At 38.3% G+C, this 128063-nt stretch overlaps 4 protein-coding genes, 1 long non-coding RNA gene and 1 other non-coding gene across 7 annotated transcripts; 3 read left to right on the top strand and 3 right to left on the bottom strand.

Moving 5' to 3' along the window:
* Positions 1 to 16292: 16292 nt before the first annotated feature.
* Positions 16293 to 109559, bottom strand: pyd (zonula occludens-like protein polychaetoid). Its single transcript, XM_028321982.1, has 27 exons — positions 108814 to 109559; positions 108029 to 108170; positions 49683 to 49858; positions 47798 to 47985; positions 46965 to 47234; positions 46421 to 46594; positions 43084 to 43150; positions 42595 to 42745; positions 41819 to 41951; positions 39707 to 39850; positions 39150 to 39322; positions 38184 to 38355; positions 34968 to 35184; positions 34178 to 34358; positions 31724 to 31951; positions 29037 to 29075; positions 28488 to 28691; positions 27540 to 27695; positions 26875 to 26996; positions 26078 to 26197; positions 25613 to 25744; positions 25128 to 25263; positions 23615 to 23737; positions 22992 to 23094; positions 22095 to 22170; positions 18625 to 21215; positions 16293 to 17446 (listed from the first exon to the last, which is right to left on the bottom strand). The coding sequence occupies exons 1-27, from the start codon at positions 108969 to 108971 to the stop codon at positions 17223 to 17225; spliced, it is 6600 nt and encodes a 2199-aa protein (XP_028177783.1). The 5' UTR covers positions 108972 to 109559; the 3' UTR covers positions 16293 to 17222.
* Positions 53440 to 61707, top strand: LOC114365409 (uncharacterized). The gene is made up of 9 exons (XM_028321978.1): positions 53440 to 53532; positions 54264 to 54319; positions 54594 to 54828; positions 55580 to 55700; positions 56702 to 56976; positions 57920 to 57978; positions 58841 to 59096; positions 59972 to 60080; positions 60731 to 61707. The coding sequence occupies exons 1-9, from the start codon at positions 53480 to 53482 to the stop codon at positions 61667 to 61669; spliced, it is 2103 nt and encodes a 700-aa protein (XP_028177779.1). The 5' UTR covers positions 53440 to 53479; the 3' UTR covers positions 61670 to 61707.
* On the bottom strand, positions 79973 to 80058 carry LOC114365455 (U6atac minor spliceosomal RNA). Its single transcript, XR_003656950.1, has one exon. It is a non-coding gene; the product is annotated as a U6atac minor spliceosomal RNA (small nuclear RNA).
* On the bottom strand, positions 88514 to 89958 carry LOC114365410 (PIN2/TERF1-interacting telomerase inhibitor 1). Its single transcript, XM_028321979.1, has 2 exons — positions 89578 to 89958; positions 88514 to 89357 (listed from the first exon to the last, which is right to left on the bottom strand). Exons 1-2 carry the CDS (start codon positions 89855 to 89857, stop codon positions 88525 to 88527), a joined length of 1113 nt encoding a protein of 370 aa, XP_028177780.1. The 5' UTR covers positions 89858 to 89958; the 3' UTR covers positions 88514 to 88524.
* LOC114365413 (uncharacterized) lies at positions 100243 to 100862 on the top strand. The gene is made up of 2 exons (XR_003656944.1): positions 100243 to 100413; positions 100668 to 100862. It is a non-coding gene; the product is annotated as an uncharacterized LOC114365413 (long non-coding RNA).
* On the top strand, positions 106099 to 107223 carry LOC114365411 (thioredoxin domain-containing protein 12). 2 transcript variants are annotated; one of them, XM_028321981.1, is made up of 3 exons: positions 106099 to 106706; positions 106871 to 107051; positions 107165 to 107193. In XM_028321981.1, the coding sequence occupies exons 1-2, from the start codon at positions 106378 to 106380 to the stop codon at positions 107025 to 107027; spliced, it is 486 nt and encodes a 161-aa protein (XP_028177782.1). In that variant the 5' UTR covers positions 106099 to 106377; the 3' UTR covers positions 107028 to 107051; positions 107165 to 107193. The 2 variants fall into 2 exon arrangements, with proteins under 2 accessions (XP_028177782.1, XP_028177781.1); XM_028321980.1 differs by having other exon boundaries at positions 106871 to 107223.
* Positions 109560 to 128063: the final 18504 nt, after the last annotated feature.

Below are 128063 nucleotides of genomic sequence, written 5' to 3'. Positions count from 1 at the left end.
CTGAAATGATGATGATGATGACTTATCAAAAACATTCATTATGTTTCAATTCATTGTTAGGCTGAGTTGCACCACCAAACTTTGACCGTAACTATAACGATGACCGGTGTTTTTTGTATGGTGTTTGACTTTTTGACGTTTGTCAAAGTTAAAGTAAGATGGTGCAAGCAACCCAGCCTTACGCCCGTATTCACAAATGATACTTGCTCAAGTAAAGCAGCAAATCGAATGCACAGCTTTGAATAGAGCTCTGTGATTGGATCACGTGTCACCCTGTGCGTCCACACTCACTGTGTTTTGCGGGAATCGTACCTCCGACCCCTGGCATCAAATAAGTATTAGTCCAGCAAACTACTAGGCCAAAAGGCATCTGTACCAAAAATTACAGTGGTCATGTCAATTTCCTGTATCGCAACTTCTCGAGACATCTGCCGACTGATTACAGACCGATAGTACGATCTCGGCCGATATGGAATTATTGAGAACCGATCATTTGATGTCAATCGCAATCGAATGGAATTTAGCATCGATATTGTTCGAGTGCGTTGCGTTATCGATAGAGCTTTAATTTTGATTCCGTAACGAATGAGTAAAATATTTAGCACTAGGTAGTTTATTTTATTTATCGATTAATTTTGTGAATTAACTTCTCATATTATCCGTGAAAATCTATGAACCTTAAGTTTATGCTTGGATAATTACTTAACTAATAACTAAAAGAGGTAAGTTTAAGGAAAGTTCAAATGGCAACCATGACTTTAGCAGTGGTGCATTCGAATTTCAAACTGCAGGTTTTCATCAGTAGGTAGGTAACCTATCGCTGCCACTGCCTTATTACCTAAAAAAATGTTCAGTTCTCTATAAATTATGTAAATTAGCAAAAAACGAGCATTGTTACATAACATTATGAGTGTAAACGTCGTTTAGTCGTAGCATTTACTGTTAGTAAAAAACTAGGCTTACCAAAATTTTTATACCCCACCTACAGTTTTTTAGATATAAGGATGCAACCATAACTAAGTGATAAAGAGAAGGCTCTTTCTTAAAAATAGGCTACGGCTAGTAGTTTTATGTAGCGGCTAGCTCATACACAAACAGGGATACTTTGTTCATCATCATCATCATCATTTCAGCCACAGGAAGTCCACTGCTGAACATAGACCTCCCCCAATGACTTCCACATCACACGGTTGGTAGCGGCCTGCATCCAGCGCCTTCCTGCTACCTTTATCAGGTCGTCGGTCCACCTTGTGGGATACTTTGTTCGCTTTATTGTAACTCTTGCAAAGCTCCTGTAGGTTTATTGATATGATAAATCTACATTTTGACTATGTTATCAATAAGCCCGACCAGCGAAGGCTAAGTAGGAACTAGCTCGGAATACAAATAAATAAATAAATATCCTTGGCCATTTTTACACTACGCTTCTAGTCCCAAACTTAACAAAGCTTGTACTATGGGTAGTAGACAACGGAATTCAACGGATATAAACATACTTACATACTTTTTTCGTTTGTAAAAACATACATCACGCAGACCCGTCACAGAAATTAAAATTCATGATTTCAATTTCTGCCCGGCCGGGAATCGAACCCGGGACCTCTCGGCATAGTAGTTCGTTCCGAACCACTACACCAAACGGCCGACAATGTTCCTTATTTTTTTTATAAATGTTTAATAACTTTTATTTCTTGTATAGTGAGGAGAGAGGCTACTGTTTTCGGGTCTATCGTGAAACAACCGTGTTGATTCAGGCATTTTCGTAATTTTATTTAGGTTTTGGCAGCGGTTCTGGTCATTAGCATTAATTTAGAATTAACCTAAAACTACAAATATGAAGTAATTTAATATGCGAGTGTATAGAAATGTATGTAGGTATATTATTGCTAGATTTCATCAACATTAAGGAATAGGATCAGCTACGTATTTTGTACACATAAAAGGCATCTCGGCTTATATCTAATTTGCCGTAGCTACTCTATGTTATAACTCTATGGGGTATAAGGAAGTCAGTATGCATTTATTAAAGTTAGATAAACTTATTTAGGTAGCTCTCCCTTTCAATTCAATAATAAAAGGAGATGCGTGCCAATAAGTTCACGTATTACTGCTAAATTCAAACCACTTTTACGACTCAATAACTAAACAAACCTCATTAAGTGTAATGAGCTTCACACATGACATGACCATACGGGGGATAGTCAGTTTGACCTAATTATCAAAAAGTCAATGAGGTAAAATAATGCATTACTTTTTGCTCAGGCCTCAGGTAATTTGTCTGATTTGTCACCATAACATTTCTGTTAAAGATAGGTGTAATGAGCTTCACACACGACATGACCATACGGGGGATAGTCAGTTTGACCTAATTATCAAAAAGTCAATGAGGTAAAATAATGCATTACTTTTTGCTCAGGCCTCAGGTAATTTGTCTGATTTGTCACCATAACATTTCTGTTAAAGATAGATAGAGACTAGAACTTGGCAAACATTATCAAAATACCTTATTTTCTACCCCGAGCAAGTCATGTCACCGACTGAAAGGTGTGCTAATCTGTGTTGTCACACTCCTCCATTTTTGCACTTCCTAAACCACTAGTTTGCTCTGAACAAAAGCACAGGGCCGCATTATTTCCATTGAATATTTACTTAACAAGGTTTCTTCTACTAACTGTATCGATTGATATGTGCAGCTCACACTCACTGGGTGTATGTAAGGTAAGTACATAGGTTCAATAACACATCATGATAATCGTAGACCAATAAATTAACTATGCAACTTTTCTATTTAGTTTCTGTTGAATTTTGCTTCCACCTTCGGCCTGATCGTCACTTATAATAGGCAGGAGTAAAGTAGAGTCATTGTTTAATACAAAAATCAACATTTAGGCTGTAAACACAATGTGCTAAAAAGAAAAGAACATTTAAGTTGTAGAATCTTGCAAGATGCGCCAAAAACTTATTTCACGTCGGGCCCCGAAAAAGCCCTTAGTACGGACCCTTTGGTTGCCCCCATATCGTCTCTGATTTATCCTGTCGCGTTAAAGTAAGAGATCAAAAGTAGATAATAGTTGACCTATCAATATTAGGTTGTAAACATCATCATCAAAAATCATTTACGTTGTAAGCATGATGTACCCCAAAAGTAGTTGGGCCCCGAAAAAGCCCTTAGTACGGACCCTGCTGGTCATGTCCTGCTCATCACGTCGCGAGTTAGTGAGGCAACTGTTGCCCCCATGTCGTATTTATTGCAATGAATCGGGACTGTGCAAAGGTACTGTTGCAACGATTCTGTCGCTTAAAGCTTTTGGAGGATGATTGTGAATACGTTTGTAGGGTGAAGTAATGGGAACAAATAACAGATAGTCGCTGATTGGATGTTTGATTTGTCGAGAGATGTAAGAGATTCAGAATGTAAGGCCTTTAATTGTGAACGATGGCCGAGGAGTTGATTTTCACGAGACATGTTTCCCGAACTAATAATAATAAGTTGATGTTTCAAAGACTGTTGGCTAATGTATATTTTTTTTACGCACAAACAAATCAAATAAACGGATTTGAGACTTTTTTTGAATACGAGTAGGTTACTTAACGACTTTAACAGGAAATACATCATAATTATATCATTCATAATGGAACATCATGTAATAACAATAATTATTATTTGTTACTCGCTTCATGAAAAAAGCTTGTTCTCTGATCCATTAATTACGCTAATTATGTAAATAGGTACTGTAATATATTACATTACGATTAACTTCTCATTAAATAACAGTAAAACAGCAATATTATTTGTGAAGGTCAGGTTAAAATAATTTTAATGGGATTTACCTCCGGTATAAGGTAAGTATCTACGTAGGTTTATTCTATATCCTCCCTCTGTTCTACATAAATTAAAATCTTTACATAACAGAACGGTACCCACGAAACAGTTTGTTTATTGCTGTTCAATAAAGATCAGACAGTCTACGAAACGGAGGGACGTCATCTGACATTACCATAGAACTGGATTGGATCATAATTATAGAAATCAGTAGGAGATCTCTATCGGTAAACAACATTTTTTTAAATTAAGTTAATACTTCAGGGCAAATGTGTGCAAGCGTAAGAAACTAAAATAAATAAATAAATAAATCAAAGAAGATAATCTGACTAATCTTTGAACCGTGATAACGAACTTCACAATCCCTGCGCCGCGCGTGAGAAAACTTTTTGCGCATCGCGATAGTGAACTACTAAGAAGAGCTAATTGATAGAGCAAATGATTGATGACAATGCCACAGCGAAGAAAGCAGGGTCAAAAGCTTCATAGAATCTTTGGTGGAAGAACCTTTCATAAACTAAAATGTGAACATACAAATAGTAATGCAATCGAATGCAAGTTATCCGAGCACCAAGCACTGGTAGATGCCGTAGATGGTATTTCACAAAAATTATAAAACTTATAAACTTTTTGTATGGGAAAATTAATTTTCTTTTATTTTAAATTTTCATCAATTTTCCAACGTTTTAAATAGTTATTCTGCTATTAATTCGTACAACAAATCAAAAACCATAAAATTCGGTCCAGCCGTGTTCGAACAAAGCCGACTTAATAATTCTTTCATCTAGTAGAAACTATTTTTTAGCAAACTTTAGTTATTGTGAATACCTATTCAAGTTTTCATTGCTACTTGCTACACATGTAATGGAGTTTAAAGCTTTGTTTCGTAATAGAAGACGACTTTAAAAACTCACTCCGAATCACTAAGTGATTGCACACAATGTGGGAATCAAACCCAGAGCGTCCGAATCAAGAGTTTTAACTCTCTTACCACTGGCTCACAGATATACTTAACCTTACAGTTAAACCGGCTGTTATTAGAAGAGAAAACCTATTTCCTGTAAGAAGTAGGTAAATCTGATCAACTACTACTACACTTCAGGTTCATCATCATCATTTCAGCCATAGGACGTCCACTGCTGAACATAGGCCTTCCCCAATGATTTCCACTATGGTTGGTTGGTGGCGGCCTGCATCCAGCGCCTTCCCGCTACCTTTATGAGGTCGTCGGTACACCTTGTGGGTAGACGTCCTACACTTCAGGTTATTTTAGCTTTATTTCAGCTATATTTTTTCTAACTGATAAGAAAACGATATCGCGTTTTGGTACTGGTAGAAGTTCTTAGTACGGGGGTGTTTCAATCTACAATCTGCCTTTAACTGTAGCAAAAGTGATGTTACAAAACATCATCGTTACGAATACGAGAGGTTATTTTTGATATAATTGGGTGACATACTTACTGGGTTACTGCAATGAAAATTGCAAAGCGTTCGTTCTTGCAAATTGTTTGATGAAGTGATAAAAGAAGATGCCGCCTTGAAAAGTTTGAGTGAATTAATTGTGTACATCAAAAAAGATACAGGACGATTTTAGATTGTAGTAATACAATTTAATTATTATTCAACCAAAATTAAGATATTTTTCTTTCTGAAAACAACTGTTTTAGGAACCCATAAAAAATCTCTTTTTTTTAACTACTACCTACGCAAATTTACGAACTATAGCTAACTTACTAATATTAATAATAAATACAAGTAATAAATACAAATTTATTATTACTGGTGAAGGTCGCGGGAGGTGCTTGGATGTGGGCGGCGCAGGATCGGTCTTTTTGGAAATCTTTGGTCCCGAGATCTTTGTCCAGCAGTGGACGTCATTTGGCTGAAACGAACGATTTAAATTACTGTGTTGTAGGTATGTTTTAGTGTAACACTTTATGTCAAAAAAGAGTTTATTTATTTATTTTATTTATTTACAGTAACCATTTTTTGTCATTAAAACAAAAAGCCCGCTGCTTTTTCTACTCTCTAGTTTTATTACGTGTTTATTTAGATGTTCGTTCTTTTAATAAAACAATCAATTAATTTGATTGACACCTATTATAAACACATTATGAGATACCCACGCCCCACTTTGTTTATATTATTCACTAATTAGGAAAGATTCCACTGAAAAAATGTGAGTAAACGCTCAAAGAACAATAGTGACCAGAACAAAGCTTTTAAAAAAGCTTTTTTTACTAAACAATACGAAGGTCATGAATGACAATAAATTAAATAACTTTACTGATCACAGTTGATTAGATCATTCTTTATGACGTCTAAATAGATAATACTCGTATGAGTAAGCAGCTAATTATTGAATTCCCTTTTAAAAGATTCGTTGCGACTAGGATAAGCTTTCGTGATTTTTAGCTAATTTCAGCTGTATCTATTTCGTTCTGTGAGTTAAATATTTAAAAACAAGATTATCGCTTAGCATACTGACGATAAAAACCTGAAATTTAAACTCCACGTCCCTATTTTCGGGTATGTTTGTCTCCATGCTCATGATAGTATCGAATGAATCGATTGGAAATGTAGAAATCATTATAGGCCTAAAGTGTCTAAAGCAACGCTACTTCAGACACAGTAATTAACATACGCACATATTATCCTGCTTTCGCCTCCGAGATTTATTTTACCGTGTAGTACCCCTGTACGACAAGCCAATCCGCANCTTTGGCGCGCTGTCTTCGTTCGGCGAAGAATTGCGCGCGCAGATTTTGACAGCGCGAAATACCTACTTTAGCAGAAATACCAAGCCTTAAGTACCTATCCGACGTACACAAGGAATGCTTCTAGGTAAGAGAAATAGAATTCAAGGAATTAAAAATAATGAATGAGGGAGATACAATCGATATATTCAAGATGGCCAGTGTTGCGATTGCGAACTTACAACGAAGATGGGAGGTTAACTCTATTGTCTAATAAAATGTATATTCCTATGTACTACCCGTTCGCGCTAAGTTTGCCGGTCCGTGGAATGCGCGTCCCCTCCTCCAACCGCGATTAAACGCAAATAATTAGTGATTAAAGGCAATTGAGTGTTTTATTTTACGCAAATACACAATTTTTATCAATATTAATAATTTTAATAAATAAAAAATATTTCCAATTTAGTTTGCTAAAGTTATAGACGCATTCCTTCAAGTGACGTCATATCGCCAGCGGCAAACTTATTGCGAACGGATAGTATATTAATTTATGTGCACCACGCTCATGTCCCAAACCTTTAACTGTCATAATTTCAATAATTGACCCTACACTAAAATTAAAAGGGGCATTAAATTTAACTGCCCAATAAATTAAGGACAATAACTTTTAATTTGTCGTTAAACGATTAAGGAACTATAAATAATTAGCAATTTAAAGTAGGTAGGTAGGCTCGATAGGGCAATATTCGATAGCTAATATTGTGTATCGATTCACGAAGCTTAAAATGCTAATACGTACTTAATCAAATTATTGAAAAAAAAATCTTATTTATTTAACTGTGAAGCCAATGAAAAAACGAGAGATCTTGTTTTCGTTTGTAAAATTTCTCAGAAACCATGAAAGTTAATTCAACCTCTAAATCCTAACCTCAGACCTCAGATGAAACTTAGCATTACATTCCACATTACGTAATAGCATAATATGACTCATTTTAATTTTCAGGAGAAGATCCACTTCACAATTTCAAATACGAGTACACACTACTTACATATATCTCTCAAACACGAACTGAATCTTTGACTGGAAAATTGCGTCACGCCACCAATTTTGCACTAACCTATGACACAGACATAGGAAATCCCATATTAAAGAATCATTTGGGCTTGAAACCAATGAATTATATAACTAATAATAAAATAATTGTGTTCTCGCAATAGGCATGGCAAAGTTGATTTTGCCTCCTTCAAATATGAAGTTTTAATTTGATAGAGCTCTTTATTCTCACGCATAGTCGCGTGAACAGTCAACTTATTAAACGGCTTCTGTAACGTCTAATCATTATCATTATTATTTAATATAATTATTAGATTTCATTTGTTTCAAAAGGCGCGATAGCATGGTGGGAAAGATGACTCATCTTTGAGATCACTACGAACAACCGTGTAGTGTATGTCTTGATTATACATGTAGATCTAGACCCGTAGCTTAGACAGAGTATTTGCTTGATACTGTATTTTTACCCGACTGCGCCAGAAGGAGGGTTATGTTTTTCGAGTGTATGTATGTATCTATGTATGTATATTTCTTTGGCACGGTGCAGACCGTGACAGCCTAAACGGCTTGACCGATTTTAGCGTGAGAGGTGTCGTTAGATTCGTCTGAATCATGAGACTGCATTTGTGAACACTAAGGTTTGTTTTTATCCTTTAAGTTCATTTTAACGCAGTTGGGTTTTTTGTTTATTCAATAATATTTTTTTCTTCAGGATATTACAGGGGGCTTATTTCATTATATTAGTAAGTGCCTATAGTCATGTACAATTATTCCTTAAACAGATTACCTACATGTATGTTTATGTACCCAGTTCCTGTGGCATAAGCTCCTTCTTTCAGGGTATAGGTAAATAAATTAGTTTAATGGGGACATATTTAATTATTGTCTATGTCCAGGTACGTATTGTAACGTTAGAGGCATTATTTGTTGCTCTACCTACACGATTTTCTAAAGTAAAGGTCTAATTATTTGGACGAGCTAGTAGCCAAGTATTAAGCAATAATATATCACCTTTACATCTATTAGTGTCTAATCTTATAAACAGTCATAATAGGTTCTTATTTAAGTGTAAAATTAACGCAATTAAATCGTTAGGCAGAGCAACTTGAGTGGCTTAATGGGTGTCTTATTTTAATGAGTATAAAAGTCAAAATCGACTGTTTATCTTTGCTTACTAACGTAAATGCGCCTATTACCGCCAGTTTAAGCTCACTTCGGATAAACGTTAGAAAATTAGATATAAGACGTGGTGATAGAAAAGACACTTTAATTTATTTATAACAATGATGAAGTAATCTTTGAATTCAAGTAGTAAAAATGAGTATTCAATCACACAATAATTAATAAATAGCAATTTAATCTGAAAAAGCAGTTGTTTCTATTACCGACCTATAGACGAGGTGTGTTTCTATTAACGTTTTTTCTGTTTCTATTACCGACCGCTAAGAATATTGCTCTTCAATTGGGTATATTCCAAGAGGCACGGGTTCGATTCCCGCTCAGAGGCTCGGGAACCACTTGATTTTTTGACGTTAAATTTGTTTTGTTTTTAGTTTTAGTTAAATTTGTTTTTTTTTTCAAGTCAATTTTTTTTTATTATTAAAAGAGAAAAGGCACGCTTCTCGAAAATAAATAAATAAATCAAGCAAAAATAGTAGACTATTAAATTCCTCTATTATACTTGATTACGCGGTACCCGGTGTTCTAGTGAGTAGTGGGGGTCATTATTTAAACTATATTTGAGTTTTAATAAAATTAAATATTCATTTAATATTTCATTTTTATATTTAATTTGACTATAATTTTCAATTAGTTTTTATTTTAATTGTGTGTAATTGTGTATTTTAATTTAAACTATGGACAATGGACACTGTCTGTATAATTATTTTAAATATTTTTTTTATTATTCAAAAGATCTTAGAAAGTTACATAGTAGTTGTGATAATGCATGATTGGTTTGGTGTCATGACATAAATGTTAGTTATATACAAAATACAGGCTTATAAGTCTTCGCAGGTGGCGTTACAGTTATGAGGCGGTAATAGAATTAAGTATGAACATTACTTTATTCTATTAGCGACCGTAAAAAAAAACAGTAAGCAGCTAAAATATCTACATTAATGAAGACATGATCAGTGAAGTATCATTTTTATTAGGTTTTATTTTATATCAAATAGGTACTAATTAGAATTTAACAGGTTTTTATAAAATCTATTGTCATACATTATTAGAGATATTCTTTAATGTTCATTGCAGTTTTATGCCAAACCTATGACAATTAACGTATGGCGTTAATTGATTTAATTATGTGAAATATTCTTATGAATCGATCAAGACAACAAAATGGAGGCTAAATGCGTAGTTAAAGATACACATACTAAAATAAAAAACTTTATCAAAATTCTAACAACGCCATGGGTCGTTATTAGGAACCAAATTATGAAAAGTGTTTCTGTTACCGCCCTTATTTAAAATTGTATTTAAGCCACAAAAATACAGCGAGAGGGCTATATTGAGGGTTTATTAAGGAAACTAAAGTACGAATTAATATTGTTATGCAAAAACATGTTGGTATACTCATTTTAAATGTGTTAAAATCGCTAATTAATAACAAGGTGCACCTTAAGTAGCTGGGAGCGCGTCAGTATGAAAAGTGCGTCCGTTGCGGGCGCGTCCCATTGAATGTCAAATAACTCCGTTTACTGGTTATTTACGAACACAAACTTTAATCGTTTTGATAGTCAATAAACATATCTAGATATTTTTTAGGTAACGTGTTTTCTGGAACCTGTTATTATGTATTTTATGAAAGAAAGAAAAATAGGGCGGTAATAGAATACAAATTTTGGGGGGTCGTTAATAGGCGCACTTACGTTATACCGTATCAGAATAAATGCAACATAAATGTGGGTTAGCAGTAATCTTCTTGTCATAAGAGACACGAAAGCAGGTGTATTTCTCTCAAGAGCTACCCAATATTATAAAAAAACATGCACTCTGACCTTTACGTTAAAAGCGTTGCTCAAGACACTTATTAGAAGAAAACACGTTCGTGAATTCGTACGAAATTGAGAAACATGCTTTTCACGATTTTGAAGATTCGCGTGGCCAAATTGAAGTAGGTAAATGTTGATTTTAATTGAAACTACATATTTATAGCTCACGACATTGCCCGCTTGAATTTTGGTCTGCCAAAGTGATTCTTAATAAGTACGTGCGCGTCAAGCGATACAAAGTATGTCCAAAAGTCAATGTATTTATTAGATAATAACATTTTAATGGCGGACTTAATGCCTGGAGGCATTCTCTTCCAGTCAACTAGTAAACGAGGCAACTTTTTCAGCAGATCCAGACCGGTCGTAAAAACGTGACGTACCTAATAATATGGTGCAGGTATGTAGATTAAAGAAATGTGTTGTTGTTACTAAATATTTGAATATGGTTACAGTATTTATTTACATAAATAATGACTATGATATTCTAAGTAAGTTGTAATAGATGACGTTTGGTAATAATTTTATTATAGTTTGAAATATTATGCTTAATTTAATTGCAACAATTTAAGGTTAACAAAATATATTCAGTAATCCGTCCATTTAGAAACTATTGACACACTGAACAATAGGTTACATAATATTATATTGCGGTGTTTAATGTTGGTAATATTTAGATTTAATAAAATAAATATAAGAATTCGTTTACTTGTTTCAGAAACTTACCCTAATTTTAAACTGCACCAATCCACTATTATAAAAAATATTCTGTTCTGATAGTAACTAGTATACTTAGGCTGGGTTGCACCGTCTTAACTTTTTAATGTCAATGTGTTATCATTATTTTAGTACCAAATAAATATTTTTTCTTTCTTTCTTACTTTAACTTTGACAAACGTCAAAAATCTGTCAAACTCCATACAAAAAACACCGGTTATCGTCAAAGTTACGGTCAAAGTTAGGTCGTGGAACTCAGCCTAAATAGGTAACTATGGTAAAACCAAAACAAATAATAAGTAACGACGTTCCTATACACGATAACGTAAAGTACACTCATAATCACGATGTTCCCACCAGACGTTGCAATCGTACGGGATATCGAATAAATAAATGTGATATTGATGCGTGATACAAAACGTCACGTTTTTTCGGCTATAGGGATTGCTTAATGTGTCACGATGTTGAATTCTAAGAGTTATTTACTTTATCTAAATTGTACTAAATAAAATGTGAGTTTTAGTTTTGAGATTGCGTAACTAAATCGTTTATCTAAACTAGAAATTAGATTCGGTTGTTTTAACAATTGGCTCGTGCTCCTCCTTCATTTGGAACTCACCGTTGCGTATATTTTGCCAATCTGTCTGTTTTATGTTGGTTTGTTTTAATTAATTAATCTCCTACCTTTATCCTTAACCTTAAAAATTTTCAACCCAGCTAATAAATCGAGTGTGAGTGCTATTTCTAAGCTAGCAGGGAAGCGCTGGACGCAGGCCGCTACCAATCGATCAACGTGGAAAGCATTGGGGAAGGCTTATGTTCAGCAGTGGACGTCCTATGGCTGAAATGATGATGATGATGATGATGATGAGTGCTATTTCTGAATATTGGCCTGCATCACATATTCTAAATGATACATTCACATAAAAAGCTCACATTTTCATTAACCGACACAAAAAGCACATAATGATCATTTATCGATTTCGTTTCTTTAGATAACAAAGAACCCTCGCAGCCATACATAATTGGCTAATTGCTTAATATTATAATTACACGTTCCACAAGATTCACACTTTCCCTGTCATCAGATGATCCGTAAATTGTATGAGTTTCAAGCGATATTTGATTGGTTCATACACGCCCAAAAGGCAATCGCTTTATCTATAATGGTTTTGTTTTAATGTGTTTGAGACAGGTTATGCAAGACATAAAGTTCATGTAGGTATTATCCATCGCTTTATTTCAAAATACGTTTGGCCACGGAACAATTCCCACCCCTCGTTCCCATCGCTGCAACGCCTGTGTAGCCAGGATCTACAGCTTTTGGTGGCCAGTCACACCCTTCACTCTTTACCACCCCTACACCAACACAATCCTATGTCCTATAGGTACATCATCCCACTGTAAACCCTAATGGATCACCAATCAAAGTCAGAAAAACATAAAGCTTTCTTACTTAAAAATAACAAATGTACCTGAATACAATTTAAGCTTTTTTTAATGAAAATGGTCATAAACTTACCTACATGGACTTCATTGTCTTCATTGAAGAATAGATACTCGTAGTTGTTACTCCCTCAAAAATCGCATACCTAACTGAAACCAAGACAGTGAAGTTTAATAACTCAGGCAAATTAATTGGATTGATAGAGACACGAAGCTTTTGATTTAGAAACAGCCAAAGATGTAAATAAATTTGTTGGTACGTACTCACAGAAACAAGTAAAGTTCAACCAAATGACATCCACTGCTGGAAAAAGACCTCTCAAGGATTTCCCCAAACACCGGTCCTGCGGTACCCGAATGTAATAAAAGTTCAAAACTCTTGTCTGTTTATTTGTCAATTCTTCATTAAGTACCTAGTATAAAACAAAGTCGCTTTACGCTCTGTCCCTATGTATGCTTACTTTAAAACTACGTAACGGATTTTGTTGCGATTCTTTTTATTAGATAGTGTAATTCAAGAAGAAGGTTTTGAAGTTAGTATAATACATTGTACCTGTGCGAAGCAGGGGCGGGTCGCTAGTATTTGATTTGGCCTATTGCAAACAAGAATCACTTTAATTATAAAAGACTCTAGAGAGTCTAGATAAACCTATAAACACACGCTTTACTTGTTAATCATCTGCAATAGAGGTCACATGTTATTATTATAATGGACACCGAGTGCCGGCCATGTCATCCAAAATGAAGTCATTACTGACATAATCATAGGTTGATATTGATGCCTGCCCCCGTACCATGTACTCCAAACATTTAGCTTTGCAATGGTATGTTGGTTAGTAACAAATACCGTAGTGTGTACATAAGAACGAACATACCCCCCAAAAAATATTTGTTCCAGCTCCAGCCTACTGGTAAATTAAGAGTTATCCAGTATGCTTTAAACATTTGATTAATTGGTTACATAATTTCGTAGACTTTTGAGTTGGTTTTATGGCATCCCCGTTTCACCAATAATTTACGTTAACTTTGAAACCGTACAACTTTAATCAATTCAGAAATGTCCAGTTCAAATTAATAATGGGAAATTGTAAAAAAGTCGTCTTTAAAGAAAATACAGAGTAAGAGTCTTGTAGCATTAGACTAGCTCGTCGTGTAGAGACGCTACAATCGATCTATGGTAGTACTTAACTATGTGTTTACCTAAGTTGCATGGTGCTATTAGTGGTCTAGATTTAATGACAAAATTAAATATGTCTCATTATTATAACCAGCAAATGTCGCAAATAATGAAGGTGCTAAAGGTCCAAACCACTTAATTAATGAGGCTTCGTGAACAGGCTAGAGCTTTTCATTTCATAATGAGAACACTTCTATGTCTCCCATTAATTTTCCGCTAAAGGCGCGCGCGCACGGGTGACTTTTGTCACCGTGACAGTATTGCCCGTATTCACAAACGATGCTTGCTTAAAGATATACCTAAGTCTCTTCATAGACAAGAATAAGCACTACGCTGTCTTTTTTTTTCTCTTTATGAAAGTTAAGAGCAAGATATACTATCACGGTGACAAAAAGTGACCCGTGCGCGCGCGCCTTAATTCTAAACTGACTTTGGTCAAAGAAAGGACAATGTTCGTTCTCCATACATTGTTCGCCTAAAAACCAACAATTTTGACATATTACTACCCGAAAGCGAAATAATACGATTCTGTGTGTAAGAACAATGATTCCTGATGGACACTTGCCATAAAATTAATGATTAAGAATATTAAATCACAGCGATTTTATAATATGTCGTTTATGACAACATGGCGTCTAATGTCATGGACCTATAAAAAAAGTCGGACGGATTCTCATCAACAAAATACTGTGACATTAGGATACACCAGCTTGCCTGTACGTACAGGCCGGCACGCACACATTCATACCCTGATACACCACTTCGAGTGCAAACTTCACACAGTTGACACATTTACGCGGCGAAAAAAAAACACAAATACGACATGTCTTGCGTGGTGAAATTGTGTAAAAACCGTTCTGATCGAACGAACAAAAATCAAGGAATCACATTTCATANCCCCAAGCTACGCCACTGTGAAATACGTAGGTACAGTCTTGATCATAATGTAAGTAAATAACTACTTGACTTCTTGCAGAAACATGGGTGATTATAGATAGCACAGGGTGGGAATGCTGACCCTTATTATAGATATTAAATCGATTAGTTTCACACCGATAGTGTCCTTAGCTTAAAAAGTTGATGTACTTAGGTATGTATTTTCTAACAAAACGAAAACTTTTATGTTTAACATCAGTTTGACGTAAGCGTAGTCCACTTAGAGCACCAGCACCTAGTGATTTTTACTTGCAAGAGAACCGCTTTTTTAAGTATCATATGTACCTACTTTTTCCTCACAAGAAAACTTTAACTACCCGACAGCACCAGAAGGAGGGTTATGTTTTTTTTTTAGAAAAGTTTCAGTGTAAAAACTTACTTGTCCTTTTATTACCTACACATTTAAGTACCCACCTACTTATTTACAAAGATACAAAGCTAGGTCGTAGTTAAGATACTCTGGTCCTAGTTCTGTAGTGTCACTGTACCGTTGACTAAGTGACAGGTGTCAGATGCGCGTGAGTGTACTCGATCAGCGCCATCTCCGTGACCGCAATAATCTAGGACTTCTCACTCGCCACTTGAGACACTCGCTACGATGCATAAAATGCTGCATGCATACTAGCCCTGCAAAAACGACACGAGTACGGATCTTATCTGGGAATGTTATTCTACTGCAATTCATGAAATGAACATATTGAATTAATATGTTTATAGCGGGAAAATAACGGTGGTAGGACTCAAATTGAGAAAAATTGCAGTTCCATCATAACTACTCGTACGTTTACTACGTTTGTTTTTGATGGACAACTTAAACCGCGCTAATCCATGAAACTGAAATATTAACTTTGAAATTAATATTCATGAATCACTGATAATATTCACTGAAATTATAACTGTGTATTAGCGGATTCATTAAATAATATACTTTTGTGTCAATTTTACTTGTAAGCATCGACCAAAGGCAGCATCTTATGCCCCCTAGTGTGCTAAGGATCATGTACTTTGCCACATTCTATAAATGCATGTAATTTAGACGTATGTGAATGTGTAGGATCATTACGATGATTTAGAAGATTCTCACGTTCTATGTTCTTCAAGATGTATTCAAATATCTCGTAATTTCAAGTCAACTCATAATGTAGCTATGCTAAGTGAAGTAAATAAGTGTGTTCAATTTCTCAATACTTTTCCGCTTAAATAAAATTGAAATAATTTATACAAGATAAACCACAGAATTACGCATCTGCAAGCAATTAAAATTTTTCCATTATTTTAGGGCAAAGTTCAAAATAATGTAGGTAGTTACATTTTACCAGTAAAATGCAATTGGTGGCATAATTTCAGCTTGATCTATTTTATCATCAACTACGTACCTATCTACTTTTAATTGCTTTTCAGATAGAGGATAAACATCGCATTAACTGGACTTCATAAATAAAACCAAATCTTATTGATATAAAATTTAATGGGCGAGTCAAAGATAAACTCATCATACAGCTAATAACAATAAAATATACAATATTAATCGCATTATGTGATTACTGAATAGGTATACGCCGTAACTGACTCTTTCCGATACATTACAACCATGCAATGATCTTTCAATCAAAATTCAAATCCTACAACAACTCCAATAAGGAAATGGAAGCCAAAATACAAAAAATATTAAATTTTGTTAACTAACATTCCGTTACACATTATTGCTAAATACAAAATGAATATTAATATTATTACAATAATATGAACATAATAGAACTACAGCTAAGTTTAACCTAGTTTATGGTAAGGCATTGCTTAAAAATTACTACATTCCAAGCAGTCATTCTATAACCTTCCATTTTGGAGTCGGTTAAAATCTCTCATACAAATCACTTTAGTAAGCTCACAAGAGATTCATCACGTAGTTCCAAAACTACTCATGATTTTAGTTTATATTAGCACCACTAACTACGAAGGCAGAAAATTTAAATTTTAATAGGTGGGAATCAATGCCAAATATTGAAAAGCATCCAACGCCTACCAAAATGCAAGTTACTAAATGCACATTTTTAAAATGGGTTTATTTTTGTATGAATTTTTAGTTTCTATCTGGTCCTTCGAGCCAGATATACTTTACAAAACTATATTTAAAAAGGCATCGATATTAAGGTTCAAAATGCATCACTTGCAAACAATAACAAGACCGCAATCATAATTACCAACAATCTTTAAACAACCACAATTTAGGTATCACATCTACCTGTTTTCAAGGGCCTTTGCAAGGTCCAGATTACCAATATTTCAGTTGGTCAACTCCTAAAAACAAGACGAATAACGACGTAAGTAAAATACAATAAATAATGAAGACGCTCTTCATTTACAATTAAAAATTAACAATTTAGAAATGATCCACTTTTACAGCGACAGTGTTAAGAGTCGTCGTTCCTGGAATATGAATTTGGTCCCAGTCTGTGCTGAGGTGTGCTTCTGTGTCGGTCGCTTTGATCGTCAGGCCTAGGGAGGGGACGGCGTTGGCGCAGTGTGGGAGGCGGAGGGTCACAGGCCTGAGGAACACCAGGCCTTGCGGGCCGCACATCACGAGAGGGGACAGCATCGCTTCACCTAATTGACGATGAAGATGATGATTAAAATCTGGTAGACATTTCAACAGGACTGCCAGGTTTATAAAACTGAAAAGTCTAATGAAAGGAACTATAAAACTTAGAATTCAGTTGAGTTACTATTTAATTTTGTCCATTTTAAGAAACAGCAGATTAAATTCCTGGTTTATACTTTTTAGACAAAAATTAAGCACCTGGCAATCTTGTAAGACACTGGTAAAGTTTAATTTAATGTTATTGTGGTTTTTTTAAGAGTGAAAAAGTACAAAATGCATAAAAAAGTAGTGCATCTGTTTTTGACAGTTAGAAGTAATCGTGGAATTCATTAAATGGGATTAAGAGTGACATCGAATACGTAGGACAAAAACTCAACACACAAACACAAATCGCAAAATGTAATGCCAATTTTATTGTTATGCAAGCAACAAGCACACACATAATTAACGAACAAGCAGTTTGGCTAAGGAGATAGGCAATCCAGACTCTCACAAATTTAGGGTAACACTAAAACAGAATTCGACTGACGGTAATTTAGATTTTAGATAAAAAAACATTTAAGACAGACAGAAAGACCAATTGGAAACAACAGTGCGGAGGTTTAAAACTTGCACATATTTACAGTGCATAAAAATCGTGAAACATCTGTTTCAACATACGATCATATTGTTGGCTGAACGTGGCATAGTCGTCGACGCCTTCTCTCCTCAATCTCTAAGTACGAGTGTATTGTGTGGTAGAAGCTGCGTAGTAAAACACGGCTTTGTTAGTTATGACCAGTCATATGGAGGTTTAATAAATTATTTACTTGTTTCATGCAGTTATGGTGTTGATGATATTGATACTGTAGTAGATGAAAACATGCAGAAAATATATAAGAATTAATGATCAAGTAAAATAATAAGTGATAAGAAATAAATGTAAGTAATGATGTACACATAATAAGTTATAGGTAAAATATAAGACTACAAGTGCTCCGCATGCATCCTTTTCTACACAACATTCCGTGCAACAGATCGCCAACATTCTTTCAAACTACATAAAACGTTGTTCACAAAATTCCCCAACTTTGGCAAACGTGTGTATTTCCGTGTCAATTTTGCAATCCGCAAACGTTAATGGCCAATTAGTATGTGCAAACTACGACACTACAGGGAGCGTGCCTTGTTATAAAAGCATTACCGTTGTCCATATCGATGGGAGGTCCCCCCACTCGTTGACTCAGTCTTGGGTCTGATACGGTAAAGTAGATTTTTTGCTTGATGCCAGGAGCGATCGCTTTCGGAGGTATAATTAATGACACTCCCCATTGTCTGTCCTCCAACACTCCACCTTCACTGTCAAATATACCCCAAGTGGTATGAGGACCTTCTGGTTCCACTTCACTTTTATTTACAGAATCATTCCCTTCAGCCAGCACTATCGTACTCTGGTTATTTACAACTGTAGTTTCATTCTGACTAGCAGACATGTTTTCAGAGTTCTCCTGACTCGTCTCAGCGCTCTTTTCTACTATTTTCTCACAAAACGTCACCGATCTATTAGATTTGCCAGCGCGTTCTTGAAAATCTTGCGATGTATAGGGTGTACTTTGTGGCTTATTCTCAAAATTCATGCTACACTCAGAAGCGTAATGGGTTTCCATAGATGTGGTAGATTCGTAAGGTAAAGACGTGGTCGCTTTCAAAGCGTTTGATATGTGTTCAGCTTTACCGTGCAATCTAGGGGCATACATTGGTTCCCCTTTTAATATTTTCGTCTCCACATTCAACGAGTTTTGTTTTTCTGTATCAGTTTTAGATTCAGTCAACCTCAACGTCGAGAAGTCAATCTCTTGGAATGTTTCAATTTCTGTCACTTCTTGAGCTTCTGCTTTAGATTGATACAGAGGTTCACGACGTGATAAATGGTTTGCATCGCTCAACTCATAAGGACTACTTCTTGCGCTACCATCTTGGGCAGGAGTTTGAGATAAATCCTTAGCCTCTTGCTGCGATTCATATATTACACTCTCTTTTAATTCTCGTTTAGAAACATACAAAGGCTCACGCATTTTAGCAGCGTCGCTTTCATTGGCTTCTTTCCTTGACTGATAAATTAGATCTTTCTTCGCTTGATTTCTCTGTTTTATCATCTCTAGTTTCTCTTCTAGCCTACCATAATTGGACTCTTTACTGGCTTGGAAAGCCGCTTTCTGTGATAATATTTCTTGCCTTGAAACATACGTGCACTCTGCAGAAGCAGGCCGTATATCATGTCTAATATCGGGCAACTCCTGATGAGTACTGTAATTATTTTCAGAACAGCTGGACTTGATCTCTGATCGTGTGGCGTACGGTGACTCCGCTTGCCCAAGTCGAGCCATCATTTCAGTTCTGGAAGCATACGGAGGCTCACTCATACATTTGCTCATAGGTGACACCCTGCCTGGGAAACTCACAGGCGTTTGCAATCGCCTATCCGGCCTCACGGCATAAGAACTCTCTGACCAAGATGTACTCGGAGGAGGATCGTATGTTCTTTTACCATACAGAGGTTCCTTTGCTGTAAAAGTTCCATCCATTCTTTGCTTCAGCAACTCCTCTTTTGTATTATACGGAGATTCAGAAAACCTCTGTCGTAGCATCTCCTCTTTAGTCGAATAAGGACTTTCGGATACCATTCTCTGTCTCAACATCTGCTCCTTACTTGAATACGGTGATTCACTGTAAAGAGATTCTGTTTGTTGTTTATTGATTTCTTGTTTTGTAGCGTACGGGCTTTCTGAAATCAATTCACTTCTAGTGGCATATGGGCTTTCTCTCACACATTCTGCTCGGGTAGCGTATGGATTCTCTCTCATACATTCTGCCCTGGTAGCATAGGGATTCTCTCTAGTACAATCTGCTCTAGTGGCATAGGGATTCTCCCTCGCACATTCAGCCCTTGTGGCATACGGGTTTTCTCTTACACATTCGGCTCTAGTAGCATAAGGTGGATCCATCAAGGGCATCGCCATCGTCTGGCGATTACCATACGGGTTTTCAAAGCTAGCATTAGACGCTTCAGATCTAGTAGCATAAGGATTTTCACTGGAGGTATCATACAGCGATGAGGTATAAGTCCTTCTGGGCTTTGGAATCGGATCGTACACGAGGTGATCTTTGCTTTGGTACAACGGTTCTGGAGGTAGCGGCTGGGTCGGGTGGAATGGTTCATGTTTTTGCTGCTGTCTTTGGTAAATGGGATCTATTTTGGTAATCATGTTAAAGCTTGAGGTTTGTCCGTAGATTCCTCTCCTATTGTATTCTATGAGAGAGTTTTGTCTACGCAACAATGGGGTAACTTTCGGTTCTGTTTCAATGTCGCACATGGAATTCTGTCTTCTAAGGTTCTTGACGACCGGTTTGGCGTCGTAGTCTCTGACTGTACAGATAGACCCATTTCGTTCGTTACAGAATGAACTCTGTCGTTTTAGTATCGGCTTAAGAACGGGCTTTTCGCAGGACGAGTTGCTTCGCTGCAACATCTGATTTCTTATTTGTTGGTTTCTCATGTGTATACTCAGATCGCTGACATCGGATTTTTCGCGTCTGAGCATCGGCAAGTGTCTCTGTTGCAAGTCACTTTCACAAAGCGACTTCTGCCTGGAGACTTTTTGCGAATTTTTCGATTTGGATCGGAACAAATCTAGAACTGCGTTTTTAATGAACGATGGCTTTTTCGATAGTTTCTTTTTAGTTTTTGGGGAGAACGACTCGTCGCGCTCCACGCTCGAATTCATGGCGTCAGAACTGCGGAAACCCACAACCAAATACCCACTTAGTTACTGAACAAACTATTTCCGAACATTACAGATTATTCAATTTACTTTCTTATGTAATTCCTATATTTTAGACCGTTTAAATGCTTCAAGTATCAACGTTATTGTTTTTTACACAAAAATGTTGTTTTATTTCAAAAATATTTTGAATAATCCGAAATGTTTTGATCAACTGTATTCTCATGATAAATTTTGTGATTCTGTAAAAGCATATTGAAATAAATGTCGAAAAAATATAATGTAAATGAAAGCAATATACATATGAAACAAATGAACTGCTATGAAAGACCAAACAAAGAATGGTAAAAATAAATGGACTTTTATATTAGATGAATGAGAGATGAGAATGGAAGAAAAAGTTAAGACAACTTAGTTCAATATGCTTTCATTTAAATCAAGTTGCACTAAAATGCAGACACGCACTGCCAATAGTTGTTTATGACAACTCTAAATACATAACAATATGTTATTTTACAACGTTCCGACAGCGATATATGTTACAAAATATATAAAAACTTCATAACCATATACAAAACCATAACTAATGTGGCCCGTCAAGACATGTTAGTCGTTTGTGAAGCGATTGGTGTTTGCATGTTAGAGCAAATTGTACAGGGACTATATAAAATGGGGAAGATGTATCTGCGAAAGAAAATTTCCAATTTGGGGCTTCAGATTTAGGAACATGCACTATGAAAGTCAACTGTTAATCAAATAAAACACTGGAAAATGAATCTAAAGACGAACGTCATTAGGGTAACGTTGAGTAGTGTCGCCGAAAAAATCATACTAGAACAAGTACATTATTATTGTCATAGGTGCAGTGTGTTCTATCTATAGGTCATCTTACCTCAGGTTGTGCATGTGTTGCGGTTTCCTGTAGAGTTCGAATGCAGATCCTCTCTGCTCTCTGCTGCCAGCTAAATCTTGAGAAAAAACATGTTCAATTATTTTATGTTCACCTGTTTGTAAGTTTAGATTATAACCAAACCTAAGGAAATGAAGGAGCTCTAAAGCCCGGTCCGTGAGCACGTAGAATTTTGTCCAATGACCCCTAGCTACCCATCCTTATCGCTCGCGCGTAATTATATTGCTGTCGCGATTGTGCGACTGACACCCGCAGTGAGTATGCGAGCGCGATAGCAACATAATTACGCGCGAGCGATAAGGATGCGTAGCTAGGGGTCATTGGACAAAAGTCTACGTGCTCACGGACCAGACTATAGAAACTAAAAGGCTATATTATTCGTTTTGAATTTAACAACAAAAACTATCGTATAAGCGCCCTGGAAAGGGACTAAGTATTGAATAAAAGATTTGCATTCGTATCACCACGATAATCTTCTTCAACTTCTATCGTGCTATCCGAGGTCACATAAACAGTTATCGAAGCATTTTATCGATTTAAGACGATAAGCCTTAACCTTTATCATCTTTTACAAGCTTTTATAAAAGTCGGATGTGATTTGAATCAAACTAATACATAAATTCGTAATTAGCAAAATCTTAAGAATCTAAATTGAGCTTTTTAGCTGTATTTAAGTAGCCGGAAAACGCAGCGTGGGACGTCCACCCACAAGGTTGACCGACGACCTGATAAAGGTAGCAGGAAGGCGCTGGATGCAGGCCGCTACCAACCGTGCGATGCGGAAGTCATTGGGGGAGGCCTATGTTCAGCATTGGACGTCCTGTGGCTGAAATGATGATGATGATAATTAAGTGTACGTCGAGTTGAAATCCAACTTACCTATAAGATGAGGGTTATGGGGCAGGTTGATGGCGCGGTGGTGCGATGGCGGCCCGGAGTACGGAGGCGACTGCGGCGGCATTTGACCGCCGTACATGTTTTGCTGTAACAAAAAATACGATTATAACAATATAGCCAACTATAGGTCGGTAAATCCAATATTTGTAAATTTGAGAGGGTCGTGCTCTGGTAGTGAAATCTAAATGACCTGATGATTATGAGGCCACTATTGTATCTAAGTTGCTGGACAAGGTTAAGAATAGTTTTTGGCTAGACAGGTAGATTCGCTTCCAAATGTTATTATTATGAGCACTAGCCAAACCTGGAGCCAAAGACGTGTAATTATCATCATCATCATCATTTCAACTATAGGACGTTTTCATTTCGTCAACGTGCAAATCATTGGGGGAGAACCTTAAGACAAGGCTATAGCGTTCAAAAATAATATGATTGAGGGTTCAATTAGACGATTGTATAAAATCTAGGACTAGGTTGCACCATCTTACTTTAACTTTAACAAACGTCAAAATCTGTCAAACTCCATACAAAAAGCACCGGTTATCGTTATAGTTACCGTTAAAGTTAGGTGGTGCAACTCAGCCTATGTGTAATAAGTGCGTTACCTGCTGGTAGTTGTTGTGCGGGCGGTGCGGCTGCGAGTGCGAGTGCTGGTGCTGGTAGTGGTGCGGCGGCGGGTAGGCGGCCGGCGCGCGCGGCGACCCCGCCGGCGGGCCCGGCTCCATGCTCTGAGGGGAGTGCAGTGTGAGTAGGGTTGCCAACTCTTGAAAGGACCAACCCAGGAGAATTGTGGGGGGGGGGCTTGCTCCATAGTTGCTCCATCACGCTGAATACGCGCTCGAATGAAGCATTAATAGAGACAGGAATGGAAAGAACAAACGTGACCACCCCCGTCGCACCTTAACCTATTTTTCACTTTAAATCAAAACATTATGTTATAGGCATCATGGAAAAGTAATATTATGCAAGAAACATTCCAAACTCATTATGCCAAATTATATTAATATATGATATCAAAACGTTCAAAAGTTTGGCTCTACACGAGCACGTACACAAGATGTTGTTCTCTTTCATGTTTGTTAGTACTAAGGTTGAATTATTAAATAATCACTGTTAAATGTGATTAATTTATGACTTTTACCGCGACTATCGGTAATTATTCATAATAACCGGTTATTATTAATAATTTTCAATTTATCACATTAACCGTAACATCAATATTTAATAATTCCTGGAGTTTAGTAATGCTGGTCCATGTGATTGGTTCTTTTAAAGATAAAATTTATAAACAAGTACGAGCAGCAATGGATGCATTTAATTTTTAGAAATACCGGAGAAAATATTGCTCTCCGGGAGGTCGGGAGGTTAACCATTATTTCTGGAGTCTCCCGGGCAATCCGGGAGGGTTGGGAACCCTAAGTGTGAGATATGGGCCGAGTCAATGGAGGTCGTAAAAGCCATTGATTTTTCGTAGGTATAAGCCGAGGCGCAGACCATCGATTTTTCGTCGGCCGATAGTTTAGTCGGGCAGTTGATCACTATGGACATGTATGGAAGTGCGCACATTACACCGATTTGATTTGGCCGATTCTTCATACAAATTAAAATCGGGCCCAACTATCGGCCAACTAAAAATCGGTGGTCTGTGCCTTATCTTAAGGTTTTATAAAATCCATCCTTTACATGTTGTTAAACAATGTTATTTTAATCTTGTTACTACAATAAAAAAGTACAAAAATACGAAATTAGTTTGACAACGCTTATAGGATCAAAATTAATTGGATACATGCGGGGCATTCTATCATGTAGTCCTAACAACATAAAGTAAATTTTATTGCTGTCAAAAAGTTTCTAGCTAGTGGAAACAAATGGAAATATTGCCTTTTGGGCTACAATATCCTCCCAAACGTATAATAAATACTTTTTTACTTTTTTGTAATAAATTTTACCAAAAACTTTATCTTAGCTATTTGGATGATATGATTGTTACCAACACTTCCACACGAGAACATAACTACAGTTATTGATGTGATAAAATGATCAGCTTTTAGCAAATGATCTACTACAAGTGCTTTAGTGAAACTAAATATCGAAAAACATAATCAAAATTCTACTTACCCCGTTCCTAGGATGGTGACCGTTGTCAGGCGGCCGATAGTGTTTCGGTTTAGGCGGAGGCACGGGTTTGTATGGAGGGACTGGCGCTCCTCCACGGCCCGTGTAATCAGCTTGGGAGGCCGAATTTGTTCTTCCACTAGACAATCAAAATAATTGTATTAAGTGCCATGCAGTAAATCATGATTCTGAGATCAGAAGAGAACTGAACATTCTCATTTTACCATTTATTTATTACCACCCTTACCCATGTGACATGCAATAAATAATTTGAATTTGAATTACATACAGGGACCACATGGAATTAGTAACGTATAAAAGAAATCTGTTAACAAAAGGTATCAATAAACATATTGAGTATTGAATAGGCCTATTTTACATTATATGCTATGCTTTCAATGGACTTCTAAACATTTTTCATTGGCTCGTACTAAGTAAACCTTGTGTGAATAGAATGACTTTCTCCCGTACGAAAACTCGCTTCTTACCTATATTTGGCATGATCGTTAGACGGCACGTTAGGGAGGGACGGCCCTCGCGCGTGCATGGGAGTGTGAGGACTATTCCCATTCACTAGGGGAGGCCTGTTCTGCTGTGGACTTCGGTAGTTCTCTGGTGACCTAAGAATAAAAACATGTACAGTATTAATAACTTTCTTTTTTAAAACATACCTAACTGTAATGAGTTTTACTCTGAATTAAATGTTCTAGTTCGTCCAATTGAACAAACGTTTTCAAAGATACTCCAGCTACAACGGGATTATTCCTCCCCCCCTGTGTAGCCAGGATCTACAGCTTGACCACCAATAAAAACCCAAACAGTGAACACCAAGTAAATTTTTTAGCTACTCAAACTTTGTAGTTTGTCCACTTTGTCGTTGTGCAATGGTCTTCTTGATTGAAGCGAACTTTTTTGTGCATATCAATATAACTTCAAATACAAATGTTCCATACCTGTAGTTGTTTTCATTATTTCTGTAATCGAGCGAGTTGTGTTCGTGGGAATTCGAATTTCGCTGCGGACTCTGCGCCGACATAGCGGACGGGTTCGGCGGAGGAGGCGGTTCCATTTTACTGCTAAACAAAAAACAACTTTATTAACAAGTGCACACGATAGCTAATTAATCTAAACGAAATTATGTGTGTCAAAAAGGCGCATGCTTACCTAGTTTCAATCTTGATGATGTTCCGACACCCATAAAAAACTTATCAACCAAATTGAGAACCTTCTTTTGGAGTCGGTTAAAAATAAGAACCAAATATTATGCGCTAAGTGTGAGCTTGGAATACTTGAAAGATATTCTAACAAATAACGTACGAAAGGCGTATTCCTTGGAATGCTAATAGAATAAACTGACGACAAATTACACAATTTTTAATTTAAATAACTTGAAAAAATCTAACTGCCTAAGGTGGAGATCGAACCGACGACAAAGCCGCCCGGCTTTATTGAAACATTTATAGCTCAAGAACGGCTGAACCGATTTTGATGAAATTTGGTATGGAGGTAGCCGACACCTTGAACCCTTTTAACTCGACTACCCAAAAAAGAACGGACAGTCCGCGACGTATTACCGTCCTAATGACAACCAGCTGGGCTAGGATGCGCGCGCTGATATACTTTATCGACGTCAAAATCGATAAAATGGCGTGATAACAGCTTATCGCGGCGCGCATCCTAGGCCTACAGGGCGGTACGAAGTTCGCCTGGGCCAGCTAGTAAGTAATGAATATAAATCAGGATAACTTACACTGAAGGCGGAGCAACTTTGAGGTCGTCGGGCGCGTTAGGCGGCAGCCGGCAGGAGCCCATCGCCGAGCCGTTGTTCGAACTGCTGTAGTCGTACGACGGGGTGCCGTCGTATGAACTTTGCTGTGTGGTGAGAAAGGTTTATTTTAATGATTTAGTAAAGAACCAAAAAAACGTATCTGAAATGTTTCAGTTTACAAAACCATGAACAAAAAGAAGAGACATCGGAAAGTCGAAAAAAAAATTTGCCTAAAGTTGTTTTTGAGTTTTAGTTAAACATCAAATTGATTTTTTATCGGACCTTCTCACTCGACAAAACAACGTTTGTGACAGTTTGAATTCGAAATCGCTTCGGTGAGTTTTTTATTAGGCTTGTAACAGTAGGCCACAGTTACAGCTAACCATTTCTGTTTTTCTCTCACTCTCATCAAATGGCGATTCATTGCGATAGAACGAGATGACATGACGGGAAATGGATAGCTGGAACTCAAATACATACTCGTACTTTCACTCCTTGAGGCGATCGTGAAACTGCTATTGTCGCATTAACTTCGTGATAGCATAACTATGAGAGGGGGTAATATAATGTAATATTGACGAGAATAAAGAAAGACTTGAATGAGATGAAAAAAAATATTTCTTTCGTAATATTTTTGATTAGCTTACCGGATTCGTAGGGTGTCGATGCCGGTCCAAGGATCCCTGTCCTTGCGTGGGCTGGATGATCATACTGGTAGGGCGGGCGGTGTAGGTGGCGGTCTCGTCGCTACCGCCCTCCTTGGGAGGCCCGAAGAGGCGCTCTTGGGCACTGGGGCGGGGGTTCTGGAAGGAATCGCAAGAATTAGCATTTAAAATACGTAAATTCCTTTTACGAAATAATTACTTCTATACTTGTTTCAAATCATTTAGGCCTTTATGGAACAAATACTTTAAGGCTCAAGGTCACCCAAAGAGCAATGGAGCAGACTATGCTCGGAGTTTCCCTGTGTGATCGAATCAGAAATGAGGAGATCCGCAGGGGAACCAAAGTGAAACCAAACCGACATAGCTCGCAGAATTGCTAAAATCAAGTTGTAGAGGGCGGGGTACATAGCTCGTAGAGACGATGGCCGTTGGGGCAGAAAAGAAGTTCTCGAGTGGCGACCACGGGCTGGAAGACGTAGCGTGGGCAGGCCTCCTACTAGGTGGACCGACGATCTGGTGAAGGTCGCGGGAAGAGCTTGGCCTGAACTGTCCTGGCAGCGCAGGACCGTTCATTATGGAAAACCTTGGGAGAGGCCTTTGTCCAGCAGTGGACGTCATTTGGCTGAAACGACGACGACCAGTAAATATATTTATGTACGTTAGATGTTTCAACCTGCTCATTAAGGTTTGACTTCATCCTACGAGTCACGATTGTTAGCAGAGTTGCAATAAAAGGGGGAATAAGAGAAATGTAATATTTTTCAACATAATCAATGAAGACTGAGTTTGTTGGCTGCTTCTTCTCAGCAATGGGCCAGTAATTGTCCCGAAGCAGGGTACTGGGAGTAGTAAAAGCGTTTTATGACTTTTAAACAGCTAAGTAGGTATTGTGTGATTTCTTCACCTCCACACTCCAAGTGCATCACTCACCTGCGGATTATGTCTCAAAGAATGCGGCGGTCTCGCCGGCGGGGGCGCCGGTAGCAAAACCCCGCCGGCGGGGCGTCCGGCCGGGCCTCGCGGCGGGAGCTCCGGCACCGGCCCGTATAGAGGCGGCGCGTTACCATGGTACGGAGGCGCTTGATCCGAACCGTTGGTCGCCGCGAAACCGTACTTGCTGTCGCCGTAGCCACCCTGCTGTGAGGTAAAGGTTATTTCACACTATGTGCTATGATGATAATAATATGACGTACGAGTGAGTCAAATCGTGCGAAATTGAGTAGGTAAGATTAAATAGGTATAGCGGCGGCGCGTTGCCGTGGTACGGGGGCGCTTGTTCCGAACCGTTGGTGACCGCGAAACCGTACTTGCTGTCGCCGTAGCCACCCTGATGTAAGTACGGGGTTAATTCACACGTGCTATGATGTAATACAAGTGGATGTTATGGCGTACGGGTGGGTCAAAACGTGCGAAATTGGATTAAGCAAATATATGTGTACGGCAACGCGTTGCCGTGGTACGGGGGCGCCTGTTTCGAACCGTTGCGAAACCGTACTTGCTGTCGCCGTAGCCACCCTGCTGTAAGTACGGGGGTTAATTCACACGTGCTATGATGCTATGACGAATGGATGCTATGACTTAGAGTGGGTCAAATATAGGTATAATGGCGGCGCGTTGCCGTGGTATGGGGGCGCTTGATCGGAACCGATGGTGGCTGCGAAACCGTACTTGCTGTCGCCGTAGCCACCCTGCTGTGAGGTAAGGGGTATTTCACACGTGCTATGATGCTATGACGTAATACCAAATACGAGTGAATGCTATGACGTACGAGTGGGTCAAAACGTGCGAAATTGAGTTAAGTTATAAATAGGAATAGCGGCGGTCCCGCGCTATCGTGGTACGGAGGCGCCTGCTCCGAACCGTTGGTGGCCGCGAAACCGTACTTGCTGTCGCCGTAGCCACCCTACTGTAAGTACGGGGTTAATTCACACGTGCTATGATGATATGACGAGTGAATGCTATGACGTACGAGTGGGCCACAACATGCTATATTGGATAAGATTAAATAGGTATAGCGGCGGCGCGTTGCCGTGGTACGGGGGCGCTTGATCCGAACCGTTGGTGGCCGCGAAACCGTACTTGCTGTCGCCGTAGCCACCATGCTGTAAGTACGGGGTTTAATTCACACGTGCTGTGATGATAATTATGATGTATGACTGGACCAAAACGTGCGAAATTGAGTAAGAATAAATAGGAATAGCGGCGGTCCCGCGCTATCGTGGTACGGGGGCGCCTGCTCCGAACCGTTGGTCGCCGCGAAACCGTACTTGCTGTCGCCGTAGCCACCCTGCTGTAAATACGGGGTTAATTCACACGTGCTGTGATGATATGACGTACGAGTGGGCCACAACATGCTATATTGGATAAGATTAAATAGGTATAGCGGCGGCGCACTACCGTGGTATGGGGGCGCTTGATCCGTACCGTTGGTGGCTGCGAAACCGTACTTGCTGTCCCCGTAGCCACCCTGCTGTGAGGTAAGGGTTATTTCACACGTGCTATGATGTAATACAAGTGGATGTTATGGCGTACGAGTGGATCAAAACGTGCGAAATTGAGTTACGTATAAATAAATATGTATGGCGGCAGCCCCGCGCTATCGTGGTACGGGGGCGCCTGCTCTGTACAATTCGTGGCTGCGAAGCCCTATTTGTTTGACACTTGCTATGATGCTATGACGTACGACTGCACACATGGTCTAAATATTCACACGTGCGATGACGTTAGTTTGGTTTAACTTTATCTTGCGAAATCTGTTGTGAAATTCAAGTATGTATATTTACAGCGGCCCCGCACTACTGTACTGTTAAAACTGCTGATTCTAGTAGAACAATGCAAGAAAAGTGAAATAATGAAATTCATTATTTATTTTTTAACAGCATCCATTAATGAACGTTATGATATGTAGTTAAATGAGGAAACAGTGTATTTAAAGCTAACGAAAAACACAGACCTGTCTGTTGCATGATAGGTTAGGTTATCCTTCGCTCATGTTAAATGTTGATGTTATTGATGGTAATTTCTTATTAATTTCCCTTAATTTAATTGTATAAGGGCATTTCTACTGTACGGTGTATTTTTTCTCAATTCGGTGCTAAAATTTATATTTAGTTTTTTAAGTAGTTTCAATACAAAAAAAATAAATGTTACTCCATTCTGAATGTAAAAATAGCATTGTCACTAAATATTGTGAAGTGGTTTATGAGAAATGTTTAGCATCGAATTGAGAGAGCACCGAATTGAGAAAATGAATCACGGAATTGAGAAATGAATCTCCAAATATAAAAATCGCTCCGCAAACTTAGAATTGATGACATTATGAAGAAATACCTAATGTATTTCAATCATTAATATAATAAATACTTAAAACGTTTTGATATCTGATTGCTGGTCTATTTGTTAGATGGTTCATTTAAGGTTTATATGTCTGAAATACCAATGGAATAAAACAAAAATCCTAATCAATATGTTTAATTTTTTAATAAGAAACTGTAATAAATTCTTAATTTTTATATATTATTTTAATTTTATTTAAATAAAACAAATAAATACATAACACAGGGTCTCTTTGTTTATTTATTCTTAACCTTAAACATAAAACAAATATTGCAAAACCCAAGAGCTAGATTGACCTGATACTATACCGAAGATATTATATCGGACGTCAGTTTGTACACGATTTAAATGGCACTCAAATAGTTGAAATACAACAAGGCACCAGGTGTTACGGCATTATAGCTGAGCTTCGCCGGTACTAAAGGCTCTACAGAAGCAGTTCAATTCCGTCATTCTCGAAGAAAAAATGCCTTCGGCATGGCACAGAAGTGTGGTGATAGCATTATAGACTCATCTCACTTATGAGGCGTGTTTACAAGCTGTTTTCGAGAGTCCTTACGAATCATCTCGTTCGCAGACTCGACGACTTCCAGTCTTCCGAACAAGCTTGTTTCCGAAAAGGCTTTAGTATTATGGTACACACACAGGTACGCTACGGCAGATAATACAGAAGACCAAGGAGTCGCGATATCGGGGATGATATCGGAGTCATGGCCTCCGTAGAGCCTTTCAACAAGTGGATCTCAAAATGAACATGGACAAGACAAAAATCATGTCAAATGTCCCTATTCTATTGCATGCAAGATAAACGCACATCTAAATATACCAACCGTGTAGGGTGGAGGCACAGCGTCGGCCATGTGGTTCATGTCGTCATCTCGGTCCATGTTGTCCTGGGTGGTCGCGATCGACGGGTCTGAAGACGACTTGACGAGCCTCGGCGCCGGCGGCGGACTCACTTCCAAGTCACTTTCGGGACTCGACGCGTACGACAGTCTACAGTTCTCGGTACTCGACGACATCGAGAACAAAAAGTCGTCCGACAACGGCTCGGGCCTCTGTTCTCGTCCATTTTGTCGTCAGCCATTTTGAGAGCGTCGCCATTTTGTGAGCGTCGGCCATTTTGATTCGCAGCGTCCGGTAGGGTGGGTATGGAATGGGGTGACAATACAAGACAAATGAATGATTGCAATAACACGTCAGAAACTAAAAACGGGGTTTAGCGTCTGTGATGATTATGGGGTATTTACACACTATGAAATCGACATGCAAACTATTTTACGAAACTTTATTTTTAATTTATATTAACAGTTAATTTGGCGTTAATAAATCAAATAGGTTTACGGTTAATTTGAATGTCGATTTCTAATAAAATAAAGTGGTATTTAACACTAGTAAACTATTATCATATTTACAAAACAAAAACAGGAACATTACAGATCTCAAATAAAAATCAACAATAAACCAACATACATACCATAAGCTTAAATATTAGCAAATGCAATAAAAGCGGAAATAAAAAGCGAATAACATGCAGCAAATATACAGATAAAAGTTAAATAAGATGCAGATTAATTATCCTAGTGGTAACTGTGATCGTGACTACTTTAAACTCATCTAGACATACCCCAAGTGCTGTTCAGATATCGGTTTGTTTATAACAGGGGCGATATCTCTTTCTGCCTGCGTGGAATTCTGTGCATCCTTTTCTAACTCGTCCAACTTCAATGTTGGCAAAGACAAGTTTTTCATTTTGTTCAAGGACCTTTCTGATACAGAAGGCAAAGTTCGGATCTCGCTAAAGCGTTCAGGATCTACAACGGGTTTTTCGTTGCACTTACAATTCGGAATTCGACAGATTTGTCGCAAAGGTTTGTCAGCTTTAAATATAGGTTTCGGATTCTCTTTTTGAAGGCGCGCTTTCCATTCTGGAACCTCATTTGTTTTTCCAAGATCATTCCCAGTCGGGAAGAAGGCAGAGGCAGGACGGAACTGCTCAGAAGTTGGCACTACAGAAGACGGTCTTTGGACGTTGGGAACTGGAGATTTGGAGGACGTTTCAAGAACACTATATGGTCTGAACGTTTGAGGTTGGTGGACGTTACATTTGGCAAATATTTGGGATATCTCAGGGCTGTTCATGCCTTGCATTTTGGCACCTAATTTGGACCTTTGGTAGTAATTCTGCCGGTCGTCGTAGGGGTAATTCGCCATTGTATGTCTGTTTTTGTTCATGTAAGGATTGGGTACGCCAAATACATTGTTAGGCATGCAATGCTGTAATGTTTCTGAGTAGTAATAAGGCACTACGTGGTTTCGATTAGCGTCATACACTTGGTCGTGCCGCTTCGTGCTTTTGAGGTTAGATGCAGATATGTTTTGCGGTGAGCGAATGGTAGGGCGTTGGGGAGACTGGGGATAGAAGTTCAGGGGGTAGGAGATTGGGTAAAAGGCGGGGTAAGGAGATGGCGGGATGGGGAAATATATGTCCGACACCATTTCAACGTGCTATAAACGTAAGACAGAACAGAAACGAATTGGTTAATACATTTATGCTGGAAAAGTACGGGCATGGTCCACTTACTTATTGATATTGGGAACCATGCCTATACTTTTTGTGTAGATTATAAAGGGAAAATTGAAAATTAATTCATGAAATACATAGATTTTACCAATGCACCAATTTGCCTTTACCAAGCAACCATCTCGAAGCATGATGCGCTTTACTGTTGTAATAGACGTTAAACATGAATATCGTTATACAATAATGTAGGTAACCTTTTAACATTTAGATAAATTTCTAAAGAAGCAGAACAAAGAAAGAAGAATCAAAGTCTTGTTACAATAGCCCTAATAATAAAAATGGTCGTTCCAAATACATAATATTTATTTCAATTAAAATTACTTATTTAAAAACCATTTAAAGGTTTTCTTGGGTCCCTTTCAATTCAATCAATTTATTGCGTTACAATATAACGTAGGTGTTATAATAAGACATCATCCAAGATCAAGATTAACTAAGCTTTCATTAGTAGGCTCACCATACAAGGCAATAATAATAATAATTGGGGCATATGCACGCACTTTTACTTTTCCCATTCAAAGTCAAAAAGTTATTTATTTCTGTGTGTTAAGACTATTGAATAGTGCTTACAAATCGTCTTCTTTTTTTTAAATAAAAGACAAAAAAGATCTTAATTTCTTTGTTCTGCCCCTTTAAATCCCACCACCGTATCACCCACACATTATTAAGGTATTAAGGTGGGAGACCTCCTCGCACTGACCTTGGTCTCAGACACCCAAAGCTGCTGCTGCTGCGTGATCTGAATGAGCTCTTCCAGCTTATTGAACCAGGTGTTCTGGTTGGCTTCGCTGAGGGTTATGGTATGGGTGAACACGTGACCCCACACGCGTTCCATGTGTTGGCACTGTTCGAGAAGCTTCTTGGACGATTTGTGGGCGGATCTGAGGATATATGGCTGGTTAGCAATGTACAGGTATAACAAAATAAGTAATCGTAATACTTAAGTCTTTTTTTTTACGTTTTAGTGCCTTTTAAATTTTGTGTAACATTCTGAACTGATTTTGACAAAACAAATAATTGCCAAGATCTTCGTGAATAAAAGTTAAAACACGTTCTTCCTTTTAAGTTCAAAATTAAGTGCAAAAGTTGATTGAATCTATCCACTACTTGAATCTATCCACTACTATTGAGATTATTGTATGCCGTGGCAACGTACTCGGTACGCGTATAATTAAGGCACTTAGATTAAGTTCAAAAAGGTTGTAAAGTTAGTTTTAATATCTTGTTTGTTGTCCTATTGAATTAATAAAAATAAAATAAAATGAATCTTTGAAGGACGAAGCACATTATTAACCCGGAAACGGATCGTAACCGTATCAACTCGAGGCGGTCAGTATTATCCGTACTGCAACGCACACTTAGCCGCACCGTAACGTAAACGCCACGCCTCGCTTCGCCTTCGATACGGTGTTGAGTTTTGATCCCTTTCCAGGTTGATGAGTTAGATAGATAAGCTACCTTTATGCATAACAAGATCCAAAATGACTTACTTGGGCAAACCAGCTCTCAACTGCTTAATAATATGCTTGTTGTCAGCCTTCAGGAATATCACTATAGGGTAGAACTGGGCGTAGTTGAGTCGGTCCACCGCGTTAGGCGTGATGTCCAGAAGAGCGTGCTTCCCTCGCTCCATGATACTCCTTATGCTGGACAGACGAATAATGCCGCCGGATTTGGTTTTGCTGTCTTCTAGGGTGCTGTCCATTTCTGGGGAGAGAAATTATTTGGTTAGATTTAATAATGGTTAATTTTATTGCTGTTTTTCGTATATAACTAAATTTTCTAATATCATGACCTGGAAATAAAGATTCAAAGACTGCTAAGGTTGAGTTTATAATTATGACTCTTTGCTATAGTCTGGTCGCTGAGCACGCAGAAGTTGACTGGGGTCTCTTTGAAAAACCGCTCGCAAGTGATATCAACCACCAAGTTCAAGACGATGTCTGATACATCTCTAGCCTTACTATAGGAAGTAAAGTAGGTACATAGAGCTTTTATTAAGTAGCCACACGAGTGCGATGTCAACCGCCACTCCCACAATGATGTCCGACAATATTCGTCACGTACTAGGCGAGGCGAGCTACTCAGGACTCTCGTTACAGCCACTGCGCCCATAATGATGTCTGACACCACACTAAACTTACTATACGAGACTAACTATTCTGAGCTCTTATTAATGTTACTTAATGTCCCGCGCGAGCATGTTAATACTCGCGTTAGATAGATGTGTGCATTACATACTGAGACCACAATGATGTTTGACACCACCCTAAATTTAATTGGCGATGCGAACTGCTCGTGGCTCTCTTTAAGAAGCCGCTCGGGCGCTTAGGACAATGTCTGACACTTAGGTTAGCAGCAGGACGTCTGACACACGCTACACTCACTCATCATCATCATTTCAGCCATAGGACGTCCACTGCTGAACATAGGCCTCCCCTAATGCTTTCTACGTTGATCGATTGGTAGCGGCCTGCGTCCAGCGCTTCCCTGCTACCTTTACGATGTCGTCGGTCCACCTTGTAGGTGGACGTCCCACGTTGCGTTTTCCGGTACGCGGCCTCCATCCCAGAACCTTGCTGCCCCATCGGCCGTCAGTTCTGCGTACTATGTGCCCTGCCCATTGCCACTTCAGCTTGCTAATCCGTCGGGCTGTGTCAGCGACTTTAGTTCATTAACGGATTTCCTCATTTCTGATTCGATCTCGCAAAGAAACACCAAGCATAGCCCTCTCCATAGCACGCTGTGCAACTTTGAGCTTCTGTATAAGGCCTATAGTGAGAGGCCACGTTTCCGAGCCATAAGTTATCGCTGGTAGCACACATTAATTGTAGACTTTCGTCTTCAGGCACTGGTCTTTTGGACTACACTCACTAGGCGAGGCGAACTGGTCCGGGCTCTCGTTGAGGAGCCGTTCCCGCGCGATGTCCGCCACCGCGCCCAGCACTATGGCAGGCCGCACGAAGCCCGGCTGCTTCAGCACGAGATGCTGTGATAGGACCTGACACAGCTGACGCAGCAGGACGTCTGACACCGCGCTACACCAGGCCTGTTCATCTCCGCGAGTTTGCATCGAAAACAAAACACGCGCGACGACCCCTCCTGAGGTACCTAATCGACAGGACAATCACGAGCGAGTATTGACGCACGCACGTGTATTCTTCACCCATTTGCATTGTAAAGACAATAAACTATATGTAAAATCGGTGGTGTAATTAACACTGTGCAGTATTTTTTAACTGCCCGAATAATAATAGAAACACAAAATATAATTAATACTTAATCATGTATTTACTCCGCCATTTTCCGTAGTTTGGCACCTCACGTCACACATCATTTTACCGAAGTCAGCCCTATGGCTTCGGCGCAGTACCGAACACTGACGTTTGTCAACAAAATGGTGCTTGACTCTTGAGACAGGCTAAATTACACCATAATGTTAATGACATTGAGCATAATTTTTTTTAAATACCTTCGCGAAGTAAAACTTCTGTACGTAGTACTTGTTATTATTCTGTGGCTACACTCACTAGGCGAGGCGAACTGGTCCGGGCTCTCGTTGAGGAGCCGCTCCCGCGCGATGTCCGCCACCGCGCCCAGCACTATGGCAGGCCGCACGAAGCCCGGCTGCTTCGGCACCTGATGCTGTGATGGGACCTAACACAGCTGACGCAGCAGGACGTCTGACACACGCTACAACAGGCCTGTTCATCTCCGCGAGTTTGCATCGAAAACAAAACACGCGCGACGACCCCTCCTGAGGTACCTAATCGACAGGACAATCACGAGCGAGTATTGACGCACGCACGTGTATTCTTCACCCATTTGCATTGTAAAGACAATAAATATGTAAAATCGGTGGTGTAATTAATACTGTGCAGTATTTTTTAACTGCCCGAATAATAATAGAAACACAAAATATAATTAATACTTAATCATGTATTTACTCCGCCATTTTCCGTAGTTTGGCACCTCACGTCACACATCAATTTACCGAAGTCAGCCCTATGGCTTCGGCGCAGTACCGAACACTGACGTTTGTCAACAAAATGGTGCACGACTATTGAGACAAGCTAAATTACACCATATTGTTAATGACATTGAGCTTAATTTTTTTTAAATACCTTCGCGAAGTAAAACTTCTGTACGTAGTACCACAGAATAATAATAAGTACTACGTACAGAAGTTTTACTTCGCGAAGGTATTTAAAAAAATATATGCTCAATGTCATTAACAATATGGTGTAATTTAGCCTGTCTCAAGAGTCAAGCATCATTTTGTTGACAAACGTCAGTGATCGGCACTGCGCCGAAGCTATAGGGCTGACTTCGGTAAAATAATGTGACGTGAGGTGCCAAACTGCGGAAAATGGCGGAGGAAATACATGATTTAGCACGAATTATCATGAATAATATTAACTACTTATTTACCTCTTAGTGTCTTGAGGCAACTTTAAAAAATACATTCTGTGTTTTTTTATTATTTAGGCAGTTAAATACTGCACAGTATTTAGTACACCATTTTCTTTATTTTCTTCCATCATATACAAGAAGACGCGTGCGTAAGTCAATGTTCGCTCGTATATGTGAGGCCTTGTCGAATAGTATCCTGTAGGTGGGCCATCGTGCGTGTTTTGTTTTCGATGTAAACTCGCGGAGATGAACAGGCCTGGTAGTACTTATTATTATTCTGTGGCTACACTCACTAGGCGATGCGAACTGGTCCGGGCTCTCGTTGAGGAGCCGCTCCCGCGCGATGTCCGCCACCGCGCCCAGCACTATGGCAGGCCGCACGAAGCCCGGCTGCTTCAGAACCACGCGTTCGTACGCTGGGAACTTGCTGATGCTGTCTGATAATACCACTTCGTCCCAGTGTTCCTGGAATGGAAAGACAATTAGTTGATATTGTGACAAGAGAATTAACAAAATGTTTGCAGATTATAAGTCATAGTTCAACTCGAAAAGGGATCAACAACACCCTACACAGCCTTTCGCGAGCTGCGAATAATCACCTTTCGCGCGCTGTCAACTGCGAGGCGAGGCACGGTGTGGATAAGTGTGCGTTGGAGTATGAAAGTTCATAAGCATAGTATAATAATGATTAGGTACTTTTAATTTTTAAATGTAAGTACCACCACGTCTAGTTTTCATACAATAGAAGCAAAACTCACGTCGTGTTTGTCACGGCGCTGCAACTTTAACATAACAACCTACCTGCTACGAGAATGTTATAGTTAAAAAATTTCCTAAGAAACTTATTACATTTGCCGACATCGACTATAAAAATTACAATCATGGTATAGTAAAAGTAGATCATTTTTTTTACTTTTGGCTAAAAATATTCTGAGGTGGAATTGTGTAAAGCAATCGTAATCATTTGACAGTTCATAACGTACGATAAAGTCAGATAAACAAAGCGTTTGACAAGCCATTAGGCAGAATAATAATAATAAGCGTTTGACAGAATAATCGTACGTTATGAACTGTCAAATGATAACGATCTACCAAAAAAGCATTTAAAAGATCTTCTATAACTCACCTTGCCCAAACTCTTGCTCCGTCGATGCGTAGACCGCCGGCGTCGGAAGAAGTTATGTTTCCCATCGTTGCCTGACATTTCCTGGTCTCATTGAATTGAGAACTATTGGCTAATGGTGTCAACTACTTCTTACCTTGCCCAAGCTCTTGCTTCGTCGATGCGTAGACCGTCGGCGCCGGAAGAAGTTGTGTTTTCCATCGTTGCCTGACATCTCTTTCTTGGTCGCGTTGAATTGAGCCGTGGCCAGTTCTTCGGCGCGTGCTTTGTTGGGGATCGTGCCTTTTTGCACCTCTTGGTTGTTACGACCTGAATGGAAAGGTTACACCGTCATTTTAATTCAGTATTGGAACAGTTAAATTAAATATATTAAGGTCGTGGAAAGCGTCTGGACGCGGCGGGTAGCCCGGGCATTGTGGAAATCTTTGGATAGGCCATCGTCCAGCAGAGGACGTCCTTAGTGAAACAAATTATCATAGCTACTTACAAGACAAAACTTTGGCCTTAATGATGGTGATGATAATAATGGCGGTGATTATGTAGATGAAGATAATAAACCATTATGTTGTTAGTAAATGTAGTGATGATGATGATTATGGTGACAGTGATGATATTGAAAATGATTATGGTAGTGACGAATACATATAATGATGATGTTAGTGGTAGTGTTTATGATGATGATAAAGAACTTACCTATCCTGTAGACCTGCCAAGCGCCAACTGTTCCGTTATGCAGCGTGTCCACAACGTGAAACACGTCGCCGCATCGGAACGACATCTCGCCGTCTGTCGGCTCCGTGTAGTGGAAGTGCGTCTTTATGTGGAACGAATCGCCGGCTGGAACACAAGCATAAAAGGTTCAGTTATTTGCAATTGTTATTTGAAGTATACTTTGTGGCACTCCTACGCTTAAACTATTGATTTCACAAAAAGGTTATGCAGACATCAAAAATATGTCATTTTCTCTAGTTTTAGTTTCTCTAAGCATGTTTTGTCATAAAATTAATCCGAAAGGAAACATTTAAGAAAAACTGCTACTGCGGCACCCATACGAGGTCGCAAAGTTGAAATTCGTAAAGAGCACATCGAAATCTATAGAAATACCAATTTTCATTACTTCCGCTGAAATCGAGTGACTCGAATCGAGAGTCTTCTGAAATCTGCCGCCCCTAGGACGCTGCCGCCCCTAGGCCGTGGCCTATACGGCCTATATTTATAAATCCGGGACTGGTTATTTGATGACAATAGCAGTAAGGAATACTCCTAATACTGATTGAAATAAGCTTTAAAAAAAGCTGCAAGAAAAAGTTCTGATCTGCTGTCGTCTGTATTGATAAAGGGAAATAAAAATTTAAAGTTTATAAACAAAGTGTGTTTAAAATGACAACGATTTAACACCCGTATTCACAAACGATACTTGCTTATGTGAAGCAGAAAATCGAACGCACAGCGTTGATGCGCTATCTGATTGGTTCGTGTGTGACCCTGTGCGTCCACGCGCACTGTGAGACCACATAGTAATGTTTGTGTATACGGGCGTTAGTGTACCCCGACAATGCTGGCTAAATTTAAAAATGTACTGATTCGCAAAACCTAATAAAGCCCGGTCCGTGAGCACGTAGAATTTTGTCCAATGACCCCAAGCTACCCATCCTTATCGCTCGCGCGTAATTATATTGCTGTCGCGACTGTGCGACGGGCGCCCGCAGTGAGTGTGCGAGCGCGACAGCACCATAATTACGCGCGAGCGATTAGGATGGGCAGCTTGGGGTCATTGGACAAAATTCTACGTGCTCACGGACCAGGCTTTAGTAATAAAAATTAAATTAGTACAATGTAATTAATAGAAGATTATATTAATGTAATTAATATTAATAGAACAACACACGGATAAACAAGTATTTTTATAGTAATTAACAATGACGGTTTGGACCACATTCGAACAGTTTCCATTCACTATTATTATACCAATCAATCACATGTTCAACGAAGTGAATAAATTAGGTCTTATTTACCCGGATATAAAGGAGGTCTAAAGATATATGCTACTGACATACTATTATTTTGCACGTTATACTTACTTAGCCTAGGCGCAGACCACGGACTTTTAGTTGGCCGATAGTTGGGCGAGATGTATGAAGAATCGGCCGATACCAAATCGGTGTATGTTTTTTTTATCCACAACGAGGAAGGTCTTGGCCTGTATCTCACCTGATGGTAAGTGATGATCAGGCCCAAGGTGGAAGCGAGCTTCACCCGGAATCCTCAACCACGGAGGAACTGGCTATCTTACCTCTAACTGCCGGAACACAATAATGCTGTTAACATTGTTGTTATGGCGACAGACTTAGGTAAGATGGTGGTAGCTAGCCAGGCGGACTTAGAACAAGCCCTACCACCAACCAAACCGAACAGAAAAATCTGCCCCCACTGGGAATCGAACTCGGGACCTCTGCGTCTGAAGCAGGTGGGTCTTACCACTAGACTACAGAGGCGGTTGCACTTTCATACATCTCCATACTGATCAACAGCCCGACCCAACTATCGGCCAACTAAAAGTCGGTGGTCTGCGCCTAAAGCCTGGTCCGTGAGCACGTAGAATCCCGTCCAATGACCCCAAGCTACCCATCCTTATCGCTCGCGCGTAATTATATTGCTGTCGCGACTGTGCGACGCGCGCCCGCAGTGAGTGTGCGAGCGCGACAGCAACATAATTACGTGCGAGCGACAAGGATGGGCAGCTTGGGGTCACTGGACGGGATTCTACGTGCTCACGGACCTATAAAACTGATAAGGTCTACTCACGCATTTGCCCGCTGGCTACCGCGTTGTACTCTTCAGGCGACTGCTGCACGATCAAGTCGATCCGCTCTTGCAAGCTCAGCAGGAATAGCACTGCCTCTTCCCGCGTCACGCCTTTCATTTCCATGTCGTTTACCTGAGAATAATTTAACGGTTAAAAGACTGACAGGGGAGACATCTGGGAGACAAAAGAACTTAAGTAGGTTAGTGTCTTCCCTGGCCTAGGGAATATATTGGGCCTTTCAAATCAGAGGCGCAAATAAAACTAAACAAAATAAAGGGAACTGTTTAGAAACTGGCTGAACCCGTCGAAATTTTCAAGTGTAATACGCTGTTAGAGGGAACTGTGTTAGAGGTACTTAGTTGACATGAGAAATGCAAAGTTAAGCACTGCGTAGGCAAGCTGTTGACCAGTGGTATAGTCCGCACATTCAATGTTGCCGCCCGTCGCACAGTCGCGACAGCAATATAATTACGCGCGAGCGATAAGGATAGGTAGCTTGGGGTCATTGGACAAAATTCTACGTGCTCCGCGACCAGACTTTAGAAGGAATCACATTTGGACTAACCGAGTTGGCGTCACTGTAAAGTAAGATCCTCTCACTCGCTAGTGGGTAAAATAGCAAGGACAACTGGTTAGGGCCGAAGCGGTAGGAAGATTATGTAATTATGGATTATTATTTTGGCATCACCAGATGACGTCAACTAGTGCCTTCGTGAACTAGAAAACTCAAACGGTGAAACTCTTTGTACATTATTTCCCAGAAACAATACTTTACCTTGAGAATTTTATCAGCCGGCTGTAACCCTTGCAACGCCGCTGGACTGGTGGGTTGCACCCCTGATACAAAGACGCCAGACCTGTTCCCTCCGCAAAGTCTGAGGCCAACTGAACCCTCCTTTTGGAAGCTGATTAACCTTGGCTCGCTTCTGTAAAAAAATATGAACTTAAGTTGTAATTCAAAATACCGCTGATAACATTTGTTTTTAAAATACAAAGCTATAAAGATTGCGAACAGCTAGGGACTGGAATTCTCTGCCTGCTGCTGTCCTTCCTGAACACTATAATCCGGGCCTCTTCAAGGTGAGAGTGAATAGGCACTTACAGGGCAGGAATCCTAGACTGCATCTCACTAAACACCAGATATCATTGCAGTAAAATACCTGCTTTGTTCTGCATAAAAAATGTCTAACCAGTAAGGCCATCAAAAGCAGATCAATCATAAGAAGTAACAGAAAAAAAACACAATAGTAAATGCTGTACGTACGGTGGTTTATTCCTTTGTGTTCCCATTGCATCTTCTTCGAATAGCTGTCTTCTGCTGCTATAATAATCTGCTAAGACAAAAGAAAAATAGATCTTTTAATTACTTCTCCACGAAAAATTCTTTCACGTACTTAGATTATCTTTTGTTTTCTCTTACAACTTTGATATGTTCTGAATCTAAGCTTAATATTGTCCAATTAACGATGTTTTACATTTTATTTTTAAGAAAAGTATGTAACCAATAATCTAAATCAAACAAAGCAGTAAAGTTAATTAAAATAACGTATGTACCTATTTATGTAACGGTAGTACATTTTCACAGCAACTAGAGACTATTAATCGTAAATACAGCTGACTAATGCGTATCAAGAATGTGCGATTGAGTAAACAGGCAAGTGTGAAAGCACAAGAATTTGACGAAGTGATGATACCTACTTACCGGATTTTAGGAAAGTCATCAAGTGTAACGTTATTTGAGAAAACGAATTACACAATGTTGACTGTAAACTGTTTAATTTACAGTTCAATTTAAAGAATAAAGGATTTCCTAAGATAGGTAGGTACCATTTCAATAAATTTTTAAGCTATTAAGATTTAGTACATAAGCTCTCAATGTAATTGTTTGGTGTCCAAAATTAAAGAGAAATAGAAAATCCCATCAGACATTCTTAGAAATTATCTTGTAAAGTAAAATGCAGGGAAAACATGAGTGAGGCATATTTAATTTTGATCATATCATGGAAAATTATCATAAAGCGAACTAAATATATGCCATAATTAAATATTTAAAAAATGACACCTGTTTGTGACCCTCGCTCTTTCTGTCCGGCCTAAACGACTGAAGCTTCTGTGCCCTGTAAAGATTGCTACCTTAATTTGAAGGCTTTCATTGCCCACAACTGAAAGCTAGTACACGTTTGAAAGCTAGAATACATGAGATCACCCTGGGAAATATAGCATTAAGTTGCTTCTAAGAGTATTACCTTCGTTCCTAGGAGGCGGCGGTCTAGGCGGCTGGTCGTGGCCCTCATGCGACATGGGCCCGTCTGCCCTCGCTGCCTCTGACGGGCGCGGCGACGTATAGGTTCTGACCACTGCTTAAGTAAGTACGCTGATCTTCTGTTTGATTCTCTTGTATAAATAGCGTGGGGTTGCTTCTAAGAGTATTTACCTTCGTTCCTAGGAGGCGGCGGTCTGGGCGGCTGGTACTGGCCCTTATGCGACATGGGCCCTCGTCTGCCCTCACTGCCTCTAACAGGAGCAGCGACGTATAGGTTCTGACCACTGCTTGAGAACGCTCTCCTGTTTGATTCCCCTATATGTTGCATGGGGTTGCTTCTAAGAGTATTACCTTCGTTCCTAGGAGGCGGCGGTCTAGGCGGCTGGTCGTGGCCCTCATGCGACATGGGCCCTCGTCTGCCCTCGCTGCCTCTAACAGGAGCAGCGACGTATAGGTTCTGACCACTGCTTGAGTACTCTGATCTTCTGTTTACTCCCCCTGTATGCAACATGGGGTTGCTTCTAAGAATATTACCTTCGTTCCTAGGAGGCGGCGGTATAGGCGGCTGGTCGTGGCCCTCGTCTGCCCTCGCTGCCTCTGACGGGCGCGGCGACATATAACTTCTGACCACTGATTAAGAACGCTCTCCTGTTTGATTCTCCTGTATAAATAGCATGGGGTTGCTTCTAAGAATATTACCTTCGTTCCTAGGAGGCGGCGGTCTAGGCGGCTGGTCGTGGCCCTCATGCGACATGGGCCCTCGTCTGCCCTCGCTGCCTCTGACGGGCGCGGCGACGTATAAGGACCACTGCTTGAGTACGCTAACTCTGATTTGCTTCCCCTATATGTTGCATGGTGTTGCTTTCTTACCACTGCTTGAGTAGTCTAATCTTCTATTTGCTGCCCCTATACTAGCATGGGGTTGCTTCTAAGAGTATTACCTTCGTTCCTAGGAGGCGGCGGTCTAGGCGGCTGGTTGTGGCCCTCATGCGACATGGGCCCTCGTCTGCCCTCGCTGCCTCTAACAGGAGCAGCGACGTATAGGTTCTGACCACTGCTTAAGAACGCTCTCCTGTTTGATTCTCCTGTATAAATAGCATGGGGTTGCTTCTAAGAATATTACCTTCGTTCCTAGGAGGCGGCGGTCTAGGCGGCTGGTCGTGGCCCTCATGCGACATGGGCCCTCGTCTGCCCTCGCTGCCTCTGACGGGCGCGGCGACGTATAAGGACCACTGCTTGAGTACGCTAACTCTGATTTGCTTCCCCTATATGTTGCATGGTGTTGCTTTCTTACCACTGCTTGAGTAGTCTAATCTTCTATTTGCTGCCCCTATACTAGCATGGGGTTGCTTCTAAGAGTATTACCTACGTTCCTAGGAGGCGGCGGTCTAGGCGGCTGGTCGTGGCCCTCATGCGACATGGGCCCTCGTCTGCCCTCGCTGCCTCTAACAGGAGCAGCGACGTATAGGTTCTAACCACTGCTTAAGTGCGCTGATCTCCTGTTTGCTACATCTATACTGGCATGGGGTTGCGTTTAAGAATATTAACTTCGTTCCTAGGAGGCGGCGGTCTAGGCGGCTGGTCGTGGCCCTCATGCGACATGGGCCCTCGTCTGCCCTCGCTGCCTCTAACAGGAGCAGCGACGTATAGGTTCTGACCACTGCTTGAGAACGCTGATCTCCTGTTTGCTTCTCCTGTATAAATAGCATGGTGTTGCTTCTAAGAGTATTACCTTCGTTCCTAGGAAGCGGCGGTCTAGGCGGCTGGTTGTGGCCCTCATGCGACATGGGCCCTCGTCTGCCCTCGCTGCCTCTAACAGGAGCAGCGACGTATAGGTTCTGACCACTGCTTGAGAACGCTCTCCTGTTTGATTCTCCTGTATAAATAGCATGGGGTTGCTTCTAAGAATATTACCTTCGTTCCTAGGAGGCGGCGGTCTGGGCGGCTGGTCATGGCCCTCATGCGACATGGGCCCTCGTCTGCCCTCGCTGCCTCTGACAGGAGCAGCGACGTATAGGTTCTGACCACTGCTTAAGAACGCTCTCCTGTTTGATTCTCCTGTATAAATAACATGGGGTTGCTTCTAAGAATATTACCTTCGTTCCTAGGAGGCGGCGGTCTAGGCGGCTGGTCGTGGCCCTCATGCGACATGGGCCCTCGTCTGCCCTCGCTGCCTCTGACGGGCGCGGCGACGTATAAGGACCACTGCTTGAGTACGCTAACTCTGATTTGCTTCCCCTATATGTTGCATGGTGTTGCTTTCTTACCACTGCTTGAGTAGTCTAATCTTCTATTTGCTGCCCCTATACTAGCATGGGGTTGCTTCTAAGAGTATTACCTTCGTTCCTAGGAGGCGGCGGTCTGGGCGGCTGGTCGTGGCCCTCGTGCGACATGGGCCCTCGTCTGCCTTCGCTGCCTCTGACGGGCGCGGCGACGTACAAGTTTTGACCACTGCTTGAGTACGCTGATGAGATCTGTTCCCCGCCTGAGTACTGGTTATGGGGTGTCGCTTCTGTAAAGGAATACATTATATTCCAAGAATTAAAGACCCTTTAACTTATTGACAGATAGGCAGACGTGCTCGGGGCAGGGCACCGAAGAGATGGTCAGACGCAGTGAGGAAGACGGTGGGCGGAAGCTTTCATCGTGCGGTCCACACAGCTTATGAACGCAGTCTGTGGAGGAACACTATCTGTGGTCGCGATCCTCATCAGAGAGGGACCAAAGAAGAATAAGAAGAAACTTATTGAATTTGTCTTTAGTAAAAAGAAGTTACTTGCGTGGCATTTATTGTGAGATATACATAGAAATAGCGAAGTAGAATCTGTAAATCATTATTGATACACACAAGTAATTCAAAAACTATAACAAACTTTACGTACCTAAACTATTGTAGTTGTTCTGATAATTCCCATTCGTCACCGTTTCTTCCCTGATCAATTCTCTCGTAATAACCAGATTTAATCTGTCCTTGCAGGACTCTATAAGTTTCCTGGCTTCCTTCAGGGTCATGGCGTCGGTGACCGGGCTGTTGTTGATCTTCGTCACCACGTCGCCTTCGCAGAGACCCTGGCCAGCTTGGTTCAGCTGCTCCCGAGCTCGCATGGTGAGCTCTTTCACGTACAGCTTGCAGCCTAGGACGATTCCGAAGTCTGGAAAGAGAGGAAAGTATTTAATTTTAATTGAGAACATCAGATCACTTTCTGAAACTGCTGCCAGGCAGCTTGAGGAATCAATCAAGTAAAAGAATGTCAAGTAAGATTTAAAGCAGCTGTCTGGGATGACTTATTTATTTATTTTTATTTATTTATTTAATGAGCAACATAATAAGCTTACAGAAAACCCAAAGCGCTTACATGTTTATTGAGGAGATCCATATCTCTCTAGATCTCTCCAAAAGAAGTTGGATTTAACCCTGCAGTTCGTCAACTTTTGAAGTCAAAGCAAGAAGGTCCAGGAAGCACCAGAATGCGATGGTCGTTGTGGAAATCTTGGGGGAAGCCTTTGTCCAGCTCACGTCTTTGGTAGAAACACTAAACGAAAAGGGAGACTGACCTTCCTTCTTCCCGTTCCACGTCAAGGGCAGCTTAATAGGAGTGAAGGTCCCGGAAGCCTCTGGATGCGCAGATCTCGAAATCGAAAAGAATTCGAAAAGATCGTGGTGGAATTCCTGGGGGGAGGCCTTTGTCCAGCTGTGGACGTGTTTGGGACTGACCTTCCTTCTTCCCGTTCCTCGTCAACGCCAGCTTGATGGTGGTCGGCGCGGTGGGCGGCGGCGCGGGCGCTCGTCTCTTGACCACGAGAGCGACCGCTGCGCCGGAGTCTCGTAACACTTGCACCGCCCGCGCGTACTCCACATTCTCTAGGGGGACACCGTTCACGGACACTATCCTGTCGTTTACTCTGGAATAGGAGGAGTTGAAATATCGCCATTTTAAATACAGTTGGGTAATTAAACTGTAAGTTATCTCGAAGGTGGCACTGATTGTGTTAATTTTACAGGCATTTTAAATAGGTAGATGATATTCGGGCTGTAATCTTAAAAAAATACTCTCGCTAAAACTCAATGTAAAGTACCTAGCATCTATCTAGCACAGGTTTACTATATTATCTTTGTGGGATCCTTCATGATTTTGAGAGAAAAAATCGTGTCTTGCGCAATGAAGAAAGGACTAATTACATAAGTACCTAGTGAAATATGATTTACTACCGCGGTCTTCTACTCTACATTCTTTAGCAAATCACACGCTAGTGAATTGTTTGTCCAACGGATCACAGGTTTAGAATTCTATTGGTATTAGGTCCACCACTTATTTATTTATTTATTTATTTATTAACACCAACAAGACATACACCATTTTAGACAATACTAGCGGCCGCCCGCGACTTCGTACGCGTGGATCCCGTTTTACCCCCTTCATCTATCTTACGCGGTTTAGATTTTTTCATACAAATGTTTCTTCCCGCTAACTCCCGTTCCCATGGGAATTTTGCAATATCCTGTTGTAACTAAGCTTTGAGTTTACTAAGGTACCTGCATGCCAAATTTCAAGCGTCTAACTTAAGCGGTTTAGATTTTACATACAAATGTTTTTTCCCGCTAACTCCCGTTCCCGTGGGAATTTTGCAATATCCTGTTGTAACTAAGCTTTAAGTTAACTAAGGTACCTGTATGCCAAATTCAAGCTGAATGCACATTCGACAACGACGCAAAAAAAATCTTCGTAAAACCTTCTTCTTCATTTTAATTTGGTTTTGTGCTTCAGTCAGCTTTGTCCGCAGTTCATCAATATTTTCATATTCCCTATTGTATACCAGATGAAGGGCAAGAGCTTCCTCGTTGTGGATAAAACAATGTTCTGTTCAGTTATTGTCTCTAAATGTGTTCTACATAACGTAAACTTAAGGGATTGCAAACATTACTTAGTCCTAAGAAAGTCAAAAACATGTAACGGAATCTCCGACTTACCACTTAAGTGGAGCGATTACAGAAAATAATGGCCTATTAAGTACATGTTTTTTTGTATTATTATGAAAGTTCAGAAAACTGCGCAGTTTTTAAAATTATTTTGGACCTATGGAATTTTGTTTTTTTTTTAACTTTTAAGTTGAAAATTTTAGAATGTTCCGCTAAAAGCATATTTTTTATGTTTCTAGCAAAAATTTTGTATCTTGCATCAAAGATAGGAAGTTGATTATTTTTTTCAAAAATCTGCAATTAATAGGGAATCTGTCAAAAAAAAGAAATCTGAGAAAAGTCGACCCAAAAAAAAGATAAAAAAATTTAAAGCCTACTAGGTCATACAATTTGAAAAAATCACAAAATTGACGATAACTTCTAAACTATGAAAAATCGTAAAACATACATGGGGGTGAAATCGATAGGTCTAGTCCTCACCTATCACCTGCCTTCGGCTTGACACCTTACAAGAAACACCCTGTATAATAGGTTAAGTGCTATCTTAATTATAGGCGTTACACAAAAGAAATTGAATTAACGTAGCACAGAACATTAGTAAATTTTAAATTTTTACAACTTACACACCATTTCATATGCAATAAAGAGATTACTCTACTACAAGAATTCCAGAAATACTCACTGTAATTTGTCTTCAGCTGGCCCTCCTCTGAGCACATCAGACACGGCTATCGACGGGTCACCGCTGGCGAAGTGGGGGTTGTCCCTCCCACCAGACACGGCGATCCCGAAACCGTACCCTGGCACCCTGTTCAGGCGTACCCTGTGCGTTTCCCAGCCAGCGCTGCGTTCGGCTGTCTGTGGAAGAAAAGATTTCATGGTGAGAATTGAGCCCAGGTTATTAAAAATTTTGGGTACCTTGAAAAGACTTCTCTATGTACAATGACTATACCTACCATGTAAGCTTAAAAGTCTATGCGTAAAGAATTCCGATAAATGAGGTGACAGATCCGCAAGTTTGATTATGAAGAAAACCCTGATATCAATGTTTTCATAGTGAGGAAATTTTCCCATTCATATTCTTTAAAAGTGTAAACTATGGGAAAATCCAATTATAGGACTTGCACTCTTTAATTCAATTACACATGCTAGACCGTAATAATTATGCAGAATACCCGTCTCTCGCAGAAATCAAAGCTTAGATGTTGTTGAATTTTGTGATTTTTCAGATTCTGAACTTTTTAATAAAGATCGTACTCTATAAAATGGCTTTAACGTTTATCTACGTATCTTTCCAGGAAATTATCTCAAAAAGAATCGATGGTTTACTGTGATACTTTACATACGAAGAAACCCATGTACCGTGTGTAATTGAACTCACTCGTGCAGAAAAAGATGTCACGGAGTAAATACATGACCTAGAATCCGCTAAAGACATTACGCGCATACTTGAGAAAGCCTGACCTGGTACTAATGCAATAATTGCAGGTTCTTTACAAGTACTACTTGGGAATGCGTTGAAGATTAAGGAAAACATGACGTACAGAAGTAATAAAAGGTTTAAATATCATAAAATGCCGTCATTGCCTAATAAAAACGAGGCAGATGAGAACGCAGAAAGAAAATTGAAGAACATACATTAAACTAATGATCTTAATCAGTTTATTAGGGGTAAATAGTAGGTACATAGTTAATCAAGAAAAAGAAATAATAATAATAATAATAACGAGTTAACGTTATACCGAAGAACTTATGGACTTCGAGTAAAAAAAAAAAGCCTAAGAAACAATAATAATAATAAACTTCATTCCTAATGAGATCCTAGACATAACAAATAGACATTTCGTTCCTGCCCTTCAAATCTTCCATTGATAAAAACAATACAGCATTGTTAGAAGTTTGTGGCTCTATATTAACGCATCGTTATGTTCGAACATAGTACAGGAGCACATGAAGGCTCGCTCAAGCGTGGAGAATAGGTATACGAACAAACTTGTTTGGACATGTTTTGTGCTTCCAAGGTTGGAATTTAATAAGTAACATTGTCAATATGCGGATCAATGACAGTCATGAAACAAAGCCTGTGTTTAATTAAGCTGTTATCGTGCGTCAAACTAGCCTAATTAAAATACAGACAATCAAAGTGGATATTGGTAGAACAAAAGAAGAAATCAACGAGGAAGTTGGGGAAAATAAATTTAAAGTAACTGAAAGAAAAATATAAAATGTGGAACAGACAAAATAAAGTATAATTAAACACAAACCGAGCAAAGGACATTATTTATTTTAAAATTGTATGCTTCTCAAAGTATGTAGTTAGTTACTTGATGAGACAAGACATTTCATAGTTGACCCGAATGATGCAGATTTCGATACAGCTTTTAGAAGACCAAAAGCCTCCCAAAAGCATAATAAATAACTTTTATTGTCGTGGCTAACTCAGATTTGAATAATTAACGAACCGCATAAGGATATTGAGATTGTTGTAGTTGGTTTTATGACCCACTTGATTCGTTGTGACCTGTTGAGGAGACAGTAAATTTGTATTACGATACATTGCGACCATGTTTTGTTTGCCATTTAAGGAACTAATGATATAGATTTTGAATATTTATGAAAGGTGTAAATTGGAATTTATGGTTGTGCTGTGAACCCCAAACTGTGCTATTTATTACACGGTGGTTCAAAACAACATGTTACAGAAGCGTTAAAAAGTTATCGTAAATTGTCTACCTACCTACTTAGGGAATTACTCCCAGCTCTCGTTACCACCGCTGCAATTCCTTTGTAGCCAGGATTTACAGCTTGACCGCTGATAAAAACCAAATGTGAAGGTCAAGTTTGTCAAGTATCTACTTGTAAGTATATCTTCAAATACAACTTATTCCTCTATTAGAAGCTTAATAGATGTTAATTTAGTCCGCGATAATAGTCGTAAACTTTTCCAGAGATAGCTTCACTAAAAGGCCTCATCAAGTTTCAAGTTCGTTTTCCCTTTTACATCTATGAACTGCTCATTCATTAAGTCCTGATAAAGTCCATCAATAAACGAAGCTTGCGCAGTTTAAGTATGGTCTGCACATCAAGCTGTACACTGTGGATCTTTTGTAGTTGGGATAGGGGTGGTTTTGCAACTAAAATGTAGAGTCCGATGTGCTTTTATTCATTACTAGTATTTCTCGGTTCTGACGCGATCTGTGGCACTCCCTTACTGAAGACAGATGGTAATGGTGAATGCGTTTTCCCAACTAGCTTTTAGCAAACATAAATTTGACTGTGGACATAAAACCGCGAAAAGGAAAAGTCAAAGCGACTCACGCACAATCCATAAATATTTGCGTGTCTGCGCAAAATTAATGGCAAAGAATAATAAATAATGTTTGTCAAACGTTTTATTAGAGCACAAAAGAGTTATGAACAAAATAAATAACCACTTATTAAGGTCATTAGTCTCGCTAAACAATTCTCGAACTTCTAAATTCAGTGAAGATCTTCTTATATGATTTTGCCGACAAAAATTAAAAACTTGCTAGAGCCATTACAAGTTTAATTATTTGACATAAATCTCATGGACCAACCACGAAGTTAAAAATGGTTCAATAAGATGTTAACTTTTTTGCGGTAAAAATTGGTAACTTAAGGGCAATACTCGTGAAATCATAACTAGAGATCATCCTCTTTAGAAAAATAAGGGACATTAAAGTACCTACCTATAAAATCCAATTCATTTAAAGGTTTTGATATTTTATCTACTTTTGGGTGTCTAAACCTTCTACACCCATGTCTCTCTATGCCAATTTATATGATGTGCCTGCCGTTACGGGAATACCTTCTCAGGATGTGACACTTAATTCTCACTCAAGGAAAGACAAACTTTTAAAATATTTAGCTATGTATTTCGAGACGATCTATTTACAATACAATACTTGCACAGAATCGCCTCACAGATACGGAGCTGTACGTTTTTAGGGTTCCGTAGCCAAAATGGCAAAAACGGAACCCTTATAGTTTCGTCATGTCCGTCTGTCCGTCTGTCCGTCTGTCCGTCTGTCCGTCTGTCCGTCTGTCCGTCTGTCCGTCTGTCACAGCCGATTTACTCGGAAACTATAAGTACTACAGTGATGAAATTTNCCCTCCTAGGTCAGAAGCTAGGTATAATTGAATCCTCCCCATTCTAGGCCAGAAGCTAGGTATGACTTGAACCCTCCCCTCCTAGGCCAGAAGCTGTGTATGACTTGAACCCTCCCCCTCCTAGGCCAGAAGCTAGGTATGACTTGAACCCTCCTCCTCCTAGGCCAGAAGTTTTGTATGACTTGAACCCTCCCCCTCCTAGGCCAGAAGCTAGGTATGACTTGAACCCTCCCTCCCTCCTAGATTTCAATCGGATAAAAATTAAGTTAAGGTTATGCCATAACCTATTCTAATATTTTTCCAGTGGTATTAGCATCACAGCTAAACAACTCGCAGACTGGACCGGTGATGCCGAGTCGGATGTCACTGAGGCGCACGAAGCAAAGGCAGTCTTATTACAGGTATGTATAAAGACTATAGTCTGGTCTATGAGCACGTAGAATTTTGTCCAATGACCCCAAGCTACCCATCCTTATCGCTCGCGCGTAATTATGTTGCTGTCGCGCTCGCACACTCGCTGCGGGCGCCCGTCGCACAGTCGATAAGGATGGGTAGCTTGGGGTCATTGGACGAAATTCTACGTGCTCGGAGACCAGACTATAGACTATTGTTGTTTGCTGTCAGTGCCTGGATATGGGAGCGGCACGGGAGTGACATTGACATATTATGACGTGGCAGGGTACAAATCTGCCCCCCTAGACAAAACGCACTTTTTGATCGAAACGAAAATCGAATCCGTCAAAACTCCATACAAAAAAGGGGCTTTTCGACCACTTTTCGACTGGTTTGCGATTATAATTTGCACTTTGTCTAGACCCACAGAAGCATCTGCTTTGTCTAATTTGCACCTAGACAAAATGCAAAATGTGACACTTATGTCGAAAGGTGGTCGAAGTCTTTTTTTTGTATGGAGTTGCAACGGATTCGATTTTCGATTCGATCAAAAAGTGCCACTTGTCTAGACCCACTGAAGTCTCGCTGACGTTTGACGTCACAAAGACACCCTCCCGTGCCTCCCATACATAAGGCACTACCTGAGTTAAGTGCTACACTTATAATTTTATTGGCTTTTATTTATTAAGTAACGGCTTTAATTTGAAATTTTATTTTGCATTTTTATTTTTATTTTCAGAAATTTAAGTTCATCATCGCAATCCAATTCTTTAAATCAAAGAGCCGAGCATCAAGGTAGTTTTTTTAGTTTCTTTCTTTTTTTTGCTAATAAAGTGTTTATTTACAAAAAATGGTATGGTAGTGAATCTTCGATAATTATGCAGGAAATCTTTGAATGCAGTTTTCTTTCCTTTCAAAAATAAGGCAATGTTTTTTTTGAGTAAATTATTCTATCTACAGTATTAGGAGTATTTTAGAGTACTTTCCCTCCAGGTGGCAAGACAAAATTCCACCCTGTATGTATTTTATTTCAAGCAACAATATCCTTAAAAATTAATATTATTTTCAGATGTACCAAACCTAACTCAAGAGCAGAAAATTCCAAAATATAAAGGCACTGAAACCATATTGAAAGACATTGAAAACACTCTGCTATCGCCCGTTAAACTCATAGAGCAAGGTTTTAGAGAAAAAGCCAAGAGTTTGGGGGCAGCAGAGAGTGTCATCGAACCAAAAGTTCTGGAAAAATTGAGGCATAAATTCAGAAAACCCAAGCCACTGAGTGAGAAAAGAAAGATTGTGGAGTAAGTAGTAATAGGCTAGTTTCCTAAAAAAATTTTTTTAGTCCGTCATGTTTAATATCAAAAAATATTGGACACATATAAAAATTTGTCAATCTAACAAATAATTACATAGTTATGATGCGTTGAAGTTCCGCACGACGTCACAACGTGCGGCTCTTTTATGCACGCATTGACGTCACGGGCCTCTTCTTATGAACTTTGGCGCGCTTTATCTCTTTAAATTTTCATTAGTTTGAAAAAGTGAAAAATACGTGTAGAGTATTTTTTGATAAGTTAACTGACGGACTAATTAAAACTCTTGCTTTTTGACCCAGGAAACATCCATATTAGTTCCCAAAGTGGGAGGCGCAAAGACCTTTAAAGGGGGACGCGGGCCATCTGTGTACTTAAGTATAAAAAACCTGCGACCACTGAGAGAATGTATCTACTACTACTATTTCTATTTATTGATATTAACCGGCAGACAGTGGTAACTGAGTTTGTTGCGGCGCTTCTTCTCAGCACTTGCCAAATGTTGGTCTCGAAGCGCTGGTAGGGTAAAAAGATTATGAGACATGTAGAGGCTCCTTAAGAGCAAAATGACGATTTGTAAGAACTATTTATTAGTCTAAACAAATAAAGAAATTTTGACTTTGACTTTAAAATCTTTAAATGCATTCCAAACTGCTCGAACCGAAAATTTGCATTAGCTAACCATGATGTCACTTACCTAACAATATGTCCATACTAATATATTATTTACTAATTTCAGCGGTATATTAGAAGACTTGGTGAGCGACATAATTATTCAGAAAAAACCTAAAACCAAAGAACCGGTCCGAGCGTGGTTCTCTCCAAAGAAGGACACTACAAAAATCACTGAAGAGAATCAGGTAATACATCTATATCTATAAAAGCGAAAGGTCACTTACTGAGTGACTCACTCATCACGAAATCTCAGAAACTACAAGTGCTAGGAGTCTCAAATTTTGCATGGGGGTTCCTTTTAGAACGTAGGTGCTCACTAAGAAAGGATTTTACAAAACTCCACCCCTAAAGGGGTAAAACGGGATCCACGCGTACGAAGTCGCGGGCGGCCGCTAGTTTTATATAATACTAGCGACTTTGTACGCGTGAAAATACACTCGGCATCAAATAAATCGCACCTCCCGCGACAAGCACTTATCAAACGTTTGCATCCCCACTTCCCACCAACATTGGTACCATTTGAAAGCCTAGTTCTAAACTTCATTTCATTAAAGGAAAGGTTTTTACCCCAAAAATGTGTCTTTACAAGGATCCAGAGTCACTTCTTCAAAAAATAGGTAGTTACGCTATAGCCATTTTTTATGACTATAAAACTGTTAAGTTGGGATTAATCGCTATCCATCTGTTAAAGAGGACACGTGAGATCTTTATTTGGTTTTAATAACCATAAAAATTGGTCTAATTGATCCCAGAGGTGAGCCCAAAGTGAGGTCTATTTTCAAGTCACATTTATGGTATATGTTAATCATTTATTTAGAAATGTAATGTATTTTTCTTTAAGGATATTTATTGGGCTTTCAAATAACACCAATATTGTTGGGACACCATGATTGTGTCACAAGAAAATCTTTAAAGTTCGCGTCGCGGAAGGTGCGGTTTATTTGATGTTGAGTGTAGTTTGAATAATATTTCCCGTGTTTGCAACATTTTTCTTTACTGCTCCGCTCCTATTGGCTTTAGGGTGATGTTATATAGCCTAAAGCCTTCCTCAATAAATGGGCTATCAAACATAAAAATAATTATCCAAATCGGACCAGTAGTTCCTGAGATTAGCGCGTTCAAGCAAACAAACTCTTCAGCTTTATAATATTAAAGTATAGATTAACAAACATTTTTTAAATTTCAGCTACCCCCTCTAGATACTAAAGAACCAGAGACAAACAAAAACCTTGAAGAATCAAAAAGCAAACCACAGACAAGCGAAAACGACATTACAAAGTCAAATGACGTCATCATAGATAACCCTGCAAGCTCCTTCGAACTACCCTCATCAATTGAGACCATAGACACCAGCCCACCCGACGACATTGCCATAGACAATGCGGCTGATAACTCTGAAAATGAATCGGTAGCTGGTAGAAGGATACTGAGACGGACGAAGCAAAGACAATCTTATTATAGGTATGTACCTACTAAGCATATTGGATAAAACTAGCACAGAATAGAGAGAAATTGAAGGACTTCCTATAGACACATTATATTATAAGTAAACTAACATAGAATTAATTATAAAATTATTACTAATCTAGAAATTTTAATAAGAAACTATAAAACAATGTTTTGTCAGATACCTATAGGAAAATAAACAGGCTTTTTATTTATTATTATTAGTACTAAGCATATTTCACCAAGACGGAGTGAATTCAAAGTTGTGCGGCGAAGCTGGCAGGCTATTTCCACCAAAGCGGAGCGGAGAAGAGCGGAGCGGTGCGGAGACGAGAGGAGATGTGTGAGCTGTGCGTAGCTGTCAGCTATCAGTCTATTGTTATATTAGAAACACCGCATCTCTCCGCAAATCTCCGCAACGCACCTCTCCGCAAATCTCCGCAACGTACCATTCCGCAACGCACCGCTCCGGAAATCTCCGCAACGCACCTCTCCGCAAATCTCCGCAACGTATCGCTCCGCAAATCTCCGCAACGCACCTCTCCGCAAATCTCCGCAACGTACCATTCCGCAACGCACCGCTCCGCAAATCTCCGCACCGCATCGCTACGCTAATCTCCGCAACGCACCTCTCCGCAAATCTCCGCAACGTATCGCTCCGCAAATCTCCGCAACGCACCTCTCCGCAACGTACCATTCCGCAACGCACCGCTCCGCAAATCTCCGCAACGAACCTCTCCGCAACGCACCTCTCCGCAAATCTCCGCAACGCACCTCTCCGCAAATCTCCGCGACGCGCCACCGCCGCTATCAAATTTTATAGTAAAACAAATGCACCCGACACATCTCCGCTCGATCCATTTCCACCGAAGTGGAGCGGAGTGCAAATGTGCAAATAATGGATAGGTTACTCTGCTCCGCTCCGCGTTTTACTCATAATTTTATTTTTCTATTCCAGAAACTCGAGTACATCATCACAAATAAACTCATCCTCAGAATCAAAGCCTGAGCAGCAAGGTATTTATTAGCTTACTTTTTTACCCATCATCATCATTTCAGCCACAGGACGTCCACTGCTGAACATAGGCCTCCCCCAATGATTTCCATAAAGACCGGTTAGTAACTCCTTCGAAGCGACTTATAGTACTGGGTACGCCCATGTATACAAATGTTTGTACTGTGCAGGAATCGAACCCGGCATAGTATTCCGTTAGGGGGCGTCCATTAATTACGTGAGACGTTTAGGGTGGAGAGGGGGGTCAAGAAAAACCTCACTAAATCTCACGCAGGGGAGAGGGAGGGTCTCGACAAATATCACGTAATTTTTTTTCAGCATGAAAAAGGGTCAAATTGCGAGATAACTAGGTTATTATAAATTTAAAAAATAAATATATTATAAGATGATAATGATAGTTTATTCAATTTTTTATTCTAAATCGTCTAAACAATGAAGAAATTTGAAGAAACTTTTTTTTTTAATATTAAATCCTAATCGAAGGATAGCTAACCCATTTACATTGCAAATATTTATTTTAAGAAATCTCACGTGAGATTGTGGGGAGGGGGAGGGGGTCTGGAAAAATCTCACCAAGGGGGGCGGGGGGGTTGAAAAATTGCCAAAATTGTCTCACGTAATTAATGGACGCCCCCTTATTATGAACCACTACACCATAGTGTTTCGATATAAATGTCTAATGTATGACTTCACATAACAACCAATCAATGCCTGCTGCTGTCTTTCCCAAACACTGTAATTCGGGCCTTTTCAAGGCGAGATTGAATAAGCACTTATAAGGTAGATATGTACCATCCTAGACTGCATCCCACTTAACACCAGGTGCGACTGCAGTCAAATATCTAAAATAAATATTTTTTTCAGACTTACCTACCCTAGAGAGCAGTCGTGAAGAATTAAACTTGAAAACACCAAAAAGATACACAAAAGCAGCGGAACGATCATCAAAAGATATTGAGAACACAATGCTGTCACCAGTAACATTGATTGAGCAAGGATTCAGAGAGAGCATTGAGAGTTTGGGCACGGACAAGTTGGAAATTGCACCGAACGTTCTGGAAAAATTGAGACATAGGTTCAGGAAACCTAAGCCAATGAGCAGAAAGAGGAAGATTATGGAGTAAGTATTATACATCATTCATCATTTCAGCCATAGGACGTCCACTGCTGAACATAGGCCTCCCCCAATGATTTCCACGTTGATCGATTGGTAGCGGCCTGCGTCCAGCGCTTCCCTGCTACCTTTATGATGTCATCGGTCCACCTTGTGGGTGGGCGGCCTCCACTCCAGAACCTTGTTACCCCATCGGCCGTCAGTTCTTCGTTACGTTGTTAGTCAGCGTCAAATAGTTCGTGACACCCAAAGTTGCCAAAAAGTTGAGAACACAACCTCATTCCAATGAGGGCTATCGTTTTAGCGCTCACTAGTTGGCGCCACTGTAGAGTAAGGTCCTGTCAATCGCCAGGGGTGCCAACTGTTAAGTATAAAAACGATAGCCCTCATTACAAAGACGTGTTGCGAACTTTTCGGCTACTTTGGTTGGAAAATGGTACTTTTTGAGCCTTTCATAAAGTAATTCTTATGTAATAGTAAAAAAAATCTAATGAAGGCTACGTTTTAGCGCTCACCAGTTGGCGCCACTAAAGATAAAATTTAGTACAATAACCCCAAGCTACCCATTTGTTATCGCTCACGCATAATTATTAGCTGTCGCGCTCGCACACTCACTGCGGGCGCCCGTCGCACAGTCGCGACAGCAATATAATTACGCGCGAGCGATAGGGATGGGTAGATTGGGGTCATTGGACAAAATTTTATCTGTTCGGCGACCGGACTTTAGCAAGTGACAGTGACCTTACTCTACAGTGGTGCCAACTTGAGATGCTAAATACGTTAGCCCTCATTTTGTTAACTATGAAAAACTGTGTAAGAAACTGCGAAAAAGCAGAAATGTCATCGAAAATGTTATAAAATATTATGTTGTTTTTTTCCAGTGGCATCTTAGAAGACTTAGTAAACGACGCAATGGAACAGAATAAAACACAGACTAAAGAGCCGGCCTCTCCTTTAAAAGACGCTATAGATATAACTACAGAAGATCAGGTAATTATTAATTTTATGCAAACACTTCTAAAGGCCCTTTCCCACGGTAATCCAGTTTTATCACGTGAACACACAAGCATAGTATTACCGTGACACAAGTGTGTTTGAAATTTAAATTCCAATTAGAATGGATCTGTTTTTTGCGGGACACTTCAAACGGGATGTTCGTGTGAGAAAGGCCCGGAAGTCATATCGTTGTAAAGCCCGGTCCGTGAGCACGTAGAATTTTGTCATTATGTTGCTGTCGCGCTCGCACACTCACTGCGGGCGCCCGTCACACAGTCGCGAGCGATAAGGATGGGTAGCTTGGGGTCATTGGACAAAATTCTACGTGCTCACGGACCAGGCTTTAGCAGAATGCATTCTACGCGTCACTGTGTATGTAGTGGTGCCGTACGTACATTACTTGCAACCTGGAATGCGAACGAATAGTAGCTCTTACTGAATACGATGTGTGCAGAAATTTCTCGAGTAGTAACCACGTAAAGGAAGACGCAGTGTAAACAGTATTTCATGGAAACTTAAAAGTACATATTTTATACATAGTTCTTTAAAACTGATGGCCGTTTAAGCAGAGAAAGTCTCGAGTGTAGGCACTCACAATGCCACAGGAGTGTGTGTTTTTATAATAAAAATGTCTCCTATTTCAGGAACCAAAACTCGAATCACCACAACGAGAAATTCAACAAGAATCTCTCACCAATACAAGCCTTGAAAAATCGAACACAGAATCATTACAAACAGAAAACAGCCCGGATACTGAAGGTCAGAAGTCAAACGAAGTCATAGATATTGACACAGACGATGACTCCAGAAGCACATTTGAGTTACCCCCAGAGTTCATAGCTGATGACAGTAACAGTGTACCAATATTTGATACCCCAAAAAAGTTAAAAACCGTTGAAATACAAAAGGATTCGAGCATGGAGATATCAGAAGACAACAATGTCATCAACATAGATCTGGTACAGATTGAGAATGCAAATGATGTGGTACTGAAATTTACAAACGTTAAAAGTCCGGCTAAAAATGAATTCTGTGCGTTCAAATTTAGTCCAAGAGATAAGGAATCTTTGGAGGAAAATACTGTTGATATTGATTTGGAAAGCTTCAAGAGTCAGTACTTGAATGAGGTAGATAGAGATTTCAAATGTACGTTCAGTCATAAGCATAGTGATTGCAACTCGAACTCTAGTACTATAAAACTTAAAACAGCCATAGATTTCGCTTTGGAAGCTGCCAGTAAAGAAAAGAAAGTGAAAATCAAATCGAAGAAGAAATCTAAGAGATCGGAGGGTCCCGAAGAAAGAAAGTCAAAGAAAAATCAAAAGAGAAAACGCTTGAAGCTGGTATACGTTTGGAAATCAGATCCAACGTTGAATTTAAGCCCATCCAAATCGGAACCACAGAAAACTCTAAAGCAGTATGTATTAAAATATGCTGATAAGAAGTCCGGAGAAGTGATAGGCAAGCCTGAAAAAGATGTGACACCGATAAAGAAGAAACACTTCAAGAATGAACGGTCTCCGGACAATTTGATACAGACATCCATTCAGAGCTTTTTTAAATTGAAATCAAATGAAAAATAAGTATTTTGGATCTACATAAGTATATTTTGTGATTATGATTGATTTTCTACGAAAAATCAAGTGTCTTTTAGTAAAGTTGTGCCTTTTATAGACTAGCGATCACTCGCGCCTTCGTACGCGTAAAAACATAGGACTTTCATACAAAGCCAACCTTTTTACCTTTTTACTCTTTTAAGGGGGGTGGAGTTTCGTAAAATTCGTTCTTAGAAGATGTCTGTTACAGCCGATAAGGAACTAATACCTGCCTTTAAGTTTGTAGGTGTTGTAGTTTCTGAGACATCGTGATTAATCAGCGAGTAGTATTTCGCTTTTGGCACTTTTTATATACGGACTAGCGGCCGCCCGCGACTAAGTACGCGTGGATCCTGTCTTACCCCCCCTTTTAGGCGTGGAGTTTCTGAATTTTCTTTGCTATAAACCTCACGAAGCCCGAGACCTTTCCAACGAATGCAAAACCGTGGAAATCGGTTCGTGCGTTCTGGAGTTATAGCGTGAGGAAGGAAAACCCGTCTTATTTTTATTGAGTAGATTTTGGTCTATCACAGGACAGAGGTAAGATAGCCAGTTCCTCCGTGGTTGAGGATACCGGGTGAAGCTCGCTTCCACCGTTGGCCTGATCATTATTTACCAACAGGTGAGATACAGGCCAAGAGCTTCCTCGTTGTGGATAAAAAAAAACTTTTCCCCTTTTCTAAAACCGGGATAAAAACTATTCTATGTTTTTTTCCTGTCTCTTACCTTATGTATCTCATCTCTACAACAAATTTCATCCGAATCGGTTCAGTAGTTTAAGCGTGAATAGAAAACAAAGTTACTGTCGCATTTATAATATTAGTACAACCAGGTCAAGTTAACTGCGCATCTCGCTGAAATGCGAGTCGCTCGCACTCACTTGCGCTCGCCCCGTCCGTACCAGAGCGTCTGTGACGTCACGGCCGCCAAGTGCGCACTTAACTCGCAGGCTTGTAAAAGTTGTAAATGTCAGTTCCGGTATTATTTTCTAAGAAAATGCTTATTTATTATGCGGCTAGTGTTTAAAAATACTTTTGTATGTAGTTTTATATTTCTGTTTATGATTTTTGAGAAGTATTAAAGCATCGTCGAACCATAATTATGTATGTTGTTGCAATTCACGAAGGCGAGTGAGCTCGCTATAGATGACCCACGCTGAACTGTCCCACCAAACTCAATGACAGGGGGGCGCTACCATCGTTCAACTATTGGTTTCCAACATGGCAAAAATCGGAACCAGCGATCCGGTATTGACGGTGGCGCCCCACTGTCAATGTCATGCATAGGACAGTTCAGTATTTTGGAACTATACTGTTAGTTTTTCAAAAGTTTTGATAGACATTACATTACACTATCGTTATGTGTATGTACACGTACATACACAACTAAAGCTCACTCGCGTTCTGAGTTGCAAGAACTTTAAGTTATATGAGCTGATTTTGTATGTTTATTTTATAATCTATAAAACTACTTGCGAATAAATATTTTAGCAATAAGTAGGTGTAGTATATCAAGCAGATCAGTGACGTCACTCTTATTTAGTTGTGGTGCTATTTTACTGTAGCTACGTGGTATACTTAAGACAAACAAACTACAGATTTTTAGTCGGCCGTTGGATAGGCTTTCAATTTGTATGAGAAATCGGCCGATACCAAATCAGTGTAATGTGCGCACTTCCATACATGTTCATACTGATTAACAGCCCGACCAAACTATCGGCCGACAAAAAGTCTGCGAGGTATCAAGTTCCAAAAGTTTAAAACAATATTATGTTGCGAATATTACCTAATATAGCTCTGCCATTATCGTTTTTATCCTTATAGATGTTCAATTTTATATTTAAGGTAGTTTTAGAAGTTGGGAATACTTTATTGGTATTTCAGTTCTTATAAGAAAGTGTAAACGCTGTAAGTTTTTTTGTTCAGTAAAATATATCTCTATTTAATTTATGCATTCTTTGTTTCATTTTTACCTATAGTAAACTATCGTAGTAGTTTTAGCTGGCCTTCATAATAAAACAAGGAATAATAATAAATTGATATAAAAGGAGGAATAGGCCTAAACTAAACACAACACATGAAAAACACCCTATTAATTTTTATTTATTATCAAGAAATTAAAATAGTAACAATTTAAAAGTTCTAAAAATAAATTCACTAGTTTTTCGCGCCATTTGTTTTTATTCTCGGTTCGACAAGCGCGAATATTCAAAATTCCCGCGCTTTTAAAATGTTTCTATGTTATTGTCCTTTCTACTAATTTAGTAGTAATAAGTAAGTAAAGTAGCTACTGATAAAAATAAATCTTTTTGCAAAATAAACTCGTTTAATACAATATCAATTTTATAACTTTTCTTTTTTTTATAACTTCTAGGTATAAATTACGTTATATTATGTATCAAACACAAGTTGAAAGTTTATTTTCCTCAGTTATTTTTTTAACCTTGCTTTTTGCATACAAGCAGCAGCAGACAGCAGTAGTAAGTAAGTAACCCTACAAAACACAGAACGTATACCTACCTTGCGTTAATAAAACAAAGCTGAACTTCAGCGTGGCAATGGCAAACCTAAAAATTATATCGACAGATTTAATTTAAGTAATACGAGTAAGTAGGTACACAACCACTTTCATAATAACCAAACCGTCGACCGCTGGACTGGTGTGGTGATTCCATCTAGAGGGCTTATTCATACGGCGTCTGAACCTTTGCAGATATTATACTGGTTTTTGCAGGATCCAATTCAGAAGAATGTAGGTACGAGTTTTAACACTAATTTTATCGCAAACAATCACCATTTCGTGAGAGTAAGAGAAAATGGAAATGGGTTAGCCCGCTAAACGTCCTGTTTGCAGTGTCCCACAAAAAAACAATCCGTTCGAATTTTTAAATTCAAATTTCAAAATACAAGTGTTCGAAACAGTCCACGTTGGCAATACAAATATTACTTACACAACATCTTAAAATACGTAAAAACAGTCTGCCATTTTTGTTACCTTAAAAATCTTATGATCTTGGAACTTTTAATAAATAAAAACAAAATATGAAACGAATGAATATTGAGAAAAATAGCTATTTGTAAATCTACTAAAGACGTAGTAGTTTCTCAGTTTTATTTATATGGCAACACTGTTCTTTGTTTACAACGCGAAAGGTAGGAAACAAAAACAAGCCGATCAAAAGCAAAGCCAGTTTCAACAGTTATTTTGTGCCTTCTACGCAGCTCCAATTTTCGTTTTAATAATTCTAATTGAGTTTTTTAAAATTAGTTCGTGATTTTTTCCAATTGGTTTTTAAAGAAAAATATTGACTCGTTCCATTTTCAAAATTTCTTTGTTTCGTTTTGAGGAGTGAAAATAAAGTAGCGACGTTGCCGCTCTTACACCAAACTTTTTATACAAAAGTTAGTTGAGTTTTAACTAATAACTATAGATTTTGTGATCTGTTTTATATTACTGAAATTGAATGCAGTGAAATAAACTGAAAGTTATGTTTCAGTGTTTTGAAATGTGTGCGTTTGAACGTTATTCATTTTCTGACGCAATAGCCAACTGGCAACAGCGCACGGAATCGGACTGAAGAGGAACTTTCAAATGTGCTAACAAAAGCTCATCGGATATTACTTATATCCACACATCACAACATTTTATGAGGTAAGTCTATATATTTCGTAAATATAATTTTATATTGCATTAGATTAAATAAAAAGTAAGGTGAAATCGCATTTTCAATTTTCCCGCCGAATGACGTAATTTTAGGCGCCATCTTTAAATTCAACAACCCGTCATCTGTCAAGTATAGTTTGTCGTACGAGGTGCCAGAAAAAAGATTCCACATATTGGGTGGTTTTTAGCAAAAAAACCATCACGGAAGCATCCGGGTGAGTCAGAAAATGCGATTTCTTTATTATTTTAGTATATTTATAGTAATATTTCGAAATTTTCGTCATTTTTTTAAAACATAACCTAAAAGTAGTTCCATACCAGTTTTGAGGTCATCCTGTGTCTTCTTCATGGCGAAATTCCGTATATGTGTACATTTATTTGCATAATTCTTGTCCCGCTAGCCTTTTATGTGAGAGAAATCTGGTTTCCCACGCAAAAGTAACTAGAAAGTCCGTATGTTTCTCGACTACGTTTAACTACCTAAAAGGTCTTCAATCCTTTCTAGAACCATCTAGAAACAATGTTAGGACCTTAATTTTGACAAATAAATACATATTTTATTACAAATTGGCCTATAAACNTATCAGCTCTCAAAGTCGTAAAAAGTATGTCCCCCCCCCTCTATTTTTATAACTACGGGGTATAAAATTCTAAAAAAAATAGAGGTGATGCATGCTAATTAACTCTTTCAACGATTTTTGGTTTGATCAAAGTATCTCTTATAGTTTTTGAGATAGGTTGATTAAATTGACATAATAAGTTTATTATATTTGCTGCTACGGAACCCTTTGTGCGCGAGCCCGACTCGCACTTGGCCGGTTTTTTTTAACTCTAGGCACGTCTCTCTCGATGGGAAAATGTTCATGGGTTATTTAAAACACATTCTAAACGATTTGACAAGCAAATGCAGTTTAGAATTCTGAAGTGTGGTTTATTTAAACAACTAGCACTTTCTATTAGGTAGTTTTCTAAGTCAATGGCAAGAAAAACAGATGAAAGGCAAGTTTTGGAAAGAAAAACTTTATAATTTTATGCTATTGGCCCATGGTACTTTTATAGGTCATTTTCGATTTCAAAATAAAACCTTTTGCCTATATTTAGTGTGATTATTCAACTGCTATTGGGCAAGAGGTCGAAGCACAGCAGAGGCACGTTACCGAATCCCATACGCCCACGCGAAATTATAAATGCATTATTATTAGAGATGAAACGGATATCCGGTAACTATCCGGTAGGCCGGATATCCGGCCTAAATTTACTATCCGGCCGGATACCGGATAGTAACTCACTATCCGGCCGGATACCGGATATTAAAAAACTACGACAATTTCCCATTAATAAAATGAAATACATTAATCTTTGAGGTAAATATAAATAAAATGGCTTATAATAATGACGGCTTTTATTTAAAGTCCAAAAAGTTACAAAAAAGCCGTATTAAGGCCATTCAAAAAATTCATTTCTTTTTCTGGGCTATTCACTCTAATGACGAATTACATAAATAGTAAATATCTGTTAATGTCGAAATATTGCCAAATAAAAAAGGCGATCTTTTTTTCACTGATATTATGATGGTCTGATGACATGATAGTTAGGGAGGCGAGGTAGCTAAATGGCGTAATTCAACGGCGCCGTCGAGACCTATCAAAATCGAAAGATAAAATAATTTCGAAAAGAAAAGCTCGTATGGCAAAAACCATTTTAGCGGTGGGTTTGGCGTGTACGGTTTTTCAAAAATGTTAAAAAAAACAGTTACTTGGGCATTCTTGAGCGCGTCAGATATTCATACTACGTATGCCCCGAGTGCCTCTGATAACAACGGTATACTAATCTGCCGGTTTGCGTGGTGGGGGTAGGCATATAAAGTAACCAAAAATGAAAAAAAAAAAAATATTCGAGCGCGTCAGATTTTCGGAAGGGGTGTTAAGTAGGCCCCAAGGAAGCTCCCTTTAAAAAAAACTGACGATTTCGGCGTGACGATAAGTTAGGTATATACGATGAATTTTAGAAAATGCAAAAAAAAAGTTTTTTTGAAATACTCGAGCGCGTCAGATTTTCATAGGGGAGGTTTATCTCGGTATCCTGAAACATATTTTTTTAATCTGACAAAAATGTTGGTGGGTTCTCTTAATCTGACCGAAAAAGGTTTTTTGGTTTCTTTTTTTTTCTTTCTTTCTCCTTGATGAAATGGGGAATTTAAGAATGTCAATAAAGCGATAGATACAACCAACGTAAATGTTTGTTTAAACTTTTTTTTTGTAAAATGTATCGTTCGCGACTTATATGCCCTAGGAAGACGAAATGGCTTCTCCACACTTCCGGTCATGCGGAAACCGGCAGATTTTGTATTTTTAGTAAGTTTTAGATTATATTCTTCAAAATAAAAAAAATCGCGCTCGAGAATGCCGGATTAACGTTTTTTTTACAAGTTTGCGACCTTATAACTCGGCGGCGTCAAGGACTTATCGTCAGATTAGTTAAATTTAGTCTTTAAACACTAAAATCAACCGTTTATGCTCAGAATGCCAACTTCTCAAAATGCCAACCGCTCCCAAATCACCCAGTTTAAACCCAATCGGGTGAAATGGGTTTTTACCCACTACCCATCTCTAATTACAAGGGCGATATAGTTTTAACAAGTATAACTTGTGCATTTTTTAAAACTACCCTCATAACGTAACATTATTTTCGCCATACACTATTTTATGATTTAAAGTGTACTGTGACCTTATCAGGTTTTTGTTTATCCGATTATGACAATGATTGTAACAATTATATAGGTGTATGTCATTCGCTCCATCGCCCTTTGGGTGACCTTGAGCCTTCTTATGAGGCCCATAGTAAGCGACCACGTTTCGGATCCATATGTCAACACTGGCAGATGCTCGGAGTTTCCCTGCGTGATCGAATCAGAAATGAGGAGATCCGTAGGAGAACCAAAGTAACCGACATAGCTCGCAGAATTGCTAAAATCAAGTGGCAGTGGGCGGGGCACATAGCTCGTAGAGACGATGGCCGTTGGGGCAGGAAAGTTCTCGAGTGGCGACCACGGGCTGGAAAACGTAGCGTGGGCAGGCCTCCTACTAGGTGGACCGACGATCTGGTAAAGGTCGCGGGAAGAGCCTGGATGCGGGCAGCGCAGGACCGTTCATTGTGGAAAACCTTGGGGGAGGCCTTTGTCCAGCAGTGGACGTCATTTGGCTGAAACGAACGAACGATGTCATTCAATCGACATTTGAGATGAGAGATTGATGAGATACGACCCTAGTGTATTGATTGATTGATTGATTGTATAGTAACAAATAAATATATTGAGATATTGTAAATATATGGAGTTTTTAATTATTTTTATTATTTGTGGTAGCATTCACTGCTCTTGCATTCATTATAATTGTAAGTTGTCATTATGAGAAGTTGTCATTTCGAGAAGTTGTCATTTCGAGAAGTTGTCATTTCGAGAAGTTGGCATTTTGAGAAGTTGGCATTTTGAGAAGTTGGCATTTCGAGAAGTTGGCATTCTGAGAAGTTGTCATTTTGCGAGCGGTTGGCATTTTGTGAGGTTGGCATTCTGAGCATAAACGAAATCAACCCCCAATATCTTAATCTGACGCGCTCGAGTATTTCAGACTATCCATTTTTTTTTACTAATCTGATCGTCTATCCTAGGCGCGCGTCACTACATATAGAGCTAAATACTTTACAAGGTTGTTCTATTAGGTCTAAGGTATCTCTCATAATATCTTAAACTGCCACGCTCGAGTATTGCCGAAAATTCCCCTATTCGCCTCCCTAACTATGATGTATGCAGTTCAGTCAGATTACGCAACAAGTAAACAAATTAAATTTTTGCTATTCAATCACACACGATAGCAACCGAAATCGCCCGAATTGATCTGCCCCCTAGACAAGTGGCAAAATCTGACATTCTATTCGGACGGATTCGATTTTCTAAAGTGTGACTAGTCTAGTCTATTAATAGACCCACTGATCGCATTCAAAGCACCTGTGCGGCGCTAAACTCGACATGACATGCAACGAGACAATGGGCCAACTATCCGGCCGCCGGATATCCGGCTATCCGGCCTAGCAGCTGGCCGGATATCCGGTATCCGGTATCCGGCCAAACAACTATCCGTTTCATCTCTACTATAAACCGTCATATTTCCAAAAAAATCTTATTATAATTCTTGTTAATTTCCATTTTAAATACTTTTATTACAACACCAGGATAATTATGTTGAAATAGCTCTTTAAATTTAGCTTGAGGGTTTTTACAATATCTGGGTTTATTCTGTAATAAAATAACTAATGCTTCATCTACCAAAATTTGAAATAATAAAATAAAATGTACTACCCACTTATGGTTGATTTTTGGTAACAATCCACCAACTGCTATTTTAAAAATGGTTCTTGTTGAAACATGTTCTTTTCCATTGAATTGAAACAAAGTAGAATCACTATGGCTCAATATGCAGCTATTAGAAGTATATTGTAGTCATGGGATATTATCAATGAGAACTTACAAAGATCAATGTTCACTGTACTTGTTCAAGGATTAGGTAATCATAAACCCATCTGTATAAAGTACAGCTTGGATGGTTACAATCCTTTTTTAATTTCATTTTTCAGCAAAAAAATGTTGGAATGACGCTTACACTGTTGCATTCAAATTCTTATTGGAAAGTCTTGTCACCTGAAAAGTTACTTATAAATGCAAAAATGTTGTTTCATCATCATAATTTTAGCCACAGGACGTCCACTGCTGAACATGAGCCTCCCCCAAAGACTTCCACAAATGTTGTTTAGCAAATCCTTAATTATTCTGTCTAAACAGTCCCATTTTTATGTTGTCAATTTATGTTATGTGCAATGTTTCCTGACAATGTAATACAATGACTGTGAGCTTATATTACTTGTACTTCTGTATGGTTACGGAACTATTGAACCGTTAAATTGCTATAAGCAAGCAACCTGGTTCAATTCTTATGTAACAGCAATATTTTATGAACAATACACTCTTTCTTATTAAAAAAATCCATTTAGGTAAAATTTTGGAACAAAACAAAATAATCTCAATCAATTTACACAGAATATCCATAAACGTATGCGGGATTATGATAAGCTCCCACTCGTTGAATATTTGGTAACATAGTATTCCGCAGTTACCCATATTCAGAGATAAGGTTATTCGGGTCGTTGATAACACTTGCATAACGTACTAGTTGTTATGTATCGTAAGTTTTTTACAAAATTTGAATGTGCTTGTTCACTTTATCAAAAAAAGTATGGACACTTACAAAAGTACAAAACAGTTCATACAGGTGAAAAATGACTAGGCATATACAGCGATGTCATGCGGTAGCCACGTGGATACCGTCATATGAGCTGTAACTTGATCCTAGGCAATATTGAAGCCTAGATTAATCCCTGAAAATCTGTTGCTCCTTTTTACAAATTGGGACTAATCTTTGAAGACTTATTGCAATATGGAGAATAGAACCTGCAACCTTTCGCTTGTGGTTGATTCCTCAAATCACTGAGCTATTGAAGCATTAGTACACTTGTCATTTCAAGTGACTTCTACGCCTAAAACTATCGTTTTTTGGATGCAAATCTGCCTAGTGTCTTAAGAATTCAAATAACAACAAGGTTTACGTAACCTGCTCAATAGCCACGAATTTTCGCGAAACGTATTTATTTAACCAGGTGCGCGAATCGTTAATCTACGCAGTTACAAAGTCACAGCGCGATTGCGTGATACCGAAACTTTAGTTATTTGTGCGTAAATGCGCGCTTTTAGGTTATCTCTATCTGGAATTTGGGCCTTATAATCTGTTAATAATACGTATACTTATTGCTTGTGGAAATCCGTCCTTTAACCAGGTCGTCTAGACATTTAACAAAGCTGCGAGAATTTTAAAACGGGTGACGCAATTTGTGAATAATGACTAATTTTGAAATTAACCCACCACAACGTTGCACCGTGATCTAAAGCACAGACAACGCCATCTGTTGAGGAAAAACTTCACTTCAAAGAAGTTTTTCTGTTATTTTATCAATCCCGGCTATCAAAGAAGTACAAGATAATCTCGTTCCTTATCAATAAAAATCTGTTTTGTCCTAGTTAAGGGTGATAGATTAATTGAAAAATGTAGTCGTTGCCGTTATCGTCAAATAAATAAACATAAACGGCATAAACCGTGCAGGATTTAGAAAATGGTGCCCTGAATACGGGTCCTATGGCAGGCGTTACGGAAATCACCTACACCTGAAATGCGGGCCGGAACCGAAAATAAGCTATAATACCCAGTGTGTTATACCTAGACTTTCTACAGACTACAGACTTTGTCGACCTCTACTTTGTTCAGTTCCTATGAGGAATCGGCCGATAACAAATTGGTAGGATGCTCTCTCTCTATCAGCGTAGGGCTGGATTCCTCTTGGCTCCTGGTGATGCTGAAGACAAGGTTCTGGAGCATTTCCTCCGACGTGGTGACGTTCGGTGAGGATACCACTGTCCGGTTCACTTCGGTGTCAGTGTAGTCTGTGTCCGAGTCAGATCCCTCATTCCTCGCGGAATATGCGTACTATAGGTACCTACATGTTCATACTGATTAACAGCCCGACCAAACTATCGGCCGACAAAAAGTCTATCTGCGGGGTGTCAAGGAAGTGTACGGGCGTACAGCATACACGTCATGGAAGACATACATCATAATAATATCTTCAAGGTTGCATTTGAAACGGGTACAAAAAGTGGACCACCTTGTATGTTTTTTACATCAATACATAGCCAACTGGTAGACGACCATTCTTAGAGAGATTTGAGTTATGTAATATTGTTTTTGAGCATCCGTCCACCGCGTGATTTTAAGTTAAGATAACTTGTTTAATAAATCTATTGTATTTTGAGCACCTTTGTGTCTTAAAACTACAGTTTCGTTGCAAAAAACTAGTCCCCAGATCAAAAAAAGTCTTAAATTCTAGACTTTCTCACAAATAGATAGGATACTATACCTTTTGAGAAATGATAGTTATTTCCTATCATCAACTTGTAGTGTAGTCGATAGCACAGCAGAATCTGACTACCTACCACACATTTAAGTATCCACAGCGAGAAAGCTCTTGGCCTGTATCAAGTAAGATATCAATGAGAAACAGACTCATCTCAATGAGAGATTGAATATTTTTGAGTTCATAATATCATCTAATGAAATACATTTGAAGCCACGATAGCCGAACGGTGAAGGGGTCGCATTGTGGTCGAGATCCGAGGAACGCGGGTTTGAATCCTATCGTTGCTCGACCATTGTGGTAAGCCCACTCGTAACACAAGGAGCATAATATGCCCCTCGTGGTAAGCTAAATATACAAGGGGCTATCGGGACTAAAAAAAATATTACAACTAGTTACGCTGCCAGTATTTACGTGCCATTAGTACGCAAACAAAATTGTCTTATTTGCCTCCATTTTGACCCAATTCGATATCCTCGCAACGTTTGCGCGTACGCACGCAGCGCGACCTTGTAGGGGCTCTCGGTACGTGACGAGTGGCGACAGAGCCATCTATGCCGCGCCTATAGAAATTAGCAATACAATAATAATGCTAATTTAAATAATAATAAGACACAAGACAAAGTCAAAAATAATCAGTTTAACGTATTTCCTGTATCTATGAAAGAGGCTGACAAAGGTGACTGATGCCCGTTTTCACCATTAATCCATAATTTTTAAGTGACCTATTTGAAAACAAAATTCCTGTTATGTGTTACCATAGGGGTCACTTAAAAATTAGGAATTGATGGTGAAAATGGGCATGAGTTCACGCCACTTCTCAGCACCTGCCCATAATAATGTTGTCCCGAAGTGGTGGTAGGGAAATCTGTATTTGGGACGTGTACAAATACCCTGGAAAGGGCCTAAGTACTGAATCGCAAGTACATAAGACAGTCTTATCTTGAATCTTGATGTATCGCTCTCTATACGAACGACAGTCTTTAGCGGAAGTCTGTTTTGCACCTGACTGAATACGCTTGCCATCTGTCTGTAGCACAGAAGAATGCCCATAAAACCAAACTGAACTCCAATTTAATTACAATAGGTGTCATTTCCCAACAAAATTTTGTATAGTCCACTATGCTGTGAAAAAATGTATGGGTGCAAAATGCATCTGTTGTCCAACGGTGAAATCACTCGCTAATTCGCCATGACCCTCATTCTCGCGAGACCTCGCACGTAGGTCTTCGGTGGCGTACGTGACGTATGGCAGACCGCGTTGTAAACATAAGCCATTGAGAAACGAAGGGTCATCGATGTTACGTCATCTTTCTTTAGGGCAAGTTTCGCGTATCGGTTCTTGTTTACTCCCACGCATCTGCACATTGTTAGTTTCTTGCAAGAACATAATAATAAAGCTTGCAAGTATACCGCATTTGCGGTCCAATGACAGTTTAACTTTCCCCCGGAACAAACTCGACCTTCCCTGGTGAGGTTTTTATTAGCGGCCAAGCTGTAGATCCTGGTTAAAGGGTTGCAGGCTGCAACCCTTTAACCAGGAGCTGCAACTTGCAGCACTTACAGCGGTCAGAACGAGAGGTTGGAATAGTCCCAGATTGTAGAAGAAAGCAAAAATCCAGGTCCCATTCCATCCCAACGACAACCTGTTTATTTTCGACCCCTTGGAGATATCGATAGAGACCCACTACGTATCACTATAAGTCGAGAATATATCTAACCTGCTTTCATTGTAACCGGTTTGAAGGTGAACTAAGAATATAATCTGTAGGACTTGTGACGTCATGAGCTGTAAATGTTCTTACAATCGCTATGCATTTTTGAAGAATCCCTATATTTTAAGCTTGACTTAGTGGTTTGTGATTGTGAACCAAATACAACGTAGTGCAACCAACAGTTTGATACTCTTGGACTGGGGATAAATTCCCCTTAATAACACCCCGTCGTTCGTCGGGCGTATCGTACCTATTACAACCACGTAAGATGTCCCGTGTTTCCTTGATATGCTGTCATTTGTACAGTCAGTCAAATAGTTAATGACACCCAAAGTGGCCAAAAAGTCGACAACACAACCTTATTCCAATGCAGCATAGACGTGTTACGAACTTTTTGGCTACTTTGGGTATTACAAACTATTTAAAGCTGACTGTACGATGCTAAAATCTTGCTAAATAATAACCTTCAAGCCACATCTGCTACGCATTATGAAACCTGATTGCATACGTGATAAATGTTGTTATCGTGTGTTTTGTATTTTGGTTGCACTAGCTTGTGCCCCTGACTTCGCTTGTGTATCAGTCAATCACAGAATGTCTTATGCGTCCCGTATTCAAAACTTCCAAGATATTTTTTTACTGAGACCCCTCGAGACGTTACGTTCTAACAACTAATGTACAACAACTAAGGTGGACCGACGACATTAAAAAGGTAGCAGGAAGGCGCTGGACTCAGGCCGCTACCAATCGATCAACATGGAAATCATTGGGGGAGGCCTATGTTCAATCAACAGTGGACGCCCTATGGCTGAAATGATGATGATGAACTAACGTAACACTCGCATCAGTCTTTAATTCTCATTACAATATCAGTATTGAAGTAATTAGTATCAACGAACGCACAGACTCACTTTCGCGTTTAATATTAGAGTAGATAGCAAATAGTTTGAGGTGACCTAGGTATTTTTGCTTATTTACATAATCGAGTTGATATGCTCAGAGTGTTTTGTTTACATCCAAGTCCGTCTAGAATAACGTTTTTTTGAAAGAAATGGTTTTTTGAAAGTGTTGATCATTGGTGTCAACTAAGGAACTCTGTTGGGGGCTTAGTGTGAGTTACATCAAACGTAATCGATATCAACTGCGTAAAAAATAACGTTAAATGTATGACAGATTGTACAGCGCCCCTAGCGGATACTTTCAAGAACTAAAATGCTCATAGATTTTTTGACGCAGTCGATATCGAATACGTCATGTAAACTCATACTAAGCCCCTAGTTCTTCAGTCTTCAAATCTGTTTACATATTACTGACCAGCCTTGAGTTTAGAATATTATTATGATTATTCTAGAGCTTTCCTCCCATCCGTACAATCGTGCGGAGTCGAAGGTATGGACGTGTGCCCAAATTTTTTTACATCCAACATAACAGTTCTATTTATTTTCCGACCCTGAGAGTGATAGTTAAGGTTGATAGTGAAGAAACGGTTAACAATTAACTATATTTAGCCTGTGGGTTAAGGTTAAAATTAGTTAATGCTGCCCAATCAGGAGTATTTAATCTGGATGTAACATCAATAATTGTAATTCAACTAATCAATAATTGCGCGATGCAATGATGGGTTGATGTAACTATTTCAATTAAAAATCACTTTATCTCGCTATAATTTTGTAAGATAATCAAGTTTTAATAATACGAAATCTGCCACATCAACCAAAACCCAATTAAATCTGCCTCAAAGGACCAAAAACGGGTACGAAGGAACATTTTCGAAAACTCAGTAAATTGATTTCAACCAATTCACAAATATGGCATCAGCTTTCTTATGTGCCAATAATTGCATCAGTCGTTATCTGAAACCTAAATTCAAGTACGGAAGTTAGTCATTGACGTCGTGTTGATGATTCAACAGGTAAGAGAAATGAATCATCTGTAACGGGATACCAATCCTATAGCCTTTTATGGTGTTATGAATTAATGTAATAATTATCTCCGATTCGTTTATATGTCCATCCTTTTAGTAAAAAAAGGTAGTTTTTAGTTTTAAAATCTTAACTTTTTGGCTTTACGCAATGAGTGTCGATTGTTTCAGAAAGTTTTAAACGGTCAAAACAGAATATTATCTGCCTTATCTTGGTAGTATAAGTTTCACATCACAATGTAATTTATAACGGCCTATAAACAATATGGCGTCCAATCTACTCGTTCCTATTTCGAACGTCTATTTCGGTTTTATTGGCGCGAAAGTGGAACGGAGACGCTAATACAATATGGCCGATTTAGGCCATAAATTCACTGGAGTTATTGACCAGTTTTATTCCTTCCTACTCCCTAGCTATGTAGTGAATTTTATTTATATGCTGAATTAGATAGACTGTTTCAATATACAGACAACAGCAGCGAACGCACAGCGTTGAATAGATAGCTCTGTGATTGATTCGTGTGTCACCCTGTGAGTCCACGTGCACTGTGATACCTCATAGTAATGTTTGTGAATACGGGCGTTTATGGGTAAAATGAGTGACTGGACAATTTGATGACGATTTACATGCGTAATAGCAGGAATATCTAAATAATTTTACCAGGATAATTTGATAGCTATTTGCAACATAGTAGCAGGAACATCCAACTAATTTTACCAGGATAATTTGATAGCTATTTGCAACAATATACGCACAAGACGTAGCGTGGGCAGGCCTCCTACTAGGTGGACCGACGATCTCGTAAAGGTCGCGGGAAGAGCCTGGATGCGGGCAGCGCAGGACCGTGCATTGTGGAAAACCTTGGAGGAGGCCTTTGTCCAGCAGTGGACGTCATTTGGCTGAAACGAACGAAAGAACGAACCACAACCTGCTTTACTTCAAGCCATCTGTGAATTCAATTGGGGGCAGATAAAAAACCTTGCCGCACCGAATACCGATTGAGGCCCAAACTCGAGTTTAATTTAAAAATAGCGATGACGTGACCTTGGCCAACTTTGCGACGCTTAACGAAACCAATAACGTATTTTGATAACAAATTCGCGGCCCAAATATCGGTTCGGAATACTGGAATTTACTGGAAAGTACCCACCGTTATATTCAAAACAAACGTTCTCTATCCGTGCTGCAACGATTCGAAGTGATGACGAAAGTCGTTGAATTTAAAAAAAAAAGTAAATTAGATAAATTAGATCCAGTTGAGTATTTCTACAGTGAAGAGGAAGACCTAAGGACTGATAATTATGATTTTTAATCTCGAAGAAATTTGCTTAGTTTAGGAATAGAAAGCGTAGTGTAAAATAATTATTTAAATACGCGTTAGAGAACTCGCTTAAGTATACTTTCGTAAGCGCCTCTGTCAAACAAGAACGTTTGCTAAATGGGAATAGCGGTAAAGGTATATCGGTCCGCAAGAAACAGTCAACAAAATTACCATAAACGACACAACACAACTGTGTCAAGCGCTATGACGTCACTAACCAAACTTTATTAGAATTTGAAATGTTAAACGATTTCCGTGAGTATTTTTGCTAAATCCAGGTCAGAGAAAATATGCAAGCCTAAATCGAGCCTAAACGTCAAATTCAGGAGTTTTAAAGAGAAGATTGATGTTGCCCTTAGGAACGTTGATATGACAGGTTAAATCAATAATTACATTCATTACTATGCACAACTCTTCCAAAAGAACGCTTTATTTTGTCCTAAAACAATTAGTCTTCAATCACCTCTAAATTAAGATTTTCTTTGATATCAGAAATAGTTATTAGTCAATTGAGTTGGAAAAATAATGACATCATCGATGTATACAAAATCTTCGTAAGAATGACGTTCGAAAAGCTCATTAAATGTGCGTCAATCGATTTGTGGTGTCAAGTTCAACTGTTTTTATCATATTCTGGTATAAAATAATGCCTTATTAGCGAAAGATCTAATTACTAATTAGGTACACGTTACCCATGTGAAGCCTGGTTGCTAGCTCATAAAATCTAACGGGATCATCCCAACTTCTAGTTCCCACCACTGCAACTCCTGTATAACCAGGATCTACAGCTTGATCGCCGTTATGAATTCAACCAGTTAAGATCAAGTCTGTCCCGGAGGAAAGTTAAACTGTCATTGGACCCGCAACGAAATTAATGAGAAGAACATAGGAGGATTTGAAGTTACGTTCGATTTCTCGGTATATGAAAACAATGGAATCTACTAAATTGGTATATGTGAAAACCAAAACACAGACAGTTAACATTTTGACATTTACAAAAGTAATGAAGAAAATATTTGGAGTTTTTGAAGTATTCTTAAAGCTACGGAAACAATATAATCCATCTAAATACCTAGTAATAAAAATCAATATAACCCAGGCTATAATTATTTTTGTGTTAGGCAAATTGAAGTCGCACTCGAAAAGTCTTTCTAACAAGTAAATTTAACGTAACCGTTCATTTATATCCCACAAGTTTCATCACTGTAAACAAGCGCTACAATGATGTCTGACATAATAGCAACGCTTGCCAAATTGAGGTTGCTACTCCCATCAACAGTTATGTGTGAAAACTGTTTCGGCTGGTAGCATTGTGCTGATTTTATGAAGTTAGCAATGAACTCCTATGTTCTTCTGATTAATTTCGTTGCGGGTCCAATGACAGTTTAACTTTCCCCGGGACAAACTTACCTTTACTGGTTGGGTTTTTATGGTCAAGTTTTAGATCCTGGCTACACAGGAGTTGCAGCGGTGGGGTAACGAGTGATGGGAGTTTTATAAACCATGAACCACCATTATAAATTGCTGGGCAAACATACGAGACACTGGCTGTGAAAACCGTATATCTTCCGAAATTTCTTCTTTCTAATTAAATAGAATACAAAAGCATAATTGGCTAATAAATGCGTTATTTTTAGAAAGCGTTCAATTGTCCGCCAAACGTGCGTTTCACAAGATGCGCGGACGCACCTAAACGGTTATTGTTTGGGCAACAAACTAATTGTGCAACTGCTTGATATTCAGATGTTCACACTGTGTAGTAAGGCAACTAAGGAACGAATTTGAAGTGGCGACGATGTAATGCAATGTTACTAGTAGAAAAAAATAAGCAAGGTTTCAGATTAGGGACACTAGAGAGAATTTGCATAATCACGTAAGCAAAATTGCAGAAATACTGCAATCGTAGCAAAATTTCTCATGTTCTCAAAAATGCTGCATCAGCCATGCACAATATGCACATGCAGATATAAATATACTAGCTGTGACCGCGACTTCGTACGCGTGAAAATAGTTTGAATGATATTTCCGTTTCTACAACATTTTTCTTTACTGCTCCGCTTCTATTGGCTGTAGGGTGATGTCTAAAGTCTTCCTCGATAAATGGCCTAAATATTTTTTCAAATCGGATCAGTAGTTCCTGAGATTAGCGCGTTCAAGCAAACAAACTCTTCAGTTTTATAAAAGTAGTAAAGATTTTAACTACACAGCTTGATATGCACATAATTATGTACTATTATCATGTAAACCTTCCACTTTCTAATGTTTTGTTTGTTACTTAACTGGGTTCGACGCTCCGGTAATCGCTGCATTCATAATTATGTTGTTTTGACCAGCGTAATTGAATTTAGTTGATAACGGCAGTTAATTTGGTAAATAGATCGACCTGATCTAGATAGTGTAGAAGATAATAATTTATCGTCTGAGATAGCATTATTATTTTGCTCCTGCTGAATTCTATCTTCAAAAATTATAGTTATGCATTCAGAAGTTCAAGTAGTTCTCATAAATCTATTGAACTTTCATCTGAAAAACATCTGAATATTCATTTTATTGTTACATTTCCAATTTTCAGCCAAATATAGCCCATTGCTAGGCCTTTTTTAGAAGGGCTTGGTCTACCCATCTACTAAAAGAGCCACGAATGTTCTTTTTTTCTAAAAAAATGTGGTTAAGTTGTGCCTTAACCATATTATGTGTTCCATCCTTGTCAAGGGGAGTGCTAACAGTCCTTTCAGTAGACACCTGGAATATAGGACTCCCCTCAACATGCTATAATCGGTCCACTTCGATCACCTGGGTGATCAAATCCAGGTGATCAAAGTGAATAGACCCTTTCATCGGCAATTCTTCAATTCCTTCCCAATGCTTGCAATCTTCCCACAGACATGGACGCGGTTTTTTCCAAGAATTTGAAACTTTCCCACAATTCTTGGACTCGTATTTCCAGGAATGTCAAATTAGCTTAATCAGATACGGACTTAGCGATCCGTAAATGATTTTTTGCTCCTCGTGAGAACGGGCGTTGTTTAGCGCATGCGTGACTTTCACTAGTAAAACGCGGGTAGCGACGCGAGAATGCTTCAGATATCTGTTCTGACGTTGAGTGGAACGGTATTCATTTTACTGAAACTGAAACGGCGTCCACTTTGAAGGCAAAAAAGGTGGAGAAGTGGGCTTCCGTTATTATTATGTCGAGGAATAATACTTCTTACTCGTCGTACATAAGCATAAATTCTTATGCTATTCAGGCTTATGTAGAAAATGAGGACGCTCAAGCTAGGATCTCAATTTAAAAACCGTTGTGGGTGTTTCTCTGCTATTTGGAAATGTTCAAAAAGTGTTGAATGAAATGTTTAGTTACAACAATTGATATTTTAGACATTAGGCTGGACGCAGGCCGTTACCAACCGGGCAGCATGGAAAGCATTGGGGGAGGCCTATGTCCAGCAGTGGACGTCCTATGGCTGAGATGATGATGATGATATTTTAGATACTAGTTAGGTCTTGACTTCGCGATATCTAACGTAAACGTCTCGCGATAGAAGTGGTCCCTGCTGGTTTGGAAGTCAAATCCTAAGGAAGTCAGCAGATCGTCTAAAAAGATGTTTTGCACTTCAGGTTAACTCAATACTTAATCATTTGCTTTACCACATATTATAATAGAAAGACACGGGTCTTAGTGTCTTTCTATCTTAGTTGAAATGGAACGCGAAAGTTTAAAATAAGCGCACATTAGGTACACAATAAGGATCTATTTTAGACCCAATAACTTTAAAAAGAGTCCGAACAATCTTCAGAACTCTTACTATTTAAACCACTTTGAGTGGGTAGTTTTGAAAAATATCAAAGTGTCAGATTTAGAACAGATTATCATGTTTACGAACGTTATGCGCACGCGCCGCTCCAGTGGTCGATAATATGTATCGTTTACGTAAAAGGTCGATGACTTGTTGGTGTTCACGGCTGCCTCTGGCCTCGCGTGGTGAAGGTTCGAATCACGGTCGGGCCTATTTACAGTAGTGACCCCATTTTGAAGAATTATACTGAAAAAATATTTCTGGATGTTTTCGTGTTGGATAGCCCATTAATCGAGGAAGGCTTTAGGCTATACAGTCTAATTTTTTAGAAATCAGCAGAAATGTCATCAAACATGGCCAACTGACATAAAAAAATTTTTAGTCTGTGAACTAGTGATGCGACAAAACCTCTCGTTAATCGCGAAGTGAAATTATTTTAATACTTGCGTATCATCGCCGGGTGATCGTCAAAATACTAAAAATTGCAACAAAGTCGCAACATTGAATGATGATGAACTGATAATGAAATTTTCGAGAACAGGAAACAAACTGTGAGATGAGATGATGTAATCAAAAAACACACTGGACAGTAAAACAATCAATGATATCCGTAAAGTTATTAAACTTCAAATAGTTGCAAAAAGTTCTGTTTGACAGTGTTGCTACTAGTGACATCTCGCTCGCTCAGTTCTTTGTTGCTCTATTCCGCTAGGGAGGTAATTTAAGATGCTATCAATTGAAAGAAGATTTTAATTTTCTTTTATTTTATTTACATAAATAGGAAAATAAGCAATCGAACAATACGTAAGCATAATTGCATAAAAAAGTAAAATAATTTCGTTTAAATAAAACCGACTAAAAATTAAACTGACTCCGAAAAAGTATACAGTAAAAGTAGAAAAATNGCAGCTGGCCGGATATCCGGTATCCGGTATCCGGCCAAACAACTATCCGTTTCATCTCTAATTATTATGCAATTACGTCATAGGGAATCGTCTTGATTAAAGCAGGTACCTTGGTATGGCGCCGATATAAAATTTAAAAGCTAGAAACATTGTGTTGAAGCTAATTTAAGATTAGACGTCTTCTTTTAATATAGCCGTAATTTTGATATTTTGTTTATTCAGTTCAAATTACCTTAACAAGCTCTATTAAAACACTTGTTAAAAGTGCCTCTTCCTAGTTATTACGTTATTACATAACCCTCTATACCAATCAAAAGTTTTTTCCCCATTAATATAATAATAAATAATATTACTTAATTAACTTTCTCTAGTTCGCTGAATTTTCTGCATATTCATATTACGATGAATGAATAAATTGGTTTTGAAATGAAACCGTTTATGAGGTAGCTAATTAAGAATTTTCTATTCAATTACTGGATAGCAGTTATAATAACTTTATTTTAGTGCCACTTACCTACAAGATTTCAGATAAAGTTAGTAACTTAATTAAAAGAACCTACTTACGTTCCAACTTCCAATATCAGATGTTTAGTTTGATTAAGAAAATTATATCACATTAATTTCCTTTGCAACTACCATTATTTCCCTGTCCGGAACAGGCAGGCAATAAAAAAATCATACATAATCTGTACAGAGCTTCCCGCCAATTTTATTAGTTTTGAAACTTTTTTACGGTGCAAAGAAAACAAATGAAAATTAACAAAAGAAGGAAAAAGACCAACCTGCAGCTTCTCAAATCCAAAGTTATCCAGTTTCATGATTGATTCGTCACACATGCCAATCAAATTAATCGAGCATAATCAATTGCTAATTAATCACCGGCACTAATTTGCAATTCGTAGCCACTTTTACGTTTTACACACACGATACACAATCATGTTGATCACTACACAGCAAAGAAGACACAAAGTAGAACTAGATTAGGTACTAGAAACTTTTTTTTCGATCGCAGAGATTAACTTTTTAATTTATTTTTAAACGACTGACGAAGGCGTCCGCCCAAGCAGCCAGTCCCACGTCTTATGATGAGCTTATTTAAAATTCCAAATTCGGAGGCTCTAGGTATATCCCACCGAATTGAAATTACCTAAAGACGTGTTAATTTCTAAGGCGTACGGTGGGTTCTCACCGCGTCCGTTTAAACGTCGTTGTAGAAGTATGGCACGGTAAGCAATGCTATACGTTTGTTTACTGAGAAGTTAGCGGTGGCGTGCCGTGTAACCGATCCAATGAAAGTATCGACCAAACATGTGAGGAGTAAGCAAATTAGCTACCGTGATCTGGTCCTACTTTGCTCCTACAGGATTTAATTAGAAATGCTCTAATTGCGTTAGCAACAATGCTTTATTTTAGATTGAACAAGAACTAGAAGATATTTTGAAGCATCCATTAAGTTCTAATTTCAGAAATTACTACAGAATTCACTCATACCAGAAAGAATAGTTAAGATTGAACAAAAATGATACTTAGTCTTAACCTACTCACATTTTCGAAAAAATATGGTATTAAATATCGACCAAATAAAGGTGGCGTACCTAGACTCACATTACAGAAAAAGCACCAAATGTTGAAAATAGAGAGACAAGGATAGCGCGGTAGGTAGTTAAAGGAATACAATATCCAAACATACAATAACAAGGTTGCAGGTTCGATTTCCGATACCGTACAACACAACCATAGTCCATAGATCTCAAAAGGGTAGGAATAAAATTGCGTGTCACAGGATGATACCTACTCGTATCGTAACCTGCGTAACTGGTACAGTAGTTGAGTAGTCAGTACAGTCTACAAGTTTGGTAGAAATATCCTAACTTTTATTTTAATTTTACGGAATGTTTTAAAACCATTTAACTATTATTTTCTACATTTACTAACTTAATTACAGAAAATGTAGTACTATGACTACATTTTCTGTAATTAAGTTCTTGGTATTTATAAAATCTATGTCACTGTATTAACAGCTTTAGAATCTCTATGCTAATACACGCAGTAAAGTGCATTGCAAGGGAAAAGTAAACTAACCTCGGAGGGTCGGATTAGAAGGTTCTAAAAGGCTTCATGTTTTTATCAGGGTCGGTAAGTAATCCGTATTACCCTAACACTGCATGTTATGTTACTTACCTATCTAATGATGTGGAACTCGTGGATTAAAATCATCAAGAAAAAATTTAGTTACTTAGTATTGGCATCTTTTTGTCTTCGTCGAATAATTATCATCTCATTGTATCTTAGAACCCTGCAGATGTGAACTATTTTATTTTAAAATATTTTTAAACTGACTCGACCAGGAATCGAACCCTGGGCCCGCTTAAGACACTGCTCCACTACTCCATTGAGGCGTGATTTCTAGTTATTACGTCTAATAACTTTATGCCAGCGATTTAGCAGATACATAGATAAGCTACCATGTAGATGGCTACGTGCCTACTCTAGATATATTGCCCCTACTTTTTACCTCTAAGAGACATCGATGGATAAATAGGCGGCCGCAGGTACCTAATCGCATCAAGTTTTTTGCCCCCTGTATGGAATGCCATGCATGATGTCAGACAAGAACCGTGAAGCCAATATTACATCAGTTTCAATCCTAATGTCAATATCAGAAGATCCACTTTCGAACGTGGTCATAACGCCTCGCATCATTGCGATTATAAGTACTAGCAGTATTAGTCGCTTCGTGGATCGGGCTACATATTGAATATTGACAATGTAGTCATCTACCAGCAAATACCAACTCAAATTCCAGCGATTTCACAAAGCTGACGAGTTCACAGTACGAAATATGCGGCCACATCATTATGCTGGACGTATACAGCGAGCTAAACATCAATACGGCCACGAGACAGAAACCAGATGGCTTTTATCGCCAACTGATAAGCGACACATTCCTGCGGCACGCGGGAACGTTGCACGCACGCGGTTCGGTGTCACTTACAGACAATGGACATTCTATTTGAACCACGCCAGATCTTTCCACTTGGCAGAACATGAACCTTAGTTCTAGCAAAAAAGGTTCAAATTAGTTCAAACAAAACATTCAGCTAATAGAATTCATATTATCCCATTAGGATGCGACACAACGCCTATTGAAGTTTATTGAATTTAAAAATGTTTATTTTACTGCAGGTAACCTACCTACCTACAAGTTATAATGATTAAGAGTATTAAGACGTCAAAAAAGGACTTTTGGTATAAATTAATCCGTAAGTTTCACTTGTATAAAAAAACATTACTAGGTACGCTGGGATGATGTTACATTAAAAATTAAAAAGTAGGTAACTAGGTCATCATAATTAATGAACTACTTGCAAAAAATTTTTAGATCAGTATTAGTTTTTAAAAGTAGATAGTATTTTTTATAAACTGAGTAACAGAGATAAACATGAACAAAACCTATTATTTTTACTCATAGCTAAAATTATGTGCTGAATAGTAAACTATTTTCCTACCTACTGCATAACAGGATTCGAAAATATCCGATATTTATTATAAACAGTGCCGTAACTAGCCTTTTATGCGCCCGATGCGAGCTTTCAAAACTGCGCCCTTGAAAAACTTGCACCCTGTCGGGTCTTGTCAGAAATTACCAGAAATATAAAAAATGTTACCTTTTTGAATAAAAAGTGCCTGCGGAGCGATTGTGTAAGGTGTAACAAAACTAGATATCAATTTTGTATGAAAGCCATACTATTATTTTATTGTATTATTCATGAATACTATTGCATAAGTGTTGCATTAACATGTTTTTAATGTTTTTAAAACTTAAAATCAGACAAATAAAGCAAAAACATAAAATATCTTTGAAATACGGCAAAATCAACTAAAAAAATAAAAATCTTATGTCAAAAAGTACAAATACAGTAACAAATTTTAAAAGTTGATAATCATCAAAACTGGCTTGATATACAGGGTGGAAACGATAAGTGATCTCATTCGATTATTTTTAAACTACACAAGATATCGACAAACTGATTACTGATCCTGAAAGTGTTTCACGAGCTCTTTCAAACGATATCAGTAATAGGTTACAGAAATAACTGGATCTATCCAAAAATTCAATGTTTTCAGCCTCCATACTAAATGTATGCCACTATGCTAGCCACACAATATTAGAAGTGGTTTTTTTTTTTTTCATTTTAAATAATAAACACTTAAAATTAACTCGTAAATTGCATTCTTATTTAAAATTATTCATGGAAAACATTGGCTTTAGGCTTTATTTGCTATAATATTATCAAGACATGAGTGCCATGACTGTGGCAGTAGTAATTGTATGGAAGTTGGAAACATTGAATTTTCGGATAGATTCAGTTTATTTTATAACTTATTATTGGTACCGTTGGATAGAGCTCGTGAAGCACTTTCAGGATCAGTAACGAGTTTTTCGATATCTTGTATAGTTTTTAATATCATGTCGTTTAACTAAATGTATGGAGGCTGGAAACATTGAATTTTCAGATAGATCCAGTTTATTTTGTAACCTATTATTGGTACCGTTGGATAGAGCTCGTGAAGCACTTTCAGGACCGGTAACTAGTTTTTGGATATCTTGTATAGTTTAGAAATAATCGAGTGAGATCACTTATCGTTTCCACCCTGTATATCCGATATATATCTTGATATATATCCCTTGATATATATCCTCGAACCCTGCTGCATAATGTCAATTATTTGTTGCTGGTAATATGTACATATTCCCATTTATATTTAGGACAACAGAAGTTCGTATAAACTAGAATTAATAAAAATATGTCATCAATTCAATAAACATTATCTTTTATTTGTAATCATCAAATAGTAAATAACATTTATCAGAACAGTGTAAATTTTATACATTTTTTGTCACTTATAACCAGCAAGGCTTTTTAGATTCGCACCCTTAAAATCTAACATTTCGTCCGGATTTGACTTCATTTTTTCTATCAGTGAATGTTTTTCAAATCTGATCTCATCCACATATTGTTGCCTCATCATTTTCATTTTATGAATCACCTTGTTTCTGTAAGTTATTTCTATATCTGGATTACGTAAAATCTTAATCAAACTTTGTAAATCCTCGGGTAATGTTAAATCAGTTGTATCATACTCCACTTGTAAATTATTCTGCGGTTCAACTTGACAATACTGTCTTTTTAACTTTTTAGGGCAGATGTGGTTTTCCAAATCAGTCTCTGCAGGTATTTCTTTGCCCTCATCGTCAAATATTATCTTTTTATTGGTGCTACACTCACAAGTAATTTTTTCTTCAACATTCTCAGATTCTGAATGATCCTTTTGACGTTTAGGTTTTGATTCATCAAGATTTAATAAGTGACCGTATTTCGTTTCAATTTTCTTCATAACAGCTTTGCATTTCTTATAAACTGAACGTAACTCTTCCAAGTCTTCTGGGCTTATTTGGGTCTCTTCGGCACTATTTTTAATATCCGAACTGAAACTTCGCGACTTGTTGCACCTTTTCCTGCTATTTTTAGTCTCATTTTTCATATCATCACAGTCAGAGAAACCCATAATCGGGTGTCTCGAAATTATTTCACTTTGAGGTTGATCAAGCTGGCGCACGTGGTGTTTTACAACTGTGCATTTGTTTGTTTCGAAAGATAAATGAACTGCGTTGGCAGGCACTTTGATTTCTTCCTGAATTATCATTATTTTGATACAAAACTACAGGAATATTAAGATATTTTACAGTAAAGTAGATCGTAACCACAAACACGCCATTTCGTTTTGACGTCCGCTGGTTTGACAACTTTGACAGTTGTAGTGATGGTACAAAACAATCGTGCAATCGACTATTACAGTCACTTGATATTCATACTATAGTAACTATAGTATGAACGATTAACGAGTACGATTAACTATAGTATAGTTAATCGAAATGTATTTGACGATACCGATTATTATTTACAGAATTTATTGAAGTGATTACAATACAAGTTTCGCCATTCACCTCCCGTTGTCATAATTAACTTTCATTTTAAAAAATCCGATTAATTAGTAGAGTACTTACAGATTAGTTGTTTATAAATTACAGTTAAAAAAACACGTTACCTATTGAAGTTTCACACACACCTGTGGCTTATATTTTTTTAGATTATTTCAACATGTATTTTTTATTAGAATTAGAATTTACCTTTAGACAAAAATAAAAAAAATTAAGTCCAATAGTTACAGAAGACTAAAATGATGTGAAAAACAAATAGCGAATAAATAACTATCGAGTCGATAAAATCGAGAGCGTGATTGAACAACACTAGAGGTTGACCTTGATCAACCTCATTCGAAGCGCGAAGCATCCACGCCCGCCAACTTCAGATCATTGCTCAGAAACTGGTTCCTAAATGGGTGTATGTTGAGACTTTAGATCTTAAGAGAGCTATAAGTTTTTCCAATTTAGGTAAATAGAATAAAAAAACAAAATTATTTTGTAAAGTAAAATTATTTAATCAACTATGTAAATCTTTATTTTTTCGCTTCTTCTTCTTTTTAGGCACATAATCATCTTGCTCGGTAATTGCGGGGATGATTTCTGATACAGGCGAATTTTGTTTATCACAGTCACCATCGCTGTCCTTCTTTTTAGATTTCTTCTTTTTAGGCTTTTCAGGTAAATCATGGTGGGCTATTTCTTCTGTATTCTTATTTTTCTTTTTACTTTTTTTACTTAATGTTTTAGTTTCACAGTCCTCGGTCTGATCACAACCGGAGAACTTATTTTCCACACAAGGAGGGTCAATATTTTCTTCCTCTCCAAGGTCCTTATTTTTCCTCTTTTTCTTCTTCTTTTTAATTGTTGTTTCCTCTACATTTTCAATTTGATCTGCAACTCCATTCTCTTTATCACCTTTAGTTTCGGACGAGTTATAAAATGAGAAACCAAATCCTTGATGAGTGTCATTACTTTCAGTTTCATCAGGGTTCGTAGAAAATCCTTTAAATGCAAAATCAGAGTAGTCATCTTCAGGTTGAGCCTCATAATCCAACAACTTGCTTTTGGATTTGAAATTAGCCAATTTACTTTTGAAATAGTCTACCATGCTGCCTTTTTCAGTAAAAACTTGTTCTGTAGTATTTACATCCTCTTGCGCCTCAACAGATTCATTTGTCTTATCCTCTTCTTTAAGACTTTTCTTCCCAAATATGTTGGCCAGGTCCTTTTCGCTGTAGCGAGTTAAGTCTTTGCCGCGTGTGAACTTGTGATAATGTACACGAGCTTTGCTTTTTTTCGATTTGACCTCCAAGGAAACGCCACTGTGAAGTTTCTCCTCGTTACTATCCGCTGAAACACAAAAAACATTGGGCTATAATAACAGATGACATTGTGATTGATTGTATACTGAAAAGTTCAAAACTTTAACGGCCAAAGCTAGACAAAATAATAATTAACAGTTACAAATTTACACACAAATTTTATGACTGGTTATACAAATCTTTACACAAATTACGCAGTTACGACTGATTATCTAAAACAAATTGTTTCAAGATTGAGGTTAACTCACCATTAGATAAGTTTGCCAATAAAGCATTAAAATCGTCCTCATGCTTTGTCCACTGGTCGTTCTTATCTTCGTAGCCCAATCCTCTGTCATCGTTTTTATATCTAGCCACGACGTGCTCAACAATACCATTTTCTTTAGCACCTAACCCCTTGCCCGAAGACCACCCCATTTTCTCCAACATACGCTGCCCAAACTTGCTGCTGTCATTGCTCCAGGCATTATTTTTAGCGCGCAAATTAATCACTTTTTGTTTTCGACGAGGCCCCGCTAACATAGCCATGATTTTTAATTTATTCAACAACACATCGCACACGTGAACACTATCAAGATGGACGACAAATGACAGCTTTGACAGACAAGACGACAACTGCCTAAAAAGAACCGACATGAAGTTATTTCTGTAGCGGCGTATCGCGATTGGTTAATGTCTAACATTCTTATGTTGGCAGTACGATTTGCACGTTTCGTTCTACGCATGCATGATCATTGACTTTTTACTATGTCTGTATGCATAGTTTTATCCTAGCCTTGTTAGCCTGTGGAAGTGAGGCGCGGGCGCGGCATAAGTTTTTACAAAGAAGTTTTATAATTTGAGTAACTTTATTTTAATTTTAATGTTATTATAACGACTGATTTATTTACTGTATTAGCAATTTGTTATGAAAAAAATACACTAATTTTGGTGTTTTACGAGATACCCAGCCATTATGTTAAGTATTAAAGTAGTTGTTATTTTAATTACAAATTAACAACTACAAACAAACCACATAATGTGAACCATGGTCCATGACTTTTAATGTCTCAAACATGATTTTTCACTTGAAAGTACAATTCGATTTTATATTTTTTGTATAATTTCGTGATTGTATAAATAATAACGACAAGAGAAACTTATTGGTCGTAAAACGTTAATCGCTTTGTTTAAACATCCAAACCGTTCCAGAGCATGCGATACGCCTATTACATCACGATTTGGATTGCGCGTGATGGCTCGAATTTTTCCATGCCATGTTCTGGGAACTTGGGTCCGTGCTTTGTTTTCCGGATCTTATTATTTTAGGAGTTTAACCTACTGATATTTTGCATAGCGTGGTATTTTGTGTTGAGGGTAAAGTAGTAGGTACCCAACATCTTAATAATTATTCTTTGTTTTAGGATAGGTGTATCAGGTAAAAGAAACACTTGCAAGAAAGACGTTGGTTAAATCGATGGTGTTTCATGATGGGATTTTAAAAGTCCGAAGTCCGGACTTAAATTGAGAAGGCTCATTTCTGATTCCAATCGGCCAGGTGCATGCTCGAGATCCGAAACTGGTTTGTAGGAAAGTAAAAGTTCCAATAAGTTTTAACTTTGAAGTAAAATATTAACGGTTGTGAATATATTCCATCATATTTCTCAATAGTTTTCTAGGCTTATTATGGAATATGGATGGTACCTATGTTTATTCAGGAAGCGTACATTTAATGTGGGAAAGGATAATAGTATAAAATCTGCAATAAATGTCTATTTACCTCATGTAAGCCGTGGGAAATGAGAAACCAATTACTTAGGAGAGTTCAGAAAGCACCTAATATATTTTATAACAACCTAGCTGTACAGCAACTTAATTAATTGGTTTCTTACGGAGCGTATATCAGAGCCAAAGATGGTACGAGATTTCCATTGAGGAACCCGTCTCGCTTAGCCGGCTGTTACTAAACGGTGGTTAAGAAAGTCAGCAGTTAAACGAGATTTATGCATTTTATGCCTGTGTGCTTTACCACTATAAAATCAATCAAATCAACTTTGAAGTGATGAATATTTTAATAATATCATAAACGCGCAAAATTATAATGATGAATGGATTTCATTTTTGAAAAAGACAATTCTGACTCAGCTCTAAGCGGTCCAGGATTCGATTAACTATGCAAATGCTAATGCTAAATAAACTACTAAGTACCCCTGTTTGAATACATTAGAATAATAACAGTATGTTAGCTTAATGAAATTACTTTCCTTCGTTCGTATTCGTAACGTTACGCGACTTTACATTGCACAATGTAACCAATTCTTAAAAGCCTGTAATGTTAGTGCACGCGTGTACCCATTATGTAAATAACACAAGTTGGGAATCACTCTGAATTGCAATCTGCATTGACAATTAGTTTCAATCAGTAATTTAATCAATAGTTGCCAGGAGAGAGTTGCTTTTAACTGTTAGCTGGGCATTCAGCTGCGCTGCGTAGTTATGGTTCAAAGAAAACGCGCGAAAACATCGAGACAAAAAGGAGTTGTCCCAAAATGTATGGAGCCTAGGCCCACAACCTGTACACCTACCAAAAAGAAGGGCTTTTAAATGTACAACAGTTTCTTATTATTCAATTTCTTTTAAATGGCTTAGTTTATTCGCTTAAAACAAAAGATTGTTGAGAAAATAGCAATACTCAACCACAAAAACCATCATGGTAGACGAATGTCATTTTGATGACATCTGTCACTTTTGACATTAAGTCGTATCTTGGTGGAGAGTGACAGATGAAATCTGACAGCGACTGACGTTTAGTTAGTCTATGGTTCATCTTTTTTTTTTATCTGACGCCATACGCCATCTTGTGTATGCGTTACAGGAAATGTATGAAATCCGTCATTGTATACAATTCCTAGGATTTGTGTATAAGTCCTAAAATCACCCGGAAATGTGTGATGTAAATTATATTAGACACATTTCCTAGGAAATTTACACAATTCCTAAACAGCAATCGGAAATGTAATTAAGATTTCTTTTTTTTCTCCGAAACTTAAATGGCGCTACCGCGCCGCGGCCGCTGTGTATGTGTAAGGTCGCAAGTCTAACCTAACCTAACCGAGACTTTGTTATCCAGCTACAGGAGTACTAAAACCTTCATGCCAATAATAGTTTAATAAAAGATATGTTAAAATTAGGGTTTTCCAATACTTCAGCGTAATATGCGTGATGCCGAAAGAAAGGTATGCCAATAGGCAAATATTTTTTTCAGCCAAAGTATAATAGTGCGAAAACAACTTTCAGGCTAAACAATTATAGTTGTGAGTTAAAAGTACCTATCGGCCAATGTGGTTTGGCTAATGGAAATTTTAGGCGTACTGAGAGGCACCCGATCACACGACCGCGCTTGTGCAGCTTAGTTTTATACATTTCCTAATACAATATTGGAATTCTATAAAATTCCTAGGAAAAGTATACATGTCCTAGGATATGTGCGTATTAAAAAATCTCTGAAGCAATATTTTATACATTTCCTAAATAGCTTCGGAATTGTATACATTTCCTAGGAATAGTATACAATTCCTAGAATTCATACATTTCCTGTAACATATGCATTTGAGAATGATAATTCATGAATAGTTTTTGATTTTGAGCGGCTAAATTATATGCTAGATATATAGTTATTTATATTTTTCCCTTAATCAGTAGATTTTTCTTGATTTTTGATATGGCGTACAACCTCTGGGCCGAAATTGGGACAACTCCTTTAGACTATGCGCTATGGCGGGAATGCACTTGTGGCCAACTTCATGGTAGAAGTTGAAAACTTTTAAAATCCTATATTTTTAAGGCAAGGCACATGACCTAAAAATATTATACAGTATTTTATTTGTATAGGTAGGTACTACAAGAAATACTTAAATAATCACCGTACGTTTGATGATTTGCAGTTTTTCCAATATTTCCAAGAAGACACTAAGAAAAAACCGAAGACTTGAATTCCCGATACTATCCGAATGCTATTGATGGTTATTCAAAATTTCTATTTGGTAAGAATAATCTCAGAAACTCTCGAATATTGTTTTTGAATTTACGGAGGTGCTAACTAAAGTCCAACTACTGAGATATTCTTGTCGCCTTTAAGTTAGTACTAGTCCTGTTGACTTCGGATCTCGGTTATTTTCGATTTAGACGGGAAGTAGTGCAGACGGCCTATATCAGTCATTCGTACAACTAGCCCCTTCATTCAATCGTTCTAAAATCAGAATAAATAAATCTATCTTCATACTTAGATAGGTACAAGGCAGATTGATGTTGTATTAATAATACAGAGTAAACTGGGCACTGCTAAAGGATTTTGCAATTACGTAAAGCAAGCAAGTAGGTATTATTAAGTGCTAAACCTTTTTTTATTACATTTTTTAGTTAATTATTATCGAAACGATCTAGATCTACATTTAAAGGAGCTAAATTAAATGTAGGAATAGGTCAGCATGACTCATTCTTAGGGCTGATTTTTCAATAGTCGGATAACTTTATACTTGAGAATAAGACTAAGTTTGGCACATTGACAGTTTCAGTATGGAAAATATGTCAAAATGACAAGTTTATTCTTCAGATAAAAGATATCTGACGATTGTAAAATCGGCTCTTAATCTAGTAAGGATATTAAGTTTAACAATCAATAGCTAGTCCGCAACATTATTTGGACTTAGATAGATAAGTTTTTGATTAAGTATTTGTATGTAAGGGAACTTTGTTTAGAATGGAAATTATTAAAGTTATTCGTTTTCATCACCACATTTTGCACCCTTAAATACAGGGTGTTGATTTCAATCCTCGCCATATTTATTTAGGTGATCTATTACAAACACATCCACCAAAAAAAAAATACAAACGAAAGTGGAATTTTTAGCGAATATTACTTACATCCCATTATTACATCCTGTAAAGCAGCATTAAAAATAAAAATACTTAGTGGAAAGTTATACTCTTTGCCGATTGTTGTTCTCGTTCATCTTTCCAGTATTGACCATATCAAATGAACAAAGTTGCAAAAGAAAGCTACGTGTATTCAAGTGTAAACATTCGAACGTGGAGGTGTGGTTAACGGTACAAGTAAACTATCCATTCTATTCTATTATGGATCCATCAGTCAGAACATCGTTTTAAAGAAAAAGATGGCAGAAATGAGCTCTCGCTGTCTCATTACCATGATTCGTTATGTTGATATTGAAACACGTCATTGTTTTTTGTCGTTTAGGCCGTGTTAGGATGTCATAAATGAAAATAATGTAAATGTTCTTTCTTTATTAACCTGCGACTTTTTTTTTATCCACAACGAGGAAGCTCTTGGCCTGTATCTCACCTGATGGTAAGTGACGATCAGGCCGAAGGTGGAAGCGAGCTTCACCCGGAATCCTCAACCACGGAGGAACTGGTTATCTTTACCTCTAACTGCCGAAACACAATAATGCTGTTAACATTGTTGTTATGGCGACAGACTTAGGTAAGATGGTGGTAGCTAGCCAGGCGGACTTAGAACAAGCCCTACCACCAACCAAACCGAACAGAAAAATCTGCCCCCACTGGGAATCGAACCCGGGACCTCTGCATCTGAAGCAGGTGGTCTCACCACTAGACCACAGAGGCGGTTGACTATTTATTTATTTATTACATACTAGCTTTCCGCCCGCGGCTTCGCCCGCGTGGAATTTTGTCTGTCACAGAAAAACTTTATCGCGCGCGTCCCTGTTTCAAAAACCGGGATAAAAACTATCCTATGTTCTTTCCCGGGACTCAAACTATCGGTTAAAAATCGGTTGCGAGGTTTAAGCGGGAAAGCGTAACAGACAGACAGACAGACAGAGTTACTTTCGCATTTATAATATTAGTTGGGATATAATTTAACCGTAACATCTTTGATAAAATAGTGTCTCAAATCCTCTTGAGGTTTGTTCAGAACTCCAGACACTAAGGAATAGACGCGACGTTATGTGCCAATAGAAATAGATAGGTTCAACTTAGAATCAAATGGTTATAAATTTCGATGAGAGAAAATGTTCCGTGCTACTGACTCCTAATTATCAAGTTTATAAGGTCGTTGGTTTTATAGATATAAGTACAGAATAAATAATGGCCGGAAACTTAAGCCTGAACCTGGTTCGATCGTGGGAATCGAGTGACTCATTCTGCTCCACGTATTTAGATCGGTGCATTTTTGCATAGCTCACACGATTCAGGCACTCAGGTATTCGCTAAACATCCAGCAAATGGAGCAGAAACGGGGGCAGAGATTAGTTAAAAAGAAATTATTAATTATATCGTGGCTTAAAACAAAAAACTTGGAAAATATCAAACACTTGAAACTTTAGCACACTGATCAGAATTTATTTAGCTAAACAGGTTGCAATAATGCAGTACAAAATCTGCTCTACAAAAATTCATACTTTTGGTGAAGGTGCGTGCACACTGTGCAACTAAGTATCTGTGCACTGCACAGATACTTAGTTGGAAAATTAATATCAAATTAGAGTTACTGAAAAATAGGGATATTATTTGATGTCCCTAACAAGATAATTCATTCGGTGCAATAGAAGAATGTCTTTATTTGCTTCAATAATACATAATGTTAATGCAACAAGATTTTAAGATTAATAAATAATGGCAATGCAATTGCACATTGTTGATTGCTGCAGTACAAACTTTATTGTCATGATTCATCAGATTTCAATCAACTATTAACCTAGTATATTAAAATTTACTAAAGTTTAAAGATAATATTAGTCAGCCCTTTCACAGAAACGGGTTACAAAATTAACAATTAGTGAAGTTAACTGTATCTGGAGGCTGAAGGCCCGAGGCTCGAGGCCGAGAAAAAATAAAAATATAAATTGGCGACCCGACCACTTGGCCGCGACAGCTGCGAATGGGCGCGAAACAGGTTTCGGCGGGAACTATGACGTCACGTGACATGCGCCTTCCGAAAATGGTCGATGGCAAAAAATAGGCCTTTCAACACAGGTCCATTCGATTTTACGGCTCCTTATTATTATGTTAGGGTTTTGCTCATTGTTATCAAGACAGGTGATAGAGGGTACGTTACATGATTTTAAATGAGCGATAAACAAAGGGGAGTAAAGAAAAATTTACTTTTGTTCAAGCAAGCTTTGATAAAGAGAGCAAAAGTTTGCAAACATGTTCTTTTAGCAAATGTGAGATATGTAATTGGAGTTCAGTTGAATTTAGATGGCAAAAATCTCACGCAGTAAGTACCTACATAGTTATTAGGTAAATGCTTAAAAGCCTCTCTCACTAAAGAGTTACTTATCTTGTACAAGCAGATACCTGTAGCCAAGAGTATGATGAGGAGAAGGAGTCTATGAGAAAAATCTCAATGTACAACAATGTAAGAAGAAAAAAGGCACAGGAAAATGGAAATAATATTCATAATATTATGTAGGTGCGACTTTAGCGTTTTTCTGTTGTATTTTTTGGATGACGCGGTATCCCTGTTTATTTATGGTCATGAGTCAATGTTGCCATAATATCTAAGGCTGGGTTGCACCATCTTACTTAACTTTAACAAACGTGAAAAATCTCTGTCGAACTCCATACAAAAAGCACCGGTTATCGTTATAGTTACGGTTAAAGTTAGGTACAACTCAGCCTAATACTTATACATATAAACTGCTGTCCATGAAGGAGTTTTTGCAGTATTCTAGTCCGTATAATTTCACAAATTTGTAGCCGACTAGGAAATTACAGATCATAGGAATGTTATGGACGAAACTGTGCAAATTACAGTGGTTAAGATTCCTAGGTATTGCACACATCTCAGCAGCTAACTGGGTAAAAAACCAGTTGAGGTTTGGCCGGCATTTGTTATGCAATGTGAACATTAGTACGGAAAATATTCCTTCTGTTACGTCATGTTGTTTATTTTGGAAGATTAGCTGAAATCATATTTATTTACATAAGTTTCGTTATCTATCATCCTAACCGATTATTTGTGTTTTTACGGGAATATGTTGTTGGAACATGGAATGGAACTCCCAAATCAGCCTTTATTCATAGAGAACTTTTAAGTTAACTTTCTTCATGAGGCGACTGAAGTTTGAAGCAAATTCTTAAGTTAACGCATATGCCACCTTTTCTCTTCTAGCTAAACCAGGATTTGACAAAGAAAGATCCTAAAGTTAAATAAAAAAATTGAATTCCGAGTCACCCCATTTGATACCTTGAAATGTATCAAATGATTGTAAAGTCATTGCACTTACTCATAGGTAGGTATGCAACGGCAAACGTGTTTTGCTCCATCTATACCTACTGAGCTCGGCGGAGGAGCCGCTTACCTGAGAGTCAGTCCGGACGTGGTTCAAATTGTTCACCACTAATCCGTTGTCTGTGGCCATTGGATCCATTTCTTCAATCACATCATACACAGAACCTCCGAATTGTCAACCACTGCACATTAGGACACGGAAACAACAATCTTCATCGAAAGTTCACTAGAAAACACAGGCACTGAACACACGTTTCACTTAGGGCTTCACTCGCTTCTGAGTTACGAGTTCAATCGATAAACCGCAATAATGACATTACGAGATGAACATAAAGCCACTCCGGCACAGGCTGTTGGTTTTGTGCCTCGCAATGTCTCGCTCGTAAGGACGCCAGGCGAAAAGTTAACCGCGCGTGATTTCTGGGCGCTTTCAAAACCAAATGGTCTTAAAAGCTATCAATCTTTGCATACCAGAGTGGTGCGGTGAAACAGAGGCTGTGGGGCTAGCGGGTGCCGGTGTGGGAGGGAAAGGGACGGCGCGCGCGCAGGTACTCCGTCTCGAAGCGAGCCACTATCTACAGGTTTTGCTCCCACTACAAGGAGGCACGGTGCGGACTCAGCCTCGAAGCTTGAAAGTTTAGTTCGGAAACATAGCAGGCTATGCGTACACGCCGATTGGACCTCGGCTATTTTTGACCACTTTTCTCGGAGTTGTGAATCATCCGCAACAATGTGGTCAGTTATGATTTTAGCGACTTAACTTTTGAGCATCTTGGAAATATTTTAGTTATGATTCATTTAGAGTTCGGACCCTATTTCAGATTTGTTTAGTCACAATCGTAGAATCGATCGATCCAGTCGATAAATCAAACCGGTCCCAATGCATCTCTGGTGAAGGCCGCGAGAGTTAACCTCCCAGGACACTCCTGCGCAGGGACTAACGCACACACTGTTACCGGTCAATAGACATTACGTTACCACTTGGGAATGAACTGTCAGATGTACCCACACAGACACGTGGTAGGACCTATTCTTACCTGAACCCGTGGTCCAATGTAATTGGCATTTTTTTCGATACAATTTCTATAAATATGCGAGTTGTTGATCCAGTTTCTTTGATGGACAGGTGTAGTCATTCATCTTTTGTTGCTATAAATTCAGACGGTTTTTTCAAATTGATGAATATAATGTACCTAATAGCAGCTACTGTTAATTTAGACGACTAAAAAGTAAAGGACAAATAGCGCTAAGGGCAAGAGCGGGTCAAAGTATTAGCATGACCTTTGATTAATATTACTAACAACTTTTAAAATAATTGAACTATAAGACAATACAAGGTGAACGCGGCTGATATGCTCTGTTGAATTTAATTATATAGTAACAATCTGGGGGCACGGCAGTGCCCCCACCAAGTCGAGCAAAAAAGCGGCACGGCCGTACCATCCTTTTCTCGAAGCAATTCAGGCCATTTTCGACCGCCTGTAACTTCGTTGTGGATAAAACTAGAAGGCTGAATTTTCATTAGCTATGCAGGCATTGTAAAGACACGGTATATTTAAAATTTCATTCAATTTGAACCAGTAGTTTAAGAATTATAACGGGTCAAAGTTACTTAATTTTGTCACTCACTGACTCACTGACTGACTCACTGACTGACTCACCGATCATCAAAACTCTAAGGCACTTCTAGCAGACCTAGAAGCTTCAAATTTGGAATATAAGTAGTGTTTGGTGTATGAATCAAGGAAAAACTAAAATATTTGGGGGCACGGTAGTGCAACCGCCAAGTCGAGTAAAATTTTTCAATTTCGGTCCAGTTTTCTAGATACATAACTGCTGTCTACAAAATACAAAAAGAAATTAGATCCCATCAAAAACAATACTTGTCAAAAAAACCAAGTCTCGCAACTCAGTTGTTCTACGGTAAAAAGTTGTGAGATCCATGTAATACCAAGTCCAGGCCAGGAAATCTTTAACGTTTTACATAAATATATTGACTTGGCCATCGCATGAAAACACGTGTAAATTAAATTATTTAGTGCGATGGCCAAGTCAATAATTTATGTAAAACGTTAAAGATTTCCTGGCCTGGACTTGGTATTACATGGATCTCACAACTTTTTACCGTAGAACAACTGAGTTGCGAGACTTGGTTTTTTTGACAAGTATTGTTTTTGATGGGATCCATTACTCTAAAATAGTTTGGAGTTTAATAAATGGATGGGTTGGTTTCATTATAATCATGGGAGTAAGTAGAATTTATAATAGGTAGCTTTAGGTAATGCCAGTAATGCCTAAATATTTAAATGGTCAATTTTTAAAACAACCTATGGCAAGCGGAAGGTCGTGGGTTCAATTCTCGCCTTAGGCAGTTCGATTTTTTTAAGTTATTTATAACTAGCTTTCCGCCCGCGGTTTCGCCCGCGTGGAATTTTTCGATTTTTTTAATATAACCTATGACACTCAGCAATAATGTGGCTTTCTAATGGTGAAAGAATTTATAAAATCGGTTCAGTATATCCCGAGATTACTCGTTACAATTTAACAAATATACAAACATACAAACTTTACCTCTTTATTAGTATAGATTTTCAAACCTATTATGAAGACATCAAGTTTATTAGAAAAAGTTTTCACTAATGCGTGAAGAAACAAATAATGATTGACAGTACACGTCAACTGTAATTGTCAGTTTTTCACATCACAAAATCGTACAAAATGAAATGAGTAAACAGCAAATCATTGTTTTAGTAACAGCGTCCGCTTTATTCTCCTGCGCAGCCACCGTTTTGGAGAAGAGCGGCCGAGGACCTCGGTGGCCATGATGGTAAGTATTATTTAAAGTAAAAAGTTTATTATGGAATAGTACTTTTGCGATAGATCCTTGATCCTTAGGCCTAAACATTTTCTATACAACAGCAGCAGCCTTAGGTGGCATTTCTACTATCCCTAGTTTGTACTAAAGTTTGTCAGCTAGAAGAAAGCGAACTTCTCAAAACAACCAAGACCGAGATTTAATGAAGAGGCTAAACTCTGTAGAGGCTCTAAAAAATTATCTAATTATATCTCTTCCATTTCCAGATTTCGTAAGAAGAAATCGAAGACCCAATGGCTACCGTCAAATAATGGACCCAACAACCTTCCATACAACCATATCCTCATCAAATACCAGGCCTTCCCAGCTGACCATCTAACATAACCAACTCCAAAAATCACAGCGAAAGAGCATCAGTTTCCACGATGAACAACGGAATCAAGCCAACGCGCCTATGGCATTTGACAGGGAAAAAGCATTACCGATCAGTGATCAAGGACAAAATGGAAGCCAACCCTCCCTTCGATCAGCAAGAGAGACATAAACTTTTCCCGTTTATAGGCGTCGTCCTCGCTTCGGCCTTTGGCGTAGCAGCTTCATTCGGGAAATTTACGAAACAGAGACCAACGACAACTATTATTAGAGGAACCTGCGATTCTGGTAGTAAACAGGCCGCGAAACCGAAATGCAATCCTCCGAAGGAACCTTGTCCACCTGTCAAAGATCCTCCGATGAAACCATGTAATAAAGAAGAATGATGAAACTAATAAAAGTATCACAAAACAGTAGCTCTTTTATTTCAGTTCTGAATATTCTTTTTAGCTTATGTAATTTTCTCTTATATTTCGCTTCCAAGAGGAAAAGAGATTAGTCGAGAACTTGGTTTTCTTAAATTCCTCCACATTTTTAAGCAATAATGTGGAGCAATTTAGGAAAACCAAAAGTAAGCATAATAACGAAAACAATAGCCATCAAACTATGCCTGAACGGAAGGGGAATATATTTCCATGACCATGGAGATAGGGAACATTTCAAAATTGATCAGTGTGGCTATGAAATTGCCGTGAAATAGTTAATAGGAAATTAAAAATTTGATACCATGCAGCAGATTGTTAAGTCGCTCGTTGTTTCCGTTGGAGTGGTTGCTGCTTACCATTATTACATCACAAATAAGTAATTTAATGTGAAAAATATCCAGTGAATAGAGCGAAGAAGGACTAAGAAGGTATCATAGCAAAAATCAGAGATAATAGAGCACACGTACTGTTCATATTCAGATGACATTAGAAGAATAAAATCCTGTCTCAGCTGTCACATCGACGCCAATGTTTCTCAACAAAAACATAAAACTTGGATGAATTTACGCGTCAATAGTAACCATCGGCAACAAGTCTATTGTTATGGATTTAAATATATGTTGCCCACTCTGAGATGGACAGAAGGGAACAGCTAAAACTTGTATTACTGGTGATGTCGATGACGTCATGTATAGCCTACTCCTTTGGGGCGTTCTCGTTACAGTCATTTCGAAACAGTCCTAGCCGGCCGGTGCAGCAGTCGAAAGATCACAGAAATGACGGAGGAACAGAACTGAGGACGGGCCACACTTTGAAAGTTATAAGAAACTCACCACAGTAAATAAGACCGAACGGTGCCAGTGACTTCCCTAAATCTTAAGAATTCAACGCTCTGGATATTGTAGTACATTTTAGTTTATTTTCGCGATGTGTGTTATTTTGTACATAGTTTTCTTTTTGTGTCGGACTAAAGTTATTAATAATATACGAGATGTTTGGTAATTTGATGTTTTTATTGGAGCTGTTAATTGGATTTATGTTTGGTTGTACTTGTGTGACTTTCTTTCATTAATTAGTTTTTAACTTCTTAGTTCACCCGGAGTTAGTTGTGCGTTTAGAAAAGTTAATTTGTTGTATTTCCAGCTAATTCCAAGTTCAGTTTAAGCTTGTAACTGTCTTTAATCCATCTGTTCACCACGCACAGTTGCAGTGTTTCAGTTTATATTATTTGGGTATAAATCTTCTTCAAAGAATTAGGTATCACTCTGATTTTAGAATAACATAAACTAAACTATCATTAAAACTAGGTACTTACCTACATTTTTTAAATTAAAAATTATTTAAAGTAAGCAGGAATCGAATCCAGGACTTTTGAATTGAACAGAATTAGCATGACAAACAATTTATTGATATTGTTATTGTAAGGGTTGTGGTAACAACAATAGACGATCTAACGAAGGGTTTTGGTCTTCGTTACATTATTTTTATTGCGTAGGTTTTTTAATAATCTTGTCTTTAGTCTCCGGTATTCTAAGAATTTTCAGACAAATCTGTATGGCAAGTGGAGCTTCAAAACGCTTTATATTAGGGAAATTAATGCATTTAGGAAGTTGTTACTCTGGCAGCCGACCAATGAAAAATAAAAACTCTAGTGGCCATAAACAAAATAAGAAGAAGAAGTAAAACCTCTTGAACAGTCAGTGTCATCAAAAACTTTGAAAATGTCAACACACCTCAACGAACTTTAAATTCATGGAGAAATCCATGTAAAATTGAAAAAATATCTCTAAAAACAAATAACATGAAAGGAAAGAAACTGCTGTTTGATGTTATGGTGTTTTCCACGTCTTTCTTCGTGTCATACACTCTGATGTCCCAATTTATTGGGAGGTACAGAAGCAAAAGTATTCGCGCTGAAGACAAGTAAACAATCAATGAGTTTTACTCAACTACAACTTAGCAAAATGGATAGAATAAAGTATCCGAAATTGAAGGTAAACTGAAAATCATCACACTGCAAATTAATTTTGCACCTAGGCCAAAATCTTCGTGTGATCTAAAATAAAATTCTTCTTTTAACTCTGCAACTAGCACAGACACACAGTGGTTAGGGCACTAGGGTTACTATTATGATATTGATGATCCTGAAAATGTGTTACATGACTTTCGCTACGGTTTTCCTGACAACGTTGGATACAAACTTATGAAGAGATATTATAAACTTATCTTCCCTAATAACAAAATTAAATGTGCCAAAAGTGTTACGGTTACATTAGTTTATCAGCTGATATTTCGCTATTGGGATTCATCCTTGTGACGATGATTCAGTGAGGGGGCGTTTTCGTTTCATGTTCAGAATGCTGATAAGGATATATTTAAATTAGATAGGTAATTATAAAACGTGATTGTGATTCGTAATTCCCGAAACTTACAGTTGGAACTTTTAAAATCGAAGTCTTTATAAAATTTTGTTAGCTCCAAAGAAAAAAACACCAAAAGAGGAGGAACCCAAAATTAACGTCTTTCTCTTGTAATAAATTTTATTGAGAGCAAAGATTTTGTTGCAGTTTGTTCAGAAAGAGAAGAAAACTAACCATCGTGCCTCATTTGTTTTGCGAGTCTGTTTTCTAAACACTAATGACTGAACATTTTTCCAAACGAATGCATTCCTAGTGTTGTACGTACACTGCTGATATTCATACATTTATTCATTAATATCCATTTCTTGCGCTAAAAATTATCGTGGTATCAATGTGAAATTGGTATTTTGTCAGTCCACACTTTCATAGTAGATAATCTCAGATTCTAATCTCAGATTTTATTGATGTTTCCACAAGTTGAATTTTCATTCAGGGTTGTGAACTCTCATGGCTATAATTTACTTAATCTGACGCAAGCCAGACAAGACTAGGGAATGTGTCCAATCTCTTAACAGTAAATACGATAAATTATTCTAATAAAAAAAATTACCACTTACCCTTTTTCGTCTCTTCCTTCCAGGAAAAGTGTTTAGAACCTGAGTCGGTGGCGGAATGTGATAAAAATAAGGCGGAGTGAATATCATTTCCTCCAATCCTGGGGGAATCGGCGTGGTTCTGGGCACCAGGGATCTCACTGTCCCATAGGGGTTCCTGCCACGACTATGGCTGGTATACATGTTCATCATTGCACCGAAACACTGGCTGGTTACCACTCACGATTTTGATAAAAACAAAATGCGCGCGAATTTTGACAGGACGAAAAAAAATGGCAACGCGCGAAGAGTCCGTGATTTTAAAACGCAGCTTATAAGTAGAACTTATTTTTGAATAAAAATAAGCCACTGCTAAAGGTGTTTTATTATTTTTATGGTGTCTAAAAGATTGATATATTTTTTTGTAAAATATTTTAATCTTTAGCACCCCCTGATTGACGGACGCGCGGGTGTTGTTGACGTTGCTACGATATGAAATGGGTAGAGTGATGCAGCGCAGAGCTCTGCCGAGATACGTTCAAATTACATTAATTATCATAGTTTATCTGCTTTTTCCAATAGGCTACATGGAGCGCGACGTATCGACATAGTTAAGTTTGAAAATGGCAGAAAAACGCGCACGCATGCCACGCGCCGATACGCGCCAGTAAATTTAAAAAGTTGTCATTTGTATTTAGGATTGTGTTTACAGCACCTGATGGTATAGTTAGTAGCGAATGAGCCTATTAGGTTTTTGTTACTCAATTTGTGCGTTTGCGTGTAACAATGACTTGTCCAGTTATAGTTTTTGTTGACGAAGTCGACGAGATATGTGTCAAATAAAATTGAAATTAATGTAATTTATGGGTCACTTTAATTACTGACAAATGAACAATCACTTTTTGAGTTGCTGAGACAATAAAATAGGCAGTTAATATTTTTGCTGAGTTGGTAGGTAGGTATCTGTTCGTTTTAAGATGCAGACAGATGATCTCATTAACTTTTGCCTTAACTTTTTGTGTCAACAACATTATCTGTAAAGGATTTCCTTGAGGTAAAAAAGTAAGTAGGTACTTGGTTGGTACAACATAGGTATAAAACACGCAAAAACGGTGCTTGCTGATTTGAAATTTGTATCAATCAATTGTATCCTTGAATATTACATTGGACCACCGACTGCTGATGTTGCTGAATTGCTGCTATTGGTCATTAATGGGTGGCCGATGGACTAAAATATTCACAAAGTTTGAAGTGAACTTGATTCGGCATTCTATTCCAGTCGACCTTTGGGCTATGCAAAAATCATAATACTGTGACTTATAAATAGGGAAAGAATTACCATATATTTATGTTAATTTACTGGAAACAGATGATGATGACGGAGAACAATGTTTTTACAAGCTTTTTACAAGCTTTTTATTACTTTCACATGTCTGGTGTCTGTCGTCAAATCTTGCAACTTAAAATTGACCCACTTCCCGGTTTCCTATTGAGCTGAAATTTTGCATACATGTGTAAGTCCGATGACAATGCAATATTATGGTACCATTGAGCTGGTCTGATGATGGAGTCGGGAGGTGGCCATAGGAACTCCTAAACAAAACGGCGGAAACTCATCGAGTTTGGGTTCGTTGGATTTGTCTTTTCGAGCACTTTAGTGTTAGATAACGTCCAGGGTCCTGAGATTAAGATATAACTAAAAAGTGTAAAATAAAATTATAATAAAAATAAACTTTTTTAAAAACAAGCTTTTATTCTGAATTTCGAAAGCTTGTAGCGCAAACAGAGAAAAAGAGGAATAAATTCGATGCGCGATACAAACTTTCGAAATTCAGAATAAAAGCTTGTTTTTAAAAAAGTTTATTTTTATTATAATTTTTTGTTTCTACTTTTTGTGAAGAAATAGCTCAAAAACATGTTCTCACAAATATCAAGTGCGTGTAGCGCCATCTGTAGAAAACCCAGCGAACATTCACGACTCAACTACGCAAACGCACATTGGTATACGACTCGACTCGAGTTAAAATCTAGTTCCGAGAATCACATATAGATGGCGCTACTCGTACTGAATGAAGTGTGAAAGCCTACAGGATTTGAAGTGGCGTCAAATTCAAACAAACAATCGCTGTCAAAAATGGCTGAGCAACGGCAAGCAAAGAAACATTTAAAATGTAAATAGCGTCTCCAATATCCCTTCGGACATTCCTTTAGACTCGCCCCCTGACCATGGTAGCTGGGAACATCGCTAGAGCGTTATTTGGGCTGATTTTCGAGAAGGTTCATTGCAGCTCGTTGGGTAGAGACAACGGGTTTGGAAACAACTATGTGTGGGCAGGGTCCCTCGAGTCTGGCCTTCAGATTGCGACGCACCACAACAAGCCTCTGATGCTGATCATCCATAAGTCGTGGTGTTCAGCATGCAAGAATTTGAAGCCGAAGTTCGCGAGCTCACCAGAGATCCAGTCGTTGAGCAAACACTTCGTTATGGTGAATCTGGTGGATGAGGAGGAACCGAAGAGCTCTTCGTTTGCTCCTGACGGGACGTACATACCCAGGTAGACTAATATTGTAAAGAATAATTATTATAAGAGAATAGGTACTTTTTGAAATCTGAATTAAGAGGTAATTTTGGCCGTCTGTGTGAGGAGCTTTGTTTTAGAAAAATATGGCAGTTTATAAATCCCCCAGATTCAAATGATCAGATATCTTTTATTTACAGAATCCTCTTCATTTCGCCCCAAGGATTGGTCGATAGCGACATCTACAATGAGGAAGGGAGTACCCAGCACAAATACTTTTACAGCAGACCAGAACAAATCGCCAGGTCTATGAGAAGAGTGCTCGACAAGTACAAGCACGAAAAATTTGACGTATGAAGATTTCCTTGTTATCAAACTAAGGTGCGAACCTAAAAATGGAAGACGATAAATTCCTAGTGCCATTTGAGAAAAATACACCTTTTTAGCTGTGCTAATTGGAAATTAGAAAAGTGATCACATACGTTCCTTTCCAGGACTGAACGGGATCGGAATGGACATTGTAATAACCGAAAATTCATAGTTGATAAGATTAATAAACAAGACATTTTGATTTTGGTGGTTTCCATTATTTTTATGACATCTAACTACAGACAGAGCGCCTATCAGTTTGCGGCAGATCAATTTTGCAAAAGCTTTTACTGGTAACAGTACTAACTGACTCATGGCAAATAACCATAGTGGTTATCGCTAAAACATTTTAGCAAACAATGAACCCTTGTTCTGGTAGTGATAAGTTCCGGGGACGTATGGTCGATCGTGAAAGGAGATGCGTCACAAAGACACAGTTGTAGTAGTAACCGTCTTTGCTAAACCTTTGATCAATTTAATTTGAAATCTAGGAGCAGCAGTAGACTTATTCATTTGATTTGAAATCTAGGAGCAGCAGTAGACTTATTCATTAATCGATTATTCTAAGTAACTTGTAGCATCTTAATTTTTTTTTCATTTATTTACCAAATAAAAAGAATTACAGACAAAATTTGTTTTGACAGCATTCAGGAAACCACTAAGGTTTGTATTGATGCTGTTATATTAATTATGTTATGTTAATTGCGTGTATAAAGCAATATTATCTTTTAAATCTTGCTTAATCAGCAGGGTTTGATTAATATTGGGTTTTCTTGTAGATTATGGGTTAAAAAGTTGACATGGTAAAGAAGGAAATCAGGGCGATATGTCCCTTACATGCTCTCTCTTTATGAAGCTAGTTATGTTGCGGACCAAATGATAATTTTACTTTCCTCTGGTATATTATGTCCTTCACTCGTAGGCTGCTGTCAAGCTGTATGTAGATCCTTGCTAGCTACGTGGAAACAAGTGATTCAAAAGCTACTTACATCTTCGACGACGGGTTCCACGTACATTTCGACGGTGTTGTTGAGGGGCGGTAGCGGCATCGGCGACGCTGCTACCGAAGACCGCCGGGAGATGCTGTTGCAGGAGCATTGCGAGACCGAGCGACGGGATCGGGGAGATTCTCTGTGGACAATAGAATTGGAAATGCTTAAAAGATTCTGGACAGATAGATTGACTCTTTTTTATGCATAACAAGGCAGGTATTTGACCACAATCGCACCTGATGTTAAGTGGGATGCACTCTATGATGGACTCTGAATTATCTGCCAACCAAGACTTGTTGGCAAGTAAATGGTAAGATTTTAATATTACAGCATTACACCACATAAAAGCGGCTCACGTTTAACGCTACTTTTTCTTTACACAGTCATGCTTCGTCTCCTCTTGCATGAAAGTATACCCTAAGGCACAGAGGTACTGGCTATAATAGAGTCACTCCATTCAGTCTGGTTCAATATAGGACTGATCATAGCTCATTTCGGAGTAGGTTTCATCCCTAAGCCTACACCGTCTTCCTACCTTCTGCGTCTCCAGCACACGCCCTGACTCTAGAGTCTAGAACTAATGACATTGTAACTTAAGGGCCTTGCCACACTGCTTCACTGGTTTGCTGCGTCGACGCTCCGCTTAGCAACCGCTTGCAATCCGCCAGTGTGGCAGCACACTAATAGCTCTAGGTTTTGGACTGACTTAGTAGAGCTCCTTTAGGAGTTGCGTCTCATCTCTTAACCCCTTATTGTTTCCTCTATCCCCTCAGTTAACCTACCTTCTGCTTCTCCGGCACACGTGTCTCGTCCCTCGGTCGCAGGCGCATCTGACCGGCACAAAGTACCCCAGCTGAGGCAGCGGTGCTGGTTCTACTGAGTCGCTGGAGTCACTCCACTCGGGCTGGCTGAACGGCCCTGGGTCTAATGCTGACGGCATTGTGGCGTTTTTTGTTTGGCTACAGTTCGATTTCTACTTGCAGTTCCGATGCTGGTATAACATCATCTATCTCGAATATTGGTTCTCTCTTTCGAAGACGTGATACTTTCTTTTGTTTTGCAGTCCAAAAATTTGGATCAATTACCTAATTAGTGTATGGTATAAAGATAATTATGCTATGGGCCCATCATGAATCTTCCATTTTATTCGGCACTCATTTGAGCTCTGTTTTTAGTATTTAAGTTATGACTTTTTTCAAGTTCAAATGTGGGTCAAGGAGATAACTGGCAGGGCTGAATGAAAAAAACCGGGAAATGGTTAGCGGCACTCCTCGGAAGGCTTATGTCCACCAGTGGACTGCCATAAGCAGAAGTAAGAGAGTGTGTGAGATTTAGTTGTGATTAATCTTGTTTTCGCTCCAAAAAATAACTTTTTATTCACGCCGTCACACCACGTAACCACTTTTGCACTAATCACTACTAATAGTCTCAGTCAGCATTTTACACTTCACACTAATTAACAATGGTGTGTAACAAACAAGGCTGTTCTTCACGTAGAGCTGGTAATTAAAGGCACGTCCAACCACGACTGTTGCCGGCGTCTAACCACGAAAGTTGTCTTTGTGTAAACAAAACTAGCACAGATAATGAAGTCTAGACATAAATGCATAGAGTGCAGTAGGCTCTGTATAACGTAGTAAGGGATTAGTCATAAACTCATAACTGCCGTTTTCACCATCAATCCCTAATTTTTAAGTGACCGTTATGAAAACAAAATTCCTATGTTGTGTGACCATAGGGGTCACTTAACTTACGGTGAAAACGGGCATTAGACAGACGTATTTGTAGTTGCAGCACTTGATTGTAGAGTTCTGTGGGTGCATGATGAGGCTGTCATTTCTTTGATTGTTAACACCACGTCCTAATGATAAATACTTAGTGGCGCATCCACACATGCCGCCGGGTTTGCCGCCGGCTTTCAGTCTGTCTTATTACCAGTAAAAGATGCACGACCGCCGGGTTGGCCGCCGGCCGTGCCGCCCGGCATGTGTGAATGCGCCATAGGAAACATACTAATTTGATTGTTTTAACCAAAATATAAAACGATTCTTAGTTGAAGCCGCATTTTTAACGTTCAGACTACTTCAGACTGTTTGAAGAAGTGCTACTGTTCTCGGTTCCGATTATGGAATGGGTGCGTCAGTAAATTAGGACCGAATTATTGTTAATGATAAAAGATAAGATTATAAAATACGTTTACAGGTAGTTTTTTAGGTTACTAGATTTGTTATCGGAAACGAATATAAATAACAATAAAAGTAGACATAATATCTAGTTACTAAATAAACAAGTTTACGGTAATAATGTCCTCATAAAAGTGAACAATAATAATGTAGGTAATTAAAATAGAGAAGCCAGACAATCAGGAGAAGGGATTTCTTTCATGTGGTAGGTAATTAATTAATAGATATCATTGGAAAATTTCACACAGCGCCAGCTAGCCCCAAAGTAAGCAACTTAATGCTTGTGTTATGGGTGCTAACTTAACGGATATACTAATTATATACTTTTTTTTTAAATACATACATATTATACATAGTCACACCCAGACCCGTCACAGAAATCATTTCAATTTCTGCCCGGTCGGGAATCGAACCCGGGACCTCTCGGCATAGTAGTCCGTTCTGTGTGCCTACCATGAGTTTACGTTAGGTGAGCTCGCTAGCGAATACGTCAAAAAATTCTATGAAGATTTTATTTCTTGAAAGTAGCCACTAGGGGCGCTGCACAATATGTCATACATTTAAATGTCATTTTTTTACGCAGTCGCTAGCGAGCACACCTAACGTAAACTCATGGTAGGCACACTGAACCACTACACCAAACGGCCGACAAGTAATTATCATCAAGAATAGATAAATATATGTAGATCTACTGTCACAAGCCGGGCTACCTGGTTTCGTTTCTAGTTTTTATAGAAATATGTGAAAAAGGGAGCTTTAACAATAGGGTTCCCTCATCAATTAAGGCTCTTGCTCAATACGTAAAGCCTAACGTTCTTCATAAGTCTCCAGAATATCAACCGGTAGAACCTCATATTGGTGTGCCGTCTTTTGTTTTGATAAAGCGCATCTGTTTGTAGTAAACTGATATGGCTTAGTTTAAATTACTCTAAAAATGATCTCTCTCGCCAAGATAAATTCCATACGTAGGAAGCCGTCGTGATAGCCCTACAAGTCTCGGGTTTCCTTACAAAAAAACGTATTTCTGTTTTAGATACGATCGTGAGGGAACGCGCATTCCCTCTGGATGTTTTTGTGGCGCGTGACTTACAAAAGAGCCGACATAATGTAATTAGGACCGTTAACTTTTTGTTTTTGAAGACGCACCGCCATAGTCATAATGCGGACGATTGGCGTCATATTGCGGAAGAAAGTTCATAAATTCATCTCTGTGATATCTAGAATTCTAGCTAGAGCATAAAACAAGGAGTTTGGGAGGATACATAACGTGTTTATTGCCAGAAGCAGTTCTTTACAGTTTCGTGGAGCAATGAGCTAGCAGTCTTTCCCAAAGTGGGCGATAACGCCCCCTTGTGGGCGCTGCAGGCTTAAAGGGGGGCGGTAAGAGACCCAGAAAAAAAAATCGGGACGTTGTGTAGAGGCTTGGGAGGCGTCATCTACTAGGAGGACTCTTCGACACCGACTGAGCTCGACTCTTGATTACAAAAATGGGGGGCGCTAAAAATATTTTATTCTCAAAGTGGGCAGTAGACTAAATAAGTTTGGGAACCGCTGAGCTGGAGCCTTCTTGTCGACCTGTGTTCTAATATCTGCTATTCTACCAGCAGGGTGCCTCTAAGGCTCGAATGAATAGGAGTTTTTAAGTGTCTTTAGGTGTGTGTTACAGAACAGAAGCTCGGATTTAATATCAAGTAGGTAGGTAAGCTTCATCTCAGATCTCGTCATCACTTAATCATCAAGTGAGATTGATGTTAAGCGCAAACTCAGTTACGAAAGGCTTTTCGATTCCTTTATGGTCATTAACGTCCCGCCCGAGCCACAAGTTGTTCATTGACCACTCGGGGTCGCCCTGACCACGATTGACCACCACGGCACTGATGGTGGTCACTTGTGGTGGACTAGTGACTTGTCCTTAATTACGTTTCAAATTCAGTTTCATCAATTAATCCGACTGATTCCGAGTCATTAGTTCGAGAGTAAATAGAAATAGCATTCTGACGACTGCTTTTTACTTTCAATTGTAATGGACATTGATGGAAAGCGGATCGTTAATTATCATTTAAGAATAATTAAGATTTGATTACAGTTTTATACTACTTGAAAGCGAGTAATTAATTTCTTGCGTAAGATAGGATAGTTTTTTTTTGCTATGTGGATTAGTTAAGTACAAGATTTTGGATCTTATGCTCTATCTATTGACTATGAATCGAGATTTAGGCGTCAGTCAGTATAGAATACTCGATACAGTTCTACACCCAGCAACTTTAGAAATATCGTGTTGTTCTGTTATTTTACATAATAAACATTCCAACACGATGGCGAAAGAATTCTTCGTCTACGTTCGTACCAATTTTAAAATAATCATCCTGTCCAATTTACAAAACTCAGAACAATAATTCTAAGCACAGGTTGCTTTATGCGTCTGCGCACGTACGTCAACAGCACATCAAACTATACATTTCTGTTGTAAAATAGACCCTATTTAAATGAAATAAGACGCTACAGTGTTAGCTTGATGTGCTCGCTTGTACATTTCGTTGTAAATCATACGTTTAATAGCTCTGCTTAAAAATAACCGTCACAGAAGGTAACTGGCTATTGTTAGGGTTGCCTTGTCATTTGTTCAGATATCGTTCCATGCTTTGCATATTTCGTGAATCAGGTGAATCACTTCTAACTTTGTCACCTACTTCTACTTTTGTAACTTTTTAGTAAAATTGGCTATTATGGTCGATCAAAACAGCGAACGGCTTATTCACATGGGGAAATGTACCTACTGAAGAATACACTAACTCTTTTATAATGCGAACAGCTAGGGACTGGAATTCTCTGCCTGCTGCTGTCTTTTCGGGCCTTTTCAAGGCAAGAGTGAATAGGCACTTACAGGGCAGGCTGATAAGCTGATACACCATCCTAGACTGCACCTCACTTAACACCAGGTGCGATTACGGTCAAATACCTGCCTTGTCATGCATAAAAAAACCATCAGAATCTTCGCGTAGGATATTATGATCAGTTTTGATCACTTCACTAGAAAAGATGAAGCAAGTCAGGGATAAATTGGCACAGAAATGACTATAATCTCTTCCAATCACACAATTAGGTAATTTTTGTATACGGAACCCTGCCTACCTTAGCAGCCCCTCTCACAAGCCAGTCTAGTTCCTTTGTCACACATTTGTACACGGCGCACGCGCCGCGCTCGGTCAGCCGTCCGCTTTGGTGGCATTTACAGCGGTGTACATTATTCGAGGCCCCTTTTGTAGTTTAACACTCGTCTACAATGGCGGATGGATGGCCAGAAAAGGCTAACTGATTAAACTAATAAGGCTCAGCCAAAAGACTTTCTTTAATTTGAATCATCGGGACATTTACCTAATTAAATCCCGACTCACATTGCTTGAGGAGCTAGACTTTGTCAATGACATTGCAGATACCTATGAGATTGACGGTTCATTAATCTGATACTGGGTTACTATTGGTATGACATTTGTTGTAGTTAATAGGTATAAGTAATGAGGGTTTTCACGATTGAAAAATCCGCCAGATGGCAATACGTAGACGCGAGGTCCAAATGTTGCATGATTGGTTATTTTTGACATGAAATTGACAGATATGTCAAAAGTCAACAATCACGCAGCATTTGGACCTCGCGTCTACGTATTGCCATCTGGCGGATTTTTCAATCGCGAAAACCCTCATTCAGTATACCACCGCAGAAACGCACAAAAATTGAGGAGCAAGCGACGAATTACTACAATCGAATTTGTGACTTTTTTTACAAAATCCGTCTAGGATTAGTTTAAAACTTCTCACATCTTAGAAATGGACCATAATAATTGTTTTGATAAGAAGCTAAAGGTTTGTTTCACAGTCGTCGCAACAGAAAAAGCTCAAATTGCCAAATCAGATCTCTTTTAAACAATTATAAACCTTCATCCATTCTTTCAAAGTTTTAATTTGCTTCATAGAATCATCTGCCAGTGGTACAATGGTAGTCGGAACCTCCTTTGTGTGGGGTCCAGAAAAAAACAAACAATTCCTTGGCATCTGCGTAGGCGCACATTTAGTTTCCCCTCTAGTGTGTGTTTTACTCATGTCTCGGGACACTCGAAATTCTTTTAAAATTCAAAAATATGCGTTGGAAATGTATTCAGAGCTGTAATAGTAATAAGTTTTGTGGCGACAGTTATGGCAAGTAGACAAACATTCTAACCGATTTATGATTACTACAAAAGCTATAGTAAAAACAGATATTTTTACTTTCTCCAGACAGCTTCTTCGTTTGATTTATATTGCTTCAATATCCACAAAATATACTAGCTACAGATTTATTAATATTACAAAGAAAAACAGTTACGGTCTGTGTTATGTATTACGTATAATAAAAGGCCATAGATTACAATCAAATTGTTGTAACTGGAAAAATGTAGTCTTCCATTGACTTGGCCCACTTTTAGTTTGGTCCAATCACTGCACTGGAAGAAAAACTATTTAAAAATTCATACCAGCAATAGCAACTTGGCCAGTGGACCAGCTAGCTACAAGTGGGCCAAGTCACTGGAAGACTCAAAAATGTATACGTTTATGCAATAACCAAGTAACTCTAATCCTAAAGATGAAAATTCCACAAGAAAAACCACGTGTCGAAGAAAAGCTGAAAGTCAATTGATGTTAACTCGATGATAAATGACCAATACGTGAGAAGGGGATCGCTATGCTATGACAAATCCTTAAAATGACTTTTGTGATGCTTTGTCCATTGCATTTCACACAATGTTTTCAAAGAGTTACACACAAAACAATTTTGTTTCTAACCAGGGTTGTCGGTCCTGTCATCCAGCATATAAGAATTAATACGTCATCTTATATGGCTGCTATTTCAGTTTCATAGTGATCATCATACCTCCCAAAATATTCTAAACTTAGGTTTCCACTAAAGCGGAGCTTTTCAGATTTCATTCTGTCAATTTCATCTTTTCTTTCTGTCATGATTGGTTATTGAAAAACATTTCTCCGCTCCGCTACTCCTTGGTGGAACCGGACCTTAAGCAAACACTACACTTCATTACACTACCTACTTCATCAATATTGATATGCCCGTAGGTAAATAAACCACATAAATATGTAATGCAGCAACCCTACAGACGTTAAAAGATTCTTCAATGGGCATTTGAGAGACATGTTCAAACATCATTCACACAGCCTATTCTCTGACTCGTCTGGGACGCCGAGTGCGTGGGACAGTATAATAGTAATGGGCACAAAAACCTCCACGATCCACCGAATTGCTTCATTGGTCAACAGGCACGTTCCCAGCTTAGTTAAAATGTTGCAGAGTTTAATGTCAATTCTAATTTCTAATGTCCGAAATGAATGACCACAGTAAACTGTAAGAATGAGCCATTTTAGACACCTAGTGGATCATTAATTAAGGTTTGACACCTGGCTCAAAGACAAACAGAATTCATACGAGATGAAAATCGAATGAAAACACCGGATCAATGGACGACAGCCCAGCAAAATCATATTTAAAAGAGATACGCGAAGAAGTTGACATGGAAAATCACACTCACTCGTGTGTGAATTACCGAAAATTTTACAAAAATCAATTCGTCATCAAAATCAGCGCAAATAAAGTATCTAGCCTTTAAAAGGCCTTATTTTCAGCCGCCAGCGAACAAGCAACGAGTGCGTGGGAGTCTTAATGGACACAAAAACCATCGGAGTCATCTTCCCAAATTGCTTCATCGTAGATCGTCCATTACAGACATTAAGTTGCCTCAAAAAGAGCAATTTTATGTATTTGGATTCTCGACCTTCTTACCCTAACTCAAGACCTACCAGATTTGAAGGAATACTGTTCTTAATACTACAGAATGTAGGCTGATCTTGATCCAATTACTTGGGAAGTTGGGATCGTGACTTGATGACTCACATAATCATGTTTTGTTTCTTTTTTCCATGAGAACCCTTTTCTGTAGTTTACAAATACTACGATAACCTACTATAAAATATTCGGTACACTATTGCCTGCAATGTAAGTTGAGCCTGATGATATATCTCGTATAACCATTGATGAACCATTGATTGAAGGATGTTCTTCAGTGTTCTGTCTGTAGTGACTTATGCATAATTAAGTACATACTTTTACGGAGCTATGATTATTATCTTTGTAATTCATTTTACGGTCCCAAAACAGGCGTCCCAAAACTTGTAAAACACTTGGCCTCTACTTTTAAAAGCTCTGTGTTGGTCTCTCTGATTATCTGATATTTGGCTGCAATAACTTTAATTAGATGCGCATAGGCTTTACCTACACTTGTTTAGAAAAAAACCTGAACCATATGCATGCGGAAAAGATACTCGTACCAGGTAACAAGCGAATTTAACCTAACTTTTCCATAACTAGGAAACTTTGTAACAGCCCAAACATACAAAATAACAATATGACAGGACTATAATGTCGTGGGAAAAGTTTTAATGAACTACTTGAGAACCTCCTACAAAATTAAGCCGCACCGAAATAATATTTTCTCGGAACAAGATAGGTACATACACTTGATGATTCATAGAAGATACTGTCTCCAAATAGATTTGTACTCGAGTTTCCATGTGAGCTATTAATAATTCATTGATCTTACTGAACCCATTAATGAAGTGTATAAGAATGATTTACCTACTAGTTGATGTGTAAATTAATACCAACTAAAGATTAAAATAAGAGAGATACTCATTACTCGTACCTTCTATTGGGGCTACTTACTTACGAGTACATTTTGCATATGAAATTGAATTATCACTTGATTGAAGGTCATAGGTACTTCATTTTTATAGTCCAAGGTAATTACAACTGTACCTAGTGGCAAGAAGTAGTCTTCTTTATGACAAAACTGTTAGTGAAGCTGCCCGTAAGAAACTGAGTCACCATTTTCAGGACTTTTTCAAATGTTTACAATATTAACCGTATACTGGCGTAGTGGCGTCTCATTCGTTGTTGTCTTTTGTATAATCTACTACTACCACTTTCCAAAATGTTGTATAACTTCAATTCAAATCATATCTACTTCTACTCTGATTATGATCCCCGGGACAAACTTGACCTTCACTGGTTGGGTTTTTATTGGCGGTCAAGCTGTAGATCCTGGCTACACAGGAGTTGTAGTGGTGAGAAAGAGAGGTGGAAATAGTCCCGTAATACTTTGATTATATTTACCTGCGTGTAAACAAGCTTGGTCTCCTCGTCAAAGCATTTAGAGTGAGTCATAGATCGTTGACTCGCGCACTGGGTCGCTTTTTCAGCTCTTTATGTCATTGCAGCAACAAATGGCAGCAGTTTTGTCAGTTTTAGCTCGTTTAGCAAAGAAATGTAGGTCACCGTTAGCTCGCTAATGTTTTGTAGAGTTGTAATTGCTCTGAGAGTAGTAATTATCTGCGGAAATGTCTGTATTTGTACCTACGAGTACCTACTTGTCACTGAAAAATACGTAAGTTGCATCACAGATTTTTGTCAATTTTTTTCAAATCTTCTCAGCCATTTTTATGATAGTTGCAAATAGGCTAAAACTCTTGAAAAATCTTCAAGAGCTTTGTTTATTAGCAGGTTCAATTAGGTCAAATAGGTAAGTAGGAGTAGGAACAAATATTTTTGTTCATTTTCTTAGCCGAAGATTTAAACTTTCTTGTTCCATTACATTTTAAATTGTTTTCTCGCATTGTTTTAAACAAGGCATTAATAAATATTAGTCTCATCACAATAAAGCAGGCAGTTAGACGTAGGATGTCAATAAGTAGCGTTTATTGCAAAACAATTGGATATGCAGATTATCTTTGAGAAGATGTCACTGATGCCCACACGTACCCGCTCAATCATGTCATGGTATCCTTGATACGTCAGATAATGATGTCTACATAATTAGGCAGTTCATCCCACTAGTAGGAATGACATCATCATCTGCTTCAGTACTAAATGTGAGTAACATAAACATAGAAGTTTAAATGCCGCGCCCAAGAAACTCGATTTTATTCATAAGACATGGTATGATAAATAAAGTTTGTACAAATAGAACCCAGCATTAATCTCGCTTTATCAACATTATTTCGGAGTTCTACAAACGGAGATAGTTTAGCGTACAGGATACCATCATAGACAGTTTAGTGTACCTCCTACCTACCTACTTTCAATGTTAGACGTCTTTATTGGTTTGCAAGATGCCAAGTAATAATCTAGGTGGTCGTTAGTCGTTACAAATTGTCCCAAAGAGAGTAAGTACAATAACTATCGTCATTATTCGCCGAAATGCCGGCTAAATCAGTCACATCTTTTTTCCAAAACTTCGAACGACTATTCGGAGGAGTGGGAACCTAAATGGGCACTCGTATCAAAATGAAATAGCTACTTCTACGCTTATGATCTTTACAATCATTACCAATTAGTTTAAGACAAAAAATCTGTGACTCCATACAAATGGCTACTGCTCAGTGTGCGTTTGGCGCGTGATTGGAATAATTTCTATTGGACACTAGCGGCCGCCCGCGACTTCGTACGCGTGGATCCCGTTTTACCCCCTTTTCCCGAATTTTCTTTGCTATAAACCTCACGGAGCCCGAGACCTTTCCAACGAATGCAAAACCGTGGAAATCGGTTCGTGCGTTCTGGAGTTATAGCAGGCCTGTTCATCTCCGCGAGTTTACATCGAAAACAAAACACGCACGATGGCCCACCTACAGGATACGATTCGACAAGGCCTCACATACGAGCGAACAGTACTTAATACTGTGCAGTATTTAACTGCCTAAATAATAATAAAAACACAGAATGTACTTTTTTAAGTTGCCTCAAGACACTGAGAGGTAAATAAGTAGTTAATATTATTCATGATAATTAATGCTAAATCATGTATTTCCTCCGCCATTTTCCGCAGTTTGGCACCTCACGTCACATAATTTTACCGAAGTCAGCCCTAAAGCTTCGGCGCAGTGCCGATCACTGACGTTTGTCAACAAAATGGTGCTTGACTCTTGAGACAGGCTAAATTATACCATATTGTTAATGACATTGAGCATACATTTTTTTAAATACCTTCGCGAAGTAAAACTTCTGTACGTAGTACTTATTATTATTCTGTGGTTATAGCGTCAGGGAGGAAAACCCGACTTATTTTTATATAGTAGATTACATTTTTGAAGAGCTTTGAAACAGAAGTTTTGCTCGCTCTGGCGATGGAGGTTACATTTGACAATTGTTTAAAGAAGTTTTTTTATTCATCATCATCATCATCATTTCAGCCATAGGACGTCCACTGCTGAACATAGGCCTCCCCTAACAGGGAAGCGCTGGACGCAAGCCGCTACCAATCGATCAACGTGGAAAGCATTAGGGGAGGCCTATGTTTTTTTATTAAATCTCAATAATCTTAATCGTGACATCATCGAAGATTCGAATGACAAAGATAATATTGTTAAACGTGGATGATCTCATTGTTTCTTTCAATTACCGTTTTGGGTTTGGAAAGTTTACATTACATTGTTCTCGCGATATTTAGGGCAATCCTTGATACTCTCTTTAATCTTATGATTTACGGGACTATTCCCACTTCTCGTTCCCACTGCTGCAACTCCTGTGTAGCCAGGATCTACAGCTTGACCGCCAATAAAAGCCCAACCAGTGGAGATCACGTTTATCCCGGGGGAAATTTAAACTGTTATTAATAGACATCATTGAGTGAAAATCATACTATGCTTCATTTAGCATTCTAAAGTTTCAAATTGGAAAAGTGCCACAAAAAAGAAAACACAGTATTGCACAATCAAGAGCAGTGATCCGAGTAATCAGTTACAATCGAATTTAACTCGATTAGTTACGGTTCACCTATTACGATGATAGTATCGATACCGGAGGTCTAGATTTTTTGTGGTAATTTTGCAACTGTCTCTGACTAATGTTTCCTTTATGGTTTCTAAAGTATGATAATACCTACTTTGCATCCTGAATTATGTTTTTCCTGTATTGCATGCTGTTATGCTATAGGAACTGATTGTTTATGTAATCGATTTCTTCGATAACAACCTACCTAATTGAAACATAACATAATGATAATTGATATTATCTGACTGACTAGCACTGCATTTTTTTAGATTACTACGTGTTATATTATTTTCATGATGATGTCCCATTTCTTGGAAAATTATAAGTGCATGCTAGCTACCGCCGAAGGTATGTTTTTAAGACGGTTGGATTGAGCCATAATATTTGTCAGACGCCAGTATGACACCATTTCATCAGCTGAGGTTACAACTTTCGTCTTCCATCGTCATCAAGCTGAATCAAAGCTGTTATTCCTTTGAAAAGTAAACAAACATGTAAATAAATATGTAGGTACGACATTTTGACATGATTAAAGAAAGCCACCAGACTATAAAAATCTAAATCTATTTCTCTATTTCTGTAGAGCTTGGATACCAAGTGACCCGTGGGGTGGGTCGGCGGTCCACCGGGTCATTACACATTTTTTGTTCACGCTTCGGCTTCGGCTCGCTCTTTACAACCCTTTTTAAGGGCGGTTGTTTTAGTATCATCTGAAGAGCTGGCAAAGACCTTGAAAATATTTATTGAATTGAAATATCTATAAAAACGAAATAGCGAATCGTAGGCAGGAGTGATTCGAATGAATTGCAGTAATTAATTAATGTATTTAAATAACGGAAAAAATCTCAATTATAATTGCTGGAAAGGCAATAAATTCTAATAGGACTGAAAAAAGTGTATAAATAACAAATTTTAGTCCCATTTTCACGCTCTTCAAGTTTATTTGTCACAATAATTGCCTAGGCTCTTTCTCCCGGCGCGCAAGAATTAATAAATATCAAAATTGGTTCAGCGTTTATTTACCTATACGACAAACGTAATAACAAACAGACACAGTTACTTTCTCGTTCACAACATAAGTTTGCATTTACACAAAAGACGAATACTTGGTAAATCAAGATAGCAGCCAACAAATTACGTAGGCGGTGGCTGCAGGATTGCGTCTGTAAATTGGTGAATTTGTCAAGCAAATTGAAAAAGATTGTTTAGTTCGTGAGTGTTGTGCACGCAATGCGATTGCTGATAAACTTTTTACTTTTGCAGTGTATTGTTTCATTATAATGCTACTTTTAAGTGTTTTTATGCAACGAAAACAATTTTACAATAATGATAAGGTTTCGGAAATTGCAAGAAGCGATTAAAAATAAAAAACGCTAAGATTTGTATTTGAAATCAGATGTTCCTGTCTCTGATCCTCCTTGGCAGTTCTCAAGAATTGTATCTTAGATTACCAAGCTAAAGGGTTGTAATAATAATTAGTTTCGTTTAAACTTACCATCTCATAATTTGAACCGTCTGACAAATACCTACAGACTGCTGCTTCACAAACCCAAAATAATTTACAGGAAAGAATACCTTAATGACATTTTTATTCGTCACCAAACTGTCTTGGTGACACCAGTGACACTCACATTCTCGGCATCCTCCCATTTCGGTCATAGATATTTTCGTATTTTTAGTTCCGTGCGCCGGCGCACGATCCGCTTCCAAAACAGCGGTTCGTATTATTTTAAACATTCTTCCTCAATGTTCCCCTGATGGGATGGACAAGGATTGATTTTGTTGTTTATTTTACGTATCCTTTTATAAAATTTGTAGAGTTTACAGCGACAAATTTTTAAATAAGTAGGTTTGTACATTTGTTGACATAATGCCTTGTTAATTAGTTTCGAGGAATTTGCTAATCAAACATTATTTAATGTCCAAGTAAGTAAATAATACATTTTTGAATAAAAAAGCAAACAAGCTGCTACGAAAACAATGGAAGTACTTGTAACAGCAAATGCCAATTCATCATAATTGACAGAATGTACCCGCATGATGCTTGCATTGTAAATCCCTCTAATTCATTTAGCTTAGTTAAAGAGTTCAAAGGGGATCGTTAACTTGATAGAAATACAATAACGGTCCTATGCCATTTTAATTTAATAAAGAGGTTGCAGCAGATATTAAATACAGGGTGAAATTGAAATCATTGGCATCATTTTAAAACAAGACACTAATATACATTCCCCAAAGATGAGATCACTATCTACAAATCTACAAGAGCCATGAAAACTAAATACAATGCTCTTTCCAGCCTACGAAAAAGTTCAAGACCTTTTAAGCCCAATAAGTTTGGAGGCAAAGGGCGGTTTCAACCAAATGTCAGTTTCTACCCGTACCCGAGACGCGTAACCCTCGAATGATTGTTACTCCTAATTCTTTCAATTTGCTTAAGTAAGACGTAGGAGTCTTACGTTACATACTCTAGAATTAGATAGAGTTGAAAAGTTGTTATGAATCATAAATCAGCAAAAACGGAATATAAGTAAGTAGTAGTCTTATGAGATTATGGTTAGGATCCTGGAGAAGAAAATTTCATGAAATATAATCAAATGCACAGTGTGCTTTGATAATGAAATGGTAACGTCGAAATTCTGGACACCGCAATTAACTATTCTAGGTACGAGAAGGTATAATAAAGTGTGGAAGTGGATAGATACTTCATACGAGAACAGTAACTTTGTTGTTATTAACATTTCTTGCGATAGGGTGTCTACTTCTCAGTTAAGTTGTAAATTCATTAATCCTAATTGAAGAAAAGCTTTTTTTTGATGGACTAAACTAAGTCCGTTCATAAAGTGTCGAGACACTTTCATGCTACGCATTTAAATAATCTCGTTAAGCTCATCCTAATTAATACACTGCTTACACTTCCAAAACTAATCAACTAAATGGTTAATTCCCACGACAATTTAGATAAACCGTAATCCGTGGAATTGAACAAACTTGGCGGTTGGTCCCACGATTAGCCAAGTTGCAGGATTATGGATTTGCCAAGAAACTTGGCAGGTAACTAATGTAACCGTATGCTTGGTCACGGAGATATTGCCAGGGAAATATGACCGCCTTGTACGAGTGTACGTGAATCCAATTTCGTTGAGAGTTTTCTGCCATAATATTAATAAATACTATGTGCTAACATTTCAAAAACTTTAGATTGTCTGAGAGACATTCCAAGTATTTTCATGAGGATTATTAGCTGAAATTATTTCAATTCATACGTGTTTGTTTGTTTGGACCATGAATGTTTTTTTTTATCCCAACTAATCCCAACTAATATTATAAATGCGAAAGTAACTCTGTCTGTCTGTCTGTTACGCTTTCCCGCTTAAACCTCGCAACCGATTTTGATGAAATTTGGCATAGAGATAGTTTGAGTCCCGGGAAAGAACATAGGATAGTTTTTATCCCGGTTTTTGAAACAGGGACGCGCGCGATAAAGTTTTTCTGTGACAGACAAAATTTCACGCGGGCGAAGCCGCGGGCGGAAAGCTAGTAACTTATAAAAACCGTTTAATATTAATCGTAATCGTGCGTGTAAGCTACAAGCAGACAATTATTTTTGTAATAACACAAAAGTACATCGACTTTCATAATATGACGACACTTATGAAAGTGGAAACTGTCGATTTTAGAATAGCCCATACCAATGCAAGAATTTCCAAGTTCCAAATGAGTGCAGTCACCTCATAAAATTAATTAGCAATAAGCGTCGATTAGTAGGGCGTCTGGCTGCGCCTACGCATGCTATATCCGTCCTAGCGGTTGACAAGTGCGTCTGCCGAGTGACATGTCCAACATGGGTAGACTAGCCGTCTGCCACTCACGTCAAAACTCTAGTTACGTCACTTGAATAGAGTCTCATTCAGCTAGTCACTCTCATTTAGTGCCAAAACTTAAGCTAAGAATTACTGTTTCTGAAGACTTAAGAATGTAATTAGATAGTTGATAAATCATTTCAGGTGGAGTATTTGCTTTTCAATAAATAGTAACTTTATCGTATAAACAATGTTAAAAGTAGTAAAGCTCGTTCACAAGCTTCGGTCAGCCATTTACTACTTCTCTCGCCGATCTGTATTGCTTACATTGACAGATTTATTGTCATTGTCTCCAGGGTTTAGGATTCAGTAGGCTCACTTCTTATAGCTCAGTATCATAGACAAACGGACATGCTGTGACACGCCTGTTGCCCTGGTGAGCTAAAAAAGTAGGTACACTTACAAATAAAGCCTTCGCGAAGTTTATTCAGTTCACCACACATTCTGATTTACATATCTAAATCACAACATCTTTGCCTAGGCAAATTGCCGCAATACCCATGGTTCTCGTCTCACTCATGCATCATGACACTGGAGGAATCTCACTAACGACACGTATCTATTGGTGGAGATGATGATACCAGTTCATTTACCAAGTGAAGGCTCTCACATAACGAACTGAATTTTACAGAATAATTTATTAGGAGTGGCATGAAATGTGTGCTTTCCTGTTCAGTAAGACTCTAAGCAAAGCTAACTTAATTTATTAGTGGGAATCCTACTGACTCTACCTTCTTTGTCACTGCGACTGTGAGCCACTGCAAGCCGGCTGTCGTCCTAACAAATTAATAATTGTCGTGGCTTGGGAAAGCCGCCGACTAGTAACTGTCGATTTTATTGTAGTTCCCCACATAGTTAGTGGTTATTGCTGCTCCCAGATAGTTCCTGAGGTATTATGCTACCGTAGCGGTGAACTGGATATCAGATAAATCGCTAAAAGTTGTTATAGCTTCCTGGAACTTACCTAAGTAAGTGATTAATAAATTATGAAGCTCGTGAGGAAGTTGCTATGAAAAGAGTTATTCGATGATTCGGTCGGAGACAAGTCGAGTTAGATTCGATTAAGGTTCGTAAGAGAATGAAGGTACCTATTATGGCTTTTGGACAAATGTTTTTACATTGACATTTTCTTAATTATTTGACATTTATATTATTGAAACCTGTAATTTTTGCACGTCTGCGAGCAGACTAAACACATGATCCTATTTAATATTGTCACCCTGTATTACTGTGTTTTTGGCAAATAAACGTTTTGATTTGAGATTTGAGTAACGTACCTACTCGTAGTTAGATAAAATACGTATCATATAAAACCGCTACAAGAAAATAGCAAAAGTCTGAGTTCGCCAGATGGGGGTTTGCGTGTACTATGTAGCGATGAAAAAATCTTGGGTAAAAACCATAAGGTAATTCATTCATCAAATGATATCAAGGCCTATCCTATTTGTAAGAACGCCAAGTTTGAATATGTGCCTAATAATAGTCGAAGGTATTTTTCCGGAAAACAACTTTTACTATTTGTCTTTTCTTTCAAGGTCTGCCAAAGTGTACAGTTAACCTCGACAGCACATAATTTTGTACATTTTTATCGCAAAATCGCATCTATTGCAACCACAATTGCAACTAAATAAGATACTACAATGTTTGGCACATAAACCTACTTCGTACATTACGAGTGAGCCATATAACCCTTAACAAGCATATTCGCGCAATTTGCTCTGAAAAGTCGCCTCTTGTCATAATCCAGTACAAATTGGCACGGGTCGGGTGTACCCTTTTATTTACGATGTAACGTATTTTATTCAATTTGTATAAGCTGTCCTAAACATACGCAAGAGTATATTGGCTTATATGAATTCATTCATTATAAATTAAACTCTCCGGTCGCGTCTGTCGTGTCTGTCTAGCTAGTCTAATTTCAGAAACTAACGCAGATATTTTAATACAGTTTTCATTTGATAGAATGTTTCATGAGCGAAAATCCGGTTCAAGATTTATTAGCGCGTTTGAATTTCAGGCAAAACCGTATTTGTTTTGTAATGACATGAATATCCCAGGGTCAGAGGTTGTCAACTAAATACATAAACATTATACTGCAACCGCATTCAAATTCTTGAATTCAAAGAATAATAGTTTTTTGTACAGACCAAATCCTACATTGAAAATGTTTGCCAACCTTTACACACTTTATTAATTTGTTACCTACTTCGACAGAACATTATTATTCTGTGCTTAGACTTCGTAACTTGGTGAAAAGATCATCAGACTAATGACACTACGGGAAATAATACATCTTCTCATACATTTCCGAGAATTTGAAGTCGTCTGAATTTAACTGCTCCAAGACATCGATGTCAAATGTCATCTCCGAAATTAGTAGGTACTACCAGTACTACAAGAACCTCGTCTGTACACAAAATTAGGAGCTGCAACGTTTACATGACATGGAATAGATTGAATTTCAGATATGGGGTGTAGTGTTGTTCAGTCGCTAGCACATCGTAGGTCCTACTGTAAATTAATTTTGGTTAACTAACTTGATCGCAACTATTAAAACTAGATAAGATTACCTAATATTGAATAGCTTGATGTGCTATATCGTTAGTAAGTATTTTTTTTACTGTATTATACTTAGACCCGATTAGACCAAACTTTTATCCGAGAATAACTCCTGGAATAACTGTCACATTGGCAGTTTCAGTATTGGAAATACATTATGTGAAAACTAACGATTTATTCTGAGATTAATATTTACTCTTATTTGGTCGAACTCGAATCCACCCTTAGAGACCTTTGATTTAATAGAAAAAAACATTTGTTTCTAAACGACTGTAATGATAACTCCAATACGGTTTCTTGTGGCCTTCTTTTCACAAAGCCTATTAGTAGTTTCTAGTCTTGATTCGAGATCGAGTTAGACGACATGTTTCTAATATGAATAATATGTAGGTATAATAGAAGAAAAAGAAGAAAAGATACGGAAAATACTTATTGCGTAATGTTGTTTATAAATTCAAAATACAGAAGATAAACTAAAATATCAATTTCGGCAAATACTATCATGAGAGAACTTTATCGTTGAAATCCACAATATTGTTGCGACAACGCTAGATCTTTTTTGCGTTTGTTTACACATTTATCTATTGTGACTTTGAAAAGGTTATAAAGTATTTGAGATGAACTGCTCAATGCTCATCCTCGTTTGTTATATTACACGAATTAGTTATTCCGTCCGCGAGTGTTTTCATATCCGCCGGGTCAATGATTCCTTCTATTTGTGAACAGTTTTCACAAAAATAACGCTTAGCTTGTATATCTGTTTCACATGTCACATAAACAATGCCAAACCATCGCCGTATGTCTTCGGAGATTAAGTTGCAGCGACAGTATTGTAATTTATATTCAAAATATTCACTTTTACGAGAAATTGTGAAATTGTTTGTTAATTTGTATGTTTGTTGTTTAGTTGTAGAGAGCGTACGTTTTGTTTCGCAAAGACAACTCTATGTGGTTATTCAATAAAATAAATAAAATGTCCTGAATCCATTTGAACATTGTCTGATTGCTCAGCTTACACAATATTTCTCACGACTTTAATACTGCACACATTTAGCACTTATTCGATTCACTCGATATTTTCACTTTCAATTTCACTTTCAAAATGCTGGTAGCATAACACTACTTCACTTAAAAAAAAGTAAGGTCAAACTTTTTAATGGCCGTCACAGTTCGAAAACTAAACATTTAAATTTAAATTTCGAAAACTTTTTTCGAATGCGTCGGTAAACGCGGGCCGACGCGCCGCTCCACTCGTGTCGACTGGGGCGCCGTTTCGGCCGCCTGCCAAAGAATCCACTCCTGAAAGATATTTGTGTGGATATGACTATTTAGCCACCCGGTAATCATAGTAAATCGTAATTGATTTCCAACGTATCTTTTTTATGCTCTCGTAATTTAACCCTACTTTGAACTAAAGCTGAAATAAAAGTAGCCGTAAACTTTATTTTAAGCAACTACTGGTTTCCGAATGGAGAAAGGGAAAGCCGTAATAAATTATTGGCTCGTTAATAAACCGCAGGATTTTGAAATCTTTTACTGAATATATAATATTTTGAAAT

Source organism: Ostrinia furnacalis, unplaced genomic scaffold, assembly GCF_004193835.3.
Source record: "Ostrinia furnacalis isolate ACB-3 unplaced genomic scaffold, ASM419383v2 OfSCF7590, whole genome shotgun sequence".
NCBI classification, from domain to species: domain Eukaryota; kingdom Metazoa; phylum Arthropoda; class Insecta; order Lepidoptera; family Crambidae; genus Ostrinia; species Ostrinia furnacalis.
This window is presented reverse-complemented; position numbering and strand designations above follow the sequence as displayed.

Coding starts and splice junctions, on each gene's coding strand:
- LOC114365409 (XM_028321978.1), top strand. CDS start 53,480: ATGCCGAGTCGGATGTCACTGAGGCGCACGAAGCAAAGGCAGTCTTAT. Junction 55,701..56,701: donor AAATCACTGAAGAGAATCAG/GTAATACATCTA, acceptor TTTAAATTTCAG/CTACCCCCTCTAGATACTAA. Junction 59,097..59,971: donor AGAAAGAGGAAGATTATGGA/GTAAGTATTATA, acceptor GTTTTTTTCCAG/TGGCATCTTAGAAGACTTAG.
- LOC114365410 (XM_028321979.1), bottom strand. CDS start 89,857: ATGGCTATGTTAGCGGGGCCTCGTCGAAAACAAAAAGTGATTAATTTG. Junction 89,358..89,577: donor ATTGGCAAACTTATCTAATG/GTGAGTTAACCT, acceptor TTTGTGTTTCAG/CGGATAGTAACGAGGAGAAA.
- LOC114365411 (XM_028321980.1), top strand. CDS start 106,378: ATGGTAGCTGGGAACATCGCTAGAGCGTTATTTGGGCTGATTTTCGAG. Junction 106,707..106,870: donor GACGGGACGTACATACCCAG/GTAGACTAATAT, acceptor TTTTATTTACAG/AATCCTCTTCATTTCGCCCC.
- pyd (XM_028321982.1), bottom strand. CDS start 108,971: ATGCCGTCAGCATTAGACCCAGGGCCGTTCAGCCAGCCCGAGTGGAGT. Junction 108,171..108,813: donor GTGTGCCGGAGAAGCAGAAG/GTAGGTTAACTG, acceptor TATTGTCCACAG/AGAATCTCCCCGATCCCGTC. Junction 49,859..108,028: donor TGGAACCCGTCGTCGAAGAT/GTAAGTAGCTTT, acceptor TTTCTTCCACAG/ACAGCCGAACGCAGCGCTGG.